General features: G+C 42.5%; 1 protein-coding gene across 2 annotated transcripts; it reads left to right on the top strand.

The window, feature by feature from the left end:
* Positions 1-36,401: 36,401 nt before the first annotated feature.
* FAM222A (family with sequence similarity 222 member A) lies at positions 36,402-123,867 on the top strand. Of its 2 annotated transcripts, none has more exons than XM_040416588.1 (3): positions 36,402-37,349; positions 89,718-89,838; positions 120,401-123,867. In XM_040416588.1, exons 2-3 carry the CDS (start codon positions 89,757-89,759, stop codon positions 121,639-121,641), a joined length of 1,323 nt encoding a protein of 440 aa, XP_040272522.1. In that variant the 5' UTR covers positions 36,402-37,349; positions 89,718-89,756; the 3' UTR covers positions 121,642-123,867. The 2 variants fall into 2 exon arrangements, with proteins under 2 accessions (XP_040272522.1, XP_040272523.1); XM_040416589.1 differs by lacking the exon at positions 36,402-37,349 and adding an exon at positions 67,392-67,504.
* The last annotated feature ends 20,312 nt before the right edge of the window (positions 123,868-144,179 follow it).

Below are 144,179 nucleotides of genomic sequence, written 5' to 3'. Positions count from 1 at the left end.
TATACAAACCGGATTCCAAAAAAGTTGGGACACTAAACAAATTGTGAATAAAAACTGAATGTAATGATGTGGAGATGGCAAATGTCAATATTTTATTTGTAATAGAACGTAGATGACAGATCAAACGTTTAATCCGAGTAAATGTATCATTTTAAAGGAAAAATACGTTGATTCCAATTTTCACGGTGTCAACAAATCCCAAAAAAGTTGGGACAAGTAGCAATAAGAGGCTGGAAAAAGTAAATTTGAGCATAACGAAGAGCTGGAAGACCAATTAACACTAATTAGGTCAATTGGCAACATGATTGGGTATAAAAAGAGCTTCTCAGAGTGGCAGTGTCTCTCAGAAGCCAAGATGGGTAGAGGATCACCAATTCCCATAATGTTGCGCAGAAAGATAGTGGAGCAATATCAGAAAGGTGTTACCCAGCGAAAAATTGCAAAGACTTTGCATCTATCATCATCAACTGTGCATAACATTATCCGAAGATTCAGAGAATCTGGAACAATCTCTGTGCGTAAGGGTCAAGGCCGTAAAACCATACTGGATGCCCGTGATCTCCGGGCCCTTAAACCACACTGCACCACAAACAGGAATGCTACTGTAAAGGAAATCACAGAATGGGCTCAGGAATACTTCCAGAAACCATTGTCAGTGAACACAATCCACCGTGCCATCCGCCGTTGCCAGCTGAAACTCTACAGTGCAAAGAAGAAGCCATTTCTAAGCAAGATCCACAAGCTCAGGCATTTTCACTGGGCCAGGGATCATTTAAAATGGAGTGTGGCAAAATGGAAGACTGTTCTGTGGTCAGACGAGTCACGATTCGAAGTTCTATTTGGAAATCTGGGACGCCATGTCATCCGGACCAAAGAGGACAAGGACAACCCAAGTTGTTATCAACGCTCAGTTCAGAAGCCTGCATCTCTGATGGTATGGGGTTGCATGAGTGCGTGTGGCATGGGCAGCTTGCATGTCTGGAAAGGCACCATCAATGCAGAAAAATATATTCAGGTTCTAGAACAACATATGCTCCCATCCAGAAGTCATCTCTTTCAGGGAAGACCCTGCATTTCTCAACAAGATAATGCCAGACCACATTCTGCATCAATCACAACATCATGGCTGCGTAGGAGAAGGATCCATGTACTGAAATGGCCAGTCTGCAGTACAGATCTTTCACCTATAGAGAACATTTGGCGCATCATAAAGAGGAAGGTGCAACAAAGAAGGCCCAAGACGATTGAACAGTTAGAGGCCTGTATTAGACAAGAATGGGAGAGCATTCCTATTTCTAAACTTGAGAAACTGGTCTCCTCGGTCCCCAGACGTCTGTTGAGTGTTGTAAGAAGAAGGGGAGATGCCACACAGTGGTGAAAATGGCCTTGTCCCAACTTTTTTGGGATTTGTTGACATCATGAAATTCTGATTCAACATATTTTTCCCTTAAAATGGTACATTTTCTCAGTTTAAACTTTTGTTCCGTGATTTATGTTCTATTCTGAATAAAATATTAGAAGTTGGCACCTCCACATCTTTGCATTCAGTTTTTATTCACGATTTGTATAGTGTCCCAACTTTTTTGGAATCCGGTTTGTAGTAAACCACACTGACTGGTGATCACTAGATCCCAAGCTTTCCCCTACAGTAATATCAGATACCAAATTCCCATTTGTGAATACTAAATCTAAAATGGCCTCCTTCTGCGTTGGCTCCTCAACTACTTGCTGTAGAGATAATCCCAGTAGGGTATTTAGAATATCTGTACTCCTGGTAGAACTAGCTATTTTGGTTTTCCAGTTTACATTAGGAAGATTAAAGTCTCCCATAATGATAACTTCCCCCTTCAATGTCATTTTAGCTATTTCCTCAACTAGTAGATCATCTAATTCTTTGACTTGGCTAGGTAGTCTATATATCACACCTACACGAGTTACCTTATGATTATCAAGCTGCAAGGTAACCCAAACTGACTCTAAATTGTTCTCGCTAACTTGTATCAAATTAGATTTTATGCTATCTTTCACATACAGGGCCACCCCTCCCCCTTCTTGCCTTCTCTGTCTTTCCTGTATAGAGAGAACCCTGGTATTGTTATATCCCAGTCATTAATCCCATTGAACCACTTCTCAGTAACAGCCACTAAATCTATATTCTCAGATGCCATTATAGCCTCAAGTTTATTGATCTTATTCCCTAAACTGCGAGCATTTGTAGACAAGAATCTGAGCTTGTCATTTCTTAGTACCTTGATAGTAATGGCTGTAATGTCCATTGCAAGATATAGGGCTTTGATTGCACATCTGGCAAGGGTGTGTCCAGGTGTGAAGGGTCTTAACAGTGGCCCTCAGTGCAGAAAAGTCTGAATTGCTGTAGTCACAGATTACCTTGCTGACTTCTATGCTTGGCCATGCAGATTCTAAGTTATTCCTTTCTGTACTCATGTCCCAATTGGCTTCTCCGCTGACCAAAGCATTGGCAAAGTGGCAATGTGGTTATTTTGACGTGCGGCTTCAAAGTGACGTTTCGGCCTAGATGGCCTTTATCAAACCAATGCCGCTGTAGGGAGCTGTGTCAGTATGCACTTGCGCTAGGCTGGTAATGGCGTGTGTCCACACGCCTCTCTGGGGGACTAGAAGACAGGCATGAATAAGAGCTCAAGTATAACTGGAGGAGTACAGTCATAAGTGCTAGCGATCAGTCTATTTGAATCCAGTCAGGCTGGAACGAATGCGCCAACTTAATAGTTCTGCATGTTCTAGATGTAATAGAGCGACTGGCACTCTAATGCACATGAATGTCCAAAATTTCGGAATTCTGGTCAGCAATTCATGAGATTTTGAACTTGAAACTGGGATTGCCGGCAGTATGCTCCCCTGAAAATAGCCTGTTAGGACTTGTGGAACATCTGTTGCAAACCAAATACTCTAAAAACTATATCGACTTCTAATCTTCTATGTTAGGAAGTCTATCCTATTGAATTGGAAGCCCCCGAAAGCCCCCTCAATCCAACATTGGATTCAACTTATAGATGAAGCCTTACCAATGTATAAAATGACATATTTGGCTAGAAATAATCCTAAGAGATTTGACAAAATATGGGGACTGTGGTTGACTCCTAGAACGTCGGTGGTCTAAAGGAATGCGGGAGCCTGGCTGAGCTGCAGGGGGATGTATAAAAGAGTGAATGATATTAAAATGCATAAGATAATTATTATGAAGCAAAGGCAAAAAGGCAGCCCTGAAGGAATTACACTGCCAGACTTTTATGACATCTGTTTAATGTGCCAAACCGTTGCCAATATGTTTCACTGATTTGTGTGAATCTGGTTCTTTGAACTGTTCTAAATGTTTATTTCTTAAAATGACAAATAAAAACTTTAAAAAAAAAAAGTTATTCTTTTTCTCATTCTATCTCTGTTTTTCTCTCTTTCCGTGGATCTTGCAGAGATCTGTTAGTCCCAGTAGGTGTAATGACCGGCGTCACGCAGAGGGAGGGAAATGGGAAGGCCCTGTCCAAGGGAGAGGGAAAGGTGGTGACCCCTGACTCACCTTGCGGCTGGCACCTGACTGCCCTGACGTCCCTAGACGGGTTCCTCACCCGTACGCCGATCACGTGCCTAAACCCTGGCTTTCCCTAAGATGAGCTCTATGTAGTGAACGGGGCGGTGGGATCACTAGTCCGCACCACTGACACTTAGAGGAAAACACCAAGGAGAGGACAGACAATACAGACAAACATATAATCCCAGGTGGGCGACAACAGCAGACCACAAAGGCCCAACAGGGATCCGGAGGGTAACATTCTGGAACAACAACCAGGGAACTCAGCTACACAGCTCCAGTGGGTCAGTATAGAAGTCCAGGCAGGAAGTTCTATATCTGGCAACCAGAGAAGTGGGAGATGGGAATATAAGGAGGTTGGGATTGCTGGACAAGAAACAGCTGAGGAGGAGAAGCTACGGATCCCTGAGTGAGCCAAAAAGGGTTGCAAGGCAAACCCAGAAAGCTACCATAAAGAAACAGCACTATCTTTCTACATAGAGCGCGCAGCCACCCGCTGCGACTTCCTGACCCCGGGTATAACGGAGTCAGGCGTGGCTCTTGACACCCTCGTGACAGTACCCCCCTCTCTACGAGGGGCCTCCGGACACTCAGGACTAGGTCTCTCAGGATGAGAGGCATGAAAAGCCCGAACTAACCTGTCGGCGTTTACCTCAGACGCTGGAACCCACATTCTTTCCTCGGGACCGTAACCCCTCCAATGCACCAGATATTGAAGAGAGCGGCGGACCCGACGAGAATCAACAATTTTGGATATTTGAAACTCTAGATTACCATCCACAACAACAGGAGGGGGTGGCAGCGGTGACGGTTCTAGAGGTGGAACATACTTCTTGAGTAACGACTTATGGAAGACGTTATGGATTTTAAAAGTCTGAGGTAGCTCCAGGCGAAAAGCCACGGGGTTAATGATGGCTACTATGTAAGGGCCAATGAACCTAGGACCCAGTTTCCAAGAGGGAACCTTTAATTTAATATTCCTAGTAGACAACCACACATAGTCATTCACTCCTAGGTCCGGACCTGGCGACCGTCTCTTATCAGCCATGCATTTATATTTACCTCCCATATTTTTCAAGTTAGCTTGCACCTTCTGCCATACAGACGAAAGAGATGACGAAAACCGTTCCTCTTCGGGAACCCCAGAAGACCCCCCCCTCTTTGAAAGTACAGAATTGGGGATGCAAACCATATGCACCAAGAAATGGTGACTTACCAGTAGATTCCTGACGGCGATTATTTATGGCAAACTCGGCTAACGGTAAATATGATGACCACACCTCTTGGTTTTCAGACACAAAACATCTTAGATATGTCTCAAGGTTTTGGTTGGTACACTTAGTCTGTCCATTCGACTGAGGATGGAAAGCTGAGAAAATGGACAAGTGTACCCCCAAACGGGAACAAAAAGCTTTCCAAAATTTAGAAATAAACTGGGTTCCCCGATCCGAAACAACATCGGAAGGGACCCCGTGAAGCTTCACGATTTCACTGATGAATACCTGAGCAAGAGTCTTAGCATTAGGTAGTGCGGGTAACGCAATGAAGTGTACCATTTTGCTAAACCTGTCCACTACTACCAAGATAACTGTTTTACCCGCAGACAAAGGTAAGTCAGTGATAAAATCCATTGACAGAGGTGTCCATGGCCTATTGGGAATGACAAGTGGCAATAAAGACCCTGCTGGACGTGTATGAGAGACTTTCGCGCGCGCACAAGTAGAACAAGAAGGCACAAAATCCATTACATCCTGACGCAAACTTTGCCACCAAAAACGACGAGACAATAGCTCCAAGGTTGCTTTACTACCCGGGTGCCCAGCAAGTGCCGAATTATGATGTTCCTTTAATAATTCGAGACGCAGGTTCAACGGTAAAAACAATTTCTCTGAGGGGCAAGAGAACGGGGCGTCCCCCTGGGCCTCTAACACCTTCCCCTCCAGAACAGAGTGTACCGCAGAGACAACCACTCCTCTTTGTAGAATGGGTACCGGATCACTCACATTACCCCCTCCAGGAAAACAACGAGTTAATGCATCTGCCTTGGTATTTTTTGCCCCAGGACGATAGGTAATAACAAAGTTAAACCTGGTAAAAAATAGCGACCACCTAGCTTGTCTAGGGGTGAGACACTTAGCTGATTCGAGGTACAGAAGGTTTTTGTGGTCCGTAATCACAGTGACGGGGTGGATTGCCCCCTCTAAAAAGTGACGCCATTCTTCAAACGCTAGTTTAATAGCTAATAGTTCCCTAATGCCAATATCATAGTTCTTTTCTGCTGCAGATAGTTTTTTAGAAAAGAAAGCACAAGGACGCCATTTGCCAGGAGACGGACCCTGAGACAGCACAGCCCCCACTCCCACCTCTGACGCATCGACTTCAACAATAAAAGGCTGGGAGACATCAGGTTGGATTAGTACAGGTGCCGAGGTAAACCTCTCTTTTAGAGAGGAAAAAGCAATTTTAGCGGCGTCAGACCATTTAGAAAAATCAGTCCCCTTCCTAGTCATGTCAGTAAGGGGTTTTGCAATCACCGAATAATTTTTAATGAATTTTCTATAGAAATTTGAGAAGCCCAAGAACCGTTGCAGTGCTTTGAGGTTCTCAGGAAGATCCCAATCTAAAATTGCCTGGACCTTCCTAGGATCCATAAGGAAACCTGAAGCAGATAATAAATAACCTAGGAACTGTATTTCCTGAACGGCGAAGACACACTTTTCAATTTTAGCATATAATTTATTCGTCCATAGGACCTGCAGTACCTGTCTGACATGCACCTCATGTGTTTTCAGATCAGACGAATAAATTAAAATATAATCTAGGTATATCACCACAAACCTGCTGATAAGATGACTAAAAATGTCATTAACGAAATGTTGGAAGACAGCAGGAGCATTGGTCAGACCGAAAGGCATGACTAGATTTTCATAATGCCCCTCGGGGGTGTTAAAAGCTGTCTTCCACTCATCCCCTTCCTTGATACGATTCAGATTGTAGGCCCCCCTAAGATCAAGTTTGGAGAACCACCTAGCACCCGCAATCTGATTAAACAGGTCAGGAATGAGAGGAAGAGGGTATGGGTCTCGGATGGTTATCCGGTTTAATTCGCGAAAATCTAGGCAAGGACGCAGGCCCCCATCTTTCTTTTTAACGAAGAAAAACCCTGCAGCCACGGGTGAAGAAGAGGGTCTGATGTGTCCCTTAGCCAAGCTCTCGGAGATATAATCTTTCATGGCTTGTCTCTCTGGACCCGAAAGATTATATAACCTGGTCTTGGGTAATTTTGCACCGGGAATCAGGTTAACCGGGCAATCATAAGGACGGTGAGGTGGTAACTTCTGACAACCCTTTTCAGAAAAAACGTCCTCAAAGTCCGAAACAAACGTAGGTAGGGTAGCTATGGAGGCGACTAAGCAATTGCTATTTAAGCAATTTTCTCTGCAATGCTCACTCCACTCCAATATCTCCCTGGCCTGCCAATCCACCACTGGATTGTGCGCTACCAACCAGGGAAGACCCAACACCACCGGAGTGGGAAGCCCCTCCAGAACATAACATGAAAGCAACTCGTTATGGTGGTCCCCTATCCGAAGGTGTAAGTTATGGACAATGTGAGTGAGGTTTCTCTGAGACAGAGGAGCAGAATCAATAGCGAATATGGGAATAGGTCTCTGTAGCGTACAGAGAGACAAACCCATAGTGTGGGCAAAATGGGCATCTATCAAATTTACTCCTGCTCCACTGTCTAGAAAAAAAGAAATAGTCTCCGTCTTAACGCCAAAAACAACAACCGCTGGCAACACAAATTGCGATGTACGTATGGAGGAAACGTATACCCCCCGGCTGACATCCTCCACACAGCCTGGGGTTAGTAGTTTTCCGACGGTCTTTTGTTTTTGAGGAAGGAAGGACAGACATTAATAAAATGACCCCTCTCCCCACAGAAAAAACAAACCCCACGCCTACGGCGAGCCTCAGGAGGATGGACCTGACGAGTAGTTCCTACTAGCTGCATAGGCTCGTCTAAGTCCGTACAGACTAACTGCTGCTTGGGAGGGGTTACCAATTGCTCCGGATTTTTCAATCTGTCCCTAAGACGTCTATCTATTCTGATAGGAAGGGACATGACCGCATCAAGGGAACAAGGAGTCTCATACAGCGCAAGCACATCCTTAATCCTTTCGTATAACCCAGAGCAGAACTGACTCCTGAGAACCGGGTCGTTCCACTGGGTATCCGTAGCCCACCTACAGAACTCTGAGCAATACTCCTCTACTGGCCGCTCTCCCTGTAGGAGTCTCCGTAATTTTGATTCAGCCAGTGCGACTCGGTCAGGGTCGTCATATATGAGACCCAAGACCCCCAAAAATTCATCCACTGACCGGAGAGCCTGGGAATCAGTGGGTAAAGAGAACGCCCAGGATTGCGGGTCCCCCTGCAGCAGGGAAATAACAACCCCCACCCGCTGTTCTTCATTGCCAGAGGAGTAAGGGCGCAGCTTAAAATATAATTTACAGGCCTCACGGAACGTCACAAATTTGTCCCTTACCCCAGAAAATCTGTCAGGAAGAGCAACCTTGGGTTCCGCAACAAGCTGGTTACCTGTAGCAACTGCTGGAGTTGCGGTCTGTTGCAATTGCTGCTGTTGCTGGAGGACCGACGCCTTCAATCCTGCCACCTCCAAAGACAGGCCTTGAAGTTGCTTTGACAAAGCAGTAATTGGATCCATACTGGATTCTAAGTAGGTAGAAATAAAAAAAATTTTTTTTTTTTTTTTACCTACACAAAATAAGGGCCAGATATAATGTAATGACCGGCGTCACGCAGAGGGAGGGAAATGGGAAGGCCCTGTCCACGGGAGAGGGAAAGGTGGTGACCCCTGACTCACCTTGCGGCTGGCACCTTACTGCCCTGACGTCCCTAGACGGGTTCCTCACCCGTACGCCGATCACGTGCCTAAACCCTGGCTTTCCCTAAGATGAGCTCTATGTAGTGAACGGGGCGGTGGGATCACTAGTCCGCACCACTGACACTAAGAGGAAAACACCAAGGAGAGGACAGACAATACAGACAAACATATAATACCAGGTGGGCGACAACAGCAGACCACAAAGGCCCAACAGGGATCCGGAGGGTAACGTTCTGGAACAACAACCAGGGAACACAGCTACACAGCTCCAGTGGGTCAGTACAGAAGTCCAGGCAGGAAGCTCTATATCTGGCAACCAGAGAAGTGGGAGAGGGGAATATAAGGAGGTTGGAATTGCTGGACAAGAAACAGCTGAGGAGGAGAAGCTACGGATCCCTGAGTGAGCCAAAAAGGGTTGCAAGGCAAACCCAGAAAGCTACCATAAAGAAACAGCACTATCTTTCTACATAGAGCGCGCAGCCACCCGCTGCGACTTCCTGACCCCGGGTATAACAGAGTCAGGCGTGGCTCTTGACACCCTCGAGACAGTAGGTTTCTTGGGCCTGAGAGGAGGGAGCATCAGGGACAAATTTCTTCCTCTCTGAACTCTCACTAATCACCCCCTAACTGAGCTGGGGGAAGATCTTGGTTACCCACCCAACCTCCTGCAAAGGACTGAGCCAGAATTATTAACCCTTGGCTGTGCTGTCCATACATGGCTATGCTGGGTCCAATACATGGAAAAACAATAGATACCATAACATTAGATTAAAAAACAAACCATTTGCAGATAACCCCTGCTCTGGGGTACTCCAAGGACAAAGTGCTAACCCATTATCTGTAGTCTGTATGTTATTGCATTCAAAATGGATGCTGTCATTTTGAGACCATGATTGTGATCATTAGAATCCTGGCAGATGACTCACTTACTTGTGTCATCATAATGAGGGCCATGGATCATTTACATATGATGTCATAATGGGCGGTGGGTATATATTGAGGTGATGCACTGACCCCAGGCTTATTCTCCAGGGCTGGCTCTTACCATTAGAGACCTCTAACGTGCAGCACAGTACCAATCGGGTAAGTTTGTCCGCTTTTCTCCTCATGTGTTTGGGAATTGTTTTGCTGATCTTTCTTTTCTTTCTTTTCTATACAATGTGAGAGCTGTGTCTGACCCTCTGCGGCCCCCAAAAATCTGCCTGAGGTACGACACTCAACCTCCTCCAATGGAAGGATCCCAGGAGAAAGTGATGAAGGAGACCCCCATCTGCCATAAAGGGCCAGAGCCACAGAAATCTAAGACCATTTAATAATAAATAAAGTTTTCATGTGTGTGTTTCTTTAAAAAAAGAAGATTGTTGTCTTTTTTTTTCTTAAATATTAAATTGTGCCATTTCTCTTGCACCTCTGTTATCTATAGCTATCCTAGGGTTGTATTGAATGGGTACAGGGCTAAACCCTTAAAGGATGGGTAATCAATGAACTCCTAAGCGGAAATTTCTTAAAGGGTTATTCCCATCTGGGACATTTATGGCATACCGCTAGAATATGCCATAAATGTCAGATAGGTGTGGGTACCACCTGTGGGACAGGTCCTAAAGTGAACAGAAAGCACCCATGCGCAGTGTCCTCTCCATTCACTGGTATGAGACTTCCAAGATTGCCAAGCTGGTGCGCAGTGTATCTAATCCCATCATGTGTGATACTGTATGCTGAGCTCGGGTATCTAATCCTATCTTATATGATACTGTCAGCTGAACTGTGTATCTAATCTTCTCCCAGAGTGTACTTATTAGTAATGGTACCCCAATATTTAAAATGCCCCCTGTAGTGCCCCCTAATATTTATACTGACCTTTGTAGTGTCCCGAATTTTTATAATGCTCCCTTAGTGCCTAACTAATTATACTGTCTCTTGTAGTGCTTCCAGTATTTACTCTGGAGGCACACTACGTGGGCCATGATAAATACTATGGGGCACTACAAGACACAGTATAACTATCTGGCAAAGCTATGTCCCTGATGTTAGGTGTTTAGATGGGTTAAAGGCAGGGTATGTAGCGTGCAATGGCCTGCGTATGGTGTAGGAGTCCGAAAAATAGGCCAGAGGCTCAAAAATAAATATCTCTCTTTACTGTACAGCAAAATGGGAATTGTAGTACATCTAACTATGGCAAAACATAGTTCCAACTGTACACAGTGCAATTCTCTCCCAGATAGCGGTGTATGCATTTAGGCAAGGATAGGAGTTATGGTCCTCTTTGTACACTTTCTTGCTAAAGTCTCTCTCAGCAGAATCTATGGCTGGCAACAGTACCTTGGCAGTAATGGCTGTAATGTCCATTACAAAATACAGGGGTTAGATGGCACATCTGGCAAGGGTGTGTCCAGGTGTGAAAGGTGTCTTAACAGTGGGCCTAAGGGCAGCAAAGTCGGAATGGCTGCAGTCATGGATTACTTTGCTGACTCCTATGCTTGGATATGCAGATTCTAAGTTCTTCTTTTCTCTCTGTCTTTCTCTCTTTTCCGTGGATCTGTTAGTCTCAGTAGGTTTCTTGGGCCTAAGAGGAGGGAGCATCAGGCACAAATTTCTTCCTCTCTGAACTCTCACTAATCACCCCCTAACTGACCTGGGGGCAAATCTTGGTTACCCACCCAACTTCTTGCAAATGTTTGAGCCAGGATTAGTAACCCTTGGCTGTGCCGTCAATACATGCTGGTTCCAATACATGGAAAACCAATACATTCCATAACATTAGATTAAAGAACATACCATTTGCAGATACTGCTCTGGGGTACTAGAAGGACAAAGTGCTAGCCCATTATCTGTAGTATGCATGTTATTACATTCAAAATGGCCGATGTCATGTTGAGACCCTGCTTGTGATGTCATCATTAGAATCCTGGCAGATGGCTTACTTACTTGTGGCATCATAATGGGGGCAATGGCTCATTTACATATGATGTCATAATGGGCGGTGGGTATATATTGAGGGGACGCACTGACCCCAGCCTCTGTCTCCAGGGCTGGCTCTCACCATTAGGGGCCTCTGACGAGTAGCACAGGACCAGATCGGGTAAGTTTGGCCACTTTTCTCCTCGTGTTTCGTTTTGCTGATCTTTCTTTTCTATACAATGTGAGAGCTGTGTGTGACCCTCTGCGGCCCCCAAAAATCTGCCTGTGGTGCGACACTAAATCTCCTCCAATGGAAGAATCCCAGGAGAAAGTGAAGAAGGCGCCTCCATCTTCCTTAAATGGCCAGAGCCACAGAAATCCAAGACCTTTTTATGATAAATAAAGTTTTTTTTGTGTGTGTGTTTATTTAAAAAAAAGATGGTTCTGTTTTTTTTCTTAAATATTAAATTGTACCATTTCTCCTGCACCCCTGTTTTCTATAGTTATCCTAGGGTTGTATTGAACGGGTACAGGGCTGAATCTTTAAAGGATGGGGGATATTGCCATTGGACATTTATGACATAAAATTAGAATATGCCATAAATGTCAGTGGGTACCACCTGTGGGACAGGTCCTGAAGTGAACGGAGAGCACCCCGCACAGGCACAGTGTCCTCTCCATTCACTGGTATGAGACTTCCAAAAATTGCCAAGCAGGTGCGCTGTGTATCTAATCCCATCATGTGTGATGCTGTCTTCTGAATTTCTGTATCTAATCCTATCATATGTGATACTGTCAGCTAAACTGTGTATCTAATTTTCTCCCAGAGTGTACTTATTAGAAATGGTGCCCCCAGTATTTATAATGCTTCCAGAAGTGCCACCAATATTTATAATGCCCCCTGTAGTGCCCCCCAATATTTATACTGGCTTTTGTAGTTTCCCGAATTTTTATAATGCCCCCTTAGTGCCTAAGTAATTATACTGTCTTTTGTAGTGTTTTCAGTATTTACAATGGTAGTACTACAGGGGGCATTATAAATACTATAGGGCACTACAAGACACAGTATAACTATCTGGCGAACCTATGCCTGTGACGTTAGGGGTCTAGATGGATAAAAGGCAGGATATGTTGAGTGCATATGCCAGTGTATGGTGTAGGAGTCTGAAAAATAGGCCAACGGTAGAAAAATAAACATCTCTCTTTACTATACAGCACAATGGGAATTGTAGTACATCTAACTATGGCAAAACACAGTTCCAACTGTACACAGTGCTATTCCCTCCCAGATAGCAGTGTATGCATTTAGGCAAGGATAGGAGTTATGGTCCTCTTTGTACACTTTCTTACTAAAGTTTTCTCTCAGCAGAATCTATGGCTGGTAATAGTACCTTGGCAGTAATGTCCATTGCAAGATACAGGGATTTGATGGCACATCTGGCCAGAGTGTGTTCAGGTGTGAAGGGTGTCTTAACAGTGGCCCTCAGTGCAGCAAAGTCTGAATGGCTGTAGTCACAGGTTACCTTGCTGACTCCTATGCTTGGCAATGCAGATTCTAAGTTGTTATTTTCTCTCCTTCTATCTCTCGTTTTCTCTATTTCCGTGGATCTTGCAGAGATCTGTTAGTCTCAGTAGGCTTTTTGGGCCTGAGAGTAAGGGGCATCAGGCACAAATTTCTTCCTCTCTGAACTCTCACTAATCACCCCCTAACTGAGCTGGGGGCAGATCCTGGTTACCAACCCAACCTCTTGCAAAGGTCTGAGCCAGGATTACAGGGAGTGCAGAATTATTAGGCAAGTTGTATTTTTGAGGATTAACAACCATGTTCTCAATGAACCCTAAAAACTCATTAATATCAAAGCTGAATATTTTTGGAAGTAGTTTTTAGTTTTAGCTATTTTAGGGGGATATCTGTGTGTGCAGGTAACTATTACTGTGCATAATTATTAGGCAACTTAACAAAAAACAAATATATACCCATTTCAATTATTTATTTTTTCCAGTGAAACCAATATAACATCTCAACATTCACAAATATACATTTCTGACATTCAAAAACAAAACAAAAACAAATCAGTGACCAATATAGCCACCTTTCTTTGCAAAGACACTCAAAAGCCTGCCATCCATGGATTCTGTCAGTGTTTTGATCTGTTTACCATCAACATTGCGTGCAGCAGCAACCACAGCCTCCCAGACACTGTTCAGAGAGGTGTACTGTTTTCCCTCCTTGTAAATCTCACATTTGATGATGGACCACAGGTTCTCAATGGGGTTCAGATCAGGTGAATAAGGAGGCCATGTCATTAGATTTTCTTCTTTTATACCCTTTCTTGCCAGCCACGCTGTGGAGTACTTGGACGCGTGTGATGGAGCATTGTCTTGCATGAAAATCATGTTTTTCTTGAAGGATGCAGACTTCTTCCTGTACCACTGCTTGAAGAAGGTGTCTTCCAGAAACTGGCAGTAAGACTGGGAGTTGAGCTTGACTTCATCCTCAAGCCGAAAAGGCCCCACAAGCTCATCTTTGATGATACCAGCCCAAACCAGTACTCCACCTCCACCTTGCTGGCGTCTGAGTCGGACTGGAGCTCTCTGCCCTTTACCAATCCAGCCACGGGCCCATCCATCTGGCCCATCAAGACTCACTCTCATTTCATCAGTCCATAAAACCTTAGAAAAATCAGTCTTGAGATATTTCTTGGCCCAGTCTTGACGTTTCAGCTTGTGTGTCTTGTTCAGTGGTGGTCGTCTTTCAACCTTTCTTACCTTGGCCATGTCTCTGAGTATTGCACACCTTGTGCTTTTGTGCACTCCAGTGATGTTGCAGCTCTGAAATATGGCCAAACTGGTGGCAAGTGGCATCTTGGCAGCTGCACGCTTGACTTTTCTCAGTTCATGGGCAGTTATTTTGCGCCTTGGTTTTTCCACACGCTTCTTGCGACCCTGTTGACTATTTTGAATGAAACGCTTGATTGTTCGATGATCACGCTTCAGAAGCTTTGCAATTTTAAGAGTGCTGCATCCCTCTGCAAGATATCTCACTATTTTTGACTTTTCTGAGCCTGTCAAGTCCTTCTTTTGACCCATTTTGCCAAAGGAAACGAAGTTGCCTAATAATTATGCACACCTAATATAGGGTGTTGATGTCATTAGACCACACCCCTTCTCATTACAGAGATGCACATCACCTAATATGCTTAATTGGTAGTAGGCTTTCGAGCCTATACAGCTTGGAGTAAGACAACATGCATAAAGAGGATGATGTGGTCAAAATACTCATTTGCCTAATAATTCTGCACGCAGTGTAGTAATCCTTGGCTGTGCCGTCAATACATGGCTATGCTGGTTCCAATACATGGAAAAACAATACATTTCATGTATTAAAGAACATACCATTTGCAGATACTGCTCTGGGGTACTGCAAGGACAGAGTGCTAACCCATTATCAGTAGTCTGTATATTATTACATTCAAAATGGCCGATGTCATGTTGAGACCCTGCTTGTGATGTCATCGTTAGAATCCTGGCTGATGGCTTACTTACTTTTGGCATCATAATGGGGGCAATGGCTCATTTACATATGATGTCATAATGGGCGGTGGGTATATATTGAGGGGACGCACTGACCCCAGCCTCAGTCTCTAGGGCTGGCTCTCACCATTAGAGGCCTCTGACAAGCAGCACAGGACCAGATCGGGTAAGTTTGGCCGCTTTTCTCCTCATGGGTTTTGGAATTGTTTTGCTGATCTTTACTTTCTATACAATGTGAGGGCTGTGTGTGACCCTCTGCAGCCTCTGAAAAACTATCTGAGGTGCAACACTCAATCTCCTCCAATGGAAGAATCCCAGGAGAAAGTGAAGAATGAGCCTTCATCTCCCTTAAAGGGACAGAGCCACAGAAATCCAAGACCATTTTATAATAAATAAATAAAAATTTTGTTTTTTCTTAAATATTAAATTGTGCCATCACTCCTGCTCCCCTGTTTTACTATAGGTATCTTAGGGTTGTATTGAATGGGTACAGTGCTGAACCCTTAAAGGATGGGTAACCAATGAACTCCAAAGAGGAAATGAATTAAAGGGATGTTCCCATCTGGGACATTTATGGTATACCGTCATCAGATAGGTGTGGGTACCACCTGTGGGACAGGTCCTGAAGTGAACGGAAAGCACCCCGCACAAGCAGTGCCCTCTCCATTCACTGGTATGAGACTTCCAAAAATTGCCAAGCTGGTGCGCTCTGTATCCAATCCCATCATGTCTGATACTGCCTGCTGAGATTCTGTATCTCATCCTATCATATGTGATAGAGTCTGCTGTCCTGTGTATCTAATCTTCTCTCAGAGTTTAATTATTAATAATGTTGACCCAGTATATATAATGCTCCCTGTAGTGCCCCCAATATTTATAATGCCCCCTGTAGTGCCCCCCAATATTTATACTGGCTTTCATAGAGTCCCAAATGTTTATAATGCCCCCTCAGTGCCCCAATAATGATATTGTCTCTTGTAGTGTTTCCAGTATTTACACGGGAGGCACTACAGGGGCCATTATAAAAACTATGGGGCACTATAAAACACAGTATAACTATCTGGTGAACCTATGCCCGTGATGTTAGGTGTCTGGATGGGTTAAAGGCAGGGTATGTCATGCCACACCTCGCGGAAATCACTGGCATGGGTTCATGAACTGTGAGCAAGGGGTTATTGCCATCACGTTCCCCAGACTTCTCCACATGCGATTTTTATCTGCGGGGAAATTTAAAACAGGACGTCTCCGCTAACAATCCACATACTTTGGATGAAGTCAAGAAAAACATCACAAACACTGTCTGCAGCATCGGCCAACATAATCCGACGTGCCTGAAGATGCATAGACATGAACGGGGACCACTTTCGGAATCTTTTTTGTCTTGTGTGTAATAAAAAGAAAACAATCCACTTGCCCGTTCATCTTGTCATACTATCGCTGGAGGCGGGCTACTTTTATGTGGGCCACCCGGTATTATGTTTTCATAGAACGCTATACAAGTGTATGTGCCTTTACTGTACCTCCATATACCTACAAGTTCACATGGATGCATGGAGAGATATATTTCTGTTGGATTTCATACTGATTAAATAGAAAACAGTCATGGCATAGCTTTGTGTGCACAAAGGTGTCCTTTTCTAGAAACACTGCATGTATTGGAGAATATGTTCATATGTGGTATATAGTGGAGCTTGTACGGCAGCACCGAGTCTGATGGACGCCATCGTTATGTAGTAGAAATAACAGGGTCTTATGGACATTTGGGTATTCTGAAGTGACTTACAAAATCTCTATCAGCATACATTAATATCAGTCAAATATTGAATCAGCCAATACATCGTTATTTCATATTATTACTGTATCTGTATTGTCATTTGTCATGTGCCTCTTTATCATATCAAAAGACAATCCAGCTGTGCAGGGGTTAACCCTCTGCTTCTGAAAAGGATTTCAAATGTGTTGTCTCTTTATTGTGAATTGGCGATAAATTCCTGGCTTTACTTTTACAACAGGAAACCTGGTAATTTTGTTTTATTGCTGTTTGGCTGCTAATAGCAATTGCTTCCCCTGCAGGAAAAAAAAAGAATAGATAGGATGGAAGCATATTTCAAAGGAGGAGAAGTGCTAGACCAAGAGGTCATCCACAGAATCGGAGGGGTGGGAGGCTCAGGGGAAATCTCAGAAAGAACTACTGTACCAAAAGATTAGTAGATTAATTACAAAGCTTTCCAGCATAGCCAAAGAAAGGAACACAATGCACAAACTGTAAAGTGTGAGCTACAAAGTTCCTGCTGTCCGCAACACACAACAGAGAGCTCTGTTCCAATGATCTTCTAAAGAGCAATGAAAAATGCCTATAAAGACCGTTTGAAAGTATTGGGTGGTACCTGATACAAAGGTTCAGATCGCAGGCTAGATGTACTAGGAGTTATTTTATACTCTTTGTAAACCAGTCTCCCAAGTGCCAGCTATTCACATAAGACCAGGCTAAGACAGTGCCTAAACGTGAGATCCAGATAGGTATCAGATGGATATTCTGGCCTTAACTAGATGTATGTATGATGTATTATATCATTTTGTATGATGTATTATCTGTCCTTGTGATTTCTAACTAATGATTACTATAGAGTACTATATTATTGAGCTTTTCATTTCCTTCAGGAGACCCCTGTTGATCCCTTATTATTGGGGGCACCACGTCCGGAAAACGAGTTGCAGGGTGCACCAGGGTGAGGTTCCTGGATGGGGTGGCTCTTGTCAGGGCAGTTAGGCTAGTTTCACACTAGTGCTTTTAGATCCAGCAGGCTGTCCCGATATGGGAACAGACTGCCAAATCTCCCTGCATTCCAGCATTGCCGGAAGCTATGGCATTTCCATCCGACCCCTTGAACTATAATGGGGACCGGTAGAGATCCGGTCGCAAGCCAGCAAATATGCAGAGAATATGCCTGACTAAAACCACTGTGTAGGTATCAGGTAGTGTTCGGCAGTGCCAGTTCCAGACATCTTCCTCCTGGAACAATCTGCCGGAGATGTCTAACGCTAGTGTGAAACTGTTATTTTTAGCGCAATAAGAGTACGACCACACAGCAGGGTCGTGAGCCAATCGGGGCGTGGCCGTGCCGCAGTCACATACTGCGCGGCCAATTAGGTATTAAATTGAGTATTGAAGGTGCTGCATGGCCATTAATAAAGCAGACCAGCTGTACAGTGCAGTCTTCATTAGTTAAATAAGAGGCAGTTGTGGACTAATTGGCTGTACAGTACTCAACCGCAACCCGAATGGCTCACAACTGTGCCGTGTAGTTGTACCCTTAGGGCCCGTTCACATTACGTTTTTGCCGCATGGTACACATATATCAGCTGGGGGGGAACTACTAGTTACAGCTCCACTGGACTAAACACTACCGCTCTAGTAAATTTGAACCATGCCAATAAAACACTGAATACACGTACTGTTACGCAGCGCACGTTATCGTAGGGCGCCGGCGACCCGTATGGGAAGGAGGACGAAGCCGGCGATAACATGCGCTGCGTCCTCGTCTCCAAGGCAACAAGGGGAGGAGAGGACCCAGCCGTGCACGCCTCTTTAGCTTGGCCGGCGTCCTCTTTTCCAGTAAGTTCAACGAAAAGTCTGAGCGCCGAACTGGACACTCGACGCTCAGCAGTGTGCAGGGGGATGATTCATGTGACCCCTTCGCTCCCCTATTTAACAGGCAGCCTGCTGGCCACAGGTTGACTGTGATTAAGGTCCTATACCTTGTGTTTATTCGGTTTGCATTTGGACTTTGTATTTGAACTTCAGCTCGTTACTTGACTTTGTCTCTTGCTTGCTCCTTTTGTTTGACTTGATTCTCCTGGTATTGACATTCTGTTTGCTCATTGACTTTGCTTCTCCCTTGTACCGCCTTGACCTCTTGGTTTTGACCTTGCTATTCGACTTCTCTCTGTTGCCTAGGACGGGTAAGTGCAAGTAAGCAGGGACAGAGGAGTGGGTTGAGTCAGTTTGCACCTTCCCATCCCCTTCTCGTGACACGTACATAGCATGAAAGGAACCTATAGGCATATATATGGCTACTGTGTGGAGCACTGAATAATGTGGCCTATTGGAAGTAAGTAAAATACAAAGTAAATAAAATACAAGGGTCAAAATGTATCCGTACTCTGGCTGTGGAATTTATTTTAATCAAATTTCATTTTAATACACTTTGTCTATCTGTCACCAAACTTTCTTATTCCCTCACTAAAAATCAGTATAATTACAGTATAATTACAACGATACCATATTTATATAATTTTTTTTGTGTTTTACTGTTTACTGTTATACAGTAGCGATTTTCTGTTTTTCTGTTTTCGTTTTTTACTCCCTGCCTTCTTGAAGCCATAACTTTTTTAATTTACTGGTCACATAGCCGTATTGGGACTTTTTTTAGGGGGGGGGGACAAGTTGTACTTTCCAATGACTCCATTTTATATTGCATAGGATGTAGTGAGAAGTTGGCACTGGCACACATTATTACTACTAGGGCACTGGGGGGGGGGGCATTACAACTGATGGGACTTTGGGGAGCACTATTACTGTAGGGGGCACCCTGGCACAGTATCAGCTTAACATAATTTCTTTTGGGGGACATTATGTTTACACTATTAGTGCCAGGGACACTATTTACTGGGCGCAGTTATTTTATTGGGCACTGTGTGCCAATAATTATTAAAGGGGGACTATCTGCGTGGTACTAGTATTTTCAGGGGAACCATTTCTGCAGTAACAGATGGGGAAGGTGGGCAGGATGATGGAAAAGTAGGAAACAAAGGTGTCTGTCAAACTCTGCGGAGACAAGAGATGGCTGAAAGAAATCATCATGGCAATCTGGTCCGAATGGAGAAGATGAAGAAAGAGAATATCTACATGAGAGGAGACGTCACTGGATATAAGAGGTATGTGGCGCTGTATTATCCAGTATGTTTTATAGAACTGTATGTAATGTTTTCCAAGTATGTCTTTGACAGTAGGGCTGGAGGGAAGGGGTTAGGTTGAGAATTTGGCATGGGGTGGGTGGCGTTTAAATTTTTGCCTCAGGCAGCAGAAAGGCTAGGTTCTTGGGGGTGTCCAAGGTGAACTCCTGCACCAGGGCTCATGAGCCTTTAGCTATGCCCCCGTTTTACATGGATGTGATCGGGTATCAGGAAGAAGAACTCTCACACCCGATCACTGCCCACTCATTAGCTGCATTTACATTAAGCAATCAACGTTACTATATGGAAATTAATATTCGTTACAATGATCATTTATTCCCATACTGATTCATTGTTTGGCTGCAACACATGCCTGTTTACACAGATCGATATCCTGCCAACAAATGCCGATTTTTGGTGCCGCCTTATAAATTGTTATTATCCAACAGCTTGTCGAAGTGTTCTTCCAAGCATACTATGTTGTTCGGAGAGAATATCATGCATGGGTCATATTTGACAACTGCACCATAAATGTTTGATTGATCAAGATCCCATCTCTGGGACCCACAGTATGTGGAGAATGGAGGTCGGCCATCATCCATGATAGCTGCCTTATCCAAGCAGAGAATTGTCTGAACACACAGATATATTTGTGTAGATAGATAGATAAATAGATAGATAGATAGATAGATAGATAGATAGGAGATAGATAGATATAGATAGATAGATAGATAGATAGATAGATAGATAGATAGATAGATAGATAGAGAGAGAGAGATAGATAGATAGATAGATAGATAGATAGATAGATAGATAGATAGATAGATAGATGGATGGATGGATGGATGGATAGATAGATAGATAGATAGATAGATAGATAGATAGATAGATAGATAGATAGATAGATATGTTTATATTTTGTATATACATCTGGTGATGTGTGTATGGTTGTATATATAGATGTGTGTATGTTTCTATGTACATCCGGTGATGTGTGTATGTGTATATAGCTGTGTATATTTGTATGTACATCTGGTGATGTGTGTATATAGATGTGTATATTTGTATGTACATTTTGTGATGTGTGTATGTGTATATTTGTATCTACATCTGGTGATGTGTGTATGTGTATATAGCTATGAATATTTGTATGCACATATGGTGATATGTGCATATAACTGTGTATATTTGTATGTACATCTGGTGGTGTGTGTATGTGTATATGACTGCTGGTACTTTCAAACTTTGGGTATGAAAACCAGGAATCAGTGGTCCATATTTTACTATCTAAGCGCAATCAAATAAAAAAAAAAAACTACACAACTTGTTGTAGGTAAAGTGGGGTTGGCCATAGCCTTATTGAAAAAAAAACTTATTATTAACTTATTTTATTACATTTCCATACCCATTTAATGAAGCTTGATAAATATTATCTATACCAGATCACAACCTTGTGCAAAAGAAAGCTCCGGCGGGCTGTCTTCACTCAACACGCAAGCTTGCTGTGTTGAATGGCAGTGCTCATGTGCAGGACTGTGGATGTCACTGGTGGCACTGTGGATGGCACATAGTGGCACTGGATGTCAGTAGGGGCACTGTGGATGGCAAATGGGGACACTGGCTGTCACTGGGGGCACTGTGGATGGCACATGGGGGCACTGTGGATATCACTGTTAGGGGGACACTCTAGATGTTATGGGACACTTTGGAGGTCACTGATATGAGGGCGCTGTGGATGTCACTGTTATGGTAGCACTGTGGATGTCACTGTTATGGGGGCACTGTGAATATCACTGTTATGGGGGGACTCTTGATGTCACTGTTATGGTAGCACTGTGGATGTCACTGTTATGGGGCACTGTAGATGTCACTGTTATGGAACCAGTGTGAATATCACTGTTATGGGGGGCACTCTAGATGCCACTGTTACGGAGCACCGTGGATGTCACTGTCATGGGGCACTGTGGATGTCATATTGGGGCACAGTGGATGGCACATGGGGGCACTGTGGATGGCACATCGTGGCACTGTGGATGGCACATGGGGCACTGGATGGCACATGGGCACACTGGATGGCACATGGGCACACTGGATGGCAGATAGGGCACACTGAATGGCACATGAGGCACTGTGGATGACACATGAGGCACTGTGGATGGCACATAGGGGAAACCTGGATGTCACTGGGGGCACTGGATGTCACTGGGGGCACTGTGATTGGCACATGGGGGCACTGGATGTTACTGGGGGCACTGTGGATGTCACTGAGGGCCCAGGGGATGGCACATGGGGGCACTGGATGTCACTGGGGGCACCGTGGATAGCACTGTTATGGAGGCAGTGTTGATAGCACTGTTAGGCGGACACTCTAGATGTGACTGTTAAGGGAAACTTTGGAGGTCAATGTTATGGGGGCGCTGTGGATGTCACTGTTATGGGGGCACTGTGAATGTCACTGTTATGCGGGTACTGTGGATGTCACTGTTATGGTAGCACTGTGGATGTCACTGTTATGGGGATGCTGTGGATGTCGCTGTTATGGGGGCACTGTGAATATCACTGTTATCGGGCACTCTAGATGTCACTGTTATGGGGCACTGTGGATGTCATTGTAATGGAGGGCTGTGGATGTCACTGTTATGGGAGCGCTGTGTATGTTACTGTTATGGGGCACTGTAGATGTCACTGTTATGGAAGCACCGTGAATATCACTGTTATGGGGGAACTCTAGATGTCACTGTTATGGGGCACCTTGGATGTCACTGTAATGGGGGGCTGTGGATGACACTGTTATGGGGCACTGTGGATGTCACTGTTATGGGGCACTGTGGATGTCACTGTTATGGGGCACTCTAGACGTCACTGTTATGGGGCACTGTGGATGTCACTGTTATGGGGCACTCTAGACGTCACTGTTATGGGGCACTGTGGATGTCACTGTTATGAAGCACTCTAGATGTCACTGTTATGGGGCACTGTGGATGTCACTGTTATGTGGGTACTTTGGATGTCACTGTTATGGTAGCACTGTGGATGTCACTGTTATGGGGATGCTGTGTATGTCGCTGTTATGGGGGCACTGTGAATATCACTGTTATCGGGCACTCTAGATCTCACTTTTATGGGGCACTGTGGATGTCATTGTAATGGAGGGCTGTGTATGTCACTGTTATGGCGGCACTATTGATGTCACTGTTATGGTAGTGCTGTGGATGTCACTGTTATGGAGCACTGTAGATGTCACTGTTATGGAAACACTGTTATGGGGGAATTCTAGATGTCACTGTTATGGGGCACATTGGATGTCACTGTAATGGGGGGCTGTGGATGACACTGTTATTGGGCACTGTGGGTGTCCCTGTTATGGGGCACTGTGGATGTCACATGTATTCAACAAAACAAGAAGGGGTGAAAGTAAACAGATCTGCCAGGATAGTCTAATGCCCAGACAGGTGGAAAGAAAACACAGACATGAAAAACAGGTATTGGGGGGCATATTTATTGATGGTGAGGGGTGTTAATAGCACATAAAAAGAATTTTGATTCTGGGACCTGACAACCTCTTTAATCTGCCCAAGGTCATTCCCGCCAGCATGCACTAGTAAAATAACCACCGACCTGGTAATAGATACCACTTCCAGCAAAACCTGAACCCAATGAAGACCTCGGATGCCTCTCCAGTAAACTTCGGCCATATGAAAAACTAGGTCCAAGCCACAAGGGCGGACTGATGCTCGATGTTCAGCCCAGAATATATATGAATGCCCCAGAAGGTAGATCTCTGGACTAGTTGCACCTGAAAAATAATCATGAAACATAGCAAAACCTAGGAAGGAAGTGTGGACGAATAAAAGAATGATAACAGTCTGACTTCCAGCGACCCAAATGCTTGACAGCATAATTACCTAAGCCTCAAGCATTTGCCACAGTTGCTGCTCCAATCTGAAAGGAATGAGTACCGAAGGCCGAAGGATACAAACCAAGTTCCTTTAAACAGGCCTTGAAGACCGAATGAAACAGGTAAAGTGTGAGTGGAAAAGTAGAGGCATGAATCAAAAATTTAATACCGCCAATACGAACCGGTGTATAAGCACTAACAGCTTTTACAGGGCAGTAATCAGTACCCAAAGAGCCAATGGACAACCAAACACCCCGGCCAAATTGATCAGTATTAGATCGTTGAATGCGCACTCGGAGCATCAAACCTATGAGGGCAACATCTTTATGGACTAACCCCCTGGTTTGTGGCGGCTACCAGGAACTAATTTCCCAATTCGTAACACCCCAAAAAAATGCTAAAAAGAAAGCTGCCCTAAAAAACGTGTACTTCAAAACCATCACTACAAAGGCATTACAAGATAACAAAAATTCCAGCAAAAAAACGTAGAGAACCAGGGCGGCTCTGATCCGTAGCCCTCATCTCTTTACGCCATCCCTTGGCAATCTGAAGAATTACAAATTATTTGGTGATATCCTGCAAACCAAAGAGCTTGAGCATAAAGGCTGCCCCAGATAATGACTTCTGCATCACGTTGGCGGAGACGCCGCGAAAATGCAAGGAAGCCAAAAATCCTAATGTAATATCCAGCAAACAACCCTCATCCAGCACAATGGCACTGCTCACACATACCAACCATTCAGATCAAGCAGCAGAATGCCAGCACCATGTAGCAGGAGAAACAGAATGCATGAGCAATTCTACAGGTTGTTCTCTACCAGTTTCCACAAGACATCGGGCAAATGGCTCCATTCACGTCTGCCCTCGGGTGTAATTCCCTGAAGAGCTGAAACTGGAAAAGGGCATCAGCAACTGTATTGAAAACAGCGAGAACATGCTTCACTCTAAACCATATATTCCACTGTAAGCAACGTAAAACTAAATGACGAAGTAAAGCTAGTACCGGTAGAGAAGAAGCAGATTTAAAATTTATAATATGAACTACAGATATATTATCTAGGAAAAAGAGTATCCTCTTATTAGTCATTCTATGTCCCCACAATTCAATCGCAACAATAGAAAAAAGTTCAAGCAAGGTAAGGTTATTCATTATTTTATGCACTTATATAGCGCTACTATATTCTGCAGTGCTTTACAGACATTTTTTTATTTTATTTTTTATTTATCTTTATTTTTATTTTAGAAAAACATAAAATTAATACATAGACCAATATCAATCACATTAGTGTATATAATATAGCAGTATATAACATATCCATCACATCCGTGTATATAATATAGGAATCATAAACATCCTTATAACCCTCCCCCCCCCCATTGGCTGTCGTTCCCCTCAGTTCAATCAAGTACAACATACAACAAATACATTAGTTATTTCTACGTGGTTCTGCGTGCAACTCTCCGATTCCTTTCAATATCCTCATATATTTTAATTTGTTGAAGGTATAGACCCCACTCCCTTGACGAGGGCTGGGAGACAGAGCCCCAGTGCTTGACCAATATAGCTTTCGCTACCATCAATCCTCTCATCCAGATCCGTCTAACCTGGGGGGAAGACTTCCGTTTCTGAACCATAATCTCCAAAGATCACTATCAAGATCCCCGGGTTATAGTTCACTGAGGATTCCTTTTGTAGGGCAGAAAAAACCTCATCCCAATATTTTCTTATTTTGCTGCAACTCCAAAGCAAATGGACATAGTTCGCATTCACATATCCACATTTAGGGCAACAACAGTCCCGGTCCCTATTTTGGGGGAATTTTCCTTGGGTTTTGGGCGTATAGTACAGTCTATGGAGGATCTTAAATTGAATTAATCTATGAGCACTGGAGACTGTCGCCCTTCTCATGTTCCTATAGATAGTGGGCCTCTGTAAAGGAGGGCAATTCAACTCTTGCTCCCATTTACTTGGGCTTTTAAAAGGTGTTACAGTTGCCAGTGCCATTCGGAGTTTAGCATATAATCTAGATAATTTCACCTTCTCATCCTTCCATAATTAAAGAATATATTCTCTCGTGGAAAAATACGGCCCCTATTCCTAGAGGCTTCAAATATATGTTTCAAACGTGCGTACATAAATAAATCTAATGGTGAAGTATCGGTTAAACCAAATTCCGAAAGTGATTTAAAACGGCCTAAGTGAAATAGGTGAGACACCCTATTGATGCCATTACGTGACCAATAACCAAAATCTGTAATTTTGAAAAATTCCTCCAGCCCCCCGTTCCCCCACAGAGGGGTGAAAACAAACGGGCCGGGGACTTTAAGGAACTCCTTCAGCCTATTCCACACCCTCTGTATTGAGAAAGGGATCAACAAGGACTTCCTCATTCCCATAGACCCAGTTTCCAAACATGCAAAAATATTCTCTATTGGCTTGTCGATGACTTTATTCAAATACCGTGAAAGTAAGCTCTCTTTCCAATTACAACACCGCTGAATCTGTGCACAAAAATAATAACCTTGAAAAAAGGGTAGTGACAGCCCACCATCTACCTCCGACAACCATAGATATCTCTGCTTTATACGCACCCTCTTCCTGCCCCAAATTAGGTCATTAATCAAGGTCTCCAATCTATGAAAGAAGATATCATCAATCCAAATAGGGGAAGCACACATCGGGAACAAAACCATAGGAAAATAATCATCCTGATCAGTGCAATTCGATCTGTCTGTGCCAGTATCAATTTCCGCCAAGCACCAACTTTGGTCCTAACTTTATCCAAAACTGGGGCCAGATTGAGCTCATAAAACCTACTTATAGGAACCCCGATCTTAACCCCCAAGTAATCTAAGGTATTGTTTACAGACATTAGCATCACAATGTCCCCAATGGGGCTCACAATCTAATATCCCTATCAGTATGTCTTTGGAGTGTGGGAGGAAACCAGAGTACCCGAAGGGAAACCCACGCAAACACGAGGGGAACATACAAACTCCAGGCAGATGTTGCCCTTGGTCGGATTTGAACCTAGGACCCCAGTGCTGCTTGGCACTAGTGCTAACCACTGAGCCACCATGCTGCCCATACCAAACAAAGCTAGCTAGCTAGCTAGCTAGCTAGCTAGCTCACTCCATTAGAAGGGCCAAACACTATGGCATCAGCTAGGCTTTAAGAATGGCCCCAAAGCCTACAGCCCAGGGAGAATCAGTAAAGAGGGAAAAATCAAAACCAGAACATTCCTGCTCCTGAAAGATGACACAACCATTAAAAAAGTGTAAGAAGGCCTGCCAAATTAACAAATCCTGCCGCATGGATGCAGTAATCCAAATGAAATGATGAGGACATGACACGCCAACCGTTGCCAAACATAGGCATCGGGAAAACACCCTGCCCATGAGGATGACTTTACAAGCAAAGACAAGCAAGCCTAGCAGGACCAGCATCTGATGTAAAGTAACTTTCTTATGTGGTGGCTTCTATCAGACGAACGGTGCCGGTAAACAGAACCACCTAGAGAAGAAAACTCAGAAGAGGAAGCAGTAGGGCGGGAAACCACATGTGAAACAGGTGCACTGGCCTGTAAACTGGCTGTGGTACCTACAGTCGTGGCCAAAAGTTTTGAGAATGACACAAATATTACTTTTCACAAAGTTTGCTGCTAAACTGCTTTTAGATCTTTGTTTCAGTTGTTTCTGTGATGTAGTGAAATATAATTACACGCACTTCATACGTTTCAAAGGCTTTTATCGACAATTACATGACATTTATGCAAAGAGTCAGTATTTGCAGTGTTGGCCCTTCTTTTTCAGGACCTCTGCAATTCGACTGGGCATGCTCTCAATCAACTTCTGGGCCAATTCCTGACTGATAGCAACCCATTCTTTCATAATCACTTCTTGGAGTCTTGGAGTTTGTCAGAATTAGTGGATTTTTGTTTGTCCACCCGCCTCTTGAGGATTGACCACAAGTTCTCAATGGGATTAAGATCTGGGGAGTTTCCAGGCCATGGATCCACAATGTCAACGTTTTGGTCCTCGAGCCACTTAGTTATCACTTTTGCCTTATGGCACGGTCCTCCATCGTGCTGGAAAATGCATTGTTCTTCACCAAACTGTTGTTGGATTGTTGGAAGAAGTTGCTGTTGGAGGGTGTTTTGGTACCATTCTTTATTCATGGCTGTGTTTTTGGGCAAAATTGTGAGTGAGCCCACTCCCTTGGATGAGAAGCAACCCCACACATGAATGGTCTCAGGATGCTTTACTGTTGGCATGACACAGGACTGATGGTAGCGCTCACCTTTTCTTCTCCGGACAAGCCTTTTTCCAGATGCCCCAAACAATCGGAAAGAGGCTTCATCGGATAATATGACTTTGCCCAGTCCTCAGCAGTCCATTCACCATACTTTCTGCAGAAGATCAATCTGCCCTTCTTGACACCAGGCCATCTTCCAAAAGTCTTCGCCTCACTGTGCGTCACACCTGCCTGCTGCCATTCCTGAGCAAGCTCTGCGCTGGTGGCACTCCGATCCCGCAGCTGAATCCTCTTTAGGAGACGATCCTGGTGCTTGCTGGACTTTCTTGGACCCCCTGAAGCCTTCTTAACAAGAATTGAACCTCTTTCCTTGAAGTTCCTGATGATCCTATAAATTGTTGATTGAGGTGCAATCTTAGTAGCCACAATATCCTTGCCTGTGAAGCCATTTTTATGCAACGCAATGATGGCTGCACGCGTTTCTTTGCAGGTCATCATGGTTAACAATGGAAGAACAATGATTTCAAGCATCACCCTCCTTTTAACATGTCAAGTCTGCCATTTTAACCCAATCAGCCTGACATAATGATCTCCAGCCTTGTGCTCGTCAACATTCTCACCTGAGTTAACAAGACGATTACTGAAATGATCTCAGCAGGTCCTTTAATGACAGCAATGAAATGCAGTGGAAAGGTTTTTTTGGGGATTAAGTTAATTTTCATGGCAAAGAAGGACTATGCAATTCATCTGATTACTCTTCATAACATTCTGGAGTATATGCAAATTGCTATTATAAAAACTTAAGCAGCAACTTTTCCAATTTCCAATATTTATGTAATTCTCAAAACTTTTGGCCACGACTGTACATGGCCAGCTGGAATAGCTATGGCAAGTGTTACACAGTGGGCAGAGCAAAGTGGAGTATGCTCTTTGGCATGTAAGTTCCCAGAGGAGGTGAAAACAGCAGCAGAAACACTTGATGTAGAAGGCTGTAATGGGGACTGTACCGGCAGGACAGACAGGACTTGTGTAGCTTCTGATTCAGCCCCCCTACTAAGATGTATGGGCTGAGGTGTGAGCAGAGGAGGGGGGGGGGGGGGGAACCTCCCTGTACAGAAGCACGTGGAGAGTGGGAAATATGAGACTGGAAAGATGCTGCAGCATGACCGGTAAGGAATCAGCGTTTACAACAGGGAGAGGGGAGGGAAGGAGTCATGCGATACCTGTGGAGGAGCAGGGAGATGATCTGCAGTAATATCCCTATGGCTGATGACTGGTGGGGAAGCAGAAGACTGTTGGCAGGGGGAATTGGTACTCACAGCTCTGGAGGAGGAGAAGGAAGGTCTGTGTCTGTGAGACTTATGCCGCCCAGAGCATCCAGGGAGGCTGGGGCTAAGACGATCCAGAACACGTGAGCACATTCTAAGATGTGTATATTTGTATGTACATCTGGTGATGTGTGTATATAGATGTGTATATTTGTATGTACATCTGGTGATGTGTGTATTTAGATGTGTATATTTGTATGTACATCTGGTGATGTGTGTATATAGATGTGTATATTTGTATGTACATCTGGTGATGTGTGTATTTAGATGTGTATATTTGTATGTACATCTGGTGATGTGTGTATATAGATGTGTATATTTGTATGTACATCTGGTGATGTGTGTCTATATAGCTGTGTATATTTGTATGTACATCTGGTGATCTGTGTCTATATAGCTGTGTATATTTGTATGTACATCTGGTGACGTATGTCTATATAGCTGTGTATATTTGTATGTACATCTGGTGATGTATGTCTATATAGCTGTGTATATTTGTATGTACATCTGGTGATCTGTGTCTATATAGCTGTGTATATTTGTATGTACATCTGGTGACGTATGTCTATATAATTGTGTATATTTGTATGTACATCTGGTGATGTATGTCTATATAGATGTGTATATTTGTATGTACATCTGGTGATCTGTGTCTATATAGCTGTGTATATTTGTATGTACATCTGGTGACGTATGTCTATATAATTGTGTATATTTGTATGTACATCTGGTGATGTATGTCTATATAGATGTGTATATTTGTATGTAAATCTGGTGATGTGTGTCTATATAGCTGTGTATATTTGTATGTACATCTGGTGATGTATGTCTATATAGCTGTGCATATTTGTATGTACATCTGGTGATGTGTGTGTATATAGATGTGTATATTTGTATGTACATCTCGTGATGTATGTCTATATAGATGTGTATATTTGTATGTACATCTGGTGATGTGTGTATATAGATGTGTATATTTGTATGTACATCTGGTGATGTGTGTGTATATAGATGTGTATATTTGTTTGTACATCTGGTGATGTGTGTATATAGATGTGTATATTTGTATGTACATCTGGTGATGTGTGTATATAGATGTGTATATTTGTATGTACATCTGGTGATGTGTGTGTATATAGATGTGTATATTTGTATGTATATCTGGTGATGTATGTCTATTTAATTGTGTATATTTGTATGTACATCTGGTGATGTATGTATCAGTACAAGGTGCTACCCTTTGGTCTGCATGGCGCCCCCGCCACTTTTTAACGGCTTATGAACATTGTGCTGCGTCCACATCGTCGGTACGCTTCAGCTTACCTGGACGATATTGTCATCCACAGTATCGACTGGGAAAGTCATCTACCCAAAGTGCAGGCTGTAGTGGACTGCAATCGGAAAGCTGGCCTAACCGCTAACCCCAGAAAATGTGCGATAGGGTTAGAAGAGACTAAGTACCTGGGGTATGTCATTGGGCGCGGAGTCATCAAACCCTAAGTGAACAAAATAGAGGCGATACGGAATTGGCCCCCGACCTGTCACCACTAGGCAAGTAAAGTAATTTCTGGGAATGGTGGGCTATTATATGAGGTTTGTACCCCACTTTGCTACAGTAGCCGTTCCATTGACAGGGCTCTTGAAAGGACACAAGTCAGTGATGGTTCGCTGGGATGATCGGGCGGAAGAGGCTTTCTCCGCTTTGAAGTCGGCCCTGTGCGGGTCCCCGGTTTTGGTGACGCCCGACTTCAAAAGGGAGTTTATAGTACAGACTGATGCCTCCGAAGTAGGCCTCATGCTGTACTGTCTAAGGAAGTCAACGGGAGGAGCATCCCATTGTCTTCCTCAGCCATAAGCTCACCCCAGCGGAGACCCGGTACAGTATATTGGAGAGTGCCTGGCTATCAAGTGGGCACTAGAATCTCTCCGCTATTATTTGCTAGGGAGAACATTCCGCCTGGTGACCGACCACTCCCCTCTCAAGTGGATGAGCCAGGCCAAAGACAGAAATGCCCGAATCACCAGGTGGTTCCTGTCCGTACAAAACTTAAATTTCTCCGTAGAACACAGGGCAGGCCGGTTGCAGGGAATCGCGGATGCCTGATTTGGATCTGATGAACCTCAGATTAATTGTGGTGATCTGCCATTGAGCCTAATTAATAGAATGCGTTCTCGCTGGCAGAACACACTGACACACACTGTTCAGTTAGAGCACTTCCAAGATTCTCTCCCTTTAATAGGGCGGGGTAATACCTTATATAGGACACACAACATAGGTTTACATAGGCAATGTGCTACATTTGGCAGTTCATAATTGGCTGGTTCCATATAAGGTTGTCTTCTCCCAGGGTCCTTATCTCGTGTGCACAGGGTGGGTCCCAGATGGAGGACTCATCTTAGTTTATGTAAGCTTCACTCAGGGGAGGAGAGGAAGAGCTGGCAACCATTTTTGAGTAAGGAATGTATAGGCAAGTGAAATGAGCATTTTATAATACCCTCACGGTCCCTTACATGCCCTGTCTTGAGTATACTTTATGGCATGTGTTCACCCCCTCAGGGTTGAACAAAGGGGGGAGGTATGTAGGAAGGTACAAGGTGATAGGTACATGTCACCGAGGTTCCTGGCCTCGGTGGAGTAAGAGACCGTTTTTATGTGTCAGCAGCAGTTGCTGTTTGACACCTTGGTACTTTGCATTGCTGTAATATCTGACCTGGGATGGCTCTTACTGGGAGTAGTCAAAGTGCTGGGTGGGTGACTACTCCCCACGTTCCAGGCAGGGTTTTGCCAGGCATAAAAACCAGCCAGCACTGCCAGGTGGGGAGGATTACCTCCGTCTAACAATGGAGCTCAGGAGGTCTGTGTGCTGGAATCTGAGGCCTGCGCTAGGCTGGAGAGCGGAGACCCGTGTGTCAGGGGAAAAGGCTGCTTAAAGACTGTATTTGAAATTTCTGAGGCAGAACTGCCACCAAGGTGACTTTTGTTTTATTAACTTGCCATTGGTGTGAAGTAACACCAACCCTGCAAAAGTGACATTTTGTTTTTGGCATCATGTGTGAATAAACACTAAAGTTTGAATCACGAACTTGTATTTTGCGTCTGTACTGCGCCCGCTTATCCTAACTACCAGAGCAAATCCCCACAATGTACATCTGGTGATGTATGTCTATAAAGCTGTGTATATTTGTATGTACATCTGGTGATGTGTGTCTATATAGCTGTGTATATTTTTATGTACATCTGGTGATGTGTGTCTATATAGCTGTGTATATTTTTATGCACATCTGGTGATGTATGTCTATATAGCTGTGTATATTTGTATGTACATCTGGTGATGTATGTTTATATAGCTGTGTATATTTGTATGTGATGTGTGTCTATATAGATGTGTATATTTGTATGTACATCTGGTGATGTATGTCTCATGCCCTCAACATGGGGGGGTTGGGTGCTCTGGGGCAGGGGGCGCACTGCGGCCCCCCCACCTCAGAGCACCCTGTCCCCATGTTGATGAGGACAGGGCCCCTTCCCGACAACCCTGGCCGTTGGTTGTCGGGGTATGCGGGCGGGAGGCTTATCGGAATCTGGGAGCCCCCTTTAATAAGGGGGCCCCCAGATACCGGCCCCCCACCCTAAGTGAATGAGTATGGGGTACATCGTACCCCTACCCATTCACCTGCAAGAAAAGTGGTAAAAACACAAATAAACCACACAGTGTATTAAAATATTTTATTTTTCTGCTCCGGAGGCCGCCCCCTGTCTTCTTTATTAGCTCTTTTACCAGGGGGGGCTCTTCTTCTTCCGCTATCCCGACGGGTCTTCTCCGCTATCCGGGGGGTCTTCTCAACTCTCCGGGGTTCTCCTTCTGTCTTCGCCGCTCTCCTTGTTGACTCGGCGCACCCCGGTTCTTCGTCTCGCGAGATCTCGGATTTTAAATAAAAATTTAGCGAGACGAAGAACCGGGGTGCGCCGAGTCAACAACGGAGAGCGGCGAAGACAGAAGGAGAACCCCGAGAGTTGAGAAGACCCCCCGGATAGCGGAGAAGACCCGTCGGGATAGCGGAAGAAGAAGAGCCCCCCCTGGTAAAAGAGCTAATAAAGAAGACAGGGGGCGCCTCCGGAGCAGAAAAATAAAATATTTTAATACACTGTGTGGTTTTTGTGTTTTTACCACTTTTCTTGCAGGTGAATGGGTAGGGGTACGATGTACCCCATACTCATTCACTTAGGGTGGGGGGCCGGTATCTGGGGGCCCCCTTATTAAAGGGGGCTCCCAGATTCCGATAAGCCTCCCGCCCGCATACCCCGACAACCAACGGCCAGGGTTGTCGGGAAGGGGCCCTGTCCTCATCAACATGGGGACAGGGTGCTCTGAGGTGGGGGGGCCGCAGTGCGCCCCCTGCCCCAGAGCACCCAACCCCCCATCTGGTGATGTGTGTCTATATAGATGTGTATATTTGTATGTACATCTGGTGATGTGTCTATATAGGTGTGTATATTTGTATGTACATCTGGTGATGTTTGTCTATATAGCTGTGTATATTTGTATGTACATCTGGTGATGTGTGTCTATATAGCTGTGTATATTTGTATGTACATCTGGTGATGTTTGTCTATATAGATGTGTATATTTGTATGTACATCTGGTGATGTATGTCTATATAGCTGTGTATATTTGTATGTACATCTGGTAACGTATGTATATATAGCTGTGTATATTTGTATGTAAATCTAGTGATGTGTGTCTATATAGCTGTGTATATTTGTATGTGCATCTGGTGATGTTTGTCTATATAGCTGTGTATATTTGTATGTACATCTGGTGATGTTTGTCTATATAGCTGTGTATATTTGTATGTACATCTGGTGATGTGTGTCTATATAGCTGTGTATATTTGTATGTACATCTGGTGATGTGTCTATATAGCTGTGTATATTTGTATGTACATCTGGTGATGTATGTCTATATAGATGTGTATATTTGTATGTACATCTGGTGATGTATGTCTATATAGATGTGTATATTTGTATGTACATCTGGTGATGTATGTGTATATAGCTGTGTATATTTGTATGTACATCTGGTGATGTGTCTATATAGATGTGTATATTTGTATGTACAGCTGGTGATGTGTCTATATAGCTGTGTATATTTGTATGTACATCTGGTGATGTGTCTATATAGCTGTGTATATTTGTATGTACATCTGGTGATGTATGTCTATATAGATGTGTATATTTGTATGTACATCTGGTGATGTATGTCTATATAGATGTGTATATTTGTATGTACATCTGGTGATGTATGTGTATATAGCTGTGTATATTTGTATGTACATCTGGTGATGTGTCTATATAGATGTGTATATTTGTATGTACATCTGGTGATGTATGTCTATATAGCTGTATATATTTGTATGTACATCTGGTGATGTATGTCTATATAGCTGTGTATATTTGTATGTACATCTGGTGATGTACTGTATGTCTATATAGCTGTGTATATTTGTATGTACATCTGGTGATGTATGTCTATATAGATGTGTATATTTGTATGTACATCTGGTGATGTCTATATAGATGTGTATATTTGTATGTACATCTGGTGATGTATGTCTATATAGCTGTGTATATTTGTATGTACATCTGGTGATGTATGTCTATATAGATGTGTATATTTGTATGTACATCTGGTGATGTATGTCTATATAGCTGTGTATATTTGTATGTACATCTGGTGATGTGTGTCTATATAGCTGTGTATATTTGTATGTACATCTGGTGATGTTTGTCTATATAGCTGTGTATATTTGTATGTACATCTGGTGATGTATGTCTATATAGCTGTGTATATTTGTATGTACATCTGGTGATGTATGTCTATATAGCTGTGTATATTTGTATGTACATCTGGTGATGTTTTTCTATATAGCTGTGTATATTTGTATGTACATCTGGTGATGTACTGTATGTCTATATAGCTGTGTATATTTGTATGTACATCTGGTGATGTATGTCTATATAGATGTGTATATTTGTATGTACATCTGGTGATATATGTCTATATAGCTGTGTATATTTGTATGTACATCTGGTGATGTATGTCTATATAGCTGTGTATATTTGTATGTACATCTGGCGATGTATGTCTATATAGATGTGTATATTTGTATGTACATCTGGTGATGTGTCTATATAGATGTGTATATTTGTATGTACATCTGGTGATGTATGTCTATATAGCTGTATATATTTGTATGTACATCTGGTGATGTATGTCTATATAGCTGTGTATATTTGTATGTACATCTGGTGATGTATGTCTATATAGATGTGTATATTTGTATGTACATCTGGTGATGTATGTTTATATAGCTGTGTATATTTGTATGTGATGTGTGTCTATATAGATGTGTATATTTGTATGTACATCTGGTGATGTATGTCTATATAGCTGTGTATATTTGTATGTACATCTGGTGATGTGTGTCTATATAGATGTGTATATTTGTATGTACATCTGGTAATGTGTCTATATAGCTGTGTATATTTGTATGTACATCTGGTGATGTATGTCTATATAGATGTGTATATTTGTATGTACATCTGGTGATGTATGTCTATATAGCTGTGTATATTTGTATGTACATCTGGTGATGTGTGTCTATATAGCTGTGTATATTTATATGTACATCTGGTGATGTATGTCTATATAGCTGTGTATATTTGTATGTATATCTGGTGATGTATGTCTATATAGATGTGTATATTTGTATGTACATCTGGTGATGTATGTCTATATAGATGTGTATATTTGTATGTACATCTGGTGATGTGTGTCTATATAGCTGTATATACACTATGTACAGCAGCATCCAAACAGAATGAGAGTTCCCAGTCCTGAAAATCCTCAGACTTCCCCTCCCACCACGGGCACGCCCACTGCCTTTACTCATTGCCGATTGGCCATCCCTCTTGGATAGGCGTGCCGGGGGTGTGGCGACCAGAGCAGAGACAGAAGCGTAGTTCTGGTTCCCTGTCAGTTCCCGACGTGCAGAGCAGCAGAGAGGAGCCTGTGGCCGGGAGGCTGCTGCACGGCGCAGATTCACCCAGCTCATCCATCAATCTCTGCACGGTCGGTTCCGCTCCCCTGCATGTCCTCTCTGGACCTAGTGGGGCACCTGGAAGACAAGCCCCCCACAAGCCTGAATGTGCCGGGGATCTACGCTGCAGCCAGACATCCGAGAGGGGGATCTAGCGCACAGGAGAGGATTAAGTGGATGCTGCGTGTTCTTCTGCGGCGCTCGGTCACCGCACATTTTGCACTTCTCCCGGTAATATTTATTATCTGCAGCAAAAGGCATCAGTGGATCTCTGCTTGTCCTCAGACCCGGTCCGGCTCTGCTTGGTGTGGAGTTTACAGGGACGATGCTAACAAAGACATTTCCCCTTCTTGCCTGTTAATATTTAAATTCCTTTTTGGATTGTTTTTCTGATTTTCTGCTGTCATCCTGATATGTAAACGCTGCCCCCGAGGCTTGAAAAGAAATTGAATTCTCACTGCTAAGAAGGAAACAAAAAAAATCAAGATTAATAAGACGGAAGCTTTCTCTAGATCCCTGCTCTGGCAAGATCTGGAGTGCCCTGAATCTTCTGTACAGATCGGTTGTCCTGCTAATTTGTCCTCTGTCCTGGAACATACAAGATACTTATTATCCTAATTATTAGTGTTCTTCCTATTATTTCTGGTTGATTTGACACTTGGATTAATGGTACCAACTTTAAGTCCAAGCACTACATGACACTTAAGACAATTGATGGTCCTTAAAGACACATTTTCATTTCAACTCTGATTCCCATCCCAAGGCTTTAGCCACTGGGTTTTGCCGGAAGATTAAAGGAATATTTCTGAAGACCTTATGGCTTGGATTGAGTTTTAGAGTCCTACAAAGACTTTCTTTTTCCTGGATCAAAGGCAGTAAAGCAGGGGGAAAAAAGGAAATTTATGGTAAATATTTTCTGGTCTGAGCTTAAAATTGAAATATTTCAGATTTTAAGGGTATGATAGAGCAGATGGTGGATTTTCCTCCCAGCTATCTTCTTATGAATGCTGGTTTAAACTAGTTACTTTATCTTAATCGTTCCCCATCTGCGTATAATTAATGGAAACCTCTTTTTTCTTCCGAACTGTTTGAATGAACTGTCAGAGTATAGATTTGGTTTATTATATATACATGTATAGGGTGGGTGCTTTTTCATCATAGTGATTTAGGGTCTGGGAATGTTATAATACTGTGTTGGGTGAGGACCTGCTCATGGAGATAAGTAGGCTCCTGACAGGGTTATGCACTTTGTTCCAGCACTTCAGAGGCTGTATTTTCCACTAAAGCTGGCCATACACATTTCAGTAGAAGCTGCTTGATGGTTGAACAAACAATCATCTGGTGGATGATGGTTTTTCAGACACGGCCATACACAGTTTAGTCTATATTGGACTTTAGGGATGTTCAATTTGGCCATAAAGGTTTGATGAAACTAGGTGATAGGAAATCTTTCTGGGACCAGTCCTTCATAGAAAGATCTGTCCATGAGCAATCTCGAAAATTCAATTGTTAAGTTTCACCCAACAAGCAGTCGTTTTGGTTGAAATTGTTCATTTTGATCAACTTTAGACTAATGTATATGGCCATGTTAGAGATGGACATAAACATTAAGTAGAAGTTTGTTGAAGGTTGAACAAACATCTGGTGAACGTCCCTTTCACAGACACATTTTACTCCATATTGGCCGTCAACTTCGTTCAAAGTGCCCATACACGATCAATGAAACTGGACGATGGATGGTAACGTTCCTTCAAAGAAAGATCTTTCGTCCGCGAACTATCTTTCCTCTGACTATTGGACGAAAATATTAAACTCGACTGACTTTTAAGATGATAATGGTCTGTCGTTTAAAATGATAGTTCTTAAATTTCACCCCGACGACTGTTTTGCTTGAAATCGTCTGTTTCGATCAACTTTAGTCTAATGTGTATGGCCACCTTAAGAGTGTAGAAGTCAGCAGAAACATTAGCATTAGTATGTATAGGTAACGTGTACACAAAATACATATGCATAGACGTTCCTTTGTAAAGGAGCAACATCTTAGCTTCCTAGACTTGGCATGCCATATTTTAAGACTGAATAGATCTAAGGGGGTAGGTCATTAGGCCTTTGTCCCTTAAGATTTATTGCTGTAATCTTTGAGTTCTTATTCTATAGAACAAAATGTAAATATTTGCAAGCAAAGGCAATGGTGCTGTATGTCACTGTGTGCTTGTCAGCCTCTCTGAAGTGGCTTGAAGGCATTTAATGTCCTCCTTCTGGAAAGTTGAGATGACTTTGTTTCCATCTCACAAGCTACAGACAGACTTTTGTATTTGATTAAGGCAGAATGTTGGAGAATTGATCCTGCATTGTCTTTTTTTTTATATTGGTGTTTGAGTTGTTCTCATGTGTGTGCTCTGGTGCAGCTATAAATATATGATCATACAAGGCGGATAAATATGATGGAATAAAAGCATTCAATTCATAAGTGAAAGGGATTAGCGAGCATTTGTCTGCGTCATAAGGGTCAAGGACAGAATGGATGTCATTACAAATACTGGTTGAATGTATGACCCTTGTGCTGGTTTTATCACACAGTTGTATATAAAACAGAATTTGTGTTGTGCTTTTGTTCCTTTAGTTGGTTTTGTGTTTCAGTGCTGATTCTAATCAAGTTGATGTTCTTACACTCTTTACTCTTAAAGGTGTATTACATGGGCAGATTTTCTCCCCGATTATCGCTAATGAGCGTTCGTGGTAAGCGGTCGTCTTGCAGTGTAATACTACCGCCGATTGCCCGATGAACAGACATCAGACGATCCAGATCTGTCAGCATGCTGAAAGATCAGAATTTGTCGGCGGCAGATCGTCCTGTCTAATTACGATCTGCCGCCGGCAAACCACAGTATATCATGGGGACGAGCAATGGCATAGCGATCGCTCCTCCCCTGCTGCGGAGGAGATCACTGCACGTAATGGCAGCGGTCTCCTTTGCTAGTGAGTAGGCGATTGCCAGGAAGGAACGCTTCCCTCCCAACAATTGTCTGCCTGATCGGGGTGGGCATCTGTATACTTACTCCCTTTCATGCCATACTTGGGATCTTAATTTTTTTTTATTTTGCATTTGTGTATTAAATATAATATAAAATCAATAGTGTAAAAATATACTTTTTTCTATACACAAATATATTTACCAAAATTAAATTTTATTTTTATTTACTTGGGAAAACTTTTTTTTTTTCAATATTTCTTAAGGCTCTTCCTTTTGTCTGGCAATTTGAAGACCTGTACTTTGACACTCAATTTCCAGTGTGGGTTGTGAACTAATACAATTTATTAGCAATTATCACCTACAAATTACATTTTAGGTCACCAGCCCCCCTACATCTGTGCCCATGTCTGGTGTATCCGTAATACAGAAGTGCTCGACCCGAGTGGACAACACTGGCTTTTCATTCTGCACTTAAAATTCAATTCTGAGACCTTAACATGTGCAGTGATTGGGTGGAGCGATGGACTTTTAATGCCCTTACCACCTGTTGAGAGTAGAAAAAAGAATTGCAGTTTCCTGACATAAAGCTAAGTTATTTTATGGGTGAGGATATTCTTTTAAAATCTGTAAAACAAATGGAATGGATATATTACTGTGGTGGCCTTGACCTTGGTCAGGACAGTCTCCAGGAATTCATTGCACATGAAAAGAAATGGGCAAATAAAGTGTAAGAAGATCTGTGTAAAGCTATGTGGCTATGCTCTTAAAATGCACATTTTGAATTGACTGTACATATATTAGCTCTAGGAGAGGACTTTTGACTGCTTGATTGGTCGGACCATGGCTGCAATTTATATTTGTGCCCTGTTGTGATGTAGATCATGTATTTGGGCAGAAGTTTTATATGGCAGGGATTTTCTAGTTAGAATTTGCTCTAAATCATGAAGGTCTCTACGTGATAAAACTAAAAGGAGTTTCTACGCTGTGGGAGTTATAGGGGCTACCTGAGAGGCCTCACTGAGATATTTACCAAGGATGACCTTTCATTCTCCAGTAGTGGCCAACGAAGGAGACATTAATGTGCTTGTTTTCCTTTGCAGGGAGAAGGTCAGTTTTGACTTCAAGTAATGCTTCGGGCTTTTTTTTTTTTTTTATCCATTTGTTCATTTGCAGAAGGCTCCTTTAAGAGATGTAGGGTTTATTGGATGTATCTTGCCATATACCCAGAGCTAAATTCATTATCAGGATGTTTGCCTGAGCTTATGCATTTACATGCTAATATCTCCTGCTAGGGTGAAAACAAGAAATAACTATTTACAGCCTAGCAAAATCAGATACTACTATTTCTTATAATAAGAATTCTTTTAAGTTTCTTAGGGTACGTAATAGTTCAAGTTGTATATTCTAGGGTGCCTTCTGCTTCAGTTCTGTATATCGTAGGGTGCCTGGTGGTTCAATAGTGAGTATTCTAGGGTACCTTCTGCTTCATTGCTTTATATCTTATGGTATCTGGCAGTTCAGTGTTGTGTAATATAGGGTGGCCCACTATTCAGTATCCCACCTCCAAGATCTCCAAATCAAACTGCCTAATAGTAAATCTGTCTTTGTTGTCCATAGCAACCAATCAGAGCTCAGCTTTCAGTTCCTACAAGGCTCTGAAAAAATTAAAGCTGAGCTCTGATTGGTTGTTATGGACAACTAAGAAAGATTTTACTATTAGGCAACTTGATTTGGAAATATTGGAGACGGGCAACTTTTTGGTGGGCCACCCTACATTTTAGGATGCCTGATGCATCAGTGCTTTATATCTAAGGGTACCTGGTGGTTCAGTGTTTTATATTATAAGGGACCTTGTGGTTTAGTGTTGTATGTTTATGGGTGCCTGATGGTTCAGCTCTTTATATCCTAGAGTGCCTGGTGGTTCAGTATTGTATATTCTAGGGTGCCTGGTAGTTCAGTGTTTTTGTTGCCTTTATTAACTGTGGTTAGGTGCCCGCATTTTAGAAGACACATCTGTATACAGTCGAATACTTCCTTCTACTAATGGATACCATGATGGGTTTAGTTTGTGTTTGTTTAGCTGGAGATTTAATGGGAACCGTCAGATTAGTAGGCATCTTGATGAGCAGGCCTGCAGATGGGTCATTCCTTCTTTTGTCTGTCCTTGTTTTGCTGCTGAAGGTAGACACAATAAAACTCTGTTCTGCCTTTCAACCTCCCAACAGATAACAAGGCAGAGAGGAAATGAAAGGGCTTAATGGCATATGGCCTAGTAACCATTTACAGACAAGTGGAGGCTGAAAACCCTGGGAGAGGGTATCTGAATTAACTCTTAGAAAAATAGATGATCTAAAGGTAAACAGCTATAGGGGGATTTATATAATGTATATTGTATATCTGCAGGATACACAGCTTGACTAAATATTTAGACTGTGTATTATTAACTGTATGTGTATTTACTCAGCAGCATCTCCAAAGGAGGCATTACTGTCCTGAATAAACTAACATTGTAAGTTTAAATAATAGCTTAGTGCTCCATTAGATCCATGCTATAATGCAGAGGAAACCCACACAAGTATAGGGAGAACATATGAGTGCCATGCCGGTGTTGCCCAGTTTGTAAATGGAACCTAACCTGGATAGCCTTTCCATGAAGCTTATATCTACTCCCTTGCTTGCTTTGGTTTTCATTCTGGTATTGCAGTGCCCACCCCAAACACCAAAATCTTACTGATAGGTTTACAAGCTTTCAGTGAAATTGGCCTTAAAGGGTTTCTGTCACCAGATTTAACCCCATTAAGCTAGCTGACATTAGCACATCGCTAATCTATGCCCCCGTTACGCCAGAAATCTAACTTTATAATATGCTAATTAGCCTCTAGGAGCAGGGGGGGGGGGCGTTGTTCCTGCTCCTAGAGGCTCCGTTCTCCCACCTTTGTCGCCTCCCTCCAAGTCCTGATTGACAGGGCCAGGCAGCGCTCGCATCTGTCTGCCAGCCCTGTGCTCTGGTAAAATCTCACGCTGTTCAGCATTCGGCGCAGGTGCGGTGAGGGAAAGACGCTCGCAGGCTGCCAGCTTCCTCACTGCGCCTGCGCCGAATACTGAATGGCGCGAGATTTCCCCAGAGCACAGGGCTGGCAGACAGATGCAAGCGCTGCCTGGCCCTGTCAATCAGGACTTGGAGAGAGGTAGGAGAACGGAGTCTCTAGGAGCAGGAACAACCCCCCGTCCCCCGTCCCCGTCCCCGCTCCTAGAGGCTAATTAGCATATTATAAAGGTTAGATTTCTGGCGTAACGGGGGCATAGATAAAAGTAGGAATAGGCTAGTTAGGTTTAGCTGACATTAGCACATCGCTAGCTTAATGGGGTTAAATCTGGTGACAGAATCCCTTTAAAGGGCTTGTTCACGTAAAAAAAAAAAAAACTTGGACAACCCCTGTACATATGGTAAAATAGTATAATATACCTACCCCTTTTCTCCACTGCTTATTTCAGTGCTGAGCTTCTGTCCTCCCACTGCTTTCCCTGGCTGTAGCAGTGAGGTTCTGTGCACATTGGCTCTAGCGGTGACCTGTCACTGGTCTCAGTAGTGACTTCCTGTGTACTGCCGAAGCCAGTGATTGGCTGCACAGTGACAATATGCATGGAAGATGCACGCACTGCTGCAGCCAGGAAGATGACATCAGCAGTGGAAGCGGCTTAGCGCTAGAAGCAATGGGGAGAAAAGGGGTGAGTATTTTTTGTAGTTTTTGTTTAACTGACAGTCGCTTTAATGTGAGGATGTGTATGAGATGGCAAAATGAGGGGGAGGACAGGAACTTAATTGGATATATAAATGATAGGCGACTAGATATATACAAATAGAACTTTAAGGCGTTGTTCAGATGTGCGTTTTTATTTCCATTCTGCTTTGCTATTGGAACAGAACAACAAAAATTACGGAAGTGCCAGATCTGTTCACAGACATGAACGATACCTGCTGACTGATGCAGTCCCTCTGATTTTCATCATGGGGCTCGGCATTTTACCAGACAAAATGGCGCAGCCTCCGTGCTTACGGCCGTGTCTGTATTTTGGTCCATGGACAACAGATCCACAAAATATGGATACCTTCTGTATTCCGCAGTTTTCTCGCTCTCATTAATAGAAAGAACTATTCTGATCCACAATGTTGACCAGATTAGGACGTGTATGGAAAATACAGATGTGTGCATGAGGCCTTACAGAGAAGAATCCAGGATGGGATCGTTACATGCAGTTTGGGGTGGAAAAGCCCAGTATATGGTCCTTTTTTTAGAAAAATAAATAAAAATCCTGGTTTGGAATAGTTAAACAAAGGTCAACCAAGGTAAATCCTGGTGAAGCCTTCAGTGAAGTTTGTCTGCCAAGTGGGCCTAATTGTAATTTTCCATAGTATGGGGTTGTAATTACACAGCAATTATCTCTGTATATAATTTTATTTTCTGTTATAATGACAATCCACAGATACAGAGCTTTATAGAGATCCCTGAGCCACGGGGAAGCAGCCGTATAGGGAGTGACCTGTAGATCAGGGATAAAATAATCTAATATTTGCAGCTTAATTCTCTTGTTTTCATATTAACATGGTTGACCTCTAGATCAGAAGTGTGATGATGTGGAAATGATTGCCACAGGCAGGTACGTTAGGTATTTCAGCTTGGATGACCTATTACACTGTTTAAAAAGTGAAAACAATCAGGAGGTTTTTTAATTTTTTTTTGGTGAAGTGGAAACTATTGGGGAAGGGGGGGAAGGGGATTTATAGAGGCCAAGATTTAGCCTATGCTTTCAGCAGCCCATGTGCCATAGTGTTAATTAATTCATTAATTAAAATTATCCCAGTCAAATAGATTTTGCAGATTAATGGCAAATTTGTAAAATATATAAACTGTTATTTTTCTGGTGCATTGTGTGAGGAATCTCATGTCCTCGTCATAGATACATCACAGATAATGATTTACAGCTTGCAGCATCTATTCCTGCTTCTTAGCTACTTTCACACCTAGGGGGCTAGGATATGCCCCCATTGCAGGGTCACAAGCCGAACTGGATGGACAAATGTCTTTTTTCGGCCTTATGTACAATGTTGCTATGTTGTCTTATAGGTGCTGCTCCCACCACTGGGACCCGCACCTATATCGAGAACAGAGCCCCGCAAGTGAAGGAGGGCACACTACGCATGCGCAGCCGCCCTTCATTCATTTTTTTATGGGGCTGGCGAAAAATAGCCAAGCGCTGGCTCGGCTATTTCCGTCTGCCCCATAGAAATGAATGGGAACGGGGCAACGCATGCGCGGTACGCTTCCATTCACTTCTATGGGGAGCCAGCTTGGTGGTGGCCGGACCGGAGTCCTCCAGCCACCACCTTGCAGTGCTCCGTTCTTGATATGCCCCTATTGTCCATTATGAGACAACCCCTTTAAAAATGTTTAACATAAAAACATAATTTAAACTGTAGGTCATCTGACGACGCGCTTCCTCTAGGAGTTGAATTATTTGTATGCAAGTTGTACTTTGAGATGCCTGTAACCGGTTTCTTTCATTGAGGAGAATACAATAGGTATCATACGTACTGATGTATCTTATTATTGATTGGCTGAAGCAGTTACATGCCGTATCCCGGGACCTCACCGCCCAGTACCGGACCAGCAATATTGAGAACAGCAGTGGAAAAAAAGGGCATGTATTGCGTTAGTTTATTTTAAACTGTTGCATGACATTTTTTTTTTATCAGTCAGCCCTCTTAGTGATATCAAAATGATTATTTGATTTATTGATTATCCTCGAATGATTATCTGCCGTCTTAATCCATATATAGGGGTCTGATTCACATCCTATTTTGCTCGAAGCACCCTATGTAAGACTCTCTGGCAGCCTGTTTCTGTACCACAACACCTCTCCTGAAGACTGGTTCTGCTGGTGGCATTTTCTAAGCTCATCCTCCAGCCGACCCCGCTTCTGTTATTCTTAAAACCTGAGATTTCAGTTCCAGAGTAAGTGGAGTGTTACCTCTGGTCCGGTGTGTAACCTGACAGCAATGTTGGCCCTCTGTCTTCCGGATGCATAACTCCTTCATTCTGTCATCAGGTGCAAGATACAGTAACGGGTGCTCTCTATGTACTGTAAATCCAGCAGCCACATACAAGACTAAATTTAACCCATTTGCTAAAAGCTAAGACGCCAGTACAGACTTGCTGTTTAGATTATCAATGTAATGGAGGGCAGTGACACGCAGAGAAACACTGGAGACTCTTTCTTATCAGTTGTTATACACTGCTCAAAAAAATAAAGGGAACACAAAAATAACACATCCTAGATCTGAATTAATTAAATATTCTTCTGAAATACTTTGTTCTTTACATAGTTGAATGTGCTGACAACAAAATCACACAAAAATAAAAAAATGGAAATCAAATTTTTCAACCCATGGAGGTCTGGATTTGGAGTCACACTCAAAATTAAAGTGGAAAAACACACTACAGGCTGATCCAACTTTGATGTAATGTCCTTAAAACAAGTCAAAATGAGGCTCAGTAGTGTGTGTGGCCTCCACGTGCCTGTATGACCTCCCTACAACGCCTGTGCATGCTCCTGATGAGGTGGCGGACGGTCTCCTGAGGGATCTCCTCCCAGACCTGGACTAAAGCCTCTGCCAACTCCTGGACAGTCTGTGGTGCAACGTGACGTTGGTGGATAGATCGAGACATGATGTCCAAGATGTGCTCAATTGGATTCAGGTCTGGGGAACGGGCGGGCCAGTCCATAGCATCAATGCCTTCGTCTTGCAGGAACTGCTGACACACTTCAGCCACATGAGGTCTAGCATTGTCTTGCATTAGGAGGAACCCAGGGCTAACCGCACCAGCATATGGTCTCACAAGGGGTCTGAGGATCTCATCTCGGTACCTAATGGCAGTCAGGCTACTTCTGGCGAGCACATGGAGGGCTGTGCGGCCCTCCAAAGAAATGCCACCCCACACCATTACTGACCCAATGCCAAACCGGTCATGCTGGAGGATGTTGCAGGCAGCAGAACGTTCTCCACGGCGTCTCCAGACTCTGTCACGTCTGTCACATGTGCTCAGTGTGAACCTGCTTTAATCTGTGAAGAGCACAGGGCGCCAGTGGCGAATTTGCCAATCTTGGTGTTCTCTGGCAAATGCCAAACGCCCTGCACGGTGTTGGGCTGTAAGCACAACCCCCACCTGTGGACGTCGGGCCCTCATATCACCCTCATGGAGTCTGTTTCTGACCGTTTGAGCAGACACATGCACATTTGTGGCCTGCTGGAGGTCATTTTGCAGGGCTCTGGCAGTGCTCCTCCTGTTCTTCCTTGCACAAAGGCGGAGGTAGCGGTCCTGCTGCTGGGTTGTTGCCCTCCTACGGCCTCCTCCACGTCTCCTGATGTACTGGCCTGTCTCCTGGTAGCGCCTCCATGCTCTGGACACTACGCTGACAGACACAGCAAACCTTCTTGCCACAGCTCGCATTGATGTGCCATCCTGGATAAGCTGCACTACCTGAGCCACTTGTGTGGGTTGTAGACTCCTTCTCATGCTACCACTAGAGTGAAAGCACCGTCAGCATTCAAAAGTGACCAAAACATCAGCCAGGAAGCATAGGAACTGAGAAGTGGTCTGTGGTGACCACCTGCAGAACCACTCCTTTATTGGGGGTGTCTTGCTAATTGCCTATAAATTCCACCTGTTGTCTATCCCATTTGCACAACAGCATGTGAAATTGATTGTCACTCAGTGTTGCTTCCTAAGTGGACAGTTTGATTTCACAGAAGTGTGATTGACTTGGAGTTACACTGTGTTGTTTAAGTGTTCCCTTTATTTTTTTGAGCAGTGTATATATATATACTCCTTGGAAGTAGTACGAGTCAGAGATGTTGCACTTTGCCTTCCTTATTTTGTGATGTTTTATTTTAGATATTCTAAAGCATCAATGCTATTGGGAAAAGGAAGGTTATTATTTGTGGCATGTGGGTATATATTACTATAAAGCATTCATTTTGAGGTTGTTTTTCACACTTTTGGACTCATGCACATAGACATGGAGCCTATATGGTAGTTTACAGGAGCCGGACTGTCCCCTAGTCTGGACACTGGAGCCATAGTCGACGTACATGTCTAGATGACTGAAAAACCCATTCCATACATTTTGATGGGAGTTGTTTCTGCAGTAAGTACCTGGATTTCTGCAAACCCCATTCCCATGAATGGGAACGTTACTGAAATGTCTGCAACAAATCTGCCACATGTGAATATAGCCTTAAAGAGGAGCTGTCACCTCTCCTGACATGTTAGTTTTAGAAACTATTTGCGTTCCCCATGTAATAACAATTCTGTTGCATCCATTATTATGACTCCATAATGTGCCATTCCTTTATTATTCCTGCTAGAAGTTATGAATGAATTGCCAGCATTTTTTTTGTAAAGATCCAGATGGCTGTTATCAGTTGGGGGTTTGTCCCTGCACAATCTGACACTGGCTACATTGATTAGACAATGTCAGGCTGTGCAGGGGCACACTCCCAACTGGTAACACCCATCTGGACCTTCATTGCAAAATTCTAGTAATTCCTTCATAACTTCTAGCTGAAATAATAAATGGATGGTACAACATAGCGTTCTAAAAATAAATGCTCCAGAATTTTCATTACATGGGGAAAGCAAGTAGTTACTAAAATGGACATGTCAAAAGAAGTTACAGGTCCTTATTAAAGGTCTCCTTGGTGGTCCTTAAGTAAGCTATTTTACCTTGAATTCTTCATCCTAATTAGTGGGCATTCTTCCCCAGTCAGCAGCTTTAGGGCTCTTTCACATAAGTTGTGCGTCCAGATGCGATGCCTGTCGTGAACACATTGCATCCGGACTGAATCCTGACCCATTCATTCCAATGGGCCTGTGTATGAGTTTTTTTTTGTTTTTTTTTCACGCATCATCTTTACCTTCAGGCAAAAAATCGCAGCATGTTCTATATTGTGCATTTTTCACACAGCTCTGGCTCCATAGAAGTGAATGGGACTTGTGTGAAAAACGGAAGGCATCCAGAAGCAATGTGTTTGTCACTGATGGTTACTAGGAGATGTAGATTGTTATTCTTCAGTTTTTCTTCTTGCGCCTGATAAAAACACATGCCACCCGGATGGAAAAAACGCACGCCCACTGTACGCAATTGCAGAAAAAACTAGGACCCATTTAATCTCAGTCTACTAGCTGAAAGGCAAAGTTTTTCCATTACTTTGTGTCTGCCCTAGTTATGGACCACCGAACTATACATTATAATGGGTGTCTGATGGGCGCAAAAGGAGCCATTAGCTTCCTTATTTTACAACCCCTTGCAGGTGCCTAAATTTGAAGGACATGCTATGTCTGACCAGTGACGTCCTTGGCTACATCTGGTCTTGATATAAATTGGAATTTATAGGTAACCAACCCATTATGCGTCCATTAGGCCTTGATGCAACTGAAATATATTGTTCTTGGACCAGACACTGGCAGTTTTGATTTCATGCTCTTTGGCATTTTAATTTTGACGGTTTACCAGCTAAAGCAATGTTTTCATTGGGATGAAGCTTGAAGTGATAGATTATCTCCCAAATCTGTTTTCTGCGAGGTCTCTGATCTAATGCTGTTTTCAGTGCCCTACCCTTTGATACATTTAACCTTTGGTAAACAGGGTAAAGATATTTCATTAAGGCAATGTGATTTCACTGCCTTTGAAGTGGCCGCATTTCAGTTACTCACTAGCTACATGACCTTAAGGCAAATCTTTTAATCTCTCTGAACCTGGGTTAAAATAATTTGATTGTAAGCTCTTAGAAACAAAAAATAAAAATAAAGATTTACTTCAAATTATGTTGAAAATGTTAAAAGTTTCCAGAAAGTCTGTTAAAATTGATATTTAAATCTAAACCTGTATTTCCCATCACTTATATAGTGATGAGATATTCTGTACCTCAACCGCAGACAATGGGGCCAATTGATCTGTATGTTTTTGGAGTGTGGGAAGAAAACCCACACGAACCCAAGGTGAACATACAAACTCCATGCAGATGTTGCCCTTGGTCATATTGAACCTACAACTCCAGTGCTGGAAGGGAAGAGTGCTAACCATTGAGCCACCGTGCTACATGTAGGAATTGTCCAAAATATTTGACAACAGACATTTACGCTGACCCAAGCTTTCTTTATCTTTGTAGATGTCTATCCATATACTCATTACATGACACTTCTTGCCCACTACTCTTTGTAATAGGTGAGACAATGGATCTTATATGGGGAGAAGTTCTGATTTCAGAGATATTGCGTAAGGTCATTTACCAGTATCATTTACCAGTATCCTTGCTATGCCCTGGTCCTTCCCCTTTGCATTGAGGGACTGAAGATAGGAAGGTGGCACCAACCGTAGGTTTTCTTAAGTAGCTAAAGGAGTACCTTCAAGTTTTTCTTCTTTGGAATACAGAAGAAATAACTATTTTTATAATTATTTAAATCTGTAATCTGATCCATTACTTTAAGCATACTCAAATCCACTATTGGCTCCCAGCAGACCCCCGTTACATGCTAATGTATGGAGCAGTGCATGGCATAGTGATTGAAAGAGGTGGCAGTGCATGGCATAGGGATTGAGAGCGGGGGCAGTGCATGGCATAGGGATTGAGAGCGGGGGCAGTGCATGGCATAGGGATTGAAAGAGGGGGCAGTGCATGACATAGGGATTGAGAGCGGGGGCAGTGCATGGCATAGGGATTGAAAGCGGGGGGCAGTGCATGGCATAGGGATTGAAAGCGGGGTCAGTGCATGGCATAGGGGTTGAAAGCGGGGGCAGTGCATGGCATAGGGATTGAAAGAGGGGGCAGTGCATGGCATAGGGGTTGAAAGCGGGGGCAGTGCATGGCATAGGGGTTGAAAGCGGGGGCAGTGCATGGCATAGGGGTTGAAAGAGGGGGCAGTGCATGGCATAGGGGTTGAAAGAGGGGGCAGTGCATGGCATAGGGGTTGAAAGAGGGGGCAGTGCATGGCATAGGGGTTGAAAGAGGGGGCGGTGCATGGCATAGGGGTTGAAAGAGGGGGCAGTGCATGGCATAGGGGTTGAAAAAGGAGGCAGTGCATGGCATAGGGGTTGAAAGAGGGGGCAGTGCATGGCATAGGGGTTGAAAGAGGGGGCAGTGCATGGCATAGGGGTTGAAAGAGCTCCAAGGGGAAAATAGGTTTTGGTAAAATAAGGCTGGGTTTAACACTAGCCCATTGAAGTGAAGTGTTCAAACACATACCCCCCCCCCCCACGAAAGCCCAGTAAAGGGTTAAAACGTAGCATCAACCCAGCCCCTACTTATATTAAAGTGAAGAGCTCATTGGAGATGCACTTTAATCTGCTCTTCAGCCTGAATGCTAAGTAACCATTTACTGTCCAGTTTCTTCTTATTTTTTTTTTTACATATCCGATCTCTGTATGTGTATCTACTGAAAAACTACTGTGTGATATTAACATAGATACTTTACAGCAGTCATTGTATTTTTGTATTTTATTCTTTTATATCACGCTTACCTATCCCACAGTGCTGTAAAGAGATTGCAAATTGCTCCCAAGCAGGTCAAATATATATGAGATTGTCTTCTTTTTATATAAACCCAGATTTAGGCTGGAACCATTAATTTCAATGAACAAAAAAACGGAAGGTACTCCGTGTGCATTCTGTTTCCGTATGTCCGTATTTCCGTTCCGCAAAAAAATAGAACATTTCCTATTATTGTCCACATTACGGACAAGGATAGTACTGTTCTATTAGGGGCCAGCTGTTCCATTCTGCAAAATACGGAATGCACATGGACAGCATCCATATGTTTTGCGGACCGCAAAATACATACGGTCATGTGCATGAGGCCTTAAATGAATGCCACTTGTGGTTCTGGTTCTGTTCTGTGTGAGGTAACTGTGTTCCTGCTCGTATTAGTAGTATAGTGAGGATCAAGGTGCTGTTCTACAAGGAGGGGGTGCACTGTTTCAGGTTAGGTCCATGCTGCTAATCAGTTTTATACTACTTGGTAGGTGAATTTGAAGGGAGCAGCCTAATTTATTAATCATTTCACTTCTCGCTGACTCTCCAGGTGTCCAGACACATTAGCCCAAAGTTGCTAAAAATGAAAAATTTCAGCCAAACCAATCATTCATTGGGTGAAATGTAAAACGGAACGATCATTTTAGCCGACCTCGTGAAATCTTTACCTGAAGGAACGTTCCCAAAAAGATCATTCATCCTTTCTCCAATGCCATTGAACGTGCGTGGCCATTATGACCAACTGTAATGTATTCAGGTGTACCGCTGTGTTGGTAGGTGATCCGTCATTCAGCGGTTGTTCAACCATCAAACAACTTGTGTCCAATGTGTATGGCCATTTTTAAATTAAAGAAAAAAATCATACACATAACACTCCATTACAAGGTTTTAACCTCTCCTGACATGTCTGTTTTTATTAACTTGTTGCATTTACTTGTAAAATTTTTGGAGCATCTGTTCTTATGTTTTGTCATTCCTTTATTATTCCTGCTAGAAGTGTATGAGTGAATAGAAGTTTGCAATGAAAGTCCAGATGGGTGTTACCAGTTGGAGGTGTGTCCCCTGAATAGTTTGACACTCTCTGATCAGTGCTGCTGGTTTCAGACTGTGCAGGGACACACCCCAACTGGTAACACCCATCTTGACCTTCATTGCAAACTGCTAACAATTCATTCGTACATTTCTAGCAGGAATAATAAAGGAATGCCGCAACATAGAGTTATAAGAATAGATGAATGATTATTAAGTTGGGAATGCAACTAAACTAAACCAGACACGTCAGGAAACGTTATAGGTTCTATTTAAGATTTTGGTACTTTCCATACGTAAAATAGAAAAGTTTAAGCAAACATTTTCTATCGCTGATGTCAATGTCTGTATTTGCACGTCCGATCAATGATCCAAGATCTCTTGGATGTTTATGGCTGGGTGTAACTGAACTTAACGCTTTGTGGAGGTGTTTGAAGCCGCAAGACTCTTTTGTTATTTCAGTCTGGATATCTTTGGTCTTAAGACATTTAGTTGTCTACTGTTCAAACGGAGCATTGTCACAAGATTCATCCCCTCAAAGAGAGCCAGTCACCAGGAACCTGCAGCGGAGGATCATAAAATAAGTATTGTTCTACTCTTGGCATTATGCCTGGTTTAGGCTGGGTTCAGACCTGAGCGTATTCGATATGCGCTTTTTACAGGCGTTTTTATTGGGCGTTTGTATCGGGCGTTTTTAATGGGCGGAAACAAGCAAACGCCCATTTAGGGGTGTTCCCGCTGAAGTCTATTGGCGGGAACGCGCGACAATACACCCCAAAGAAGCTCCTGTACTTCTTGAGGGGCTCTGTAAAACGCTCAGGTGAGAACCATGCCCATAGGGAAACATTGGTTTTTGCCTGTTGAGCGTTTTACAGCGCGTAGGGACGCGCTGTAAAACGCTCAGGTCTGAACCCAGCCTAAGAAGGGTTGATCCTGCTGACAAATGCTCTAAAAAAAAAAAAAACAGTTAATCCAAACTCATGGACTCCACCAATGTGATTTTCAGACATATTGTATATTGTTGATGTTTTAGAATTTTTTTTCTGTACAAGGTTATAGGATTGCGGTCTTCTTTTGTTCCACTGGCAGATCTTATATCCACTCTACATACGGTTTGGCCTATTGTATGTTTATTCTACTTTGGTGAGATAAAATGATTTTTTTTAGATTCAGTTAAACGTAAAATCTAGCTGGTTACGTCAAGCCATGCGGGGTCACCCCCTGTGATGCTACTTGTACTACTACCGAAAACAAAAATTCTAAATTGTCCAATGCTGAATTTACACGGCCGATTTATTGAGAACACACGAATGCTTGTTCCCAATAATCTGCCTGTGTAAACGTGGCATAGATCACCCGATGAACGAGAGAAACGCGCGTTCATCGGGTGAAACGGTCGTTTATGCAGACACCTCAATTTTTGTTTCTGGTGCCCATAAACAATGCGACTGTAGGAGAACAAGTGACAGCAATAGCCATCGCTCCTCCTCATACTGTGGAGGTGATCGTTACATGCAAATGCAGAACTTCACCCCCACTGAAGGAGCAGGCAGTTGGCGGGAAGGAACGCTTTCTTCCTTACAGTGGTCTGCTCATCAGCGCAGTGTAAACGCGCCTTTAAAGTGTCCCTATCATTGCGATATCATTTGTAATATAACCTTTTGACAAACAACTTCTAGCGAAATAATAAATCTGCCTCACTTTGTGCGAAGACTAATTTTCTGAAGATGGCGTTCTTAAATCCATTATTTCCTGTTAGTGCTTCACGCGGGGCCTTTTGTGAGAAGCCCGGTGTGTGTAATGTAAGAGATTCTCTGCATGGTGAACGGATCCTCGCCGCTCTAAAACATTCCCAGCAGGCTCTTGTCAGATACAGGTCATTAACTTTTTTTCATTGAGATTTTGTTTACACGGCTGCAATAAATAGTACGTGCATTGCTGCTCTCTAGAATTTCCCATGGATCACCCCTTTCTTAAGACAAGGCCTCAACATTTTCCCTGGAACAGAGAAAAGACTGTGTCCTTGTGGAGAGACACAAAGAGACAAATTTAACCGTGAGGTGGTACGTGACAAAACCTGCAACGTTTTAAATTGTAAAGATGTCCTGTCTCCTCTCCTGACATATCTGTTTGAATAAAGGCCTGTATTCCAAATGAAATGACAATTCTCAAGCATTTCTTCTTGCTATGTTGTGCCATTCTTCTATTATTCCTGCTAAAAGGTTATGAATAAAAGTCCAACTGGTTGCCACCCGGTGGTTGGGTGTCCCTGCACAGCCTAAGGGCTCATTCACACAGCCGCAATGTGTGGTTCCTAATGTACGTTCACCATGGTTTCAGCTGCCGCAACAGATCCAGACCCATTCAACTTGAATGGGCCCGTGATCTGTCTGCACCACAAAAAAAATAGGACATGTTCAATTTTTTTGTGGTGCGGAAGCACGGACAGAAACCCCATGGAAGCACTCCGTAGTGGTTTCGTGCCTCTGTTCTGCACTGACCTTCTGGATTGCAGACACATTCAAGTGAATGAGTCTGCATCCGTGATGTGGGGTGCACAAAATTGAAGAACGGCTACGGACCCTTTCATACGATTGTGTGAATGAGCCCTTCAGCTGGTCAGACATAGCCTTTCAATTATCATTCAAAAGAGTGTTTCTTCAGGGTGGAACAAAAATGCCAAACTTCAAAAAAGCTAAATTTTGCCAACTAAGAGAGGCCATAGGCCTAACTGGGACATGCAGAATGTAAAAGTAAATTCCCCATTAAAAGTGCCCTGTCTGACCCAGGAAGAAGTACAACAGCGACTTAAAAAGATTAAAATAGACAAATCGCCAGGACCAGATGGCATACACCCCGTATCCTAAGAGAATTAAGTAATGTCATAGCCAGAGCCTTATTTCTGATATTTAAGGACTCTATACTGGCAGGGAGTGTCCCACAGGATTGGCGCATTGCAAATGTGGTCCCAATATTCAAAAAGGGTCCAAAAACAGAGTCTGGAAACTATAGTCCGGTAAGTTTAACATCCGTCGTGGGTAAACAGTTTGAAGGTTTTCTAAGAGATGCTATCTTGGAGGACCTCAATGAAAATAAACAAATAACGCCGTATCAGCATGACTCCATGAGGGATCGGTCATGCCAAACTAATTTAATCAGTTTCTATGAGGAGGTAAGTTCTAGACTTGACAGCAGCGAATCAATGGATGTCGTATATCTGGACTTCTCCAAAGCATTTAACACTGTACCGCATAAAAGGTTAGTATATAAAATGAGAATGCTTGGACTGGGAGAAAACATCTGTATGTGCGTAAGTAACTGGCTGAGTGATAGAAAACAGAGGGTGGTTATTAACGGTACACACTCAGATTGGGTCACTGTCAGTAGTGGGGTACCTCAGGGGTCAGTATTGGGCCCTATTCTCTTCAATATATTTATTAATGATCTTGTAGAAGGCTTGCACAGTAAAATATAAATTTTTGCAGATGACACTAAACTGTGTAAAGTAATTAACACTGAAGAGGACAGTATACTACTACAGAGATTGGAGGCTTGGGCAGAGAAGTGGCAGATGAGGTTTAACACTGACAAATGTAAGGTTTTGCAAATGGGAAGGAATAATGCAAGTCACCTGTACATACTAAATGGTAAAACACTGGGTAACACTGACATGGAAAAGGACCTAGGAATTTTAGTGAACAGCAAACTAAGCTGTAAAAACCAGTGTCAGGCAGCTGCTGCCAAGGCCAATAAGATAATGGGTTGCATCAAAAGGGGCATAGATGCCCGTGATGAGAACATAGTGCTACCACTTTACAAATCACTGGTCAGACCACACATGGAGTACTGTGTGCAGTTCTGGTCTCCTGTGAACAAGGCAGACATAGCAGAGCTGGAGAGGGTTCAGAGGAGGGCAACTAAAGTAATAACTGGAATGAGGAAACTACAGTACCCTGAAAGATTATTAAAATTAGGATTAGAAAAAAGACGATTTATTTACTATGTATAAATATATCAGGGGTCAGTACAAAGATTTCTCCCATCATCTATTTATCCCCAGGACTGTGACAAGAGGACATCCTCTGCGTCTGGAGGAAAGAAGGTTTGTACAGAAACATAGAAGTGGGTTCTTTACAGTAAGAGCAGTGAGACTATGGAACTCTCTGCCTGAGGAGGTGGTGATGGTGAGTTCACTAAAAGAGTTCAAGAGGGGCCTGGATGTATTTCTGGAGCGTAATAATATTACAGGCTATAGCTACTAGAGAGGGGTCGTTGATCCAGGGAGTTATTCTGATTGCCCTATTAGAGTCGGGAAGGAATTTTTTCCCCCTTAAGTAGGGAAAATTGGCTTCTACCTCACAGGTTTTTTTTTTTTCCTTCCTCTGGATCAACTTTCAGGATAACAGGCCGAACTGGATGGACAAATGTCTTTTTCCGGCCTTATATAATTTGTTACTATTTTTAGGATGTAAATTATTATAGTCATCATGACCAATTAAAGAGTATCTTTCATGGCTGATGCTGCCACCATGCCTGTTTTTTCAAATATCGCTCCTGCGTCCAGCTGTGCCCCCCTGCAGTTTTCCCGCTCACCTTCTCCCTGGCTGTGACGCTCTCTGCTGTGATTGGATCGCGGCACAGCCAGGGAGAAGGAGACGCCCATTGAGAAACCCTGGCGTCTCCTCCTCCCTGTTCCAATGCTCAGCACTAACATACTGGGCGTGAAAAACTGCAGGGGGCACAGCGGGGCGTAGGAGCAATATTTGAAAAAAAAACAGGCAGGGTATTTATCTAAAAAAAAAAAAAAACATAAAAGGTCCTCTTTAAGTGCCGCAGTAACGCATTAGATGTCAGTCAGCGATCTAGTGTGTATTGGAGCCTCCTGACTCCCTCTAAGGGCTCCGCATGCGGCTACCCCACGGTCTGTGCCCGTGCATTGTGGACCGCAATTTGCAGTCCGCAGCACGGGCACGGAGCCCTTACGTTCGTGGGCATGAGCCCTAAGGCAGATGTTGGGGGAGATAAGCATAAGGCATGTTGGATTCCAACTGTCTGATCCTTTTTGCTCTCAGGGAGAAAAGCTGTTGACAACAGCTTCTTCCCCTTCCTCCTAGAGAGAACACATGCATGCTCGTCCGAGTAGAAGTGTGTATGAGGGGACTGAGGGCGATGGCTGTCAGCCAAAAAAGTATTTGGTCGACTGCTAAATTATGTATATGGCTTCCTTTACATTCACAATGTTCAAAATGTGGAGTATAAAGAGAAGTGCTAATATCATTCATATTCACTGGGAATACGTCAGATTGAAGTAGTGTTCATGGGGTCAGGGATTCAAGGAGTCGGCCGCTCCCCAACCTAAAATGGCTATTAACAGGACAATAGATTACATTCACACTACATGGACCGTCTTTTGGTTTAATGATCATCTGAGACATTGGTGGCTCATCTCCGACCTAACCCAAAGGGAAGGAGATAGCACAGCATGATCTCCATTTACTTCAACGGGACTTTCGTAAAAAGCCTCGGCTATTTTCAGAACTCCCATAGAAGTTAATGGAAGGTCCCTGTGCTTCCGCGGTGCACCCTTGTTCACGGAGACCCCATTGTAGAGATAGGTGCAGGTCCCATCTCTGCTGCTTGCACCCAATATTGTTAGCATATCCTATCGATATGACCCTAATGTTTCAAATGAGGGGGGAGGGGGTGATAAATGATAGCATTCTCTGTATGTGTAAACATGATAGCCCTCAGTCACTGATAACACCTCTCCGTGTAGTGGATGCTGTTCATGGGGCTGGTCTTAAGTTAGAAAAAGCAGAGATATAAATTACAGGTTTTACAAAATCTTTTCCCATAAACTAAATGATCAATCTGCTCAGCTCCTCCTTCTCTATACCCTGCTGCCGGCATATCCTGGTGACAGGTCCTCCTTAAGCCACACATGTATTCTGAGCTGTCATGGAAATTTGTCCTGCATACTGTACCAGACCTGCTGAGGAAAGCCGCAGGTGTCCTACCTCATTACTGCGACCTACTGCTTCCCTAATTGCCAAATAGTTGCATTTAAAAGGGGATTTACTAGGTGGCACAACTTGTGTATGGAGGAGTGCTTTCACCTTGGGGCATGTCCAGGCAAAAGTATAATGTAAACTTGAGAAAATTCATTTTTTTAGTAGCTCAGTCTCTGTGTATGTGGATAAACTGAAGTAATTAAAACAGCAGTGAATACAGCAGACATATTGGACCAGATTTTTCATCTCCCTTGCACCTGAAAATTGGTGTTACAAAGTCGCAGGTGCTATATATATATATATAATATTTTTTTTTTTTACTGCAAATTTTTTTTTTATTGTCACATATATCAGTTTTACGCCTCCCTCTCCACTCTCCCTAAAGAGGGTGTGGAAAAGGGCGTGGCCCAGCCGCTCCAACAAATTTATCTTTATTTACGCCAATTTTCTGATGCAATTGAAGCCAAAAATCTACGGCAACTCTGTTTAGGTGCATGGACTGCTGCAGGATGCACCTAATTTATAATGAGGATATCAAGACCGGCGCAGAAATCGCTCATCTTGATAAATCTCCCCCATTGCTCACTTCTTCATGTAAATATTTATTTAGTACATGCATGATGTGTGTCTACGTAGCAAAAAGTATTTGTGACGCTGATATTGGGGCAGTTTTGCAGAAAATGCCATCTTGAGGCATTTCATAGGTCTGCCAGCTTGCCTGTGCAACCATTCTGGCCCATCATACATGTACAGGACTCCATATCTGAGTGAAGGTGGCTGGTCAGATTTGATGATAAAAAAAGTGCAATAATATATGAATAGTTGCCTAGGAAATGGCGCGTTTGCCTTCAGAATGGCCTTTGTCTTTGTTTCCTTCTACAGTCGTGGCCAAAAGTTTTAAGAATGACACAAATATTAGTTTTCACAAAGTTTGCTGCTAAACTGCTTTTAGATCTTTGTTTCAGTTGTTTCTGTGATGTAGTAAAATATAATTACACGCACTTCATACGCTTCAAAGGCTTTTATCGACAATTACATGACATTTATGCAAAGAGTCAGTATTTGCAGTGTTGGCCCTTCTTTTTCAGGACCTCTGCAATTCAACTGGGCATGCTCTCAATCAACTTCTGGGCCAATTCCTGACTGATAGCAACCCATTCTTTCATAATCACTTCTTGGAGTTTGTCAGAATTAGTGGGTTTTTGTTTGTCCACCCGCCTCTTGAGGATTGACCACAAGTTCTCAATGGGATTAAGATCTGGGGAGTTTCCAGGCCATGGACCCAAAATGTCAACGTTTTGGTCCCCGAGCCACTTAGTTATCACTTTTGCCTTATGGCACGGTGCTCCATCGTGCTGGAAAATGCATTGTTCTTCACCAAACTGTTGTTGGATTGTTGGAAGAAGTTGCTGTTGGAGGGTGTTTTGGTACCATTCTTTATTCATGGCTGTGTTTTTGGGCAAAATTGTGAGTGAGTCCACTCCCTTGGATGAGAAGCAACCCCACACATGAATGGTCTCAGGATGCTTTACTGTTGGCATGACACAGGACTGATGGTAGCGCTCACCTTTTCTTCTCCGGAAAAGCCTTTTTCCAGATGCCCCAAACAATCGGAAAGAGGCTTCATCGGAGAATATGACTTTGCCCCAGTCCTCAGCAGTCCATTCACCATACTTTCTGCAGAAGATCAATCTGTCCCTGATGTTTTTTTTGGAGAGAAGTGGCTTCTTTGCTGCCCTTCTTGACACCAGGCCATCTTCCAAAAGTCTTCGCCTCACTGTGCATGCAGATGTGCTCACACCTGCCTGCTGCCATTCCTGAGCAAGCTCTGCACGGGTGGCACTCCGATCCCGCAGCTGAATCCTCTTTAGGAGACGATCCTGGCGCTTGCTGGACTTTCTTGGACGCCCTGAAGCCTTCTTAACAAGAATTGAACCTCTTTCCTTGAAGTTCTTGATGATCCGATAAATTGTTGATTGAGGTGCAATCTTAGTAGCCACAATATCCTTGCCTGTGAAGCCATTTTTATGCAACGCAATGATGGCTCCACGCGTTTCTTTGCAGGTCACCATGGTTAACAATGGTAGAACAATGATTTCAAGCATCACCCTCCTTTTAACATGTCAAGTCTGCCATTTTAACCCAATCAGCCTGACATAATGATCTCCAGCCTTGTGCTCGTCAACATTCTCACCTGAGTTAACAAGACGATTACTGAAATGATCTCAGCAGGTCCTTTAATGACAGCAATGAAATGCAGTGGAAAGGTTTTTTTGGGATTAAGTTAATTTTCATGGCAAAGAAGGACTATGCAATTCATCTGATCACTCTTCATAACATTATGGAGTATATGCAAATTGCTATTATAAAAACTTAAGCAGCAACTTTTCCAATTTCCAATATTTATGTAATTCTCAAAACTTTTGGCCATGACTGTAGGTTCTAACATGTCTGAATGGAGCAGCTACATTTAAAACAGGGTGGTGTGAAGTACTTCAAGGAATCCTCAATTTCTGTTATTTTAGTAAAAAGGTCAGCTTGACAAAACTGCAGATTTAGTCTTCTGTGACTCAATTTTTCTTTTATATTAGAAGAACCAAAATATATGTTGCAAATTTTCCATCCAGATGTGCGGTCAGAACATTCACCGTTTGTTAAATTAATAGCAAAATAGCTGAGATTTTTAAAAAGCTCATCCACGTGCAGTGAAAAAAATGCATTTGTAAATTGACCTGGGGTCCAGATTTTAAATCCTGAGCAAGTCAAATTTTTTTAGGCAATCGGCCAATGTAGAGAATAAAATGTGCTGCAAACCTGTGAAAAAAACCAGGACAGTATCTACTTATAAAGCATTACTGATGTTGCTGTGAACACGCCGGGGCTTTTGTGGCAAAATCCACATCAATTTTACTTTTTTCTGTCCCATGTAGCCATACCTGAAAGATCAGATTAAATTTTTATTTTGAGTTACAATCCTATGTATCAGCTATTCATTTCTAACTTTTCAGTTTTTCTATTAATATTATGGCTGCCAAAACAAGCTGGCTCCCAGTATTCTGTCAGTCCCCGATAAAATCAGATAGCTGAGCTTTTAAGGTTTCATATTAAATGGTAGTTTAATAAGCCCCTCATGGATATTAGGTTTTTGAGACAGTCAATATGATGTGTGTAGGAACCATTGTCGTGGAGCAAGTGGCTCAGCCATGTTTCATTTTTATGCCTGATCAATTTCTGATGGCGATTATGCAAAGCAGTGTCTTTCAAGAAAAATAACCATCTCGCCAGCGCCACCTCTTGGTAGTGGCTACGTATGAGTCAAGATCTGACTTTCCAACAAGCCATGGGATTTGACAAGGGAATATGGCCAGGCCAAATATCCATCTGTAGACAGCTGTTTCAGGGTGCTTGCCCCTTGGAGAAGGATTCTGGCTGGTTGGGGGCGATGCCTTGGAAGCGGCTTAGTCCGGGTGCTGAATCTCTTTATAGAGACCACTCCTGTATGGAGACTTAGGCTACGTACTTATTGCCAGTGCTCGGTGGGAAATTAATATGCAAAGAGGTATCTCCCAAAAAGGAGAACCATCTCGCCAGCGCCACTGATTTAAAGTGGCTCCCTATGAGTCCAGATCCAACATTGATGGCAATTACCTTATGTGTGTGAAATGTACGAATCTCTGTTATTATGGAATCTAGACACATGTATTGAGCTTCTCTATATGGCACTGTACTTTCAGTAAATTTTTGATATGTAATAGAGACATATCAAAAGTTTAGATCGGTCAGGGTCTGACCCCCACTGATCTCTAGAACGAGGGGAGAGAAGAGCTCGCTAAGGGTACTTTCACACTTGCGTTAAGTTTTTCCACTATTGAGTTCCGTCCTAGGGGCTCAATACCGGAAAAAAACGGATCAGTTTTATCCTAATGCATTCTGAATGGAGAGCAATCCGTTCAGGATGTCTTCAGTTCAGTCCCTCTTACGGTATTTGGCTGGAGAAAATACTGCAGCATGCTGCAGTATTTTCTCTGTCCAAAATTCTGGAACACTTGTCGGAATGCCGGATCCGGCATTATTTTCCATTGAAATGCATGAATGCCCTATCCGGCACCAAGTGTTCCGGTAAAACTAATCCGGTTTTCCGGTCTGCGCATGCACAGACCTTTAAAAATGCAAAAAAAAATAAAAAATACCGGATCCGTTTTTCCAGATGACACCAGAGAGACGGATTCGGTGTTTCAATGCAATTGTTAGACAGATCCGCATCCGTTTGCAAACGGATTTCCGGATCCGGCAGGCAGTTCCGGCGACGTAACTGCCTGCTGGATCTTCACAACGCAAGTGTGAAAGTACCCTTAGTGCGTTCTCTGTCCTTGCTGTAGGACAGGAAGCAAGATGGTCTCAATAGAAAGTCTATTGTCTCTAAGCAAGCGTTTCTCTTCCCTGATTCTAGAGATTGATGTGGGTCTCAGCGCACAGACTCCCACTGATCTAAATTTATTATATGTCCCCATGACACATCAAAGTTTATTAAAAGTTCCATACAGCTTTAAGTTTGTCAATCTATGTACCCTCACTTCTGAAAACTTCCGCAACTGAATGGCAATACATTAAAATATTCTAAAGTTTTGTCGCCTAAAAAATCTGTATTTTCGGACAATGACTTCCTGTGTCAGTGACCACACTGTGTATACCTGTAACGGACACAAAAGCCATGATCACCGGTAATTATTCTGTGCAGTACAGAGGACATGCCCATTAGATGATGCCTGTTCTTCATGCAGACATGGCGGAGAAGGGTCAGATGAAACGTGGATACTTGTGGCTAGTATAGGTCTAGAGATATTCGTTTTTTACTATTAACATAGCTCACTGAATGGAACGGAGCAATAACATTTTCAGCATAATATAAACCTATTCTGCTCTGATTTTGTGTTGCATTTTTAAAGGAAGTTCTATGTAATATGTGGACTGGGACCAATATAGTTCAGATTTTGTAATTTTTTAAGCAATTTGTATTATATCATCAAATTCATGTTGTTCCATCACTTGGTTAGGGCAGATTGTCTCGCGTTTGCTGAGTTGCATCTTTGGGATGCAAATCCATTTTGGCATGAAACAGGTTAAATGGAAGTCTCTTGTGTGCTATCTTGTAGATAAGCAGATGGCTCCTGTCTGCTGTCTCTGTATTAAAGCCAATCCATTGCATTGATTTACTTTCATTGCTTTGTGCAGACCGACATGTGGGTAGAGAGGCTACCATAGGAGAGGTGGACCGTACAGTTTTCTCCGAATGCTACTGGATGGCGGTGTAGCACAGGAACTGCCAGACGCTGTGAAAAACGCTTGTTAACCCAAGATTCATTAATCGTTACAGTTTAGAAAGGAGTGGTCCATCAAAAAGATGCTTATTCTTGTTTAATAAAACCGCAGACCTCTGTGAAACATCTGAAGCGACGGATAAGACATGCAGTCTTTGCTAATGAATTTCAGAATATTCAATAAGGGAAGCTGTTTCATTAAATTAATAAGGGCAGCAGTGCATAGAAATTCTAGTTTTTTCTCTAAGCTAGAGATTTTCTATATTTTCAGTCTTATATAATATTTGCATTTCGCAAATATTCCTAAGAAAATTGCATTTCCTCCTTATCCCTAGAGGGCAGTAACCAGAGCTTGCAGCCTGCTGCCAACCATCAAGAGTAACCACCTCACAAAATGAAAGGTGGAATCTGATTTCCTGTTATGGATATCTGAGCCAGTTTTCCTTTATATCAGTTTTAATAAATCTCCCCTTAAGCGTAGTCAAGATTAGGCACACCATCTGATTTCTGAATATTGCAGACTCTTGGAGGGACAAGTCCCTCTTTTTGACCCAAGTCCCCCTGTCCTTCTTTGCTCCTTAAATGTCCCTCTTTTTGATCTGAGGGATAGATTTCACAATATTGACCCAGAAAGTGTTTCTCTGGTTCCTCTCTGTATATTCGAGCCCATCTTATATATTATTTCATCATTTGAGGCAATTGGGATTTTAGATATTTCTATATTAAGATTATTTTTGCAGTATTTGGTAAGAAAAAACTATTGAAGTGTATATTTATGCAGAAAAAATTGAGCTTTCGCAAAACGAACCATAAGTGCCCCTCTTTGACCGGCTAAAAAGTTGGGAGGTATAACGTTGGGGGAATGTATCATTCCCTCTGTGCCAGAAACTGTCATCAAAAAGGCATACATTGTGGTGTATGCTGCTGTTGAGCAAAATTTTGCAACTTTTTGGGTTTTTACACACCGCCCACCACTTTTCAAAGTAGCAAGCAGTGACGGACCATAGTAGGCGGCCCATCAGTTCTATTATAATCTACATCAGGAAACTTAGACTATGGTGGCGATCTACACATACACCAGCTCCCTTGCTGGTCTAGATCTCCGATTTTCCACATAGACCTGCAGAGATACGTCACAAATATTAAGAGCTGTGTGTCTCGTAATAATTGTGGCGCATCTAAAGCAAGGAGGGGAAAGATTAAGAATGGCATCTTGATAAATGTCCGCTATTGCCTTTAAAGGGTTGGTTATCCCTATCTCAGCCATCCCATACCCGTTGAGGTAGCTGGGTTTAAAGGGGTAGTCCCATCTCGACATATGCCTGATAGGTGCAGGTCCCATTTCTGGGATCTGCTCCTATTTCATCAATGGGGCCCAACCATGAACGGAGAGAATTGCTGGCCGTTGGGTATCCTGATTTCAACTGTGAATGCACCCAACAATATTTTGATATGAAGATTCAATTTGATTGATCCAAATGGTTTTGATACAGTAGAGGAAGGCAGCGTCTGCTCAGCCAACATGTTCTGTTGAGTCTGTGTCTATCTTAATTTACCAGTACTTAAAAATCCCTGCAACGGCAGGGTTCTTCTCTACACAATATTACGCTTTTCAATTTATCTGAATTTTACTATGAGAGTGCATGCAATACATGAATCCTGCCTCATCCATGCAGTCGTCTGGTCGAGACAAACACTACACCACTTGGATTTGAATTCTCCTGGGTCCCATATGCCTTGAGTAGTAACACTGTAATGCAGGCACTTCTGAGTTTCTATTAAAATGTGTGGATTCCTGGCATGTGAATGCCACAGTTGAACATACAGAGGAGTGTTAGTTAACAATTATTTTTAGCCCATGCGATCCTTGGAGAAACAGTCAAGATGAGATTACTAAAACTTTCTTACTTTTGACTAGATGATTTGCCATTGACTCATCTGATGTTCTATTATCAAATATGCTATTGAAATGTGTTACGGGTCAACGGCAATTTAAATGGTGTAAAACTATCTATTTTACTGAAGACATATCCCCCCCCTGCTACAATTTCTTGAGAGCCTGCACTGTCAGAATAAATAATCCAGCCTTCAGAAAGAGAAGTTTAATTCAGCTAATGTATCTGTATTGTCAAGTATAAATATTCTAGAAAGGGTACGAACCACCGAGATGCGGGAATGTCGGGGAGGAAAATAGAATATGCAGACAATAAGAGACCTGAGATGGAGAAATGGAGGCAAGAGGAAAATGAAGAATGATACCAGGCAATGACAGGAGAATAATATGATAATTGAGTGGAGACAGTGCAGTAACCTTTTAGGGCCTGGTGAGTGAAATAAATTGGACATAATGAATGAGTGGAGTCGGCGTGTTGCTCTGGACAGTCCGTAAAAATAGGTGACTTTTTTTCCTGTGTCCGTGAAAAAAAAAAGATGTGTCCCTGATTTTTTTTCTTTTCTTTTTGAGGCGGGTGGCACTTGACTAGATTATTTTGCTGGTAATTCTCATCATTTTACATCTGACAAATAAATGCTGGTAATGAGTTCTTATGAGTATATTGAGCTCCAGTTTGTCAGGATTGTATAATCTACCACTATAAGCCGCTCCCAACAATTTTCTGAGCGTGGGCTATTATGTGTAAAGGAGTTTGGCAGTCAATTGGCAGGCCTTTTTATAATGGTCTTGTCTTGGAATTAACTTTAAGAGGTGTCTCTCAAGGTAGGTAAAGCTGTTAAAATGAGCCTGTTGCGTTGAACATGGTGTCCGATCTATGGGCAGCATGTTATAGAGCAGGAGATGCTAAGCAGGTTCATATATATATATATGAAAAGATTCAGTACTGTATAACTTTTATATATTTAAATAATTTTTTTCAGTCTGAGCTTAGTAGTCGAGGGGGCGGCCCTACTTTACAGAAAAGGCTGTCAATCACGGAGTAGGACTGTATACTGGTCTCCTAAGCCCAGACTTAAAATGTATACAAAATTTCCCATAAAACTGTATATCAATCTGCTCAGCTCCTCCTGCTCCGTGATGTGGAGAACCGTTCAGACACTGTGTTCAGTATGACACATTCCCTTCAAAAAGGACCTTTACTTTTAGCAAATAGTTGCATTCCACATAATATACTTTAATAATAATGATGTAGCATCTTTTCTTATAACTCTATATTGTGTTTATTCCTCTTGTGTAACTACTAGAAATGTATTGATAAATTGACAGCTGGGTTGGGCGATGTCCCTACGCAGTCTGATACTGTCCATTCAGTGCCACCACTGTCAGACTGTACAGGAACACAATAGAATGGCAACACAGAGTTGTCGGTTGATTCATACATTTTCAAGAGGAATGATACAACACCGAGTTCCAAAAAAAAAAGCATGACCCAGAATTGTAATACCATGGGGAATAATAAAGCGGACATCTTGGGGTACTATTTTTCCTTGTAGAGAGTGCATAGTATGTGCAAGGAGTCTTATAGACCATTCAGTACTCCTCTGGGAAAAAGGTATGCAAACTAGAGCTTTCCAAAACAAAAAAAGCATACCCCTGGTGCCACCTGTTGGAAGGTAACTATTTTATAAGTCAGTTTTCAAGCTTTTAAACAGGCCTTGAAACATAACTTGGGATAATACCCAAGACAGTACCTTATCTGATTGCCTCTCATCAGTTCAGAGCAGAGGAACTGACTTGACTAAAACAGATATGTCATGACATGTCTTCTCTAATTGTGCCAAGCTGGAATCTTCCAGATTCAAGATGGTGTTCTTCCCTTACCATGCTTTCAGACCTCTCAAGGATAGGCAGTGATATCTTGATCTTTTCAGTTTTCTGCCTTTAGTCCAAGATTGGTGTTCCTTTCAGTACTGACCAATGTCAGTGATTTTTCTTTTCTTTTTTCTTTTTACTCTTTTTGCCTAGGTTTTGTAAAGAGTCTGTCATATAAATACAGTCCTGCTGGTACGAGTGCTGACCCTGTCATAAAATATCCAGATGACTGTGCTGGATATGCAACCACTATACCACTGTGACGACGGCTGCCGTATCAAATAAGCAGTTGCGCATTTGGTACTATTGATCTAGATTGCCATGGAGAAGAGACGTTGTTCTGAATCAAGTATAATTCATATTTTATTAAAGGTCTGTGTATAAAAAGTAAAACAAAAAAATATATACACTCTGTTCTCATGCAGTAAATAAGTCAAGATGTCGAGTAATGCGCTGGGATCTGCCGAGATTTTACTGCGTGCCATGCACTTTGTTCACAGGTTTGACAGCAAGCTGTCTCTAGAAAAGAGAGAGAAATGTTGGCAGCTAGATCTTAAAATGCAATTGTATGTAGTGAACATGGAAGTGACAGATGACGTTTGTGATTTTAAATAAAAGCATTTAACAGGTTCGGTAAGGGGGAAATCTAGCCACGAAAGTTAGATGTGTTAATGTAGTCTCGCGTGTCATAAGAGCACCGGCGTAAATTGCTTTTAGATTAAACATTTAATTAATAATGAGGCCCCGCTAAGAGGCTTGTTCGTTTTTGTGCTTGTAAATGTGCAGAGGAATGTAAAACGTTGCATCGCCAAGTCCACTTCAAACCTTGTGACAGAAAGTCATTCCGCACTTGTTTCTCCAGTCACCTACCGTATTTATTTTAAAGGGCTGGCCTAATGGTATCTAAATGTAGAAGGGTACAACGAATACTAAATCTCCTTTTTTATATGGCATCTGGCATTCTGTCATTTACTGGGGTCAAATAAAAACGGTTCTCACAATCGTGCAGCTTTAGAGTCTGACCTCTGGTAGAGATTTCGCATATTGTGTCTAAGGGCACGCATACGCATTTAATAGGTGTCAGCTGAACGATTGTTTGAGCTACGGCTATCTCTTGCGACTCCCTCATAGCACCCCCATACACGTTCGGCTTGGCCAAACCTGTATGTGTGTTCAAGGAGGAGAGGGTGGAAAGCCGTTGTCAGACCCTTCTGGCTGCCTCTTATCTCCTGGGAGAACAAAAGGATCTGGCAAAAATATGAATTTTCCCCGATCCTGACAAATACGGTCATGGGATAGTTGGGAGCCCCCCCACACACACACATACACACAAAAGACCGTCAGCCAAACCTGCCGTTAATGGCAGGTTCGGCCGACAATACACTAATGTGTATGGAGGTCTTAAAGGGGTTCTCTTGACTTTTTCTATTGATGACCTATGCTCAGGATAGGTCATCAATATCAGATTGGTGGGGGTCTGACACCCTAGCCGATCAGCTGTATGAGGAGACGGCGCATGTGCCATCTCCCTTCTCTCTTCCTGCCCGCTGCTGCTGTCCCATAGACATACAGAGGAGAGCAGGAAGAGAGAAGGGAGGCTACAGGTGCACACTGCGCATGTCGTCTTCTCAAACAGCTGATCGACGGGGGTGCCGGGTGTTGGTTATCAATAGAAAAGGCCTGGACAACCTCTTTAACATGCCAAGTCTTGGCACTTTCCAGTTAAAATTCATGTCTTTTGAAGGGAGTTTTTTGCCCTTAAAGGGAACCTGTCACCGGGATTTTGGGTATAGAGCTGAGGACATGGGTTGCTAGATGGCCACTAGCACATCCGCAATACCCAGTCCCCATAGCTCTGTGTGCTTTTATTGTGGAAAAAAAACGATTTGATACATATGCAAATTAACCTGAGATGGGTCCTTTCCCTGACTCATCTCACGTACAGGACTCATCTCAGGTTAATTTGCATATGTATCATATCGTTTTTTTTCCACAATAAAAGCACACAGAGCTATGGGGACTGGGTATTGCGGAGGTGCTAGCGGCCATCTAGCAACCCATGTCCTCAGCTCTATACACAAAATCCCGGAGACAGGTTCCCTTTAAGTAGAAATAATGGTAAATGTTAAAGCATTACGTAAGGGTATAACTGACTTTGCTTTGAATAAAGATTTCATAAATGGGCAGAATTTGCATTTTTAAAAGCAACTAAGGCTACTTTCACACTAGCATTTTAGTTTTCCGTTATTGAGATCTGTCATAGGGGCTCAATACCGGAAAAAACAAAAACGCTTCAGTTTTGTCCCTATTCATTGTCAATGGGGACGAAACAGAACGGAATGCTCCAAAAATGCATTCCGTTCCGTTTATTGCGTTTCCTTACCGGAGAGCAAAGCGCAACATGTTGTAGTTTGCTTTCCGTCCTGGGATGCGGAGGAAGATGGATCTGGCATTACCCCCAATGCAAGTCAATGGGGACGGATCCGTTTTCTCTGCCACAATCTGCCACAAGAGAAAACGCATCCGTCCTCCATTGCTTTCAATGGAGTTCATGACGGATCTGTCTTGGGTATGTTACAGATAATACAACCGGATCTGTTCATAACGGATGCAGGCGGTTGTATTATCAGTAATGGAAAAGTTTTTCCGGAACCCTGCCGGATCCAGTAAAAAAAAAAACGCTAGTGTGAAAGTAGCCTTAGTTAAATGTATAGGGGGTGTTAATAAATAAAATAAAAAAAATTAAAATAATATATACCGTATATATTTGTTAAAACTATAATGAGCTAAATGCTTTGATGTGATGCACTCAACAAACACACTCGTGATTAGCCAAGAGGGGTGACCTAAAATGTTCCAGCACTATTTTTAAGCTGGGTGCCATGGAGTAAATGAGGTAACACTACTAGCCGATTATCTGGGAGAAATGTGCCATTTTTTAAAAAAAATTAAAAAATTTTTTTTATTTTTTTACACAGAATGTATTTAATTGCACGTACTGGGCATCGTACATATCCTTGTAATTATGAAATGCTGCTAATTTACTCAGAAACTGTCCCTTAGATCAGGAGAACTCTCACCAGCACTGGGGCAACTTACCAGGAATGGGTAGTTTTTACATAGGGTGTAAATATCTGGAAATATTAATTTATAGAGCGTAGTACCTGATATCATAATTGACGTTTACCTTGGAAATGTTATTAAAAATGATCTTATTACATAAACGGTTATCATTATGGCTTTAACTGGATTCAACATATTGCGAAAAAGCTATTGCTATGGAGACACAAACCGAATCGCCACAGGTCGAGGTCATCTATCTCTAAAGCAGTATGGCTGTCCTCTCTCTATTGCAATGTTATATTTAAGTCCCTAAACCAACAGGAACACACTGTTCAGGGAAATGTGTCTTCAGAAATGGCTTATTGTTTGAATTACATTATGTTTTAAACATATTTTTTTAAGACTATTGCTGATTTTCTTTTTTCTTTTCCTTGCCACTGTCTATAGCAAAAAAAACTAATTTTGCAGCCCTGTAAGTTTCACACTGGTCACTCAGCCTTATAATAAGCTGACACTAACTGTTCTGTGGAGATCACTTTTCTGCAGTCATCTCTTTATCATTACAGGCAGGACTACAATGACAGATAAAGTTTTCCGGTATTGAGTTCCGTCACAGGGGCTCAATACTGGAAAAAAATGCTTCCGTTTTGTCATAATGCATTCTGAATGGAAAGCAATCTGTTCAGGATATCTTCCGTTCAGTCTCTTTTAAAATTCCGGAACACTTGTCGGATTGCCAGATCCGGCATTAATTTCCTTTGAAATGTATTAATGCCGGATCCGGTACCAAGTGTTCTGGAAAAACTGATCCAGTTTCCCAGTCTGCGCATGCGCAGACCTTTAAATCTGTAGAAAAGATAAATACCAGATACGTTTTTCCGGATGACCCCGGAGAGACGGATCCGTATCCGGAAACAAATGATATCCGTTTGCATACGGATTTCCGGATCCGGCAGGCAGTTCCGGCAAAGTTAGTGTGAAAGTAGTTAACACCTCTATATAGATCACACAAAATCCACAATAGATGATGGTGAGAGCTCCCTCTTCAGTGATCTCCAGGTCACTGAGTTTTCTCTCCAGGTTCCTATGGTCCACGTGGGGGCTGTAAAGCATATCTCTGAATGCTGTTAACAGCAGTTTAGGCAAGTTGACTGCCCTGTGATCTTTCAGGCAAAGTGACTACTTCGCTGTACAGAAAATAGAATAAAAACCTCTACCACAGAAAATAAAAACTGATTAGAAAAAAAAGAATATTTACCAGTATCTGGTTGGGATTAAAGGAGGTGTATTAACTGCTTCACTGTCAAGCAGATTGCATGCTTCTAGTCAGAATATATTTATTACCTGTTTGGCCCAGCAGCCAGTTTAGACTATGCCCACATTATTTTGTATTGTGCTTTTTTTTATCATTTTTTTGTTAATGAAACAGAACCGATGAAAAACCTGACCACTTAAAACGACATGAGAGTCAGTGGGATGACAGATTTAAAAAACCATGTGCAATGAGTGACATTAGTTTTCATCCACCGCTCCATTGACTTCATTGTGACCTACAAGAAAATGTTTCATGCTGATAGATGCCTTTTAAGACACAAAAGTGCCAGACAAAATTCCATTGCGTTAAACGAAATCTTTCTTAAAAATGACTTTTTACTACATTTTCATGGCTGGCAAAATTATTTAAAAGGGGACCAGAAAATTATCTACATTCTATTTTCAAATACAATAATTAAAAAAATAATAATAATTTTTTATCAACCTAAACTATACAATTTGTGTATTTTGTCAAATTCTTTGGTGACCAGACTATAAGACAAGGTCTTTTGTCGTGAAAATGTATTGCGCACCGTTGTTTAAAAATGTTGGCAGCAGACGTTTTAAACCTCCCCAATCTGTCCTTCCCACCTTGGCATGAAACCTTTTCCAGCCTCCGTGGACTGCTGAGACGTTATGATTATATTTCACATAAGTAAGTCTTATTGAATAAATAATACCCTTATGTATTTTTAATTGAGGCTGGGCAAGTAGATCGAGTCAATGGAATTAAAAGGTTATGCTGCAGCTTGAGGTGAACCACACACTTTGTTTAAGTGTAGGGCGACCTGATCTGTAACTTGTGGAAAAACACCCTTTATAGAGAAAGCTGTTGAGCAGATTTAGGCTTCATACTTCGTTTTTGTTAGTATCCCTGAACAGAGCTGGAATTTATGGAAAAAATTAAGTGAAATGTTCTCTTTTGAAGAACATTCCCCTGAAAATATGAGCAAATTGCTTCAAATATTAAGTCACTCTGTTAAATTTTGGTAGAAATGTGAGAGTCAAACAATACAACTACTCTCAAAGCTCCCACTGGAGATATCATCCTGCTTCCCTTGGATGGTCTCTGTAAGGTACCGGTAAATCTTTCCATTTTAGGCTGAGTTCACATCACCGTTCAGCCTTTCCATTCTCCTGCTCCGTTATAGGAGCAGAAGAACGGTAAGGACGGATTCAGCAGATAACTGAGCTGAATGGAGTCTACGGACCCCATAGACTATAATTGGGGCCGTTAGGTTTCCGCTCAGAGCAAGATTTTTGACGCGGAGGCAAAGGTTGTTCATGCAGGACTTTTGTCTCTGCTTCAAAAATCCACTGAACAGAAACCTAATGGATCCCATTATAGTCTATAGGGTTATAGTCTATGGGGTCTATGCGGGCTCAGTTATGTGCCAAATCCGTCTTTTCTGTTTTTCTGCTCCTATAGCGGAGCAGAAGAGACTGGTAAGGCTGAATGCTGATGTAAACTCAGTAGTGATATCACCAACATCTATGTTGCCGGTTGGTCATGATGGCAGATGTGTTTTTCTGGACTATAAAACATTGGTGATGGCCTCTCACAAACATTGGTAACCAGGTTTCCTGGAAACAGATGGTGGTAGAATGTTTTTGCTCCTTAGGCCACCTGCACATATAGCGTAATGGATTTTCCTGAACAGATTTACTGATGGAAAATCCATTGCGTAATACAGAACAAACAAAGCATATGAGATTGAAACATATCTCATCTACACACTGTAGAGATTTTTGAGGATTTTTAAGTTTCTCCAGTGGATTTTTACCACAGATTTTACACTTTTCAATGTTGAGGAATTAAATCTGCAGCAAAGTCCACATGTTATACAGTCACAGCAAGATCTGTCGCGGGATGTTTTGTGGAAAAATCCACTGTGTGGCAGGTACCCTTAAAAGTTGTGGTTTCCTGAATACAACCCCTTCATATAACCTGTTAGGGCATATAAGGGTGAAAGTTACCTGCTCAAGAGCCCCATCTGCATCTGCTTGGAGAGCTGTTAACAGAGCAGGAAGAGATGTTTGGCCAGACGTGTCTTCCCCGGCACCAGTTGTCCAATTGGGGCTGTGTTAGAAATCTCTGAACAGCGGGTAGCCAGGAACGCTAATGTAAAGGAGTTGCACCACTTAATTTGCCCTACAGCCCTTTCACTATATCACTCACATTAGTGGGGAAGCTTCTTTAAAAATGACCTGTAACATCTCCTGACATGTCCGTTTTGGCAATGGTATCCACCTTGTAATAACAGTCATGGAGCATCTATTCTTAGGACTCTGGGATGTTTCTTTCCTTTATTATTCCCTCTAAAAGTTGTGAATGATTTGCTGTCAGTTTACAATGAAGGTCCAGATTGGTGTTACCAGTTGGGGGATGTCCATACCCTGTCTGACACTATCCAATCAGTGCTGCCAGTGTCAGACTGGTAATACCCATATGGACCTTCATTGCAAACTGCCAGGAATGAATTCCTAACTTTAAACACTAATAATAAAGGAATGGCACAACATACATTCATATGAATAGTTGCTCCAGAATTGTTATTACAAGGAGGACACAAATACTTGCATGTTAGGAGAGGTTACAGGTCCTCTTTAACAATTCATTTCTTGCCACAGAGGGCGAAAGTATTTTCATCAACTTTATTTGTATTACAGGCTTAATTTATAAACTTAGATTTTTATAGGGGTTTGTTTCCCTTGGATGATGGGGGGAAAAAAGTGTGTATACAGTCATTAAAGTTGTGTTCTCAGAACGATCACTGTTGCTATCTACTAGCCGACATTCAAAGTCTTACCGCAACACACTTTTATGGTAATGGCCTGTTAAAAAAAAAAAAGTCACATTCTGCCAACTTTATTCTACTTTTCTGTTAATTCTTTTCTGTCAAACCATCTCAATGGTATACTATCCGTCATATTTAGGACCTAGAAACTTTTTTTTTTCCAGCTAAAAAGTGAATGTTCTAGGAAAACTCGGTCATTAACATACCAGATAAACAGAAGTATCGTAAAGAAACACTTGCTTTTTTGGTTTCATAAAACCCAGCCCTCTTCAAAGTGAATGTTTCATCAAAAATGAAAATGTAATATTTTATAAAGCACAGAACAGTTGAGAAAGGAATCTTTGGCACAGTTCTCGATGATTTTTTAAATTTATTTATTTTTTACTAACTCCGTCATCTTAATTGGCTTTATTTGGAACATGTAGTCACTGTCACCATGTATAGGGAATAAGTGACTTCCACAACATGACTTACAACTTCGAAAGGCTAGCAGGCTGTGGCCAATTTTGGCCATTTAAAAAAAATTGACATGAGTGAAGCATCGTGCAGGATGACTAATGGCAAACTTCAGCCTGTTAATCATGTAATCTGTTGTGTTGGAATGTTTCAGCTATTTTTAAATTAAACTAGATGTGGATGGCATGATCAGCCAATTACAGCTGGTCTTCAGCCACTTTGCAAAAACTCATTGCATATGTTGCTGGTGGAAACGTTTGTACAAGTGATCTGATGGTCAATTGATCGGCCACATTTTGGCAGATCATAATCTTATGTGCAGGATCAGCCTAAATTTATGTGTACCATAATCCGGGTGGATAGAAGAGGAGGCAGTTCTATCAGACTAAAGTCAAGAGACTTTCTCCAGCTTTACTGTTCTATCAAATTTACCTTAGGCAAAATTTCCGTATGTTGATTTTGCCTATAATTTAACCCCAAATTATTATAGTGATAATCATTACATTGGCTATAATGATCGTCCCCAACATCCAATTTTCTACATTTTTGAATGTTTTAAAATTTTAAACCAAGTCTGTTGGACCCAGAGGCTGATTGGCCATAGACCCTGAAGGTCTCCTCACAGCTTCCAGTTGGGTACATAGTGATCTGATGCTCTCTGCATTAATTAATGCTGGGAGCATCAGGTACTTATCCACCTGGCCAGCGATCGCAAGTGCCATTCCCAGAACGATGATACAGTTAAATACCGTGGTGAGGGCAGCATTATTTTGTAGAGCACTGTGGTATTTGATTCTGTTGAGACAGTATATTGTGCAGTGGTATTGGGTTCTGCTGGAGTGGTATTTTGTACTGCAGGCCCCGCTCACTTCTGTTGGCCCTACCTACTTGTGTTGCCCCACCTTGTGTCAATTTGGACCTGTCTACAAAATGGGGCCACTTTTAGTTTTTTTCCAGCGCCACTTTAAATTCCCAGTCCGCCCATTGTTGGACCTTTTGAAAAAATTATACTCATCTACTCCCCACTGCTCCATGCTGTGTCTTAGGGTCCATTCACACGTCTGCAAAATGGGTCCGCATCCGTTCCGCAATTTTGCGGAACAGTTGCAGACCCATTCATTTTTAATGGGGCTGGAATGTGATGTCCGCGTCCGCATTTGCGGATCCGCACTTCCATTTTGCAAAAAAATTGTACATGTCCTTGCGGCCCACAAAAGGCATTTTCTATGAGAGTGCCGGCGATGTGCGGTCCGCAAAATGCGGAACGCACATTGCTGGTGTCCATGTTTTGCGGATCCGAGAAAACACATACGGACGTGTAAATGGAGCCTTACAGTTCCCGTCTGTAAACTTCTGGATGGATGGGGTCACATGTCATTTCCTCAAGTGGCACTTCACTGCTAGGTCACATGCTGCTTGAGGCCAGTCATTGGCCACAGAAGCCCACGTGATCCTCTCCTTCTTGATGTTTAGAAAAGGCGACAAGAAGACTGCTGAATGGAGCCAGAACAGAGTGGCGGGGGCAGGTGAGTATGTTTTTTTTATTTTATTTTTTCAGTTTTTTTTTCAATAGCTCCAAATTTTAAAAAGTGCAAAAACTTAGAAAGCCCCTTCAATTGAGCTTTATAAAATGTTTCCTGATCCAATCCCTGCTTTTACTGTTAGTAATAAAAAAAAAAAAAAGAAAGCTGATCACAAGGGATATCTCAGTTATGGCAAAAAGCAGAGATTTGCTAGGATGGGAACAATTGGCCCTGTTCATACTAGCATCTATGCCTGGGATTGCAGCTCATCTGATTCACAAGCTGCTGTGTCCACGTCAACCATGAAGGGGACCTGGTGGTTGCATAGTGCTGATCGGCAGGGGTCTTCAAGGTTGGATCCCAACCGATCACACATTGATGGTTATTGCTATGACCAATGACAAGCTCAGCCAAGCTACTCTGCTGTACTTATTTGAACTCAATTTGCCTGCTTAGCTTGTTGCCATAGAAAGTGATGACACAGAGACAAGCAACCTTTTCATGTATTTAATACAATGCTGCAGATTGATTGTTGTGAAATGATTATTTCTCATTTGTTTTGCATACATACAAGACTTTGCTGTGCCGATTGTTACGTAGACACATTATGGTTACCCTAAAAAGATTGGCTTATTGTAGTTCAGTTATAGCAGGTGGACTATGAAAGGACGTTCCAGTTGAACTCTCTCAGGATGACATTTCGCATCGGCTGATGGGACGTGAGATGTACAATGTCCCAGTACTTAGCCTTAAATTAGTCATCAGCAGTGGGATTAATTTGGGATCAGGATGGACCCATTTAGTACAATCTGCCACAGCTTTAAGGATAAACTCTGCATACAATTACAGTGGTTAATAATTCCACTGCCTTTGTGTTTTTGTGCACCTGTCACAGGTGCGTCAATTATAATTTTTTATGTTTTTTTTCGACCATTGGTACTGCACGTGATTGAATGAGCATTAATACAATTATTCAGGCTCATAGATTTTCATCCATGTTTACATTAGGCAATGTGATGCCGACAATGAAAGATTTTTATGCCGTTCCAGTGCATTTCCGGTACCCCTCTGGCCGCTACTTTCTGGTGCCGACATGCAGCAAATGCCCACTCAGCAAATCTCTGGTTGAGGCAAGTCATCCATGGCCGCAACCAATAATTGACTAATCAGGCATTTACTGCCTGTTGAGAAGCTCAAAGAAGTAGAGGCCATTGGGGCACCAGAGAAGCATCTGAACGACCGTAGCGGGGGATAGGCAAGTATGATTTTATTTTTTTATTTTATTTACACCACTTTTTTTTTCTTTTTTTTTGCCCTGAGAACCCCTTTAACCGTATAGAGTTCAGGCTGAATGTGCGGAAAGTGATGAACTGTACAAATTTCAATTTGATTGAGGATTGATTGGTCATTAATATCTTATCGGTGAGGTACAGATTCCTGGCACCGCTGCTTGAAGAGGCATGCTGTGGGCTCCTCTACAGCATACCAAGTACAGCACCGTACAAGGTGTAGCAGCTTGGTATTGCAGTATGGGTCTGAGCTGCGCCTAGGCCATATGACCAATGAACATGATATCACTGACCTAGGAAGAGGCGGTAGGGTTGCCACCTTTCCCAACAAAAAATACCGGGCAAGTTAAGCCACACCCAAAGGGGGGGGTGGTTGTGGGGGCATGGCATAACACGGGGTGTGAAGTCACTGTCATACTGTGGCTCCCCAGGAATATTAAAGCCCCCATTAGCGCCCCCAGTAATAGTAATGCACCCAGTAATAGTAATGCCCCCTCAGAAATAGTAATGCCCGCATTAGTGTGCCCCAGTAAGAGTAATGGCCCTATTAGTGTGCACCAGAATGAATATTGCCCCCTATTAGTGCCCCCCAGTAAGAGTAATGCCCCCATTAGTGCCACCCAATAAGAATGCCCCTATTAGTGACCCCCAGTTAGAGTAATGTGGCCCTCATCCCCCGGGAACCGTCACTCAGGGCCGGCACACTGACTATAGAGTGTTGTGTGAGAGTCCGGCAGCTTTCCTGGGCCCTGTAACGGAGACCGGATGAGAGGGGAGGTGTCGTGATAGGAAAGGAGCGCAGCGGAAGAGCCGGGGATGGGAGGAGCGCAGGCCCGCAGCTCGTCTTATTGTTATCCGGCCTGATCTGGGAGTGAGAGCGGCGCAGTCCCTGCGCGGCGCCATGCTGTGGGGCGAGGGTTTGCTGCTCTCCTTCAGAAGCGTCTTCGTGCTCCTGCTCCTGACCACAGCAGCCCCCAGCTCTCCGGCTTCCAATTAATCCTGACCGGAGGCCTCGTCCTCTTCAGGTTCGAGCTGGTCCCGGAGTGCCGGACGCTCACAGCTCGCCGTCGCTCACTCACTGCCAGCTGTTAGGACCGTGAACGAGCAAGTCAGACAGTCTGCACTTCAGTTTGAAATAAATCCTGTGTCTGGGTCTGAGAAAGGCTTGTACCTGGGCACAGGATTACAAACCCGGACTGTCCGGGTCAATCACGTACGGGTGGCAACTCTAAGAGGCGGTGGAACTCACCAGAGCACATTGGTCACGACCTCTTCCAATGCCGTATCGGTGGCAGTGCTTGGTGTCGGAACCACACCGATCAGCTACTGATGAGGATAGGCCATCAATATTAAACTCCTGGAAAACCCCTTTAACTATAATCAACTGTCTTTAGCTAAAATTGTCAGGAAAGAAGGAGGTAACGCCAACATTTTATGACTATGTATCTTTAATAGTAGTGTTATCAGGGCGTAACATGGTTTTATTCACAGATCAGACTGTTCATGTCATTCAATAGGAAGTTTGCTGTATGCAGGGAAATATCTTCCCTCAGGTTTCAGAACCGCAAGTTCTATACATGCACTTATCATATGCCCTCACCACCCACATCAAATGAGAATTGAAGGCATATGATGCATTGCTTGCTCCTTTGACATGTTTTCCATATATGAGAAATGATATTGAAATGCAGTCATGTGTTCTTCATCGGTGGCCTGTGTGCTCTTGTTTGCCTCTGATCTTCTCTCCCTCCCCCCTGTGGCTCTTCCTCTCTATTCTTCCTGGTTCCTCCCCCACTCTGCCCCATCAACTGCAGATTTAGTTATGCATAGACAACTGTAGCAGAAAATCTAATTTGATGATTAGCAGAACTGCCAGGATCACTTCATGTCAAGAGATTCTATCTCTCTGCTTTCTCACTGATTAATCCCTCTCACAAAACAGCTGCAGTGAACTTGCCCCTAAGGGCTGATTGTAGCCATCAATGTATCTTCAGCATGTCCCGGCTATTGAGCACTGCAAAGCAGGCAAAATGAAAGCATGTCCATTGTAACCTCTGCTCTTTCGGGTAGTAATGTAGCCCCTGTTCATGAACTAATTCATGTTTCATGTGTTGAACTGACCTTCATTTCTCAAGCAATTTCTTCTAAGGCCGAGTTCACACTTCAGTTATTTGGTCAGTTATTTCCATCAGTTATTGAGAGCCAAAACCAGTAATGAAGCCTACTCAGAGATAAGGTATAATGTAAAGATTTCCTCCTGTTCTGTGTCTTTCGACCTGCACCTGGTTTTGGATCACAATAACTGATGGAAATAACTGAAGTGTGAACTCAGTCTATCCAACCAATATCTGTCCAATCAGACTAATAGTTGGTTAGTAAAACAAAAGATCTGTTGGTGTAATACAGCCCTAAGCTTTAGAACCAAACCTTCATAACTAACAATAAAATATATTCCTAATTAAAATGAACAATACATGACTTTAACAAGTGTTACCTTTCTAACTGACTGAATAATGAGGCCTGTCTTATACCTTGTATTCATCAAATGGCAGCCATATTGTTCCAACCTAAAAATATTCGAGCATGAGTGCCAGTTCCCAGGACCAGATAGGCCAAACATGGTTGTCAGACATTTCCAACTTGGAAGACACAATCGATAGGATTAGACGGGTAAAAAAGAACGTGTTATCTTTGTTTCACCCAAGAGGTCCCTAAAGGTTATTCAGTGGGGTTTTCACCAAAATATGGGCCAGATTTAAGGGGATTCTATTGAGTACATTGATATAACTATAAGTCACCAAATGTGCTCCAACTTTCTGCTATAGCCACAAATGAAACTTGGTCTCTGAACTATGGACTCTAAGCTCAGCATATGTGAAGGGGTCAGTGTCGTGCTTTCGTTCATAACTTTAGGACACATGCATTGAGGGTCTGAGGGTATCTCGCATCCATAGACAAGCACGTGTAAACAGACAATGCCCCACTCTCACTGTAACCATAGTTCCAAGATTATTGTTGGGGAACCTTATTCCAGTTTTAAAAGGTTTAGCTGACCATAGACATCCAACAGCTGTTAACTACAAACAGCCTGGTTTCCCCATAAAAATCTTGTCTTTAGTCTTAGGCTACCTTCACACTAGCGTTTTAGTTTTCCGGTATTGAGTCCCATTCATTGTCAATGGGGACAAAACTGAACTGAACAGAATGCTCCAAAATGCATTCCGTTCCGTTTAGTTGTGTTCCCATACCGGAGAGCAAACCGCAACATGTTGTAGTTCGTTTTGCGTCCTGGGATGCGGAGCAAGACATGACGCCCGTCATGACCCCCAATGCAAGTCAATGGGGATGGATCCGCTTTCTCTGCCACAATAGAAAACTGATCCGTCCCCCATTGACTTTCAGTGGAGTTCATGACGGATCCGTCTTGGCAATGTTAAAGATAATACAACCGGATCTGTTCATAACGGATGCAGATGGTTGTTTTATCAGTAACGGAAGCGTTTTTGCTGAACCCTACCGGATCAAGTAAAAACGCTAGTGTGAAAGTAGCCTTAGACAATGTGTGGTTTTTCGGTGGAGATAAGGAGCTGCCAGACATCTCTGCAACTATGTATCTCAAGAGAATGACTAGAATTGGTCTATGAGCAGTCCTTATAGTTACAAGATTGATGTCTGTGGGAGAATTTAATATTTATTGGAGCAAGTTGAGTGTTTAGTTGCTTAAGCCAATTATTTCTTGAGATCTCCTCCTTTAAGTTCAGAGGTTTTTTAAAAAGGACTAGAAAATGCAATGCAATCTGAAAAAAACATATTATAGAGCAGGAGAAGCTGGGCAGCTTGATATACATTTTTGTGGAGAAAGATTTATTAAAACCTGTAATTTATACATTTATACCTTTTGCTTTTTCCACCTTCTGTGAACAGCTATTGGTACAGGAGGAGGTGTTATCTGTGACTGATAGCATTGTGTGTATAAGTATGACTTGTCAGTCACTGATAACACCTCCTCCTGTACCAGTAGGTGTTCATAGGAGGTGGAAAAAGCAAAGACATAAATGTATAAATTACAGGTTTTACTGAATCTTGTCCTAGAAAACTAAATATCAATCTGCTCAGCTCCTCCCGCTCTATAACATGGTGCTTTCAGACTGCATTGAATTTTGTGGAGATTGGTCTTCTTTAAAGCCCCAGATCTCAACATAACAGATTTACTTTTATGATGCTACTAATTTATTTGTTTGATATATTGTATGAAACAATAGAGGTACAGCAAATCCTCCTTAGTAAGTTTCCCCTTGATAGTGATTCAGTATTGGCTGTGTTCCTTTTTTTAGTATTATACCACTATATGCTGTAACCTCTCTTCTATTGGAGGTCAGATGTGGTCGTCAGTCATTAGTCCTGAGAACACTATAATTTGCTATTTCCGTCTGAGTGGCTACAGTCTTCTTGTGGATGGGGTAGTGGAAACAACAGAGTTAATGGCTATATATATGTTCATGCATGCTTGTTTGGAGGTAAGGAAGCAAATTCATTTACTACTGAACGGTGGAAGAGCAGTTGCCTGGAGGCAGGCTTGAATTGTTGGCAAATATGTTTTTATTTAGAAAAGGCTTATGCTGTGTGTTTCTGCATATGCTTTCTGTATATGTTTCGGGAGGGGGAGGGTCATTATTTTATAACTGATTGGGGTGAATTTCGTTAATCAATATGTGCTGTTTCCTTAGTGCATTTTTACAGCAGATATCTATTATCTATGGCTCTATAGGAAAATAATAATGTGTGTGTGTGTATATATATATATATATTATACAGTATATGTCATTTTTATATATATTTTTTTTTATACTAAATTAGGTTCCTATTTTGCTGCGGTGTTTGTATTTCATCTATTATGTTCCGTACAGAATATGTTGAATGTTTCTGTCAAAATGTGGCAGAGCTGTAAATCATGCAGACACGAGTTTGCAAGCGCCTCTTTGTCATGCATTCTTGATGGTAAATAGTGGTACCTTGTGACATAAGGAGCTATAAAAAAATCAGTTTGGTACAGTTCCCGGGGTGGGGGTGGGGGTTGGGTGGAGTTGTACTCATCTTGCATGGTTTGATTATACACATGGCCAGAGGTTGTAAGTTTGCCTTGATGGCGACATACTTTCCTATAGTTTGCTAGCAAGTGGCCCAATAGCTTGAGGACACAGCAGTTGGAATATAAGGTATTGGCCTGGGGTGGATTTTATGAAAACTCCACTGCAGAGTTTTTTCAAATATCTGTGGGGGCGTTCCACTAGTTATAATGACTAAATAGAGGGTGCCTCAACTGGATGGTTAAGGCTCAGGCAGATGCAATGTAGTGCTGCCATCGTACCAGACCAGAACGATCTCCAAATACAGAATTGCTCCGGCCTATCCAGTTGTTAAGTGTAGGAGGCACAATGACATCACTGCATAGCACCTGCCTATGCTAAACCATTGGTCACAGGGAGCTGATGGCTCCCTGCTCCACCATTGTATTCAACTGTATCCACTTTGCAGTAGGGGCCTCATGAAAACTCCAGCAATTAACCTTACAAGTTAAAAAAAACTCGCATTGGCCCCCAGCAGTAAATACTAGCAGGTCCAGTGGTTTACCGCTTGAGTGGCAACCAAAGTTTTGGCCCATTCTTAAATAGTGTAAGTTCTAAGTGTAAGATCTGCAGAAACTTTTTCTGTGGGCCATGGATCGGATCCAGTGGGAGAATTCTTGCATGATCACTTCTTTGCTCACATAAAAAGTTAATTAAAAAAAATTGAATGAAAAGAAACAAATGAGCAAGCGCTTTAAAAGCCGTACTGCGAGCTCCTCCATTTGCCTTTGAGAGAGAGCAGGAGGACAGATGGAATTTAGACAGGCGTTTAGAGTAATTACTCTGTAACGAGGATTTTGTTGTGAAATTAGTATCTTAAGGAGGTGGCGCAGATATCTTTCAAAGGATGAATACCTCATTAAGAATCTGAATAAAGGAAATAAAAGGAAGTGACGGTTTACAATTGGAGCTCGGCAGACACCTGCCTGGTTTTAAATAACAGCTTTGTCCTTCGGCTTTTAAAACTTGTATCAGTTTTGCTGAACTGCTTTGTTTTAAGTGATACAAATCGCTTGTGTTTTGCATACCGCAGAAAGTCTGTAATTCTAAAAATGTATGTCACAGTAAAATGAATGCTTCTGCTTGCAAGCCTCCATTACCTAAATACAAGACACAATATTTATTTTTGTTAGACCTTTAAAAGTACTTTTGACTTGGAAACATAGAATTTTGATGACGGGTAAATGTTCCTGACCCATAGGTTGCCTTATCAGTAGCTGGCACACCACGGTCACAAGTATATTCTTTACAACCAAACAGTAAGGTTTTCTATTAATATTTCACCACTGCTATGTGTTATCTCATCGGAACAATTGCAGAGTTATCATTGATGTGATCCCTTCTAGAGTGGTTGATTTTAGTGTCATAGCATCCTAAAGGTGGCCATACACATGAGACAGAAGTAGAAAGTTGGTTGAAAACCTGAAAATGAACGATTGTCTGGTGAACAACTGTTACCGTAATACATCCATATTGGATGTTACAGTTAATCAAACTGGCCACACATGTTCCATGACACCAAGCCAAGGATAAACTTTATTTTTTTTTGTGGAATGTTCTTCTACGTAATGATAGTTTGGGTAACCACAGGCTACATCCTAAGCGGTCAAGTACTGGCAATGATCGGTCAAGTATTTTAAACACGACAGACTTTGTGTGTGTCCATACACTTTTAATAGTTGTTGGACAAATGCTTGTTTGGCCAACATTTCTCTCCCGATTCCCTCATACATGCTCATCTCATGCGTGCATTTTCAGTGGGAAGAGAGGAGAAAAAGCAGACCACTCTGGTGACTGCTTATTTTCTGGAAGAACAAAAGGATCAGGCACTAAAATTTAGCATGTATGAGAAGCTCCTGACTCTCCCCCAGTGTCATGAAAGAGTCATGCGCTCCCTCCTATACACATTACATGGTCAACTGCCCCATTGAAAACGGCAGGTTTGGCCACCAGTACTCTAACGTGTTTGGGGCCTTTATTTCCAGTCAATGACTGTCCTCATTGGCTAAAACAATTGTTTGTTATATTTCACCCCACAAATGATACTTTTGGAAGTTGTCGATTTTGATCAACATTAGACTAAAGTATGCGTGTGGCTACCTTAACGTTGTCCAGAATAGCTTAGCAAGTGGTTATTCCAACTGAGAAGCTGAAGGTTCTACACCCTAGCTGCCCATGCACATTATATATCATCAAATGAATGATCTTATGGCCAATAGCTATGACTCTTGACTTTCACACACCATGGCCACATATCCATGGTTCAATCTTTCAGATACCTGAGTTTCCAAGCAGAAGATGGGAAAGGTGAGAGGAGTTGTCAGACTTTCCCATAAATGTTTGGTTGATAAATTGCATTTATATGCTTCTTCGTTGCACCGGTGCGCCCCTAGTTCTGTTTAGGAACCCTGTACGCTAATTAATAGCATCGGTACAGGGAGAAGAAGACATCAGCTTTTCTCAGTGGGCGTCTCTTCTCCCTGGCTTTGGCGCTGTCCAATCACAGCGGACCGCGTCACAGCCAGGGAGAAGGTGAACTGTTTTTTCTCAATGGCTGTGACGTGGTCTACTGTGATTGGACAGCTCCACAGCCAGGGAGAAGAGACGCCCACTGAGAAAAGCTGATGTCTTCCACTCCCTGTACCGATGACATTAATTAGCGTATAGGGTGCCTAAATAGAACGAGGGGCGCAACGGAGAAGCATATCATGAAAAAAATTTGCGATATGACATCTACTGAACATGGGCTACAGTGTGAGGTATTGCTTTTATAAAGTAAAAACTGGTGAAAAGTCCTCTTTAAGATGTTGAAGCCAAGTTACTGCAGTCATACAATGGGTCACAATTATTCATAATGTCGTAAAGACCAGTTGTGTTGGTACACGTCTGCTAAAGTTGACATACCTTGATAAGTCATAAAATGGGCACAAGCCCCGTATTAGGTGTCCGCTGTTGTCGATATGATACACTTTTTAAAAAAGTTTAAGGACAGATTTAAGCGCTTTGTCAATTGATCTGAATGGACCGTTGCTTAGAATGTGTCCGTTTCATGACTGGAATCTGAGTGGTACAGAAGGTGGCAAAAGCCCTTTCAGTCTGGAACCTGAGACTTTTTACCATTGTGATCGCTTCACAAACATCTATGGCATATCAGCAGATGCTGTCATTTTGAATGTGTTACCCCTTTAACACAGAATGATTGTTTTGACAGATTTGACAAAGATTGGAAGCTGTAGATTGTTTTAATGACCTGAAATTGATCTAACATGCACTCCATAATAACTTCATTTTCTTCCACTCAGTTGAACATTTGTAGTGTTGTTTATGAGCTATTTGATGAACTTTTTGTATTCTTTCAGGTATTGTATAGATAGGTTTAGGTGTACACATCTGTTAAGTACATTCCAGTTCTCTACAGGCAGAACGGAGTGCATTTATTTTAATTTGTTTTACCCAAATTTTGTGTCATTCAATTCAAGATAATCAAGGAGTGAGAGAATGGAAAAGGGAGGGAGAAAGAGGGGAAAAAGAGACTTTTAAGGGCAATCACAGCCCTTTCTGAATAACTTTGAACCACATCAAATGAGACGGTCATTTGGCTGAATCAGACCTGAAGAAATTTCCTCCTCTCTAGTTCCCCTATTCCCCATTTGCTTTGACATTGTGTACAGTCTTGCCAATAGAGCTTTGTTGAATCGGAGAGAGAGACCAAGTACCATAAACCATGTACACCAGTAAAAGGAAGAAAACAAAGATAAATGCCACAAATTTTGTATATTCAAGAACATATATAAATATTTCAGTACAGTTCTCGATTACCACTGAGCATTGCTAGTTCTGGTAACTATAACCTAATCAGGAAGAATTCCAGCACTCCAACTACAAAAACATAAAATCCTACAGTATGTATATTGACTGTAGCATGGTATTTCCACTACTCCCATTACGATAGACCAAATATACAGAAAATGGTTTCACAAATTGATCTTGAAGTTACTGAAAGCTCATGCTAATAGTTGTCTCTAGTTGCACAAGGCCTCTCCTATTTTATTCGCTCATTAACCTTTTCACAGGAGTGCACCTTACCATGCATTTGTTACAGATGCAAGAACTTCTCCCCCGCTGATGCTTAGGAGTGTTTATCTACAATTACTCCAAGCTTCAGATGTTTACTTTAATAGCTTGGGGTCATCCCAGTGCTGACTGTCAGGGAATAGATGGAAACCTGATGAGGTTAGTTTTATTTTGTGCCATGTTTTTCAGCATTTTTTTGTGTGGTGTTTTTGCACCTGTATTTTTTGCAGCATTTTTTTTGCTTTAAACCGCCAGCTCCAGATGTTAGCTGAAGGTCTATGGGGAATATAAAACACAGGACACACAAGTGTTTTGGGTGTTTCTGACATTTATGTTCATTAGTTGACATTTTTTATCTTTCTGGCTACTTTTCAAAAAACATATGCTATGCAAATGTGAGTGTGTGTGTGTGTGTGTGTGTGTGTGTGTGTGTAATATATATAGTTTTTTTGTTTTTATAATACGAGCACCCTTTATGTATAAAGTAAATGGCATGATAATATACGAGGGGCAAAATCACCAGGTATTATAAGGAGTCAAAGCATCCTTTGTAATACTGAACTATAGTACTTCACCCACAGAATTTTTTAGGGCCTTACTGTTCCTTTGTATGGCATCAACCATCTTTTCCGGAAAGGGTTGTCCAGTAGTTTAGTGATAAATCCTGTTAAACCCCCCTCGGCTGCGTTGTTGATGGTGGTCCTCATTGGTATTTGTTTCCTTTGCTTCAGCGATGATGTCCCATACATGTTAATGACCACTGCAGCCAGTCACTGGCCTCAGCCATCTCGTATTATACATGCTGGCATCGCCACTGAGGTTAGTGATTGGCTGCATTGGTCACATGGATGTATGTGATGACATTGCTGCAGCAAAGGGAATAATGACCAGCGAGGCCCACCAGAGCTTCAGCACTGGAATGTCAGGAGATTTTACAGGTAAGTAATGTTTTTGTTTTTTTATCATATGTCCTGCTGTTAGCTGAATAAAAAAAAAATCCTGTACAGCACATTCAAAAATTCCTTAAAGGGTTTCTGTCACCTAAAAAATGGGTATTAACCTGGCTGACATTAGTGATGTACTAATGTCAGCTGAACAAAACTATATTAGTGACATCTCGCTGCGTGCCGCCGTTATTGAGAAAAAATAACTTTTATAATCTGCAAATGAGACTCTAGGAGCAGGGGGGGCGTTGTTCCTGCTCCTAGAGGCTCCATTCTCCCACCTCTGGCCACTCCCTGCTACACTAGATTGACAGGGCAGGCATCGTTGGTCTCCTACCTCCGGCACTGTCTGCAGTGTAAATCTCACGCCGTTCAGTATTCGGCGCAGGCGCAGTGAGTGAAGGACGCTCGTCGGCTGCCAGCATCCTCAATGTGCCTGCGCCGAATTCTGAACGGCGCGAGATTTACACTGCAGACTTAATCTTTAAGAATGGTGAAAATCTTTTTTATATAACCCCCCTAAAAAGACAAGTGGGCACTGCCGCTGCCTGGTCCAGTCTCCAGAGTTCAGACTCCACAGGTGACAAGGCTTCTTCACTAGTGTTGATCGCGAATATTCTAATCGCGAATATCGGCACTTTGAGAACTCTCGAAAATGTAGAATATAGTGCTATATATTCGTAATCGCGAATATTCTATTTTTTTTCAGCAGTAACCTCTCTTCTTGCTTTTGGGCCAATGAGAAGGCTCCTGTCTAAACTGTTGTTAAAAGCCGTCCCATAAATTTCAGTGGTCGGGTAAACGGACAAAAATAGGTCACTTCCTACTTTTTGACGGTCACTGGCTGTTAAAAAGGTCCACAGACTTCAATCAGCTTTAAAAATGGCCTTGTGATGACCGTTGCTTAAACATCTGTCAAACTTGTTTTTCAGGTTTGTGTGCATGTAGCCTTTGAATTCTTAGAATTCTTAAATAAAATTAATGTTTACGCTAAAATGGGTAGACTTCTGGCATCTCAAGCCTTTTCCCTTAAAGGGTTTATCTCATGAGTAATGTAAAAACTGAAAATCCTTTCATATAGTACATGACAATCTTTTTCTGAAGAAAAAATAAAACCAGCCCTGTACCTCACATGGAACCAGAGATCTCCCCATTCATTGCTCCGGTTGCTCTGATTAGAGTTATTTCAAGCTGGCAGCTTAGGGGGCGTGTCCTTCCTGCTGCAGCTCTCTTCCTGTAGCTGCCACAGTTTCTAACAGAAGATATAACTAGTCACAGTTAAGGGATGAAACTGAGCATGTGCGTCCATTTCAATGAGGTGGATAGAGAAATCTCGGAAAGAACAAACAGCGCTATACAGATTTTTTTATTGAATAACTTGGTGGTTATACAAAAATTTTTTATTACATGCAATTACTAAAATATGTAGATTCAGGTGCTGGTTTGTAAATTGTTAAATATTTTTCACGGGACAACCTCTCTCATTCGTGGTCTTTTCCACAATTTTGTAAGTGAAATACATGACTCCCTAGAAAACAAAGAGCAAGTAAGAAGCTTTAATATATTCTTCTAATCCTATAAGAAGTTTTTTCCCTGTGTAAATATTTTAACCGCTTATTCTTAGAATATAGATGACTTTATTGCAGCCACATAATTGATGTGGCATGTAACAGAGGGCTTTTCACAGTCACTGATGTAGATGGCTGCAATCTCCCCTTGCTGTGAATAACATGCAGCAGACTTTTCCTGTCAACGGATCACATTGCTGCCGTCTAGTACTTCATATTGTGGGATTTCAATTTGCAGGTCTCATAATTGCCAGCAGCTCCTAATTTCCAGGGACGATCCTATGTTTTGATGATGGATGTTTCAATGCCTCTAATGCTCTATTTTTTTTTTTATTTTCCCTTCATACTGAAGAATGTAAAATGATTACAGTAATGTTCTACCTAACCCGGTCGCAATGTATTAAGTCATGTTATTAATGTCTTCTTGCAGTGTGACCATCTGCCTAGGTGACCATAAGCCCCTGTAACCATGTTGGCCTGCCTTCAAAGAACCCAGAATCCTCCAGTAAAGCACCTCGTATGTTCAAACAAGGGGCTGGAGCCTCGAAAGTGTAAGTAAAAAAATAAGATTGATATGTTCACTTTGTATTTTATTTTTGCCTTTTATATATCTTTTTTTTGTAATATTACATTATGATGCGCTATAGACGCTGATTTTTAACTCCTGCATAGGTTTATCATTTGAGTGGAATGAGCTAATGGTGGAATTCTTTAAAGGGGTTTTCCGAGACTTTTATACTGATGACCTATCCTCCGATCGGTGGGGTTCTGACATTCCGCCAATCAGCTGTTTGGAAAGGCAGCAGTGCTCGCAATAGCGACACGGCTGTCTCGCAGCTTTGCCAATTCCATGCGACGTCACTTTCTTTGGTCACATGGCCTGAAGTGAATGGGGCTGAGTTGCGATACCAAGCAAAGCCACTATGCAGTGTACAGCGCTGTGGTTAGTGAACTGAGAGAAGGCGCGAGCGCTGGTGCCTTCTCAAACAGCTGATCGGCAGGGGTCCCAGATGTCGAACCCCCACTTATCAAATACTTCTGACCCATCCAAAGGATAGGTCATCAGTATAAAAGTCTTGTGAAATCCCTTTAACTAAATGTGTCGTCTTTTTATGTTAAAAATGTTTTTAAAGAATTTTGGTGGTTATTTTTCATTTTCCATGTCCGTGTCTATACTACAATAATAAGCGTCTCTTTATAGTCTGTACAGATCACTTTTCAGCAGTCCTCTCACTATCATTACAGGCGGGATTAGAATGACAGAGATCATCTAAATGTTCATAACACAATAGGTGATATCACAGCTTGTCTACTCGCTCAGGTCACAGATCATGCCTAAAAAAAACTCCCCCATAGAAGTCAGTGGAGGTCCCCCACCTTTTCATTGTGTCTAAGGCCCATGGTGGCTGCTGTAAAGCATATCTCTAAATGCTGTTAACATCTCAGGCAAGATTGATGTCCCCATATATAGGAAATAGAACAGAAAACTACAATCCGAAAATAAAACAGATTACTAAAAATGTGTTACTATCTGGTTTTAACTGGCAGAAAAATATAGGTGACACATTTCCTTTAATGAATATTAAATACAGTAGACTACTATCTACCCTGTGTGCACATGACTTGATGGTTTTTGCAAAAAAAATAATTAAAAAAATTATAGATATAATAAGTCCAGTCAGGACGGAGGGGAATCTCCTATATCTATTTACTGTATATAGTTATATGTACAAGGTGGGAAGACCAGCTCCATTTTAACCTGCATTCGATTCAGTACATTTATGCTCCTTTTCCAGTCAGCGCTGAAGAGGTTAAGCTGTCTAAATGCAGCACTGAGGCCCTCAGCTGAAACAGTCTTCCATATCCAGTGGCACCAGTGAGAGATATGACAGGGGCTGATAAGGCCCTTTTCACTTATTTCAATAGGCCTCTATTTTAATACAGCTCCCTTTGTCTAAATTCTGGGTGATTTCACTCCTTATCCCTCTCTCTTTATTATGTGTGCCTTTTTAACTCCTACCCTGCCAAACAGGGCCTAGGACGTCAATACAGAGAGCCTCTAGTTAATGAATAATATATTGCTCCGCTCTCATGCCGCTCGCATTTCTGAGGTAAATCATTGTCCCGGTTTAGGGACCAGTTCCTATGGTATGAAAATAAGAGTTTGGGTCAAGCTGGGTTTATAATGCAGATTAACTCCCGACTAAAGAGGCTTGATTGTAATGTCTGTTCATCACGTGGCTGAGAATTACAGTCCATCTCTGAGCAGCCGGTGACAGGCTTCTACTAATGAAGGTTAAACTGTTTGAAATAAGTACCTATGATATTATTTAGCTTCCTGTAATCATAGCACATGTAACTTCACCATAAATCAGGCCAAGGAGAGAGAAATACATTAAATATTAAAGCGCCACAGTAATGGAGGCGAGTACAGTAATGGCTTTATTTTATGCAGCAAAGTGGTAAAGAAAGGAGATGTTAGGTCATCATGACTGGTTGAGTTAGGTATTAAACTATACCTCCGTTATGGAATAAAGACACTTTTCCATGCTAGGCTTTGGTTTAAAGCAGGAGCATGGAACCTTTTTGCTGCCGAGGGCCAATTGGATATTTATAACATCGTTCGCGGGCCATACAAAATTCTCCACTGAAAAATTTGACTGCTATATTTGGTCAAACATATACCGTAAGTGACTTAGGGTTAAGTTGCAGAAATTGTGCTACATTTCAAAAAAATCTAGAGCACTGTATTTTTGCAGCACAAAATGGCGCCTGCACTATATATATTACAAATAGTACAAGCGCCATTTTGACCACATATAGCAGTCAAATTTTTAAGTTGAGATTGTTATATATTTAGTCTTTATTCGGCATTAACGGCAGCCAAGCTAAACCCGGGGGGTCCAGAGAGGGCTTTACCCAACCTTCACTCTCCCTGCCCCTGTCTCTTTCTCAGCCTCAGATCTGCCCCCCACCTCCATCAGCCTCCTATCAGACCCCCCCAGCCTACACCTCATCCTCAGATCAGACCCTCCCCAGCCTTACATCACACCCCCCCCAGCCTCAGATCACACACCCCTCAGACCTCCCAACCTCAGATCAGACCCCCCAGCCTCAGTTCAGACCCTAAAGCCTCAGACACCCCAGCCTCAGATCAGACCCCCAATAGGCCCCCAGCATCAGATCAGACCCTCAGCCTCAGATCAGACCCCCCCAGCCTCAGATCAGCCCCATCAGACCCCCCAGCCTCAGATCAGCCCCCCCCAACCTCAGATCAGACTCCTATAAGACCCTCCCCACCCTCCATTAGCATCAGATCAGTCCCAATCTGACCTCAGATCAGACATTTAAAATATATTAAAAAAATCAACTTACCTCTCCAGGCAGAGGGGGCAAGGCCCCCATTCTTGTGAACGATGGGGTCCCAGCAGTAGGATCCCCGCCAATCTGATAGTTATCCCCTATCCTGTGGATAGGGGATAACCTTAACCAACCAGAGTACCCCTTTAAGCCGGTCATACACATTCAATAGCTGTCGGTCAACATCTGTCTCCCCCGGCTCATCCATACATGATCGCTTTGGCCATGGAAAGAGAGAAGAGCCGCTGACGCTGCTGACAGTTATCTTCTGGGAGAACAAAAGGACCAGGTTAAAAAAATTCAGTTCATCCACTCCTTCTTTGCCTGACATCATCGGGGGAGAGTCGGGAACTCCCATTATTGATTAGAGTGTCGGCCAAACCTGCTGATTATGGCGGCTTCAGCCCACAGTACACCAATTTGTATGGGGGCCTTTAGAGTTTACTCTTCAGGTTCTTCCACTGTGAAGGAGCTCCTCTGACAAGCTAAAGGGCCCTTCACATGTTCCAATGATCAGGACAATTATTGGGAACCAGGGGCAATTATCAGGAGTGCTTGTTCACAATAATTGCCCTGTGTATAGGGCAAAAGCATCTGGTACCGCAGTCAGTCCTATTCAGTTCAGCGGGGCTTAGCGCGATACCAAGCACAGCTGCTATACAATATATGGTGCTGTGCTTGGTGAGCACGGAGAAGGCCGTGGCACTCACAGGAGCGTTGGTGCCTTCTCAAAACAGCTGATCGGCGGGGGTCCCAGATGTCGGCCCCCCACCGATCAGATATTAATGACCTGTCCTGAAAAATGCCAGAAAACCCCTTTAATGTGTATGGGGTGTCTTGTGGAGGGATCCCACTACTCAGAACCCCCCCTCTATGAGCCAGGGCCACTAACAAACAGCAGCTTTGGATCTAGCATCAGGATGGCTAAATTTCCATAAAATAGTGCATTGCCTCGTGGCCCCTGGCACGTCCGATCTCATGTTACTTGGCAGACGCTAAATTAATCTTTTGTTTTTATTGTAATCTAAATCTCAAGCACTGATAAACCCGTTTTCATTCGGGAGCATGTGGTCAGGCAGGTTTAACCCTTCATCCACCACGCGAACTAACCACGGAGTGCTGAATAATAAACTACCTAGACGGCATATCTTCCCTGATTCACGCGGCTGAGTGCACGACGGGCGCTGTATTTAAATTATATATAAATCATCATCTGCAAATCCGTGCGGCCAAATTCATTCCTGCGTTGCTCTGTTCAGCGGAGAGGAGCGGCTTCCGTTTAATTAAATGTCACTTATGTACTGTAGGCCCTTCTGCCTCCACCGAGCTGGTTGGGCGACTATATATCGATGAATCAGAAAGCCTCTGAAATCCAATATATCTTATAGATAGAAAATAGAATAGTTGCCATTGGAGAACGTTCTGTATCCCATCATCGATTTTTCTCCGCTCCCACAAACTTGTCTCTTGCAATATAATGAGTTCTGAATATGTGCCTAATTTAGTGGCTCCGTTCCATGAATCGCATAGAAGCAAATCACAAGTTTTGGCAGAGGCTATAAAAATATGGTTTTGGTATGTATTACGGAGAGCAGCGTTCGCTGCGATTGCACAATGACAGGGAGAATCAGTATCAAACGCGAAAGGTGAAACAGTGTTTGTGAGACAAACAAACAATTTTTATTATTTTTTTCCCCATTTAACCATTTCCTACCCGATCGCCGGCGCAGCAAAGTCAGCGTTACAGAACCGGAGAAAGGAGCAGCGCTTCTGTCAGACTGAGAAAAAGAATTCTCGCATTAAATGGATTGGAAGGGCCCTGCGGCTCGCCAGAGGCAGGTTTAGACCCCCCCTCTGTACTGTCATTTAAGAGACAGATCTGCAAATATTCTCTCTATTAATATTTCATTTGTCTCTTAAAGACACAAGCCTGTGTTAGGGAATGTAATTTAAAAAGAGGGTTTGGCGTTCATGCCTTCAGTTTAACCGGTTCAGTCCCAGCAGGGAAGGTGGGGCATATGAATTGAGTAAAAAATACATCTCGGAATGATTTTATTTTAATGGCATATGTTTGAATAACAGGATTTCTAGTAAAAAAAAAAACTAGATATTGCAGCTGAAAAGCGAGGGCGGAGGATTTGGCACCCGTGTTGGGTGCACCTTTAAAAATGTATTTTTGTCCTGCAAAACATAAGGTCTCTAAAGGTCAAGGGTTGTCCCTGAAAAATAAACCAGTTGAAATGGCATAGACAAGGCTAAAAATTAACAGACTGGTAGAGGCTGCCAACATATTTAAAGGGCAATGAATGATGTCAGTCTGTTACTGCTTTTAATGTGCACTGGAATACAGTATAGTGTTCTCTGTTATCAGCTATTTCGGTCTGCTAAAATTGTCAGGATGATTGTAGTGTTCTTCAATAGGATGACTGATAGGTAGTCCATAAAAATGTCTGCCGGCTATCTCACATATCTTTATGTTTTATGACTTCCTGAACCATTACATATATTAGCTGCTTTACGTATATCGCGGTCTGTTCACATTACGGTTTTACTTTATGTACAGGAAAGAATGTATCCAAATGCCATTTTTTTTTTCTTCTTTCTTTGCTTTATAGCAAAGGTAGTCTGGTATGCTTTCCTATACAGAGGGGTGCAGTAAAAAAAATGTTTCTCACAATGGGAGTCAATGGCTGATGTATTGCACCTGTCTAAACCAGTTTCACAGACTATAATATAAATTAGTTACAAATAATGCATCCTTTATGCGCGGTATATTAGACTCAATACGTTGGACGCAGTGGATATAAATGGATACAGTGTCCCTGCGTAACTTGCATACGTCCAAGAGCTTGTTTATGTAAGGGGTTAATAAAGCTTATAACCAGTCAGTTGAGCTGCTCGCTTAGGATTTGTGTTGGCCTCTAGGACTATAACACGATATGACAAGCTGTGCTGTTGCACCAGTCAGGGCTAATAACGTGTCTTGCCTCGTTTGTGCTGAGCAGACGTATGCAAAATGATGTGTACACAGTCTGCTGCCTGGACCAGCTTAAAGATGCAGATCCCAGGTTGGAAAGATTTCCTATGCAACGGCAGAAAATTTTCCTAAATGCTTATAGATTACAGGTGTACAGGTATCTGTTTTATGTAATTCCTGGCATTTTTTTTATTTTATTAAACTATACTATGTCATCCAAGATAAAAATGAATAGGTATATTCTGTTTGCTAACATCTTGTGTTCATATTTGCGTATTTTATTCAGACCAGAAATTAAAGGGGTTTGCCAATGGGTGTTTATAAAAGGGAACTTGTCACCATGAAAATGCAGTGCAGCCTGCAGGCAGCATGTTATAGAGCAGGAGGAGCAGAGCAGATTGTATATAGGGAAATATTCAGTGTAAAGCCTGTTTCACACTGGCGTTAATGGTTCTGGCAGGCTGTTCCGCAGCGGGTTTTGTCCAGCCGTCTCTCTGCATATTTGCCGTGCTGTGGCCGATATATGGGGCCGGGCGGACTTCCAGCAGCGCACCAGTGTAAAACAGGCATAAGGCCTCATGCACCCGAATGTATTTTTGTTCTGCATCCAACCTGCATTTTTTGTGGATCGGATCTGGAACTATTCATTTCAGTGGTGTGGCAAAAACATGCGGACAAATGTCCGCATCCGTATGTCCAGGCCGTCATCCTGGTATAGAACACGTCCTATACTTGTCTGTTTCACAGATAATTTTTATTGAAGGGAAAAATAAAATGGTGGCATGCACTTGGCCGATATCTGTGTTTTGCAGATCCGCAGTTTGCACACAACAAAATACATATGGTTGTGTGCATGAGGCCTAACTTGTATTTCATGCTTCTAAATTCCTGCTCTTTCTGGGCTTTGAACTCAAGCAGGCGGTCTTATCAGTGATTGACAGCCTGCCCTCTATGACTGTGTATACAGATATAGCTGTCAGTCACTGACTGAAGACAAGCAGGCGGTCCTATCAGTGACTGCCTTCCCTCTATGTGTATACAGATATAGCTGTCAGTCACTGACTGAAGACAAGCAGACGGTCCTATCAGTGACTGCCTTCCCTCTATGACTGTGTATACAGATATAGCTGTCAGTCACTGACTGAAGACAAGCAGGCGGTCCTATCAGTGATTGACAGCCTTCCCTCTATGACTGTGTATACAGATATAGCTGTCAGTCACTGACTGAAGACAAGCAGGCGGTCCTATCAGTGACTGACAGCCTTCCCTCTATGACTGTGTATACAGATATAGCTGTCAGTCACTGACTGAAGACAAGCAGACGGTCCTATGAGTGACTGACAGCCTTCCCTCTATGTGTATACAGATATAGCTGTCAGTCACTGACTGAAGACAAGCAGATGGTCCTATCAGTGACTGACAGCCTTCCCTCTATGACTGTGTATACAGAGATAGCTGTCAGTCACTGACTGAAGACAAGCAGATGGTCCTATCAGTGACTGACAGCCTTCCCTCTATGATTGTGTATACAGATATAGCTGTCAGTCACTGATAGGACCGCCTCCTGGACTGAGCAGGAATTTAAAACATGTAGCAATTGCCTCTTTTTTCCCATAAAACTACATATCAATCTGCTCAGCTCCTCCTGCTCTATAACAGCTTAGGCACCATGTTCAATGTGATAGGTTCCCTATAAGTGCTCATATTTCAAACCCAAGAGCAGATGTGTGGGTCTGTGGGGGGCTTGGCTATCTGGACTAGGCATGCTTAAAAACTAATGCAGACAAAGTTTGCCATTGATGCTCTTAGGAACAGTTATGATGTCTTTTTACATTTTAAACCTGTTCTTGGTTAAAGTAAGCTGAATCAGTTTGCTATAGGGCACTGTCTACCTGTGGTGGGCGACATACTGCTTTTCAGGCATAAAAACAGTTTAATCCTCTTTCCATACACAGTGACTTAGATATCTGTGGGGTTTTTTTAAATGGGGTGGAATGAGCTAAAAAGTCAGTAGTCACCCTCCCTAGTCCCCTGCCGCTGCCATTTTGATGCTGCTCCAGTCCCTACTGTTCTCCACTTCCTGATCCCAGCTTGACACACAGGAAATGGTTTGAAATGCCAATCACTGTCAAGAGTAGTGACCCAGGAGATGTTGAGGGTATAGATTATTCCTTTTTATTGTTAAACTCATTCTGACCCTGTTTTTTTTTTTAAAGAAAACAACTTTAAATGAATAACATTTTTACAGTTTAAGTGGCATTCTCATCATAGGCATATATAGGACTTCCAAAGGATATGCCATAAATATCAGATTGGTGCAGGTCAGGGACGGATACACCCTGCACAGGGTTCCTGTGCAATAAACGTGTTTGGGTCCTTGTTTTCCAGTAGCTCATCATACACCAGTCATAGAGGGAAGGCTGTCAGTCACTGATAGGACCGTCTGCTTGTCTTCAGTCAGTGACTGACAGCTATATCTGTATACACAGTCATAGAGGGAAGGCTGTCAGTCACTGATAGGACTGTCTGCTTGTCTTCAGTCAGTGACTGACAACTATCTCTGTATACACAGTCATAGAGGGAAGGCTGTCAGTTACTGATAGGACCGTCTGCTTGTCTTCAGTCAGTGACTGACAGCTATATCTGTATACACAGTCATAGAGGGAAGGCTGTCAGTCACTGATAGGACCGCCTGCTTGTCTTCAGTCAGTGACTGACAGCTATATCTGTATACACAGTCATAGAGGGAAGGCTCTCAGTCACTGATAGGACCGTCTGCTTGTCTTCAGTCAGTGACTGACAGCTATATCTGTATACACAGTCATAGAGGGAAGGCTCTCAATCACTGATAGGACCGTCTGCTTGTCTTCAGTCAGTGACTGACAGCTATCTCTGTATACACAGTCATAGAGGGAAGACTGTCAGTCACTGATAGGACCGCCTGCTTGTCTTCAGTCAGTGACTGACAGCTATCTCTGTATACACAGTCATAGAAGGAAGGCTGTCAGTCACTGATAGGACCGTCTGCTTGTCTTCAGTCAGTGACTGACAGCTATATCTGTATACACAGTCATAGAGGGAAGGCTGTCAGTTACTGATAGGACCGTCTGCTTGTCTTCAGTCAGTGACTGACAGCTATCTCTGTATACACAGTCATAGAAGGAAGGCTGTCAGTCACTGATAGGACCGTCTGCTTGTCTTCAGTCAGTGACTGACAGCTATATCTGTATACACAGTCATAGAGGGAAGGCTGTCAGTCACTGATAGGACCGTCTGCTTGTCTTCAGTCAGTGACTGACAGCTATATCTGTATACACAGTCATAGAGGGAAGGCTGTCAGTCACTGATAGGACCGTCTGCTTGTCTTCAGTCAGTGACTGACAGCTATATCTGTATACACAGTCATAGAAGGAAGGCTGTCAGTCACTGATAGGACCGTCTGCTTGTCTTCAGTCAGTGACTGACATCTATATCTGTATACACAGTCATAGAGGGAAGGCTGTCAGTCACTGATAGGACCGTCTGCTTGTCTTCAGTCAGTGACTGACAGCTATCTCTGTATACACAGTCATAGAGGAAAGGCTGTCAGTCACTGATAGGACCGTCTGCTTGTCTTCAGTCAGTGACTGACATCTATATCTGTATACACAGTCATAGAGGGAAGGCTGTCAGTCACTGATAGGACCGTCTGCTTGTCTTCAGTCAGTGACTGACAGCTATATCTGTATACACAGTCATTGAGGGAAGGCAGTCACTGATAGGACCGCCTGCTTGTCTTCAGTCAGTGACTGACAGCTATATCTGTATACACAATCATAGAGGGAAGGCTGTCAGTCACTGATAGGACCGCCTGCTTGTCTTCAGTCAGTGACTGACAGCTATATCTGTATACACATAGAGGGAAGGCTGTCAGTCACTGATAGGACCGCCTGCTTGTCTTCAGTCAGTGACTGACAGCTATATCTGTATACACAGTCATAGAGGGAAGGCTGTCAGTCACTGATAGGACCGCCTGCTTGTCTTCAGTCAGTGACTGACAGCTATATCTGTATACACAGTCATAGAGGGAAGGCTGTCAATCACTGATAGGACCGCCTGCTTGTCTTCAGTCAGTGACTGACAGCTATATCTGTATACACAGTCATAGAGGGAAGGCTGTCAGTCACTGATAGGACCGTCTGCTTGTCTTCAGTCAGTGACTGACAGCTATATCTGTATACACAGTCATAGAGGGAAGGCTGTCAGTCACTGATAGGACCGTCTGCTTGTCTTCAGTCAGTGACTGACAGCTATATCTGTATACACAGTCATAGAGGGAAGGCTGTCAGTCACTGATAGGACCGTCTGCTTGTCTTCAGTCAGTGACTGACAGCTATCTCTGTATACACAGTCATAGAGGGAAGGCTGTCAGTCACTGATAGGACCATCTGCTTGTCTTCAGTCAGTGACTGACAGCTATCTCTGTATACACAGTCATAGAAGGAAGGCTGTCAGTCACTGATAGGACCGTCTGCTTGTCTTCAGTCAGTGACTGACAGCTATATCTGTATACACAGTAAGGCCTTGTTCACGTATCCGTTTGGAGATCCTGCAGTCTGTTCCATCACAGAGCAGCCTGCCAGATCACACAGATCCGGTGTTGCCAGATCCTCTACTTCAGTGCAGTGCAGACTGCAGTGGGGTCTGGCGGTGATCCAGCTGATTTCCGACATAAGGCCCCATTCACACGAGCGAGTTTTCCGCGCGGGTGCAATGCGTGACGTTAACGCATTGCGCCCGCACTGAATCTGGACCCATTCATTTTAATGGGTCTGTGTACATGAGCGTTGTTTTTCACACATCAGTTCTGCGTCGCGTGAAAATCGCAGCATGTTCTATATTCTGCGTTTTTCACGCAGCCCTGGCCCCATTAGAAGTGAATGGGGCTGCGTGAAAAACGCATTGCATCCGCAAGAAAGTGCGGGTGCGATGCGTTTTTTACTGATGGTTGCTAAGAGATGTTGTTTGTAAACCTTCAGTTTTTTATCACGCACATGAAAAACGCATCAAAATGCATTGCACCCCCGCGGAAAAAACTGAACGCAATCGCAGACAAAACTGACAGAACTTGCTTGCAAAATAGTGCGAGTTTCACTGAACTCACCCTGAACGCATCCGGACCTAATCCGTCACGCTCGTTTGAAAGGGGCCTAAGGCAACATTTTTTTTGTCTATCCAACAGCTGGCATTTGCACTGCCTCAGGCTGCCGGATCTCCGAAATGGAGATGTAAACGCAGCCTACCTGAGAGACATAAAATTCATCATGTCAATTCCTATCTAATAGACAGTAGTAAGCTTCTTTTCTGCCCCAGATGTGGGTCCCATGAGTACTAGGTTACAATTTAGATCTGATATTTGAAATTAGGCCCCTTTTTTGGCCCCCCCCCCCCCTAGCAGCAGTACCACCTATACTTGACTATAGGCCATACTGACATATTCTGCACAGTTTTTATACCCAAGGCTCAGGATAAATTACAAAATGAGCACGATATTGCTACAACACTTTGTTTTATGCAAAGTATTATTTTTAAGATAGTAGAAATATGAATGGAAGCGAATGAATCAGTAAAAACTCACCATACAGATAGATTTTCTATTGCAAAACCTTATATTTCAAATCTAAGACATTGGAGTGTAAAAATTCAGATCAGTATTCCAGCATTGATTGATTCACTGATCTCTAATGGTTGGGAGCCCAGTCTCATTTCTGAATCGGCAATATAAAAGTGGATGTTGAAGTTTGATTGGTTTTATTCTACCATTATGTAGTCTTCAATGAGAAATTCGGCCCTCGGCCCTCACAGAGAGCCCTTGTCAGAAGCCATTATGCAGAGCAGAAGTTCTTGAATTTTGTGTGTGTGAATATTTGCTGCTCCCTTCACTGCTTTATTTAATTTCCAGTGTGATCTGTAATACGCAGGGTCACTGTGACTTTCATGTCCGCTACCTGATGTATTTGGTGAGCAGCCTTTATTCTCTCCCTAACACAATATGCTTTTACTTCTGACTAACCTTTTTTTTTTTTTTCTTTTAACAAAAATTGATCATATAAAAATGTGGAAATTTATATGTAAAAGTTTCCAGAATGGGCTTGATGGAGCAGAACATTTCTTTACACACCAGATGTCCTGTTTTGCTGAACCATAAATAAATTTTTTCAAAGCAAACAGCAGGCGGCCATTCTTTAAGGTCCGGTGCTAAGCTGGTTAAGAAAGTTTGCCGCTAAAGACACATATCTTCAATGAGGTCCATTGATATATGCCCATCCTGGATGGAGTTGGTTTACATTTTACTGAGAAAGTTACTACCTAGAGGCAGGCTCGGACTGGCCCACAGGGGAAGAGGTGAATCCCTGGTGGGCCCTATTGCAAGAATGGGCTCTCAGTTTCGCACCCCTTACACAGAAGACATATGACACAACACACCAAATGCATTACATACAGACCATGTACATCATCTCAGCCAGCCTATGTGTTCATAAAGCAGCCAGTTTATTCTTATTATTGACACATCGGGTAGCTGAGACGACTTCTAGGCACAGAGGCAGGTCAGTCATTCCCCCCCTCCCCCCCGGGACCTGCCTTTCTCGATGTCGGTGCAGGAGGCCTGTTCATCAGGCATCCTGCTGCTGTCAGACGCTTTATGACCATGTGTTCCTGCCTCAAATAACTAAGAGGGTCCTAATCCAAGGCAAGAGCCGATCAGCAGGATACAGACAGGGGCTCCAGGACAGAACAGTCTGAGGTACAGGCTAGATTTTGGGCTACTACTGAAAGAAAGTTTTTTGGAATTTGTCAACGGAGGTAACATACATAGTAACATAGTACATAGGGCCAAAAAAAGACATTTGTCCATCCAGTTCGGCCTGTCATCCTGCATATTGATCCAGAGGAAGGCAAAAAAAAACTGTGAGGTAGAAGCCAATTTTCCCCACTTTAGGGGAATAAAAAAATCCTTCCCGACTCCAATCAGGCAATCAGAATAACTCCCTGGATCTCTAGTAGCTATAGCCTGTAATATTATTACGCTCCAGAAATACATCCAGGCCCCTCTTGAATTCCTTTATTGTACTCACCATCACCACCTCCTCAGGCAGAGAGTTCCATAGTCTCACTGCTCTTACCGTAAAGAATCCTCTTCTATGTTTGTGTACAAACCTTCTTTCCTCCAGACGCAGAGGATGTCCCCTCGTCACAGTCACAGTCCTGGGGATAAATAGATGATGGGAGAGATCTCTGTACTGACCCCTGATATATTTATACATATTAATTAGATCTCCCCTCAGTCGTCTTTTTTCTAAAGTGAATAACCCTAATTTTGATAATCTTTCAGGGTACTGTAGTTGCCCCATTCCAGTTATTACTTTAGTTGCCCTCCTCTGGACCCTCTCCAGCTTTGCTATGTCTGCCTTGTTCACTGGAGCCCAGAACTGTACACAGTACTCCATGTGTGGTCTGACCAAATAATTTGTAAAGTGGTAGGACTATGTTCTTATCACGGGCATCTATGCCCCTTCTGATGCAACCCATTATCTTATTGGCCTTGGCAGCAGCTGCCTGACACTGTTTTTTGCAGCTTAGTTTGCTGTTTATTAAAATTCCTAGGTTCTTTTCCATGTCAGTGTTACCCAGTGTTTTACCATTTAGTATGTACGGGTGACTTGCATTATTCCTTCCCATGTGCATAACTTTACATTTGTCAGTGTTAAACCTCAGGTCAGGAAATATTTGCATGTAGCCATACAGTGGGCCCCCAGAATGAATTTTTCTAGTGGGCTCTGGACAGCCTAGTCTGACAAGGACTAGAGGGATTGTTTCTTTCTCTGCAGACCCCCACCAATTGGATATTGATGAGCTATCCTGAGAATAGGTCATGATTATTAGGAGCCTCCTTAAGCTTTATTTACATAAAACCACATTGGTATAGTACACTGCAAAGTTAATTCTTGCATATCCATTTATGATCTACATTTTAAGTTATGACCATGCTAAAGACTTTTCTGCAGAGATGGGAACATGCCCTGCTTTTTCTGCAGGTGCAATCCCAAGTGCTGTGCATGTGGCCTATTAATGTTTTGGTAGGAGTCCAGGAGGGTGTATTTATTCCCTTTTAAGTATTTTTATCACACTACGAGGCTCAATTGAGATTTTTATTTAATTAAAATTTTGCAAATGTCACAAAGCTAATTAGTGTCACATTAATTGAGATTTGGGTATTCAGCCAAGGACAGCCATTACAAAATGAAGGACAATGCATAAACGGTGTGGTGAATTCACCAGAAAACCCTTGCTTGTTCTGCTTCTATAGAGGTTTGTTAATAATAGGGGAAAGAAATTGTGAAAATTTTATTGGGGGAATTTATCAAGCTTGGCACGGCAGAATCTGACTTCTGAAAGTTGCCAGTAGGAGCTTTTCAATTTTTTTCGGTTACTTGCGCAACAATTTTGTGACTTTTTGAGCACTGCACCTTCCAGACCACTGCACCTTCCAGACCACTTTTGTGACACATTTATGAAGTTGGACTTTTCAAAAAGTCACAACTCCACTCCAGGCATACTTTTACTGAAATAAGTTCAACCACAGTGCACTTGTGCCAAATTTATTATTACTGTGTACCATTTTGAAATAAAACATTACTTACAACTACAAGGGGGGGGGGGGGGGGCATTGGCCAATATTAGGTAAGGTTTTTATTATTGTCCTTCTTGTGTAATACTCCTGGAGAACCCCTTAAAAACAACTGTTTATAATTCAATAAATGCTAATCACAGGCTGCCATAAAGTACATCTCCCATTCTACCAAGGCATCCCATGCATGACACAGTTAAAGGGGTATTCCAGTGTTAGGATGAGCCACATGAAAAAAGGCTGCGTGGACATTACACACAGAGCAACGATGCAACCCTAAAGGTGTGGCCATGCGTATCCAGCAGGCAGTTGCGACAGAGGTTCACCCTATTTGGCATATCCAATAGGGCAGTGTACCACCAGACCCCCATTGACTATAATGGGATCTGGTGGGGATTCGTCAATGGGCTCCTGCAGTGAACGGCAGTACTCGGCTAGGCCTCTACTGGAGCAGCCAGCTGGATGCCTTTAGGGCAGATGTGAAACTAGCCTTAGATGCTTTCACATTCAAGTTGAACTTGCATGGAATGGTAAGATAAAGGTCAGGTCAGATAACACTATCACATCTTTGGATCTTGTTTGGCATGTTTTTTATCCCCCATTTAGTTATTAATTTATTTAACTGGCTTGTGCAAGAGTAAGAATGCACACTGATTTTGGGGGTGACAAGTGTCGCACCCCAGTATCACAGTGTAGCAAGGTAGCAATAGGAATGAATAGGGTTGCAGAACAACCACCATGAGCAAATTGCAAAAATTTCAACAGTACTGGATTTTTTAGGATTCATGTGTTGCGGTCACACTAAAGCCAAAATATCACTCTAACAATAATTGTACCCTAAGAGGACATCAGAGTTATGTATTTTAATTCATTGACTTCTTCCATATCTTAAGCTGGTTTAGCATATGGTGCTCTTTTTGAGGAGTCTACTGATGATTTCCAAAATAGTAGTTTTTAAAATATTACTTTTGTGGCAATTTGCAAAAATTTAATGCCAATTTCATTTAGAAACCATTGTAACTGTGAACAATAGATATAGATTTTGGTGGCGTTCTTCACGCTGTTGATGCACATTATACTAAGGTTGATCAAAATGGACAATTTCAACCAACACAAGTGTGCTTTAAGTGAAATTTAACAAGTGATGGTCTTAACCAGACAATAACAGACCATCATCATCATCTGAAAAGAAGTCAAGGTTTGAAATGTTCATTCAATATTTGGACTAAAGGGATTTTGTTTCCAGAAAGATCTTTAGTCCATCTTCTGGTTTTGTTCGACATATGGCCAGTTTGAACAACTGTAATAGCCAATATGGAGTAAAATGTGTATGGCCGTGTCTACAAAAGGAACGTTCACCAGATGATTGTTCAACTGATGTTCAACCATCAACCAACTTTTAATAAGTATGGTTATGTTTAGAGGGGGATTCCCAACTTATAGTCATCTATAATACCATCCAAAAGATGCACAACTGTATTAAAAACCTAAAAAACGTGTTATCCAACAATGAACCTTACACTTGTCTGTATAAATGTATATTTATCATATATACTTTGCTAGTTATAGTTTTGCTATGACTTCTTGTGCCACTACTGCACAGTAATAAAGCTGACAACTGCTGAGGATCACACTGTAAAGAGAGCAGAGGAGTAGAGCAATGGGAAGAACCGCAAAGTAATAAAGCATGTAATGCTGAATGAATGCTCACCTGAAGGGGTTGTGCGGGAGACACAACACTCTGATAGGCCTTATTCTTTGTCCACCGTGGGCTGCTGCACACACTGGTTTCAGGCCCCAGAACTGGGCAGATCATGAGATAGGATATTGATTTGAACCTAACACTGGGGGACTGAAACGCGTTGTTCATATTTCAGCAAATCTGCCTATAGCAGTGATGGCTTACCTTGGCACTCTAGCTGTGGTAAAACTACAACTCCCAAGATGCCCCCCTTGCTTGGCTGCTCTCAGAACTCTGTAGAAATAAACGGAGCATGCTGGGAGTCGTAGTTTTACCACAGCTGGAGTGCCAAGGTTAGCCATCACTGGCCTATAGCATCCCCTGCTACCGTTGTTTCAAGCATCCTCCTGCCAATGTGATGTGCAGCGGTGCTGGATATTTTAACCAGCCTTCCTAACTGCTGAGGATCCACATTAGGGAGGCTTTCTAAGTGCCGCAAGTGGTGCCTAAGCACCTGGCTGGGGAACTCTAGATTATAGCAATATGTATTCTTTATATCCTTTTACCATAAGAAACGTTGTCATTGTGTTCCAGAAATCTGATGCCGTAATGGGATCCTTTAAAATTCATAGTTTTCCCCACATTAGTTAATAGATTGGGCTACTTTCACACCTGCGTTTGGTGCGGATCCGTCTGGTATCTGCACAGACGGATCCGCACCTATAATGCAAACGCTTAGATTCGTTCAGAACGGATCCGTTTGCATTACCATGAACCAAAAAAAAAAAATTTTTTATTTATTTTTTCATGATAATCCAAACGGATCCGTTCTGACTTTACATTGAAAGTCAATGGGGGACGGATCCGTTTGAAAATTGAGCCATATTGTGTCAACTTCAAACGGATCCGTCCCCATTGACTTACATTGTAAGTCTGGACGGATCCGTTTGCCTCCGCACGGCCAGGCGGACACCCGAACGCTGCAAGCTGCGTTCAGGTGTCCGCTCGCTGAGCGGAGGACAAACGGTGCCAAACTGATGCATTCTGAGCGGATCCGCATCCACTCAGAATGCATTAGGGCTGGACGGATCCGTTCGGGGCCGCTTGTGAGAGCCTTCAAACGGAACTCACAAGCGGAGCCCCGAACGCTAGTGTGAAAGTAGCCTGTCTTGCACTCGTCTTTCTAAACTTGAACCAAATTGTGGAGAACAAATAGTGTATATAGACATTGACAGACTGTACTGTGTCTGCCACATCTCATCGAAATGACTGCATTTTATTTTCCACACTGAAAGACCTTATTACAGTTTCCATCAGCATAAAATTTTACTCGAAAGGCCGTAGCTAAATGAGTTTAATATACTGGTTAATAGAGGTTCCTGTTTCAGACACCTGTAACTACCGTATAACATTGATTTAATGGAGTGTGCTGCGGCCCATCATGATGGTATTCTTTCTGTTCAATTAGCAACGCTTCTAGTGGATGATCAGTTCTAGCAGTTCTCTCTAAAGCGCAGTTATACTAGAGGTATATGTTAAGATTCCATCATTCATCTATGACTTTAAGTGTAGCATCACAAATTCTTCTCTTCCTCAACATTTTATAACTTGGATTGCCCCCCCCCCCTCTGACTTTACACTGCCCTGAAGGCGCCGTTTACGTCAGTTGCAAGGTAAATCCTGTGAAATCCTGGTATTTGAATATACATCATCTTCGGTTAATATGCAAAAACAAGTAAATGTCGGTCACGCAACTGTAGGCAAATTTATTCTTTTGTAGTAAATGTGCATATAGGAATAGTTCATTGCCTCGGTTTATAAGGGACATTTTAGTAGCCTATAAAGCCCAAAACATATCTGCTTCTTAATAAACTGGCAGAGCGGTCATAATGCATGTGTATGCTAGTGGGCTTCATATAGAAGCTATTAATGATTATGTAATAAGCAGTTCTTAAGACTAGATTTTTTCATTTTAACATAATTACTAATAATTATTGCTGTAGTAAGGAAATAAAATGTGTCACCTGTAATTTTTTGGACAAGTTAAAATCCGATTTGTGACACATATATTTTTTATTTTCTGATTGGAGATTTAGTATTCTACTGTATTTTCTGAATATGATTATGGGGATGCCATCTTGTCTGAGCTGTTAAAAGCATTTAGAGATGGGCTTTACAGCTAAGGCTACTTTCACACTCACGTTTGGCGCGGATCCGTCATGGATCTGCACAGACGGATCCGTTCAGATAATACAACCGTCTGCATCCGTTCAGAACAGATCCGTCTGTATTATCTTTAACATAGCCAAGACAGATCTGTCTCGAACACCATTGAAAGTCAATGGAGGACGGATCCGTTTTCTATTGTGCCAGATTGTATCATAGAAAACGGATCCATCCCCATTGACTTACATTGTGTGCCAGGATGGATCCGTTTGGCTCAGTTTCGTCAGACGGACACCAAAACGCTGCAAGCAGCGTTTTAGTGTCCTCTCCAGTTCGGAATGGTGACTGAACGGAGGCAAACTGATGCATTCTGAGCGGTTCCTTTTCCATTCAGAATGCATTAGGGCAAAACTGATCCGTTTTTGGACCGCTTGTGAGAGCCCTGAACGGATCTCACAAACGGAAAGCCAAAACGCCAGTGTGAAAGTAACCTAAAAAAAAAAGCAGCCACCATGGGCCATAGACACAATGGACAGGATCTGACTCCTTGATCTCTATAGGAGAGTTTTGTAGACATGCTCTGTGATCTGTGTAGAGGTCAGGAGGGAGTAGATAAGCTGTGACATCACCTATTATGAATGGTGTGTGTGTGTGTGTGTGTTTATGTGTGTATATATATATAGATATAGATATACTGTAGATACATATAGATAGATATATATGTAATATCTGTCATTCTAATCCTGCCTGTGATAATGAGATGAAGAAAAATGATCTGTACAGACCAAGAAGTGGTGCCTGTGATTAGGTCATGTGGCCGGTGCGATTGCAAGATTTTAGGGTTTTTAAAAATGTAATGACCTGCCAAAATTTAAATGTAACATTGACAAAAATGCTCTAAAAATATTTTCAACATAACAAGCTGATTTACACAATAGCTAATTTTCTGATTACACCTTCCCTTTACGGGATTATGAATGCTCATAACAGCAATGTGACTAGACCAGTGGCTGCCAGCTTGTCATGTGACTTGGACAGTCGCTGCCAGCTTGTAATGTGACTTGGACAGTCGCTGCCAGCTTGTCATGTGACTTGGACAGTCGCTGCCAGCTTGTCATGTGACTTGGACAGTCGCTGCCAGCTTGTCATGTGACTTGGACAGTCGCTGCCAGCTTGTCATGTGACTTGGACAGTCGCTGCCAGCTTGTCATGTGACTTGGACAGTCGCTGCCAGCTTGTCATGGGACTTGGACAGTCGCTGCCAGCTTGTCATGGGACTTTGACAGTCGCTGCCAGCTTGTCATGTGACTTTGACAGTTGCTGCCAGCTTGTCATGTGACTTTGACAGTCGCTGCCAGCTTGTCATGGGACTTAGACAGTCGCTGTCAGCTTGTCATGTGACTTGGACAGTCGCTGCCAGCTTGTCGTGTGACTTGGACAGTCGCTGCCAGCTTGTCGTGTGACTTGGACAGTCGCTGTCAGCTTGTCATGTGACTTGGACAGTCGCTGCCAGCTTGTCATGTGACTTGGACAGTCGCTGCCAGCTTGTCATGTGACTGGTCAGTGGTGGCAGGTAAAAAATGTTTCTCTTCTATGCTGATAATTTACCATGATGCTCTTATGAGTAAATCTGTTGCTAATCCCAGTTTGAAATGGGAAAATACAGTTTTCTTTGTATACACAAACTATTAGCTTGCATTAATTTAGTAGACACAACATTAATATCAAAGATATCTGTGCGTGACTGTATGGTAAATGATTGCTTCTCAATAATCAAATTATCTTTGATAAATAAAAAAAATATGTTTGCAGGTTTGTATTTTTAATGGATAGACATTATGAAAGAAGTATGAAGCAATTCTCTGTTAAAAATTAGGATGAAAAAATCCACAAAATTCTTAAAACTTCTATGAATTTTGAGTTTAAAAAATATGTCCCTTTCAGTTAAAATACACATTACAGTTTACTGATAATCTGAAAAAGCAGAGCTGTCTATATCCCATGAAGGGATCGGAGATCGTTGGGAAATATTTGATCTTTTGCTGTATCGGACAAAAAACTTGCTTTGTATTCCTAGCGTAGCAGCCTTCTGATGCAGGAAGAGATCCCGCTGCTTGCCCTGAACACTGAACAGCTGGATATCATCCACTTGGCACTTAACGTATGTGGCCGAATTGAACTCTAAATCTGGTTCTTGGGCCAAACAGCAGGATAATAATGAATATAGCCAGTATACAAGGACGACTAAAGATGTAGCATGCGCTTTCATAGAAAGCTGCCAGTATATAGCCTCCCGCAGTGTGCGCTGTTTTTGTGACAGATGATATAAGGCAAAACTTTACTTTATAGTACATACTGGAGCATTAATATGTATTTCTGCTTTTTTTTTTTAAGAAGGTAGAGGCTAAGTAATATTTGAAACTACCATTGATTGTGGCTTACTATGTCACTGCACCCAGAAAGATGACCGCTCTTAACCCCTTAGTAACCGCCCGTACTTGTTCTTACTGAACTGCTGTTTTACCCTGGCACTGATTTTTCTGTGTCAGGTGGGTTTGGTGCTCGGCTGTTTAATGACAGATTTTTCGGTGCTAAAAAACAAGTTTTTTTTCCTGTGGTTTTTTACGCGTTTTTGATTAGTTTTTTGACACAAGAATAAGGGACTGGGACATTTAATGTCCAGCTGGCCCATTCCTTCTCTCCCGGCATCTGCCGATGGGATAGAGTCGGGAGGCCCACATAGATATTGGGTGGCTGATCCTGCAAATCAATATACATCTAATGTGAATGGCCTGCACTTATCATTCATCATTCATTCTACCAATGAACTATACTATTGTTCCTTTAGCCATCACATGATCCTCCAACACAAAAATTGAAGTATACGTTGCTAAAACTACTATGGTTCATGGTAACCTCTTATACTAGGTAGAGAAAATAATAAACAGAAACATTTTTACAAATCCTTTCTCAATAAAACCAAGCACTGAAGGCCATAAAATCTGGATGTAACAGCTTTAGACAAACTAAGAGTTAATTTTGTTGATCATCTGTAAAATTGCATGTACAGGGTTTTTTGGGTCTATTATATAAATGCTGATTTTCTTGCTCCATAAATAGCGTTTTTGTGTTTTTGGAGGGGGTTAAACACCCATGAAATTAGTTCTATAATGTGTTTTACATTCAATTTATTTTGCCTGGGTTAAAATGAGGTTTGTGTTGTCGGACTGCGTTCCCTGGAAACCTCAAATCATCAAGCTGGTGTTAGTTTATTTAAATTTAGGTGCAATATGTGTAAACCGCTAGATTAAATTTCAGTGTCTATATGTAGATTTATATGGCCAGATAGAAAAAAGAAAAATAATAAATAAAAAAAAAATATATATATATATAGATCCAGAAAATGAGCGGCACTCCGGTAAATTAAGAACAAGTGATTCCTTTATTCACCCATACGGTGCAACGTTTCGGCTCCAAAAATGAGCCTTTTTCAAGCAGAAATATACACTCACCTAAAGAATTATTAGGAACACCATACTAATACGGTGTTGGACCCCCTTTTGCCTTCAGAACTGCCTTAATTCTACGTGGCATTAATTCAACAAGGTGCTGATAGCATTCTTTAGAAATGTTGGCCCATATTGATAGGATAGCATCTTGCAGTTGATGGAGATTTGAGGGATGCACATCCAGGGCACGAAGCTCCCGTTCCACCACATCCCAAAGATGCTCTATTGGGTTCAGATTTAGTGACTGTGGGGGCCATTTTAGTACAGTGAACTCATTGTCATGTTCAAGAAACCAATTTGAAATGATTCGAGCTTTGTGACATGGTGCATTATCCTGCTGGAAGTAGCCATCAGAGGATGGATACATGTTCTCATTCTGTTAACGCCAAATTCGGACTCTACCATTTGAATGTCTCAACAGAAATCTAGACTCATCAGACCAGGCAACATTTTTCCAGTCTTCAACAGTCCAATTTTGGTGAGCTCGTGCAAATTGTAGCCTCTTTTTCCTATTTGTAGTGGAGATGAGTGGTACCCGGTGGGGTCTTCTGCTGTTGTAGCCCATCCGCCTCAAGGTTGTGCATGTTGTGGCTTCACAAATGCTTTGTTGCATACCTCGGTTGTAACGAGTGGTTATTTCAGTCAACGTTGCTCTTCTATCAGCTTGAATCAGTCGGCCCATTCTCCTCTGACCTCTAGCATCCACATGGCATTTTTGCCCACAGGACTGCCGCATACTGGATGTTTTTCCCTTTTCACACCATTCTTTGTAAACCCTAGAAATGGTTGTGCGTGAAAATCCCAGTAACTGAGCAGATTGTGAAATACTCAGACCGGCTCGTCTGGCACCAACAACCATGCCACGCTCAAAATTGCTTAAATCACCTTTCTTTCCCATTCTGACATTCAGTTTGGAGTTCAGTAGATTGTCTTGACCAGGACCACCCCCCTAAATGCATTGAAGCAACTGCCATGTGATTGGTTGACTAAATAATTGCATTAATGAGAAATAGAACAGGTGTTCCTAATAATTCTTTAGGTGAGTGTATATATATATATATATATATATATATATAACTGCATAATGGTAACGGGACGGAACCGTTTTGCAGCCCATAGACTTCTATTATGACGGAATAAATAACGGAATGCCTCTAAAAGCATTCTTTTATGCATTCCGTCATAGAATTGCGTTATGGTCCGTGGTAACAGAATCCATAAAGCAAATCTGATTTTACCACCAAACGAAGCGTGAACGAATTTCAAAATATGAAATTCGCTCATCTCTACTTATAATTAGTCTTTAAAGGGGTTAACCAGGGTTTTAATATTGAGGGCCTACCCTTAGGATAGGTCATCAGTATTTGATTGGTAGGAGTCTGACATCTCTCCCCCTTTGCCAATTAGTTGTTTCAAGAGACTTCGGCACTCCGATGAGTGCTATGATCTCCTCACAGCTTACCAAGCATAGAGCCATACAGTCTATAGTGGCTGTTCTTGGTATTGCAGCTCAGTAGAAAGCACTATTATTTTTTTAGGCTAGTATTGGCACTTCTTGCAGCGGCACAGCTTCCACGTATAGTATGTTATGCTTACTGTGTGCACTACTGGTCCCAGTGTGCTTGGATATCTCTCTTGTAATCCACTCTTAGTCTTTCCGTTTGTTTGGTGTCCGTTCCGGGTTTTTTTTGTGGACCATGTGCGGACCCATTCATTACAATGGGTCCGCAAAAAAACTGAAGTTACTTCGTGTGCATTCTGTTTCCATGTGTCGGCATGTCCATTCCGCAAAAAAATAAAACGTGTCCTATTATTGTCCGCATAACGGACAAGGATAGGACTATTCTATTAAATTCGCTCATCTCTACTTATAATTAGTCTTTAAAGGGGTTAACCAGGGTTTTAATATTGAGGGCCTACCCTTAGGATAGGTCATCAGTATTTGATTGGTAGGAGTCTGACATCTCTCCCCCTTTGCCAATTAGTTGTTTCAAGAGACTTCGGCACTCCGATGAGTGCTATGATCTCCTCACAGCTTACCAAGCATAGAGCCATACAGTCTATAGTGGCTGTTCTTGGTATTGCAGCTCAGACCTGTTCACTTGAATAGGAAGGCGTGGGCTATGTGACATCACTGGCCAAGGAAGAGGTCACGGTCCTAAGGCAAGTGTCACAGCTTAGGGTACATTCACATGACCATGCCATGTTTTGTGGTCCGCAAAACACGGAACGCAAATTTTGCGGAACGCACTGGGTTGGCGCTGTATAGAAAATGGCTATTCTTGTCTGCAATTGCGGACAAGAATAGGACATGCTCTATCTTTTTTGCAGTGCCGTGGCATTGAACGGATGTGGACCCTTTCATATGGTCGTGTGAATGTAGCCTTATTCAAACAGCTGATCAACGGGGTGCTAGGAGTTCCCCCACCGATCATATAGTGATGACCTATCCTGAGGATAGGCCATCAATATCACAATCCTAGACAAACACTTTAAATCAATGATTTTTTATTTATTTTTTTTGCACTGGAACTGTATGCCATGTGCATGCATTTGCATTCCATGATTGCCTGTAAGTATGGAGTGCAACTGCTCCATGGTCATTATCATCAGTCTCTTTTTGCTACCCATTAGGGTGGCGGTTTACCATGGATGGTGCATTCAGGGGTGCACACCAATAATATAAGACCCCTGTGCAAGGACACTGTATGGGTCCCTTGTTTTTCATCTGCTAGCTTCATGGTGGTAAGAGGGTTGACCTCCTCATCTGTGCCTGTTCAGAAAATCCCTCACCAATTTCTCAGTGTTTGTGAGAAATGTATGGGGTGAGGATAGCCTCTTTGTAACCTAACAGACGGTAGAAAGCACTATTATTTTTTTAGGCTAGTATTGGCACTTCTTGCAGCGGCACAGCTTCCACGTATAGTATGTTATGCTTACTGTGTGCACTACTGGTCCCAGTGTGCTTGGATATCTCTCTTGTAATCCACTCTTAGTCCTTCCGTTTGTTTGGTGTCTGTTCCGTTTTTTTTTTGTGGACCATGTGCGGACCCATTCATTACAATGGGTCCGCAAAAAAACTGAAGTTACTTCGTGTGCATTCTGTTTCCATGTGTCGGCATGTCCATTCCGCAAAAAAATAAAACGTGTCCTATTATTGTCCGCATAACGGACAAGGATAGGACTATTCTATTAAGGGCCAGCTGTTCTGTTCCGCAAAATATGGAATGCACACAGATGTCATCCGTATTTTTTGCGGATCCGTGTTTTGCGGACCACAAAATACATACGGTCATGTTCACATCACCATTTAGCTTTCCGTTCTTCTGATCCGTCAGAAGAAGAGGGGGGAAAAAACAGGCTCCTGCAAAAAAACTGATTCTGTTGCATCAGTTGACATCCATTTGAGCCATTTTCATCTAAGATACGTTTTTTTAGACAGAAAAAAAGCACTGTTTTCAATTAATGCAACAGGATCAGTATCACAGGATGCTGTCTTTGTTTTGTTTTTATCCTCTTCTGATGGATCAGAAGAACGGAAAGCTAAATGGGGATGTGAACTCCTTACATATCACGTTTACACCATTAGGGTCCATGCACATGTACGTAGTGTATTGCGGATCCGCAATACACCCGGCCGGCACCCCCATAAAAATGCCTATTATTGTCCGGACAAGAATAGAACATGTTTTCTTTTTTTTCCGGAGCCGTAAGATCGGTGGCGTGCTCCAGAAATGCGGATGCGGACAGCACACTGTAGAGAATGAATGGGTCCGCACCCGTTCCGCACAATTGCAGACGTGTGAATGGAGCCTAACTGCATTTGTCCTGTATGTATAGTGCGTGTTTTAATATAAATGTAAATGTTTTACACCGCTGAAGATAATGACGCTGTAGATAAAAATTTAACACTGAGCATCAATGATGTATGAAATGCATTGCCCAGTTATAAATTAAGAGACTATTAAGAGAATATGTATATGACAGAATGTATTTTGGAGAATGGCTTTTTAGATTAAATCTAAAAAAAAATCTAGATCACTAACTGGAGCATAATAAATAACCAAGGGTTAAAATGAGAGATGTTCTAGCATTTATATTTTAGGCGTCATTTTGCAAGTTAGCACATCAGAGAAATACCGTATGTCATCAGCGTGTATGCATTTTATTAAGGGCCCTCACAAACTGGTGAATGACTTAAAACAAGAGAATACATCAGGGCTAATGACCCATGATAAAATTGAATTCATAGTGCCAAATATGTTTGGCCACATTGAGCCAAACACTTTTAAATTCTAATTTGGTGCCTAATAATTCACGTAAATTCAAATCCACATAAAATTCATGAATAAAGAACCCATAAATGTCCAGTCTAATACGTTTATATAATAAATGGCAATATTTTTAATCAGATATTTGTATTTGGCTTTATTTCCAGGACCCAAAGATGTGGCATGGCTCTGTGCACACTAACATTTATGTCCTGGAAATTTTTTACACTGATCTTTTACTGTCATATATTCCATGGATAACAATAGTCTCACATTTTTTTTCTAGCAAAATTTTTTTAAAGCGACAGTAAATCAACATTTTTAGCACATTAACAGCCTAAAAGTGAATATGCATCGCCATTTATTTTTTTATTTTTTTCAAATATGGGTGAATAGTTTTCTGGATATAACTCTGTGTATACTACGTCTTGAAAAATAGTCTTGCTTGACTTTCTCAGTCAGGCCATGCATTTTAACCATAGAGAGAAAGGGATGAGTGGCTTAATTTCAGCATCATACATTACACTAAGTGCAATGCTGTTCTGTGGGTATCTTTATCTTGGTCTGTCAAGAGAAATACCCCTTTTTGATGGAAGTGTCCCTTTAACAACTGATGGAAAACTCCTTTAACTTGCATTTTTTCTAAGACTTTTATACTGATGACCTGTCCTTAGGATAGGTCATTAGTATCTGATTGGTGGGGGTCAAACATCCAGGATCCCCTCCGATCAGCTGTTTGAGAAGGCAGCAATACTTGCAGTAGAGCCGCTGCCTTCTCTCAGCTTCTCCTAGACCAGTGACGACACATTGATCGCTCATGTGGCCTAGGCGCAGCTCAGCCCCATAGAAGTGAAGGGGCTGAACGTGTTATCAAGCACAGGGAAGGCATAGGGAAGGCCCGCACAGGAGTGCCGGTGCCTTCTCAAACAGCTGATGGGTGGGGATCCCGTGTGTCGGACCCCCACTGATCAGATACTGATGACCTATCCTGTCATCAGTTGTAAAGAGTTGGAAAACCCTTTTAACTCAGAATCACCCAAGCATTTATTTTGGCCAAAGCCAGAAGTGATTGAAAAAAGAAATAAAAGGGGGAAAAAAAATATTTTTTTATGTCCTTTACTGACAAAAAAAAATCCAAATTAAGTACAAATAACAACGTGGACACAAGTGTACACAAACTCTTTTTTTTTTTTCTTCCTTTACTGTTACATTGCAGAAACTAATCATACTGGGGTGTAGGTAAAACACAGAAGACATATTCCCATATTCTCAACCTTGACCTTGAAGAACTTTTTCAGCATCATAGTTTCTATATATCTAACAAGTTGCTTGGAAAAGTAGCTTTATTCAGCACACCAAAACGGTCTGTGTCTCTCAAAAGGATCATCAGATTGATGAAGATTGTTATTGCAGCATTTTATCCTCACTTGTATTATAAAGAAACAATAAGCACTCATCTCTGCCTCGTGAGCGGAGCAGAAGACAAAAGAAGACTCCGTAAAACTGATGACAATACTGGCCAAGTGCTGCATTCATTTTTGGAAGTTTGGTCGGGATTCATTCTTATTCGATCCTGTTCTTTTTATATTTGTTTTCATTATTACGGAAAGGCAATTTTTTTCCTATCTTGTATCTATGCGTGAAATATGTACCAATTAGAAGCAAATCTGTTTGCAGTGTGTAATTTAATCTATGCTCTATACCAGAATAATTTAGAATGCGTAACACATTGCGCTAGCTGATATAACGCATGTGCTTACATAGCACCATGATTAAGTATTGTGGTACAGAAATTATAAAAATAACAGCATTAACATCAAATTACTGAATACACTGAAATATGGGTATCATTTTTCCAAAATCTAGTAAGGGTAGAAAAAAATAATGTGCAGACTAAAAAATAATTTAAGATATTTTTTGTTATAAAACAGATTCTTATTGGTGTCTCTGTTTATTCTTAACACATCTGATGTGAGATTCCAGAAAAAAAGTACATGCTTGCAAAGTATCGGGATTAAAGGCTATGGACACCTTTGGAAGAATATTTTTTTCATTGCATTATACTTCTTTTGGGCAAAGAAACATTTTTTTTGCCATTTTAAGCCATTCTTGCTCTATAGCCTTCACTTTCGCTGCACCATTTGTTTCTGCTGTACAGTGAATCCGTCAGGGAGATGCTCTGACTTCTCATAAACTGCTCATTAAGGTTCCATTCAGACGTTCCGCAGTTATGCGGAACGGGTGCGGACCCATTCATTCTCAATGGGGCCGGAAAAGAGGCATTTCCAGTCCACCGCCCTGAACTTCCGGTCCGCGGCTATGGAAAAAAATAGAGCATGTCCTATTCTTGTCCGCAGCTGCTATTAAGTGCCGGCGATGTGCGGCGTCAGTGCCAATTGAAAAAAATTATTTATCCCAAAATGATTTAAAATGCAAAGATAACAAAAAAGTCCATGAAAGAGTTCATAGTCTTTAAGGTACAGAGTTAGAGTCTTTGCGGCTCTGTACTTCAGAGATGTAGGCTTTCCATGTGCCATTGTATAGTGACTTCATACGGCGCCATATTATAAAGATATTTATTGGGTTTTTTAGGACGAGTACCTCGCCAATACAAGACTTTTTTGTTGTTGGATACATATAGAATCCTCTATGTAATTCTGATGCACACAGAAGTACGGTATGGCCAATATACACTAAAGGGTGTTGTATTTTGGCTCCTTGCGACTCTGAACTTATACGGTGCTATAATAAAGTAGCCTCCATGTGGCCTTTGTAAAACAGGCTGTGATTCTTTTAAAATTTATGATGGTGGGTAGCAAATTAAGATTAATAATCAAAACATTTGCCACTGTTAACCCTTCCAGTGTTGCAGCATCTTCTTACAGGCAGACTTAGAGGTTAAATTTTAAACTACAGATTTTTTTTCATTAATTATAGGGGATTTTTAACGACAGCGGTTCAGTCATTTTTGTCTCCCCAAGTACTTTGGGTGGAACCAAATGCCACAGTTCTAAGGCTCTTTTTGTCTGTTTTAACAGAAGAATAGAGACAAACGTGTTCTGAGCTGACAGCTCTTTCCTCCCCTGTCATTAAATTATTAACTGCCATCTCACAAAATATGGACTTTTTTTTGGTAATCAGAAATGCTCTCTTTTTGAAGACACAAGACATTAGACATAATTTACAGCTATAATCATTAACAATGCACTGTGGAACATTCTACATTTTGCCTTTTTTTACGCTTTTCTTAAATAGTTGGAGAATCTTTAATCTGTTTGAATGATAGAAGTTTTCAGATGACTGAAATGAAGCCTTAAGGCATGGCTAATACATAATACAGCTCCTTTCAGCCTAATGTTTTCTATGTTTTGCCAGTCTGTCATTGCTCATTTACCTATTTCGGCTTGTTGTTTTTTTTTGTTTTTTTTACCCTTTCTCTGCTGTTCTCCATGAAACTACTAATACTAAATGTATGCATTAGGCCTCTTTCACACTTGCGTTGTCCGGATCCGGCGTGTACTCCACTTGCCGGAATTACACTCCGGATCCGGAAAAACGCAAGTGTACTGAAAGCATTTGAAGACGGAACCGTCTTCCAAATGCTTTCAGTGTTACTATGGCACCCAGGACGCTATTAAAGTCCTGGTTGCCATAGTAGGAGCGGGGAGCGGTATACTTACAGTCCGTGCGGCTCCCCGGGCGCTCCAGAATGACGTCAGAGCGTCCCATGCGCATGGATGACGTGATCCATGCGATCATGTGATCCATGCGCTTGGGGCGCCCTGACGTCACTCTGGAGCGCCCGGGGAGCCGCACGGACGGTAAGTACACTGCTCCCCCGCTCCCCGCTACACTTACCATGGCTGTCAGGACTTTAGCGTCCCGGCAGCCATGGTAACCACTCTGAAAAAGCTAAATGTCGGCTCCGGCAATGCGCCGAAACGACGTTTAGCTTAAGGCCGGATCCGGATCAATGCCTTCCAATGGGCATTAATTCCGGATCCGGCCTTGCGGCAAGTGTTCCGGATTTTTGGCCGGAGCAAAAAGCGCAGCATGCTGCGGTATTTTCTCCGGCCAACAAACGTTCCGTACCGGAACTGAAGACATCCTGATGCATCCTGAACGGATTACTCTCCATTCAGAATGCATTAGGATAATCCTGATCAGGATTCTTCCGGCATAGAGCCCCGACGACGGAACTCTATGCCGGAAGACAATAACGCAGGTGTGAAAGAGCCCTTAGTTGTCTGTAGGACTTTGACTTTCCTACATGTATCTAAGTCATAGTACTCTCAAGCATGCAGTTCTTCCATTCTTCGCTACTTCTCATTTTTTCAGAGCTATAATAATCCCCTATGGTTAAGTGCTGTAAGAAAGGTTATTTGTATATTAAAAAGAAGATATTGTAGTCTGAAGAACTCTGTTGTATTTCGTATCATACAGTATATTAAATACAATGACATTGTTCTCCTCTATTTCAGGTGAAACTGCTAATCCAGTACAGACCGCAAGATACCCAAGCCCTGCCGAACTAGATGCCTACGCACAAAAAGTAGCTAACAACCCACTGACTATCAAGATTTTTCCCACCAACATCAGGGTTCCTCAGCACAAGCACCTAAATAGGACTGTAAATGGCTATGACACTACAGGCCAACGTTATAGCCCTTACCCAATACACACAAGTGGCTACCAAGGTCTTCTTGCTATTGTGAAATCTTCTAGTAAGAGTGTAGTAAAGAATGTAGAGGGAAAACGGACTAAAATTTCTTCTGCACAGGTTGGTGTTGCTCCCTACCCCATGTCAAGCACTTTAACACAAGGCCAACCTTGCAATGGACAATTGAGTTATATTACAAATCAGAAACAGATCGATGCCCCAGTGCCACCCAATGTGACAGTGGCAACTTCAGTCATTCCTTTAACAGGTAGAAATTTAGCACTCCAGCAGTCCAACCTACCCTCTATTCAAAGCATCATTTACCAGATCAACCAACAGTGCCAGGCTCAGGCTTCTTACCAAGCTTGTCAAGGTTTGGTAGTTACTAACTCCAGCCCAGCTAAGCAGGGAATGACCAGTGGTTTTACAGCTATGACCGGTGGCACTGTGGCTTATACAGGCACTGTCCTACAAGACTGTAGGTCTGGCACAGAGTTGGCACTGGGATCTGCTCCAGTGGTAGCCAAAGCTGGATCCTATCAGGATGGCATGGACTATCTTATTTGGCAACAAAAACAGCAGCAGCATCTCCGGATTTACAGCAGTGGCAGTGGAGGAGGAGGAGCAGTCAGCAAGTCACCTGAAGTCTGCCCAGGAGTGTCTCGCCCTTATACTCTTGCTAGTGCCGTTGAGAAAGTCAGCTCCTCCCCACTGAACTGTGTTGGCATGCATGGCAATTTCTCTGTTGGTCAATACTTTGCCCCTCCTTGGAACAGTATCTTGGTCACACCCAACAGTGACTGTTACAATCCACAGGAACTTGCCAACGGTCACAAGGATTTGGGGGTGCATCCATCAGATGGACTAACCAGCATCCCCAGCAAGACCCTTTGCAATACCTCTATTCTTAGCAGTAGCCTTCAGTCTTTGGAGTATCTCATCAATGACATTCACCCACCCTGTATTAAGGAGCAGATGCTTGGCAAAGGTTATGAAACAGTGTCTGTGCCAAGGCTTCTTGATCATCAGCATGCCCACATCCGCCTGCCCATTTACAGATAAAGTTTTATTCCTCTTTTCTATATAAAGGTGGCCAACACTGGTTCAATACACTAGATAATACTACTTAGCCATAAGGAGGCATGTTTTATCAGTGCAGAGGGCAGAGGCAAGGCTAGCCATCCCTCACTCCTTTGCAGTCAGAGTGCATAGTAATGAGAGTCCTGGCAGCAAAATGGTTTATAATTTTCTGCTCTGGGTTTGCTGCCTTTGCTCTGCACTTTATATTATATTGCAAGTAAATGGAAGAGAATGGCTCAGTCCAAAATTCAGGTTCTTTATTCCATGTCTTACACCGTAACAATGAAAGAGATATTAGCTATACCTGAATTGAATGCAACTCTAATCCTGCAGCTTATTTTATCGCTGATTTTATGTAATTTATTGGCATCTTGATTTTTTTTGTTTTAAAATCTTAAAAATATTTTGAATGCTTTATCGTGTCTCACCATTTTGGCAGAGAATGAAGGTTAAAGATCATCTGTCACCATTTACAGGGCCAGGCATCTTCAGTGCTCCTATGCCTGGTCCTGAAGTCTTGCTCTTGAGTATATTTAGTGCATGTGCAGTTCAGATATCAGCCGAATGAGATTAACTGCGCATGTGTCAATTGTACTTTCACCTGTGCAATCTCAAGATTTCAGGGCCAGGCATCAGAGCAGTGAAGATACCTGGCCCTGCTACTCATTGGAGGAGATGGAGTGGCAATGGGAAAGGCAAGGAGGTGAATTGGTGCTCCGAGAGGCTAGGCTAGCCCCTCTGTGCTCCAAGCATCTTAAAGGCAAAATAATAAAAGTGTGAATTTTTCTGCAATGAGACATCTGCTTGCATCAAGAGAAGGGTCATTGAACCCTACCAAGCAATATGTGTAGTTTAATAGGGTTGATCATGGTGACAGATGATCTTTAACTATAGAATAGGTACTTTTATTATGTTATCTGGGATCATTGTCTTAGGTTCTTTCTGTAACCCCTCCACTGCCAACTATCCTGACTTCATTGTGACAAGGCCTCACTTTTTAAAAGGCAAGGTCTCCAGTCTAAACTCATTGGATGTACAGTACATCCATTATTCATCCTACATGTAACATCCATCATTTGTTAATTGGTCATTTTATTATCTTCATATATTTGGGAGACGTCAGGATGAATTTACTTGAAGATAATGAATGAGAGCCTTATAACACAATACTAGTTCTGCTAGTAGAATGTAATGACCTTGTTTAAAATTTGTCTGGATCATATATAATTTTGTATGAGGAGTATATAACATGACACACTGTTATATAGCTAGAACCATGGTTAGTTGATTGGTTTCTAGCAGAAAACTCATTAGGTAGATGACCAATAATTTAATCAAGTGCTATTTCACAGCATATAGAGTGAGCAGCACAATGGCTCCCCATGGAGATTCTGGGAAAAAATACCATAAAATACAAGCTCACATGGAATACTCTAATTTCCACTTATTTAAAATACCTATAACCAACCAACCGCAATATCCAATATGCTAGTCACTACTCCGTGTATGAAGTAGATATTGATGACTTCTAGTTAGTTGAAGCTCTTGTTATAATAAGTTTTCCAACACAATAAAAGAATGGATCAAGTTCACCACTCAGGTGCCAGAAAGGGGGTCTTTGAGCTTCACTATGGCTCATGCAGGTGCAGAATGAGCAGATGTCTTACAACCATCTCCAGTTGGTAAGATGTCATTCTGGAGAAGTTGGGAGAAATGGCGGAAAATCGGCTGACCAATTGAAAGACGTTGGAGAGGAGGGATGGGCATGTTGGGTTTCAACATACCCAAACCTTTTGTTCTCGGGTAGATAATCCACCTGCCAGAGGTGTCTGACAACAGCATTGTCCTTGCATGGGTGTGGTAGAATTGAGAGCGATAACTGTTGGCCAAATCAGTGTTCAGCCGACAGTTATCTCGTGTGCATAGCGATGTAAAGAGGAGCTGTCCCCTCTCTTGACATGTTTATTTTGGTAAGTACTTGCATTTCCCTTGTAATAACCGTTCTGGTGCATTTTTTCATATAACTTTAACCCTACAAGAAGTTTATGAATGAATTGCCAGCAATCTGTAATAAAGGTCCATGTGGGTGTTAACAGTGGGGGCATGTCCCGGCACTAGGGTTGTTTCGATCCCAAAATTTTTATTCGGTTTCGATACAATAAAAAAGTATTGCGATACTCGGTACCATTCGATACCATGCAAAAAAAATAAAACACCAAAAAAGTTTTTATTTTTTTCTGTTACGGCGTTCACCGAATAGGAAATTTTTTAAAATATCTTAATAGTTTGGGCTTTTCGGATGTGGCGATATGTAATATGTTTATTTATTGTTTATATATTTTATATGTAAAATTGGGAAAGGGGGTGATTTATACTTAATATTTTGGTGATTTGTATTAAACGTTTAATTGGTGGTGCGGTGCACCCACCCCTCTCTTCTCATTGGTGACAGTGGCAGCAGCAGCACAGGGGGGAGGCAGAGACTGCTTCCTTCTCCCATGTGCTGCTGAGGAGAACACAGAGCGCGCTGCTCCATGTTCTCTGATACTACACTGTGCAAAAGCGAAGCCTAGTATCGAAAAAAGGCAAATCCGGTATCGAAGTCGATACCAGACAAAAGTATCGATTGGGTATCGAAAATTCGATACCCGAAACAACCCTACCCGACACAGTTTGACACTATCCAGTTAGTAAGTTCAAATGTATGTGTTAAACTCACCACATCTCCTTCTGTTAATTGAAAAAGTTAATTGAAATAAAGTTCATTTTTATTCAGTAGTGCAGAGGAAGCACTATCAGTTAGTGCTGCCAGTGTCAGACTGTGCAGGCCACGCCACCCAACTGGTAAAGTAGTAGATAGGGTAGGTGACAGGTCCTCCTTTTTAAGTTTCTGCAAGACACCTTTGACAGTAGTGTATCTCCCCTGAGAACAAAAAATTGGTCACGTTGAAATCCAACATGTCCAATTCCGATTTTCCGTGACATCTGCCATTGAGGGAGGGTTGGAAGGCCCCATACATATTAAGACAGTCTGGTTTGGCCAGTTCACATGACCACAGGACAGGTATTGTTTGTAGTCTGTAACCATTGAAACACATAGGTCTATATAGGAGCTGTAGACTCGTCATCATCCTCTGATTCTGGCAAAATTGGTACATTATTGTTTTTTTTCTCAAATGACCAGCTTTACAATTGAATCTTCCTTCTAATCATGCAAATTTACAATCCTACGGCATTATAAAGCTTTGCTATAATACATTCCATCAACTTGATAGATAAGATCCTTACTGTCAAATCTATCTGAGTACCACAGTTACTCACAGATATGAATTTTCTCGGGATTAGGTGCAGATTAATAATCATGCATTTTGGGTCCATGCAGACATTTTCATAAATTAACCCTGTGACATTCATACAACTTGTCCTGGCATACTGATTCTCATCAACAGGAAAGCAGCCAGTTTTATACTAAATCCATAGCGTCTAAAAAAGGAATTCTCTTTGTAGAAATTGCATTCAACAGAAGTATGCTTTTATACGATTTCTTAATGCAGTTCTTTCATATCTGTTTTACTGAAGTGTGATTTCCAAGGGCATGGATTAAAGAACAAGGCGAGGCCAACTAACCCCAGGAGATCAGGAAGATAATGACCTAGTCCTAGTTTCAAATAGTTATCTTATTCCATTAAAGCAAAATCGGTAAAAATAGTCTTCAGTGGAAAAAAAAGTGTCTAGTTCATTATCTTTCTGCAGACCTAATTGATTTTTTTATTTTTTTCGAGTTCAGCTGCCTAACATACCTGCAATGCATTTCAGGTGTCTGTGGCAGTGAAAGGATTAATTTATTTGTACATTTTGTGACATTTTGCCATGTTTCCACTGGATCTATGACTCTTTTTGCCCAGTAAATTCAAACAACCCGAAAATATGTGCAAAGAATGTGAATGAGGGTTAAAGCGTCATAGTTGCTGCTATTTTGGAAACAAATGAAAAAGTACATTTCTTCTTTTTTTTTTTGCTCTAATAATAATAAAAAATATATGTATTATCCAATAAAAATCTATATAATCTTACAAATGTCACATTACTGATTAAAAAAAAATCATTTTGTTTCTGTCAGAGTTTTGGCAGAAGGTGGGATCATTAAACGAAATTTGTTAACGTGAATTTCTTTCTTTTTTTCTTTTTTTTTTGTAGTCCATTACTTGCACTAGCAAAAATGTAGAAGTGAACAGTGAATGCAGGAGGATATTTAAAAGACACACAAAATAATAATAAAAAAAACTTAAAAACTTGAATATAAATTTTGTAGTGTGATAATATTGTATAATTTACTTGTTGGCTGCTATACAAAAATACTGAAAATATTTTCCATGCTTTCTGTGCTTGAAAGTAGACTTCATATTATTCATTTGTTTCTTTTCGCTATATATTTTTTTAACTTTAAGTTGTATGCTATGAAGAGATCAGGAAGTATTGAATCGAGATGGTAGTGGTACTTAGTATTTTTAGCTCTCAATTTGGATCTCTTTTGGAATTTAAGTAACATTTTTATACCCACCAGTTGCCAGTTTTTCCATTGCATAGGCACAGTGCATATTTTAAAGATGGCAAATTTCATTCATGTTTGCATCCCACATCCTCTTCCAAGAGGGAAACAATTGTGAGTTGATTAAAGCAGCTCTGTATCTGAGTGCAGCATAAGATAGAGGGGGCTCTAAGAGCAACCTCCAGTCTGGTGAACCTACGTCAATGCATTACATGGATTGCTATTCATATGGCTTATCCCAGCGATGCCAGCTAATTGTCAGGGACAAGAGAGGCCAGATTCATGAGAATCAGCAGAGGATGTTTCTGGAAAGGTGTTGTGTTCATGATGGCAACCCCAATTTAAATGAAAGCTGGTTCTGCAGACCTGGATTCTCTAACCTACTGCCGCTTAGCTGTTATTGCCAAGGAAAGCCTGATCAGGTCAGACATTTACCCTGCTGTAGCCGCTCCAGAAAAATGCAGCATTGCATGCCACTCATTCAAATGAATAGCCGACCAAGTCATGCATGCAGCTCTTTGTTCTGACTTCCCTCTATATTTGTTAATATAATATATATCTGGCTCAATGACCCCTCCCCCTCCCCCCTATTATATGCTGCCCTTGGATCAAGGGAGGCATCACAGATATGACAGAACTGACTTAAGCTGGAGGTGAACACACTATTGTAGCCTTTAGGAGAGCAGTGGACTTCTCTAGGAGAAGCTTAAAGGGAACCTGTCACCTCCAACAAACATCCCAGGCCGGCAGCAGTACCTGAGAGCAGCCAGCAGCATGTTTGTAACAATCATTTTGTTCGGCAAGGTAGTTGAAGCAAAAGCTGTAAAAACGTTCTTTAATCCCGCTTCTCAAGTCAAGCTTGAAGTCACGGAGGCAGCGGCCTCCTTTCTTCAAGTCACGGTAACCACTCCGCCTTCCCTGCCCCTTCGCTGTGACTGACAGCGCTTATGCACGACAGTTCGGCTGGCTTTGCCGAACTGCCGCTGCCTCCGTGACTTCAAGCCTGACTAGAGAAGCGTGTAGGCAGGGGATTAAAGATCGTTTTTACAGCTTTTGCTTCATCTGCCTGCAGGAAGAAAATTATTGTTACAAACATGCTGCTGGCTACTCTCAGGTACTGCTGCCAGCTTGGGATGTTTGTTGGAGGTGACAGGTTCCCTTTAAATGGAACCTGTCATCAACTTTATGCTGACCTCACTGAGGGCAGCATACAATAGTGACAGAAATGCTGATTTCAGCGGTGTGTCACTTATGAGCTAAAAGTCAGTGGTTGCTGAGAACCAGCATCATAATCATTGCAGCCCAGGCCTTGAAAAGAGTCACATCTACCTGAGAAGAGTCATGGTTATTCATAATCTCCTGCTCTCTCACCCATCTGCTGATGATTGGCAGTTCTCTCCTAGAGGAAAAGGGAGACAACTAGGTAGAAGACGGTCAGTCATCAGCAGGTGGGCAGGGAGAGCAGGAATTTATGAATAACCAGGACTCTTCTCAGGTGGCCGTGACTCTTTTCCAGGCCTAGTCTGCAATGATTGTGATGTTGGTTCTCGGCAACCACTTACTTTTAACTTTTTAATGACAGACCGCTGAAATCAACTCTCCTGTCTCTACTTTATTCTGCCATTAGTATGGGCAGCATAAAATTTTATGCAATGATACCATAGGCACCAACAGAAAAAATCTGAAACATCAGTTTCTAGGCACATTGTTCAAAAGCCTTGTTCATCTTTGGATTTAGTATAATTAACTTTACAATGAGATTTAATATTTATACATACACATGTTACATATATACAGCTTTTTAGCCAATAATCTCCTCTTGGTACTAACATTCTGATTGCACCAACTTCACCCTCTTCACTCTCTGGGGAACTTAGTACAGGTCAAAGCACCACATACTTTGTAGAAACACTGCAGTTCACATACCATCTTAATAACTCTATCCACTATAAATATCCACTTTATACCTCAATGGGTCCATAAACAGATGAAATAGTCTTAACAATTGACAAAAGAAATCCAAATTCTTTTTTTTTCTTTTTTCTTTTTCATTTTGTTAATATCAGCACCCCAGGACTGCTTCCAGTGCTGCTTCAGTATCATTGATTTAATCTCGAATGTAGTACCTATGAGAGCACAGTATGCCATGTCTTCCGAAGGGCTCATGCACATGGGTTTCATGAAATACTGGACATGCGTTAACTAAAACACACACAGTAAATTACATGAGTTCTAATATCTTTATGAACATGCTTTCATGTCTTATAAGCGTTTTAGTTTATGCTGTGCATTTCTTAACTGATATAACTGTTACAATGCCTCTTGGCCACTTTTGAAGGCATTAACAACAGATGACTTTGACCCATCTGCAAAAGCCCTGAGAAGAACTTTATTTACTGATTGGTTGTATATGTCAGATGGTATTGTGCAAATGTATCTGTTGTACAGAGACATTATATGGTGCCCATAGAGTTCTGTGGGGCCCTACTGTACCTCTGTATGCCTCCGATTACATATGGCGTATGGAGCCACAATGACTCTGTGTGCCCCCATACAGCCTCTGTGCATGCTATCACCTGTATTGACTATTATGTTATTAAAACTAACAATATACTTTGTAGTAAGATTCATTTAATAAGGCATCAACTAATTCAAATTATTATATTCTGGATTATAAGTACCAGTCGGCATAGAAATTAAAGGGGTTGTCCAACATTATATCAGACCTCAGAGTGGCCAATCTGCAGTGGTGATCATACTTACCTGGTCCACTTGGCTGGGTTCTGTATCTGTTGCTCCCTGGTGCACTGATATTAACATTCTGTTGACAGGAAGGAGGGGGGGGCACATGACCGCTGCAGCCAATTGCTAGCCACAGCAGTGTCTTGAGTCACAACAAATGGTCACGTGTTCCCCTATCAACAGGATGTTGATATCAGCACACCAGGAGGAGGCGGCCGTCAAGTGATAGAGACTGAACCCTGCAACAGGGATCAGGTAAGAATGATCACCTCTGTGGGTTCGGCCAATCTGTAAAAATATGTTCAACCCAGAAATAAAATATTTCTACCATAAAATAGGTCTTTGGCTGTCTCTGCGTTCTACACTTCTGCTCCTGCACTGTTCCAGATTTAGGCATCATGCACATTGCTGTATTAGGCTGGGTTCACATCTGCATTGTGAACTCCGACACTGTTTCGGTCAGTATATCTGATATATGTATATGCCGGCCTTCGGGCAGATAAAAAATACTACACTACATATATGCTGGAAAGCAGCTAGATCTCTGCTGGATCCCATTATGGTGAATAGGGATCCGGGCAGTGCATGGGGGCATCTGGCTATGCCAGATACACTGAACTTTGGCAGTCTATTCCGCCGGTAGAGTTCAGTTGTGAACACGGCCAACTATGTTGCTTGGGTCTTAAATATCCTGTTAAAGCTTCATGCTGTTCCCCCATGTGCATATGATCTTGTGCCTTATTCATATGGACCCATGTGAAGAAAAAGTCATACTCCACTGCATGTAGTATTGCACTTGTATTTTTTCCAAGCAGCATTGCTTCTAGGGGAGAATATGGTGCTCAAAGATAACCCATATGGTGGCACACATATTATGGACCCATAGGCATTCCATATCTGGGTATGGAGTAGGTGCACAATGCTTGGCAGTAACTGGTAATTCTGTATCCTACATAAATGATAGGCTGGCCATGCCCATTAGATAGTTTTCAGGCGAACTGTTCGGCTAATGGCTGTCTCTCCCAATTTAACTCAGCACAGCATACAAGTGTCTTGAATGCTACGAGAGGAGAATGCAACTGCCACATGACTCCAAAGGTCTAATATATATCTCCCTCGTAAATTTGCCATGCGGGTAGAGTAAGGAGCCCTCCATACCCTTTTATCAAACGTGTATTGTTAGCTTTCCTCTGTTAACATCTGCATTGTGGTTTCTTTTATAACGGAAAACACAATGCAGTGCCAGTTTGTGACATGACGGACACCATCAAAGCCCACAGTGTTCAGTGTTTGCCAGGCTGCGCCATGATTCTATTAAATATCATGGAATCAGCACCAGAGACTCCAATACTGATGTGAATGTAGCCTAAACGATGCCAAATTAAAGGAATCTTACTTTGTAAATCAACTACATTTTACATGCTAATCTCATCTAGTATAAACCCTCCTCCTCCACTATTTATTGTAAATCATTTTCAACAGATTTCTTTTATTTAAAAAAATGAATAATTCTGACCATTACTTTTTTATAGAAAAAACTCCTATTTATGAGCAATGAGTAATTTATATAGAAATATTATTAGGCCTTTTATTTATTGACCTTCCAGGCATTTCACAATGGAGAACTTCAAGTTTGGCAATACATAACTGCATTAGACGTGAATAGAACTATGTAAGTGAAAGGTTTGCTCTCTTCTATAACATGCCCCACTGTGAATCCAACAGTCTGCACTACAATTGTTTAAGAAATCAAAAGCTCAAAAATGGACATGTACCTTCTGATGTTGATTTCCCAGAGTAAAACTGAAATTTTCTTTGAACTGTGTGTCTCAAGTCTCTCATTGCAGATTTCTGTATTTATTGTATAGTTTATTAAAAGTGCAATTTATCTACTGAGATTATAAAAGATGTTTACCTTTTATTCATTTTACTCAAAGAGATCTAAAATAGCATGCTGACAAATTGTGTAAAATCCCTCTATGCTGACCTGAGCTAGTTATTTTGATAAATCACTGCTGGAACCAAAATGTGTATCGCTGTGTATTCAACGATACATAGGTGAGCTGTTTTTGGAAGATACTATATATATATATATATATATATATATATATATCAAAAGTAGGGCAGCACTCCTTTGCCAACTGTAAAGTGGGTGCCAGAGGTAACCCCTCGATTCTGGGTGGTAGACAAATTGCAAAAATCCATGGCACTCCTTAAAAGTGAAAGAATTTGCTTTTTATTCACACATGTCATACAGCTGTATGACGTGTGTGAATAAATAGCACATTTTTTCACTTTTATGGAGTGCCATGGATTTTTGATATATATATATATATACACTGCTCAAAAAAATAAAGGGAACACTTAAACAACACAATGTAACTCCAAGTCAATCACACTTCTGTGAAATCAAACTGTCCACTTAGGAAGCCACACTGAGTGACAATCAATTTCACATGCTGTTGTGAAAATGGGATAGACAACAGGTGGAAATTATAGGCAATTAGCAAGACACCCCCAATAAAGAAGTGGTTCTGCAGGTGGTGATCACAGACCACTTCTCAGTTCCTATGCTTCCTGGCTGATGTTTTGGTCACTTTTGAATGCTGGCGGTGCTTTCACTCAAGTGGTAGCATGAGACGGAGTCTACAACCCACACAAGTGGCTCAGGTAGTGCAGCTTATCCAGGATGGCACATCAATGCGAGCTGTGGCAAGAAGGTTTGCTGTGTCTGTCAGCATAGTGTCCAGAGCATGGAGGCGCTACCAGGAGACAGGCCAGTACATCAGGAGACGTGGAGGAGGCCGTAGGAGGGCAACAACCCAGCAGCAGGACTGCTACCTCCGCCTTTGTGCAAGGAGGAGCACTGCCAGAGCCCTGCAAAATGACCTCAGCAGGCCCCAAATGTGCATGTGTCTGCTCAAACGGTCAGAAACAGACTCCATGAGGGTGATATGAGGGCCCGACATCCACAGGTGGGGGTTGTGCTTACAGACCAACACCGTGCAGGACATTTGGCATTTGCCAGAGAACACCAAGATTGGCAAATTCGCCACTGGCGCCCTGTGCTCTTCACAGATGAAAGCAGGTTCACACTGAGCCCATGTGACAGACGTGACAGTCTGTAGACGCCGTGGAGAACGTTCTGCTGCCTGCAACATCCTCCAGCATGACCGGTTTGGCATTGGGTCAGTAATGGTGTGGGGTGGCATTTCTTTGGAGGGCCGCACAGCCCTCCATGTGCTCGCCAGAGGTAGCCTGACTGCCATTAGGTACCGAGATGACATCCTCAGACCCCTTGTGAGACCATATGCTGGTGCGGTTGGCCCTGGGTTCCTCCTAATGCAAGACAATGCTAGACCTCATGTGGCTGAAGTGTGTCAACAGTTCCTGCAAGACGAAGGCATTGATGCTATGGACTGGCCCGCCCGTTCCCCAGACCTGAATCCAATTGAGCACATCTGGGACATCATGTTTCGCTCTATCCACCAACGTCACGTTGCACCACAGACTGTCCAGGAGTTGGCAGATGCTTTAGTCCAGGTCTGGGAGGAGATCCCTCAGGAGACCGTCCGCCACCTCATCAGGAGCATGCACAGGCGTTGTAGGGAGGTCATAGAGGCACGTGGAGGCCACATACACTACTGAGCCTCATTTTGACTTGTTTTAAGGACATTACATCAAAGTTGGATCAGCCTGTAGTGTGCTTTTCCACTTTAATTTTGAGTGTGACTCCAAATCCAGACCTCCATGGGTTGAAAAATTTGATTTCCATTTTTAATTTTTGTGTGATTTTGTTGTCAGCACATTCAACTATGTAAAGAACAAAGTATTTTAGAAGAATATTTAATAAATTTAGATCTAGGATGTGTTATTTTTGTGTTCCCTTTATTTTTTTGAGCAGTGTATATATATATATATATATATATATATATACACAGTATATATATATATATATATATATATATATATACAGTACAGACCAAAAGTTTGGACACACCTTCTCATTCAAAGCGTTTTCTTTATTTTCATGACTATGAAGGCATCAAAACTACAGGGAGTGCAGAATTATTAGGCAAGTTGTATTTTTGAGGATTAATTTTATTATTGAACAACAACCATGTTCTCAATGAACCCAAAAAACTCATTAATATCAAAGCTGAATATTTTTGGAAGTAGTTTTTAGTTTGTTTTTAGTTTTAGCTATTTTAGGGGGATATCTGTGTGTGCAGGTGACTATTACTGTGCATAATTATTAGGCAACTTAACAAAAAACAAATATATACCCATTTCAATTATTTATTTTTACCAGTGAAACCAATATAACATCTCAACATTCACAAATATACATTTCTGACATTCAAAAACAAAACAAAAACAAATCAGTGACCAATATAGCCACCTTTCTTTGCAAGGACACTCAAAAGCCTGCCATCCATGGATTCTGTCAGTGTTTTGATCTGTTTACCATCAACATTGCGTGCAGCAGCAACCACAGCCTCCCAGACACTGTTCAGAGAGGTGTACTGTTTTCCCTCCTTGTAAATCTCACATTTGATGATGGACCACAGGTTCTCAATGGGGTTCAGATCAGGTGAACAAGGAGGCCATGTCATTAGATTTTCTTCTTTTATACCCTTTCTTGCCAGCCACGCTGTGGAGTACTTGGACGCGTGTGATGGAGCATTGTCTTGCATGAAAATCATGTTTTTCTTGAAGGATGCAGACTTCTTCCTGTACCACTGCTTGAAGAAGGTGTCTTCCAGAAACTGGCAGTAAGACTGGGAGTTGAGCTTGACTCCATCCTCAAGCCGAAAAGGCCCCACAAGCTCATCTTTGATGATACCAGCCCAAACCAGTACTCCACCTCCACCTTGCTGGCGTCTGAGTCGGACTGGAGCTCTCTGCCCTTTACCAATCCAGCCACGGGCCCATCCATCTGGCCCATCAAGACTCACTCTCATTTCATCAGTCCATAAAACCTTAGAAAAATCAGTCTTGAGATATTTCTTGGCCCAGTCTTGACGTTTCAGCTTGTGTGTCTTGTTCAGTGGTGGTCGTCTTTCAACCTTTCTTACCTTGGCCATGTCTCTGAGTATTGCACACCTTGTGCTTTTGGGCACTCCAGTGATGTTGCAGCTCTGAAATATGGCCAAACTGGTGGCAAGTGGCATCTTGGCAGCTGCACGCTTGACTTTTCTCAGTTCATGGGCAGTTATTTTGTTCCTTGGTTTTTCCACACGCTTCTTGCGACCCTGTTGACTATTTTGAATGAAACGCTTGATTGTTCGATGATCACGCTTCAGAAGCTTTGCAATTTTAAGAGTGCTGCATCCCTCTGCAAGATATCTCACTATTTTTGACTTTTCTGAGCCTGTCAAGTCCTTCTTTTGACCCATTTTGCCAAAGGAAAGGAAGTTGCCTAATAATTATGCACACCTAATATAGGGTGTTGATGTCATTAGACCACACCCCTTCTCATTACAGAGATGCACATCACCTAATATGCTTAATTGGTAGTAGGCTTTCGAGCCTATACAGCTTGGAGTAAGACAACATGCATAAAGAGGATGATGTGGTCAAAATACTCATTTGCCTAATAATTCTGCACGCAGTGTATGAATTAACACATGTGGAATTATATACATAACAAACAAGTGTGAAACAACTGAAAATATGTCATATTCTAGGTCAGTGATGGGGAACCTTTTAGAGACCGAGTGCCCAAACTGCAACCCAAAACCCACTTAATATCGCAAAGTTCCAACACGGCAATTTACCCTGAATACTACACTCCAATATAGAATATCTTCCATATACTTTATTATTTAGCTATAATAGCCTGCCTACATTTAATGCGCTGTCTGTGCTGTTCATAGTTCTCCCTGCGCTGATGAATGGCAGGAAAAGTCTAAGGCATATTGGTACACCATAGATTTTTTTTCAGTGTGCGGGTGCCCACAGAGAGGGCTCTGAGTGCCGCCTCTGGCACCCGTGCCATAGGTTCGCCATCACGGTTCTAGGTTCTTCAAAGTAGCCACCTTTTGCTTTGATTACTGCTTTGCACACTCTTGGCATTCTCTTGATGAGCTTCAAGAGGTAGTCCCCTGAAATGGTCTTCCAACAGTCTTGAAGGAGTTCCCAGAGATGCTTAGCACTTGTTGGCCCTTTTGCCTTCACTCTGCGGTCCAGCTCACCACAAACCATCTCGATTGGGTTCAGGTCCGGTGACTGTAGAGGCCAGATCATCTGGCGCAGCACCCCATCACTCTCCTTCATGGTCAAATAGCCCTTACTTTCAAAGTTTTCCCAATTTTTTGGCTGACTGACTGACCTTCATTTCTTAAAGTAATGATGGCCACTCGTTTTTCTTTACTTAGCTGCTTTTTTCTTGCCATAATACAAATTCTAACAGTCTATTCAGTAGGACTATCAGCTGTGTATCCACCTGACTTCTCCTCAACGCAACTGATGGTCCCAACCCCATTTATAAGGCAAGAAATCCCACTTATTAAACCTGACAGGGCACACCTGTGAAGTGAAAACCATTTCAGGGGACTACCTCTTGAAGCTCATCAAGAGAATGCCAAGAGTGTGCAAAGCAGTAATCAAAGCAAAAGGTGGCTACTTTGAAGAACCTAGAATATGACATATTTTCAGTTGTTTCACACTTGTTTGTTATGTATATAATTCCACATGTGTTAATTCATAGTTTTAATGCCTTCAGTGTGAATCTACAATTTTCATAGTCATGAAAATAAAGAAAACTCTTTGAATGAGAAGGTGTGTCCAAACTTTTGGACTGTACTGTATATATAGCAAGCGGTAACTTGCCAAAAACCATTAAAAGCGTCAAAATTAACATTTCATACATCTCTGCTTACATGTACACGTGTGTGTTTATATATATATATATATATATATATATATATAGATAGATATTCAGGTCCATAAATATTAGGACATCGACACAATTCTAACATCTTTGGCTCTATACACCACCTGTCACGACCGCTATCCCAGCAGCAGTCGTGTCGCACCAGACGGAGGGGAAGGGGGACCCTTATCTACGGATGGGAAATAGAATGGCCACCCCTGACTAACCCTAAGCTGGCACCTGTCTGCCCTGATACCCTAGACGGGGTGTGAACCCGTGCGGCGAGCAGGATGCCTAAACCCTCAGTCGCCCTAACCAGACTGGACTGGGGAAAGGCCGATGGGAGCGCTAGTCACCATCACTCACGTCTAGGAAAACAACAGGGGAAGACAGCAACAAACAAACAACAGCAGAGATAGACTTATCCAGTCACGAGCAGAGAAGGCGATCCCAAACACGACAGTCCACGCCGTACAAGAGCTCCACAGCAACACCATCAAACGATCTCCTTCCAAGGTCAGAGTAGCACTGGAAGTAAGGACTATATCTGGCAATGACTGCAAGTGAAACTGAAACTAATATAGTAGCTGGGAGTGGCAGACAGGACTCACCTGAGAAGGATGCCTACAAACTCTCAGTCAGGACAAAAAGGTTCACAAGGCAAAACCCAGATGACATACCCTGAACCACGGAGCAAACTCACAAGCTATCACGAGTAGCAAGTTGCTGCGACCTTCTCCTCCCAGACCTGTCTGGATCAGTCACAGTCGTGACAGTACCCCCCTTTCTACGAGGGGCCCCTGGACCTCAAGACCACGCCTCTCCGGATGGGAGCTATGAAAAGCCCGAATGAGTCTGTCCGCTTTTATCTCTGATGCTGGAACCCACATTCTCTCTTCGGAACCATAACCTTTCCAGTGCACCAGGTACTGAAGAGAGTGGCGAACATATCGTGAATCAACAATCTTTTCTACCTGAAACTCAAAACTGCCATCAACAACCACCGGTGGAGGCGGTAGTGGCAATGGTTCAGGAGGTTCTACATATCTCTTAAGCAGAGATCTGTGGAAGACATTATGGATCCTTAGAGTCTGAGGTAGCTCCAGACGAAAAGCCACCGGGTTAATGATCTTAATTACCCTATAAGGACCAATAAATCTCGGACCTAATTTCCACGAGGGAACCTTCAACTTGATATTTCTGGTAGACAACCACACCAAGTCATTCACCCCAAGGTCCGGACCTTCAGAGCGCTTCCTATCAGCCGCACGTTTGTATCTACCACCAATTCTCTTCAAACTTTCTTGCACACTCTGCCACACTGAAGAAAGTGAAGACGCAAATCGTTCCTCCTCGGGAATCCCAGACGGCCCCCCCTCACTAAACGTGCAAAACTGAGGATGGAAACCATATGCACCAAAAAATGGTGGATTCTTGACGACGATTATTAATGGCAAACTCGGCTAACGGTAAATAAGATGACCATTCCTCCTGATTTTCGGAAACAAAGCATCTCAAATATGTCTCTAGGGTTTGATTGGTACGTTCAGTCTGACCGTTGGACTGTGGATGGAAAGATGAAGAAAACGACAGATGAACCCCTAAACGAGAACAAAAAGCTTTCCAAAATTTAGAAACGAATTGGGTACCACGATCCGAAACAATATCGGAAGGGACCCCGTGAAGCTTCACTATGTGGTCAATAAAAACCTGAGCCAGTGTGTTAGCATTAGGCAATGCGGCAAGAGCAATAAAGTGCACCATTTTACTGAATCTGTCAACAACTACAAGAATAACAGTCTTCCCCGCTGATACTGGTAGATCCGTAATGAAATCCATTGACAGGTGCGTCCAAGGCCTGTTGGGGATGGCCAGAGGTAAAAGACGCCCTGCCGGACGAGTATGATCTACCTTAGAACGAGCACAGGTAGCACATGCAGACACAAAATTCAACACCTCCTGGTGCCATTTAGGCCACCAGAACCGACGAGACACTAACTCAGAGGTTGCCCTACTACCTGGGTGTCCTGCCAGTGTGGAGTTATGGTGTTCTTTTAGTATCTCCAGTCGTAAATTTTCTGGCACAAACAGTTTACCCGAGGGGCAGGAGGCCGGGGCGTCCCCCTGAGCTTCCAACACCCTCCCCTCCAAACCGGAGTGTAATGCAGAGACCAGCACCCCCTTTTGCAAAATGGGCTCTGGTACCTCAACATCACCCCCTCCAGGAAAACTTCGAGACAATGCATCCGCCTTAGTATTTTTTGCCCCCGGGCGATAGGTTATTACAAAATTAAACCTAGTAAAAAATAACGACCACCGAGCCTGTCTAGGGGTGAGACGTTTAGCAGACTCCAGATATAATACGTTTTTGTGATCAGTAATCACCGTGACGGGATGAACCGCCCCCTCCAAAAAATGACGCCACTCCTCAAAAGCCAACTTAATAGCCAAAAGTTCCCTGTTGCCAATATCATAGTTCCTTTCTGCAGTAGACAATTACTTCGAAAAGAAAGCACATGGACGCCATTCACCAGGGGACGGGCCCTGAGATAGTACCGCTCCCACCCCCACCTCTGATGCGTCAACCTCTACAATAAAAGGAAGCAAGACATCTGGCTGTACGAGAATAGGGGCCGAGGTGAATCTCTCCTTCAGAGATGCAAAGGCAGTTTTGGCTGCATGTGACCATTTGGAAAAATCTGATCCCTTTCGGGTCATGTCCGTCAGTGGTTTGACCACCAAGGAATAGTTCTTTATAAACTTTCTATAAAAATTGGCAAACCCCAGGAAGCATTGCAATGCCTTCAGGTTCTCAGGCAGATCCCAGTCTATAATCGCCCGGATTTTCTCTGGATCCATGCGGAAACCTGAATCTGACAACACATACCCCAGAAATGGCAGTTCTTTTACGGCGAACACACATTTTTCTAACTTAGCAAACAATTTGTTGGCCCTTAATATCTGCAGCACTTGTCTCACATGGATCTTATGTGTATCCAGATACGGGGAATAGACCAGGATGTCATCAAGATATATCACAACAAATCTCCCGATAAGGTGACTAAAAATATCATTGACAAAATGTTGGAATGCCGCAGGCGCATTAGTAAGACCAAATGGCATGACTAGATTTTCATAATACCCTTCCGGAGTATTAAAAGCCGTCTTCCACTCATCCCCCTCTTTGATGCGAACCAGGTTATAGGCTCCTCTGAGATCCATTTTGGAGAACCATTTAGCACCAGCAACCTGATTAAAGAGGTCGGGAATGAGAGGAAGAGGATAGGGATCTCGGATAGTTATCCGGTTTAATTCCCGGAAATCCAGGCAAGGACGTAGGCCCCCATCTTTCTTTTTAACGAAAAAGAACCCTGCAGCCACAGGTGAAGAAGAGGGTCTGATGTGTCCCTTAGCCAAACTCTCCGAAATATAATCTTTCATAGCCTTCCTCTCCGGGCCGGAAAGATTGCATAACCGGGTTTTAGGTAGCTTTGCCCCAGGTAATAGATTAATCGGGCAATCATATGGACGATGAGGTGGTAACCCCTGACAACCCTTCTCAGAGAATACATCCATAAAATCTGACAGAAAGGCAGGTAAAGATGTTACAGAGAGTGTAGAGCACCTACTACTCAAGCAGTTGTCCTTACAATGTTCACTCCACTCCACAATCTCCCCGGCCTGCCAATCCACCACTGGATTGTGAGTCACCAGCCAGGGAAGCCCCAATACCATAGGAGCCGAAAGACCATCCAGGACATAACAAGAGATATGCTCTTTATGGAGGTCCCCTACCTGCAGATGGATATTATGGATGATCTGAGTTAACTCTCTCTGAGTAAGAGGGGAGGAGTCGATGGCAAAAACAGGAATAGTTCTGCGTACCGGTTCCGGAGTAAAACCCAGAGCCTGAGCAAACCGTGAATCCACCAAGTTGACCCCCGCCCCACTGTCCAAAAAGACGGAATAGATCTCAGTTTTATTGCCCGCCTCAACGGTAGCGGACAACAAAAACTGAGACATGCGTATGGAGGAAACGAATACGCCCAGACTGTTCTCCTCCGCACAATCTGGGGACTCTAGTTTTCCGGCGGCTCCTTTGTTTGTGGTCTCTTGGGTTCTGAGGGACAAACCTTTACAAAATGACCCCTCCCCCCACAACGAAAACAAACCTCTGACCTACGGCGGAACTTAGAAGGATTCACCCGTCTAGTGGCGCCCCCTATTTGCATTGGTTCGACTGGACCATAACAGACCGATCCCTGCCCTATAGAGGCCTCCGTAAAATTTAATAGTCTCTCCCTGAGTCGTCTGTCGATTCTTATGGACAGAGACATAGCAGCCTCAAGAGACCCAGGGACCTCGTATACCGCCAGCGCATCTTTTAATTTTTCAGACAACCCCTGGCAGAACTGACTCCTAAGGGCCGAGTCATTCCATAACGTATCGGTAGCCCACCTACGGAATTCGGAATAATATAGTTCAGCAGACCGGTTCTCTTGCCGAAGTCTACGTAGCTTAGACTCAGCCAGTGAGACCCTGTCCGGGTCATCATATACGAGACCCAGGGCTTCAAAAAACTCCTCCACTGATCGTAAGGCCGGAGAGTCTGATGGTAGGGAGAAAGCCCAAGCCTGCGGATCTCCTTGCAGGAGAGAAATTACAATCCCCACCCGTTGTTCCTCACCGCCGGAGGATCTAGGGCGTAACCTGAAGAACAATTTGCAAGCTTCTCTGAAGGTTACAAATTGGTCTCTCCCTCCAGAGAACCTATCAGGTAAAGCCACTTTTGGCTCAGGAGTACCTTGGTTTCCCGTAGCAACGGTGGAACCCAAGGATTGCTGCTGCAGCACTGTTGCTTTTAATCCTGCCACTTCAAGGGATAACCCCTGTAATTGTTTCGCCAAAACAAAAACAGACAAAATACAAAGCAAAACAGCAAGCAAAAAAGAAAAAAAATGAAAAGAAATGTCACTTTTTTTTTCCTTTTTTTTTTAAAAGGCCAGATATACTGTCACGACCGCTATCCCAGCAGCAGTCGTGTCGCACCAGACGGTGGGGAAGGGGGACCCTTATCTACGGATGGGAAATAGAATGGCCACCCCTGACTAACCCTAAGCTGGCACCTGTCTGCCCTAATACCCTAGACGGGGTGAACCCGTGCGGCGAGCAGGATGCCTAAACCCTCAGTCGCCCTAACCAGACTGGACTGGGGAAAGGCCGATGGGAGCGCTAGTCACCATAACTCACGTCTAGGAAAACAACAGGGGAAGACAGCAACAAACAAACAACAGCAGAGATAGACTTATCCAGTCACTAGCAGAGAAGGCGATCCCAAACACGACAGTCCACGCCGGACAAGAGCTCCACAGCAACACCATCAAACGATCTCCTTCCAAGGTCAGAGTAGCACTGGAAGTAAGGACTATATCTGGCAATGACTGCAAGTGAAACTGAAACTAATATAGTAGCTGGGAGTGGCAGACAGGACTCACCTGAGAAGGATGCCTACAAACTCCCAGTCAGGACAAAAAGGTTCACAAGGCAAAACCCAGATGACATACCCTGAACCACGGAGCAAACTCACAAGCTATCGCGAGTAGCAAGTCGCTGCGACCTTCTCCTCCCAGACCTGTCTGGATCAGTCACAGTCGTGACACCACCACAATGGATTTGAAATGAACGCACAAGATGTGCTTTAACTGCAGACTGTCAGCTTTAATTTGATGGTATTTACATCCAAATCAGGTGAACAGTGTAGAAATTACAACACTTTGCATATGAGCCTCCCACTTGTTAAGGGACCAAAAGTAATGGGACAGAATAATAATCATAAATCAAACTTTCACTTTTTAATACTTGGTTGCAAATCCTTTGCAGTCAATTACAGCCTGAAGTCTGGAACGCATAAACATCACCAGACGCTGGGTTTCATCCCTAGTGATGCTCTGCCAGGCCTCTACTGCAACTGTCTTCAGTTCCTGCTTGTTCTTGTGGCATTTTCCCTTCAGTTTTGTCTTCAGCAAGTGAAATGCATGCTCAATCGGATTCAGGTCAGGTGATTGACTTGGCCATTGCATAACATTCCACTTCTTATCCTTAAAAAACTCTTTGGTTGCTTTTGCAGTATGCTTTGGGTCATTGTCCATCTGCACTGTGAAGCGCCGTCCAATGAGTTCTGAAGCATTTGGCTGAATATGAGCAGATAATATTGCCTGAAACACTTCAGAATTCATCCTGCTGCTTTTGTCAGCAGTCACATCATCAATAAATACAAGAGAACCAGTTCCATTGGCAGCCATACATGCCCACGCCATAACATTACCACCACCATGCTTCACTGATAAGGTGGTATGCTTAGGATCATGAGCAGTTCCTTTCCTTCTCGATACTCTTCTCATCACATCACTCTGGTACAAGTTGATCTTGGTCTCATCTGTCCATAGGATGTTGTTCCAGAACTGTGAAGGTTTTTTTTTATGCCGTTTGGCAAACTCTAATCTGGTCTTCCTGTTTTTGAGGCTCACCTTACATCTTGTGATGAACCCTCTGTATTCACTCTGGGGAAGTCTTCTCTTGATTGTTGACATTGACACACATACACCTACCTCCTGGAGAGTATTCTTGATCTGGCCAACTGTTGTGAAGGGTGTTTTTCCCTAATGCCTCCACAACGGCACTTACTGGAGGGATGTCCCCGCACCAGACAGGAAACAACGACGTAGAAGCAGAAGATTTAAGAACCTCCTCCCCCTTACCTAGTCAGTCATTGTTTCCTTTCCGGCGGAAGTACGTGGAAGCCGCTCCTGCAGCAGGAGAAACTTTGTCTTTTCCGCCCAGCCTCACCTCGGTTCCTGGGGTCCTTCCCCACTTTCATGTGGGAGGGCTGGAGCAGGGAACGGGTCCTCGGGGACGCATGGCATCCATTCCTGTTCCTGGGAGTAAGTCCTGCTTGCAGGCGTCCCCGGGCGCATGCGTGGTAGTTCCCGAAAACTATCGCGGGATCCGGCATCTGACGTCAGCGGGTGAGATTCTCCTTGGGCGAGAGAATCTCGCGAGTAGGCGGAGCTCCAGTGGCGCGGAATTTAAAAGTTCCTCTCAACTAGCGTCCTCCGCTTAACCATGCTAGGCCCTGGAGACATGGACACCGCAAGGAAGCCCATGGATCCCTCAGCCTCTGCCCTCAGCCCAGTAAGCCTCCTCCCAGAGGAGAGATATGCTTAAAACTGTGATATTCTGTTCTTTACCTTATATTGCAGACTTGGTGCCTGCTGCTTTCCACCACCGGTCTGGCCTCTTAGATGGTTCTTCTGCTGGTCTTTAAATGTGCTCCCCATTATGTTTCTATGTTGATCTTAGGCCAGAGAGACCGCGACCCCGAAACCGCCTGGTGGAGATCTGGCACGGAAGAAATGTGGCATTTGTCGCAAAGCACTCTCCTCCAAGTCGAAAAAACATCTATGCCCCAAGTGCACAGAAAAAATTGTCTCAGAGGAATCTCCTTCCCTTCTCGAGTCTATGAGGTCAATAATTAAAGAAGAAGTAAATGCGGCAGTAGACCTAAGAATGCCGTCATCCCAAGGACCATCCACCTCTCAAAGATCCCTAGCCTCTGACGCCGGGTTTGAGTGGGATGAAGGGGAAATCTTTTCCGGGTCAGACTCCTCCTCTTCTGAAGACGACTCTGGTAAACCCCTCTTTCAGCCGGAAGAGACAGATGGGCTCTTAAAAATCATCAGAGCAACTATGAACATCGAGGAGGTGAAGGAGGCTCATTCCATACAAGACCAGATGTACCAGGGGTTAGGGGAAAGGAAGAAAAGAACCTTCCCCATTCACAATAATGTCAAGTCCCTTATTGCTAGGGAGTGGAAAGATCCAGAAAAAAGGGTTGCTATATCAGGCGACTTTAAACGCAAATACCCCTTTGATGACGCTGACTCAAACCTGTGGGAAAAAACCCCAAAGGTAGATGCACCAGTAGCCCGGATCTCTAAAAGAACCTCGCTACCTTTTGAGGATACTGGCCTTCTCAGGGACCCCATGGACAAAAAGTGTGAAAGCCTTTTGAAAAAATCATGGGAGACTAACACAGCTATGCTGCGACCAAGTATAGCTCCTACCTGTACTGCAAGAACACTCTCAGTTTGGCTGAACCAGCTAGAAGGTCACCTGGCGGCAGGTACCCCGCGAGAAGAAATCCTGGCTTCCCTGCCAGCTCTCAAGAAGGCGTCTAATTTTCTTGCTGATGCATCTGCGGACTTAGTGAAACTCTCTGCCAGGTCAGATTGTTATGGCCCATCAAAAGTATTTAAGAATTGCTATCTATATAAAAAACCGGCTCTGTCACTT

This window comes from Bufo bufo, chromosome 2 (genome assembly GCF_905171765.1).
Source record: "Bufo bufo chromosome 2, aBufBuf1.1, whole genome shotgun sequence".
In the NCBI taxonomy this organism is placed as follows: Eukaryota; Metazoa; Chordata; class Amphibia; order Anura; family Bufonidae; genus Bufo; species Bufo bufo.
The sequence above is the reverse complement of the archived record's forward strand: the minus strand, read 5'-3'. Positions and strand labels throughout refer to the sequence as shown.

What these genes read in the sequence shown, in the direction of transcription:
- FAM222A (XM_040416588.1), top strand. Translation starts at nt 89,757, where the DNA reads ATGTTGGCCTGCCTTCAAAGAACCCAGAATCCTCCAGTAAAGCACCTC. An exon ending in GGGGCTGGAGCCTCGAAAGT is followed by an intron (nt 89,839 to 120,400) that starts GTAAGTAAAAAA and finishes CCTCTATTTCAG; the next exon opens with GTGAAACTGCTAATCCAGTA.